A 144179-nucleotide genomic window follows, 5' to 3' on the forward strand; every position below is an offset into this window, starting at 1 on the left:
TCAGAACGAAGAAAATGTTTTGACCTCTCCTTCCCCCCAAGCTGACAACAGAACCTTCTAAGATGCAAGCTGGAATCTGTTGCCATAGTGTTGTACCTGAAGACTGACATGTCTCTGGTGTCACTCTCTGACAGGACACATGATACCCTCAGCTCAGGTCTTTTTTGGTTTTGGCTCCTGTTCTCTGCTGTGGGAACTGTGTCTTTGTTTAGAAAACATGTCAAGAATACTGGTTGCAGAAACCTTTCACTTTCAGATGAAGTCATTACCAGTTTGCTCATGTTGACCGGGCTTGCTCTGTCTGAGTGAAATGTGCTGTTTTCTGCATGTAAACTTGCATCCATTGTTTGTGTCTCACATGTTCAATAAACTGAGAGATCAGAGGAGAGATATGAATGCATGCAGTCTTTTCTAGCCGCATGTTACCTACATCCACTATCATTTTGTTTAAGGAGGCAGATTTTGTTCGTGTGATAGCATGTCTTCTTCCAGCGTGGAAACTGCATTCCTGGAAAGATTTACAATATCAGATATGAGGAGGAGAGAGATTTAAGAAGTGGAAAATGGATGTGAACTGTGTAGTAGACTGAAAATGAAAATGCTGTAAACGTAGTCTTTATCATACATGCTGTTAGGACCTAAGCCAATCCTATTCTCTTAAGTATGCAGGCAGACACAAGGAAACACTATGTCCCTCACTGGAAAGCTGAGCATGGCTGCTTGACATCTCACTTGCCTAAGGGGCTCCATTGTGCTCACTGACCAAAGAAGCAAAACAAGGGGAAAAACCTGCACATGGAAGAATTTCTCATGCCAAGTACAGTCCTGCTACTTATGTTGAGAACAGATAGTGAAATGCAGTGTAGATGGCTAATGCCATTTCTTCTGACTACCTTTCCAACGTAGTGAGGTTGCTTTATTTAGTTGGTTTTAGTAGTTTCATTCGTAATGGTGTTAATTTCCTCTGCAGATGCAGCATTTCATTTACTAAGCTGCTGCATGAATGTCCCAGCGTTGTGAGCCATAATGATCCCATTTTTTGGAGGACAGTAAAGTGTTATGTTTACCTGACTCTGAAGGCTGTTTGCTGCATACCAATGAAGTCATAGCTATAACTGCAGCAGTATTCTTCTGACTGCTTTTCCATACACTGGTAGCACTGTTAAAAGGTGCTATGTAACCTACCAGAAAAAAAAAGAAAAAAAAGAAAAAAAAGAAAAAAAAAGCCATTGAGCACATGTCGCACTCTTTCCCTCAGCTCTGTGTAGCTTGGCATCTGAAGTACAGTCCCAGTCCAGTCTGAATAATCTGTGGCAGGAAAGAAAAAGGCACGTGGGGAAAACCACACAGGGGGATTTTAGAGAATTCCAGTGTCTCAGGAAGCCAAAAACACAAAGCCACAGTATCTTGGCTTGAAATGAAAGTTTCCTTTGATCACAGCATACTACGCAGTTGCAGTATTTGGCATCCTTTTTTGGAGGTCAAGACCAGAATGATTTATGTAAGACTGACTAAGGTTTCCCTGGAAAGGATGCCATTCTGTAGAATCCAATATGTTATTCTGGAGGGAAAAGAACAGCCTGTGAAAATACCACCTGGAGCGTTTATCTTCTGCCCAAATGCAGTGTGGTCTCCTCCCTGTGCATTGCACTGATTGCACTTTTGAACACCTCTGTACTTTCTAGAGCCAAAGACTTGTTTAATATGCTACTGTTGTTCATGCAAAACTTTTTCTTCTCTTGGTTGTTAGTCCAGATACACTACTTTGCTTTGCCTCTCAGCAAACTCTCAGCATTATCATATTCAGACACAAAGCAGGGAAACGAGAGGGATCTAGGGTAGATGGGATTCTAAGTAGAAGACCCTTTAGAGTAATCATGCTTAGCAAAGTTCTTCCAGAATTATTTTGAGGTGGCCTGCAATGGGTAGGTTAGATTAAATAAAGCATATAGACAATGCATTGACATGATGAACATCTGGCTGGGTGCTACAATCTGAGGACGAAAGGCAATGACTAGAGGGAATGGCTTCAAGCTGCGCCAGGGGAGATTTAGGCTGGACGTTAGGAAATACTATTTTGCTGAAAAAGTGGTCAGGCACTGGAATGGGCTGCACATGGAAGTGGTGGAGTCACCAACCCTGGAGGTGTTCAAGGAACGTTTGGATTTTGTGTTGAGGGACATGGTTTAGTGAGAACTATTGGTGATAGGTGAATGGTTGGACTGGACGATCTTGTAGGTCTTTTCCAACCTTGGTGTTTCTGTGATTCTGTGAAAGGTTTCTTCTTCCTTATATCCTTCCTTTGCTTTTCTGCTGCCAGCTAGTGTTTCCTTTGGGACAGAGCTCAGGATCTGTGTGTTTCAGATGTATGGGCTGACGCATGATCTGTACTAGATGGCAGGGGAAAAGACCCTTCCCTCATAACCTCTCCAGGTTGAAGCTTCCCCTTGCCATATGGATGACAGAGCAAATCAATCTGTGATTCTTTCTTTTACCTTTTAAATGACAGGTTTGGGGAAGGGAAGGGGTTTTTGTGATTTTAGAAATCTTCCTCATTAACATAGATCCAGCCATGGATATAATACTGAGATCCTAGGAACTAGCTGAAATTTGCTTTTCCCTGTCCCCAGTGTTGGTGTTCCTGTTGCTGAAGTATGCTGGACTCACGGACCTGGCTGCTTGTTTCCTGCTCAGAAGAAAGATGGAAGGATTTTTCTACTCAGAGGGATACTCACTGGGAAACAGCCAGAGCAGAGTTGAGGAGGACCTGGGAGCCCAGGGGTAACCAACCACTTTTCTATCACTTCCAGAGCTGTCTGGGAAGAGCTGAAAACTTCAATCCGGCTAGGATTGATCCCTGGATTCTGCACCCTGCAGAGCGTTCAGTAAGGTTCCCTGGGTCACCAGCATGCATGGGACTGCCACTTGTAGACAGGGCGGTGAGGGAAAGACTTAGTGATCTGCCTCTGTTGTGGTCTCATTGTTCCCACATAAACTGCCAGGATCTGTGGTCCCCAGAGGCCCCTGGCTGTTTGCTAGGGAAGTAAAGGAAGCTCTTGTCTGCTACTGGTGACACGATCAGAAGCACAGAAGCACAGACACACTGCAAATCAGTTGATTTTGGGACTCTGCAGCATCTGCTGCATGGAAGGCCAGAAAGAGAGGAAGGGAAATGATTAAGGGAGGAATAACAAAAGAGATCCATGAGAGGTTTTACAGAGCAGGGGCATTGATCAGGATTTCCTGCATTGTCCCATTTGAATGTGGCTATGAAAGAGATTACTAAAGGACAGAGAGAGTCACAAAAGGGGAGATACCTATGTTCTGAAGATTTTCAGAGATAAATGTCAGGGTGGATATCTGCAAAGAAGATTGATGAGATTTCCATCAAATGTTTTAATTTTAGCCAGCTACAGGGCAAATATCACTATTTGTCTCCACAGGCAGGGAATCTTTGTCATTCCCTTTCCTCCCAAGGAACAGATGAGATAGAGGAGGAAGCAAAGTGAAATCTCTGTAGAGAGGAGATGGAGAATCTGGAAAAATTATGTTTCCCAGAGTCCTGAATATGGCAAGACTCTAGGGAGTTGACAACAGAGGAAGAATCAAAACAAGAATTAGTTAACCCCTGAGAGAGATTTCCAGCAGTCTGGCAAAAAAAGCCAGTACAGATAAGAGAATCTGCAAGGAAAGCACCAGAGGAAGTTCAATGGCCCAAGCATGGCTTGTAGTATCACTGCCACAGCAATGCCTGCTAGCCAGCCCATGTGCACACCAACCCATCCCTTGCCATGACTGTCACTTAAGGCTTTACTGTAATGATTTATTATTAATGTCTCTTAAGAAATAACAGAAAGGTTACGCTCTTTACACATGCCCAGCTTGTGGACCTTACCTCTATATCTGCTGTTTCCCTTGTGCTGCTAGAGCAACTGTTCCATTCTTACGTAAGACTGAAAGGGTTGTGATGGTTACTCTGTTTTTCTGAGTAAAATAGGAAAAAAAAAAATGTTTTTGCAGCTGTTTCCAGAAAAGACCAGACACACAGAAGAAAATCCAATAAATGATTAACTCAGTCTTTCCATCTGCAGATAATAGTGTTTCTGGTGTTTTTGTGGGTTTTGTTGTTGTTCTGTTTTGTTTATTGCTAGCCTTTTCTTTCCCTCTTGGAAAGAGGTATTTCTGTTTGATTTGAAATGCAATGTCCTGAGCTGTTTTCTGGCAAACACCTGGATGATGTGTTTCTTCCACCTTTGAATGAAGAGGAATAAATTGGAAGTTAGTTTCCTGTACTCCTCTCATGTCCCTGTGAGAGAATAATGAGCAAGAGAGCATGTTTATAGCCAAAAGATTATAGCTGTCCCTCCTGTTGCCTTTGCCTGCCTCTCACAACTGTTTGTCATGTCCAGTAGCTCCTGGTATCACCTCCAGTTCCCTGCATCCTGCTTGCTCCTGCTGACACCCAGATCACCTGCCTGTTGCCCTCACACCATCCTTACTATCAGTGCCAACTCATCTGCGCTGCTGTGGAATCCATGGTGCTGGCAGTGCCCTTGAAATTTGCAGCACCTTAGTCTCTAGAACAGGCTGGACATTCCTGCTGAGCTTGCTGCTTTCATCAAAGTTTACTACTGGGTTTCTGCCCCCCCTTTTTTCCTTCCTTTCTTGTTTTTTTTTAACCTAGATTGGGCTGTGCTGAAATACATGCCATTCAGTCAGGTGGCAATTCAGAGCACACTGTAGATAGGATGGCCCTCATAATTGCTTAGCAAGCTACCAGTTTTTGAGCAAGTTTTTTGCTGAAATAATTTTTTGATATAACCAACTGAAATCAAGTTTTTGGGAAAAAAAATATTAAGATTTTCCTCATGAACACACTAAGACCATCTCATTTCCCTGAGAACTGCTTGTCTATAGCAATGTTTTGGGATTTATTAGTGCCTTCATGCCATAAGTGATGATCAGTTGTGTAAGAAATACCACCTTTCCTTGTGCAAATCTCAGGGTGGGAGATGCCAGAACCTATCACCCTCCTTCGCAGTGAAGTAAACTTACTCAGATGTCAGCATGACAGAGGCCTGTGGATCATCCTTTTCCAAGCCAGCAAATACTCTCATCTCCCAGCTCAATGGCAGACAGCATATTCCCAGCAGCCCATGTCTGAGTGACTTGGGCCAGGTGCCATGGCCAGAGAGAAAAGGTCAAATTCTTATCAATTGAACACAAATAGGAAAAAAAGCAAATCAAAGTGCAGCAGCTACCTATGCACCCAGGGCTGGGCCATGAGCAGCTGTGTTGCACAGAGTAGTGCCAACCCACCAAACCCCTCAAAAAAACATCTTCTGCTTCCAGCTGCCTCCTGGCCAGCACCAACATTTCCTCAGCCTGGCTTGAGAGAAGCCAGATGGAGCAAATCACCTCCTCAGAGATCCAGATACTAGGTGTTTTTTTTTTCCATTGCATTAGCCAGCTCAGATGTGGCACAGATGGGGGATCTGTAGCCTGAAGGTCTCAGGGCCTCTGGGGAACATACAGCAGATGGGACAAAATGGCACCAGGGTAGAAAGGCGTGTGGATCCTTAGATCTGGCTGGGAGAGGTTGCTCCCTGCCAACCACGGATGGGTGGGTGAGGGTCTTGCCTCCCCACTCCTTCAGGCACGGGGCTCAGCTGCAGGCTGCAGCTCCAGCACAACACATCAGACCCTCAGGATCCATGCCCAGAGGATGGGAAAGCCATGTTTACAGCTGGCTGTTCCTAGAGGAGAGAGATGGCTATAAGTTACCCCTGGTCTGAGGGACGAGGTGGCAGAGACACCAGGTGGCCTGCCCTCTTCAGGGGGGCACAGGTAGTAAGCAAGCATGGCAGTACCCAGGAGGATACAGAGCTGAAGGTGGTTGGAAAGGGGTTTTGGGCTCAGAAGAGTGCTGCAAGCACTGCATCATGCGGTCATGATGGAAGGAGCACAGGGCCATGCTGTGGATGAAACTTCCAAGCTGGATGGAAGAGCAAAGGGATGGTGTACATGGACCCATGGCCTGATCTGCAAAGGATAATGCCCACAAAGGTGACCAAGTGCCAAAGCTGTGAGGGCTGCCCATGCTGGGATGCCCTATGCCCTACGCATGCAGGTATGTCCCCAAAGGCAGAGCCCCTCACTACAAGAAAGGCATTGTGACCATGGAGCATGTCCAGAGAAGGGCAACAAAGCTGTGAAGGGTCTGGAGCACAAGTCTTATGCTGAGAAAACTGGGATTGTTCAGTCTGGAGAAGGCTCAGGAGAAACCTTATCACTTTCTACAAATCCCTGACAGGAGGTTGTGGCAAGGTGGGTGTTTTGGCCTCTTCTCCCAGGTGACAGCAACAGGACAAGCACAAATGACCTCAAGTTATGCCAAGGAAGGCTCAGCTTGGATAGGAGGAAAAACTTTTCAGAAAGAGTGCTAAGGTATTGGAGCAGGCTACCCACTGTCCGTGGAGGTGTTCAAGAACCATGTGGATGTGGCACTGAGGGACATGGTTGGTGGGCATGGTGGGGACAGGCTGGTGGTTGGATGTGGTGACCTTAGAGGTCTTTTCCAACCCTAATGATTCTATGATTATCTGATACTGCACCACCACTCTGCCCACAGCCCACGCCCATCCCAGAACTGTGGATGATAGGTAAGGTGTCACTGGCTGTGAAGATGTCCTAGCAGAGCTGCATGTACTGGCTCCGAGTTGGAAAGAACTTTCAATCGTATTTCCAGTACCAGATCACCTCCATCAAACCCTGCAGATGCCCAGTAGAAAGCCCAGAGCAGTTCTGCTGTGCTAAAGAAATGAAAGCTTTCAACTGCTGCAGAACAAAACATAAGTAAGTGAGGAAATGAGCATCCTCCTTCCTTCACTCTGCCGACCTCTCACCTAGCTTCTGCCAGAAGGCCTATGACATCTGTGCATATTTTATAATGCAGCTTCTCGAGGGGAAACTCAGCTTTCACTGAAGGGACGGGTTTTAGTTTCTGGTTGGAGAGCCCCAGCTCGCAACTGTATGCTCAGAAAAGCCCCTGGGCTGGAGCTGGGTATTTCTGTAGCGGCTGCGGGAGCGCTTCAGAGAATAGGAAGCGCAGGGGAGAACGGCACGTCCTGACGCCCGCGGGCTTTTGGAAGCGCCTCTCACACACGCCGTCGTTATGGGTACGCGTTCTGTTTTGTGTTTCGCACTCGGTTGCTTTCGGTAATCCCTAAATTCTTTTTCTTTTTTAGTCTTTTTCACGAGCACGTGGTATACCTTTCGTTTCTCTTCTCTTTCGCTACCTCCCCCCCCCCGGCTTCCCCTTTCCTCCTCCCGTGCCGCCCGAGCCCCGGCCCGGCCCGCCCCCGCCCCGCCCCGCCCCGCCGGGCCCGGCCGGCTGGCCTGCTCCCGCCGCGCCCACCGTACAGGGGCCGCCCGCGGCCGCGCTGCCCGGCTCCGCCGCCGGCGCTGCGGCCGGCTGGGCGCCACGGCCCGGCGCGGCCTCGCGGGAGGGCGGCTACGATCCGCCGTGGCCGGCGATGGGAGATGGACGGAGCCGGCCGACCGGTAAGGGCGGCGTGCGTAGCGGGAGCGAGGCGGGGGCGCGGCCGCCCGCCCGCCCGTCGGGGGCACCTCTTCCCTTTCGTCTACTTGTCGTTTTCCCCTCTTTTTACTTTTTCTTTCTTCTTCTTCTTCTTCTTCTTCTTCTTTTTTCTTCCTATTACTTTCTTTTTATTTTCTTCGTTTTTTAATCTCCACTTTTCTTAAGCTTTTCCTTCTCTCTCTCCCCTTCCCCTTTCCTTTTTTTTTTTTAGCTTTAACTTTTTTCTTTTCCTTTTTACTTTTTCCTTTTGCCTTTCTTTTTTCTTTTATTCTTTTTTTTTTTTTTTTCCCCTTCCCCCTCTTCGTTTCACTATATGTTCTTTTTTTCCTCCTTTTCCTTTTTTCTTCCCTCTCTTCTCACATTCCCCTAAGGAACAAAATCTCAGAGCCCGCTGCTCTCTCTGCTGCCAGATCCCCAGCCGTACCAGCCGCCCCAGGGAGGCAGCGCTGGGATTCCGTCCCGTACCTGGGACCCTTAGTTTGCATCTTGCATGGTTGATTTTGCTTCTGTCTCCGTGTAACTTGTCAATATAACAAATCAACCCTCTTGCTGCACTGATAGGCTCTTCTAATCATGCCAAATTCTTGAATTAAAGGAGATTTACTGCAAAACCCAGCAAGTTAGTACCATTGTGCTTTTTGAGTAGGAGTAGGGTTCAGGCAAATTCACCTGAACAAATTCACAAATACAAAGTTTTACAGCATGGAACTTGGACAGATACACCCCTGCACAAACATCCTCACAAGGTGTTGTTATCTTAAGCCTTGCTGCAGTGTGCTGGAGCTGTGCTTCTCAGTGTGAGCATGTGGAGTGGTAGTGATCTTGAACTTTACACAAAGTCGCTGAAGATGCTAACTTCTCGTGCAGGCGCATTATTTCCATGCCATAAACAACAATTATGTGGCTCCCACAGGGTGCCAGTTAGTACATTGTCAAGCAGAGCACATTTATGTGCTGTTGAAGTGATTTGGGTGTGTAATAGGTAACTGCTTTTGCAGCTTCAGTCACCATTAAAACCATTAAAGGGCCATTAAAACAGGGAGAGAAAGTAAAGTACAGTGTTTCTAATGAAAATGCTTGCTGCGTACTCAGAGTTGGAAGCAGTTGTAATATACTGCTGATAGTCATCCAAGCCATTCTGGTTTAGCTGGTAGTAAGGAATCTCTTTTATTCTAAGTGCTTTTTCATCAGTCATATCCTCAGTTGATGTGCGTTAGCAGATGTTGCCATTTTAACACTAGTTGTATGTCTGACCTAGCTCTCTTAGTTTGTACAGGCTGGGAATTTGTATGCAGTGGGTGGTTTGGGAGTATGCCTTTGGTGTGAGAGGAGGTGAGACAAAACCAGGCAGGAATCCCTATGGAAATACCCCTGTTCAATTATAGCCTTGGTTTGCTGTAGAAAAGAGTGTAAGAAATTCCTCTGCGGTAATGGTGAAGTTAAAAACAATTCCAAGTATGCTATGCATTGCTCTCTTCTAAACTTGACATTAAAAAAAATAATAAATAAAAAATCAGGACTTCTTGATAGATAAAGAAAGAAAATTCTTTTTGTGAAGGAGGTCCTCTTGTGCTGCTGGTGCCCGAGCACATTACCTGGCTTACTGTTGCCACTCCTAAATGATCAGGTTGGCAGGAAGGGCATTGAGAATCCTCATGAACACAGCTGATACCTTTTCTTCCTCTCTGGAAGGCTGCTGAAACTAGGGGAGCAACAATTTCTTTGCCGTTGACAAACTGGGTGGCTAGAAGACCTGGAGGTAGTTCAGAGTGTTTCCCTTTCCTACTTCGTCCCAGAAATGGTCCTTCTATTCTTGCCCACGTTTCCAGGAAAGTTTTGCCTTTGGTTTTGCAGTTTGGAATTAAGAGACAGTTTGGGCTTTGATTCCTGTGGGATGAAGAGGCAGCTGTCTGTGGGAGGGTTGTGGCTGGTGCCACAGAGCATCTATGCAGGCAAATGGTTATCTTGATGAATGTACTCCTGGTCCAAGCGCCAGGAGCTCCAGCACTGGGGCTGATGTCTGTGGCAACTGGAATTGTGGCTGTCAGCATGCAGGAAGGATCCTTTGGCTATGGCAGTGATCAGTATTTGTGTGCAGCATGGGTGGTGGCCTGGAATAATTTCTGCTCTGTGGAGATACAGGCTGGCAGGCCTGGGAGCTATAATGGGTGTTTTAAGTCACTCCTCTTTTTGCTTTTTGGAGTTCCTCTGTTGTAAGGGTTCTGAGTGAGCAAGTGGCTTGAGTTCTTGTGAAAGCTGTCTTGGCTACACTAGGTAGAGTGAAGGAAGTAAATGGAAGGGAGGGAGGAGTCAGCATCTGGTGCATAATGGTAGATGGGTCTTCAGAGTACCTGGTGGCAATCTGCCATTGCTGCTGCACTCTACCTGAAATTGGGAAAGCCCATGGCTGGCCAAAGGTTGTAGGTCAGCCAGCCGCGCACTGAAGCACCCACTGCGTGCTGGCGCTGTGGCAGTGAGAGCAGCGGTGTGTCTAGTGGGACCTCCTCACTGTGGCTTGCAGACCATATTGGAATAGTTGAGAGAGGCATGTTCCAAGGATGTCCAGCCAGACTTCATTCCCTCTGGAGGTTCTGGTTAGGCGTATTAGTGATCATACAGCTCCTCCAAGCCATTGGTGTATGAAGCATCAAGGATGCAGCCAGACCAAGGTAGATCTTGAGTAGTTTGTATCTTAAGTATCTGAATCTCATTCTGAGAGAATTTCTGTGTTCTGGGACCCATGGTAGCAGAGATTATTTCCAGTCCTTTTCTCCTGTTTGCTCTGGGATGAGTCTGAGTGGTAGATATAGCATGTTTCTGTGGGATGAAAAAAGCTATTTCAGAGCAATGATAAGTGCCTGTCTGATGCTTTTAGCCTGGCCATACATGTCACATTCCTCTCAGGAATAACACTGTTTGAAGTATGCTCTTGCAGTGTGTTTCCAGATGCTTTTTGTGACCGTGTCACCTCCTAGGTCAGAGGCTCCTTTTGCTGTGACACCAACTCCTGCAAGAGACCACATGTTCCTGAGATGCTTTTGCATCTGGGTCTTTGTGCTCTGTGTCATGGTGACAAGAGAGATGGGTCATGGATGGACTTAATTGCAGGGTGGAGCGAAGTTTATTCCAGGTGAAGGTAGGTTGCTGTGGAGTTGTATCAGAGGAATTGTCTAGCCCTCGAAGCCTGAATTACTCCCGAATTGACTTTACTTCCTGGATGCTGTAAGCAAACAAACCTGCTGGGGCACAGAATCAAGCTGTCCATCAGTGGAGCTCTGTGTTATCACCTCCACCAAGCACCTTGGACACCAGCTGCAGCTGCTGGAAATACTCAGTACTTGACATGGCTTATTTTGCAAAACTATACTGGAGGAAAAGGTATTTAGTGCCATGACGGGCGGGATTAGCTTAAGAAGGCCAGCTTGGAACAAGCTCTTGGGCCTGGGCTGCCAAAGCAGAAACAAGCTTGAGGACTTCACATTAAAGCCACATAAATTTTTTTGACACGTGGTAAAAGAACTGAACAAGAAGGTGATGTCTTGAGTGAGCAACACAGTAGTTTGGAGTGCTAAGAAAACTGCCGAAATGGCAGAGATTAAACAATGAAAACCTCCCTTTTTGGAAGAGCAGTGAATGTGGCGTGCTCTTCCTTCTTAGCATGAAGTGGCATAGTGGAAGAAGTGGCTTATCTCCAAATTGTACCCATTATTTTTTTACAACAATTTTAGAACAGGAAGTGTCACTAATAACCGCGTCTTCCAGACTGGGCAAAGGCCAAATGCAATGGCAAGATGCACTCAAGTCTGGAATATGGCTGTGTTTCAGCCCTAGCAGAAGAACCATTAACCAGGAGGGAACTTCTGTCAGAAGATGACAAATTCTACTCTCAGTGAGTTCTGGTTTTCATCAGCTTTCTTGTGTGTGAAGTGTCTGTGGCCTAATGGAGAAGAAAGATGAGACGTGTATCAGCTTCTCCACCAGTGGGACAGTTGTGCCAGCTGGCCCACTTTGTGCTGCTTGCAGGGAATGTGTAGCCTTTGGTGTCTTATATCTTTCTGCCATGGCTGGAATGGCCTGGTGGCTTCTGGCCACTCGTGGGGTCATAGCTACCCAAGGGTGCCCATTGCCCATGCTGCACTCCCTGACTCATACTTTCTTAGCAAGCACTCTGCTCTTGCAAAAACATCTTTTCAGTCTCACAGCCAAAGGCTCACATACCTTTCATTGGTGTGACCTCCAGCTTCTGCCTCAGTTCTGCAAGGGGAAGATGGATCAGCTCAAACATTACTCAGATCAGAAATCTGACTGACTTCTGTTAAGTGTAATTAAGTGGAGGTGAATGCTGTAAAATAAACACAAATGTGTGATATGAAATAATTGTGCAGAGTCAAACAGCTTTGGCTATGTTAGAGGCAGATATATGCACATTTTTACATGCTCTGATGCTGCGTTGCAGCTTTACAGCTTGTCTTTGCTGCAGAGGAAATGCAGGTTTTTACACCTTTGCAAATGTAAATTCTTCCAGTAGCTCTTCTGAACAACGGTTGGCTTTTTGTTACTTTTTTTTCCCCACTATTGAGTTTCCTGAGCTTGAGGTGCAAAGAATATTTTAGTCTCTCTGAGCTATCTTAGACCAACCATGTTTGTAACACTGATTTGAGAAAGGAAGATGATCTCTCTTGATAAACCCTCTTTCTTTACTTCCATGAATAAACCAGAATTTTTTAGTTCAATATAAGAGAAAATAGGTGCAGCGCTTGAGTTCTGCTAGTTCTCAGGTCTCAGCAGATGTTGCCTGGGTTTTGGAAAAAAATTAGTTGCTTAAAGATACAGGTGTAACTTCTGGTAGCTTCATGAGGAGCCGTATTTTAGCTTCCGTAGGGCTGAAATTCATGTGGGGCAGACTTGTAGTCTATCTAAACATTGTTCTGCCTCCTGAGATACCAAAATATCATGGAAGTGCAGTACCTGCTGAACAGAAGCAGTCTGTCAGTTTGCTAAATATACTCAGAACAGATTGAAGGAAAAAAGTAAACGCAAGATGTCTAGTATATGCACTGATGAATTCTCTGAGTAAAAATGCTGGCTTTGTGCAGTTTTCCTTAAATCAGGCCTCTATCCCAATCTGTCTGATATAATGAAGGAGAAATACTTGCCCTGTGACTTCTGACTATTTAGATCTTTTTGCTCTGTTTTCTAAGAAGACGGTTCTTTGTGTAGTGAGCAGCAGCATACCTCTCAGTGGGATTGCTTTGACTTGAGCTGCGCACATACCGTAGAAATAATACATAGATGTCCAGAGGTCCTTACAGCACGCATCAAAAATCACTGACTTGGCAAATGGAAAATACTGAGTGACCTTTAAAGGTAAAGTGTAATCATAAAGACTTTAAATTAAAATGCTGTACACATTCACATAGTTACAGCTCAGACAGTGTCAGCCTTTGCATATTAAAAAGCGTTTAATTCAGAATAGCAGCTGACTGCCTCCTTACAGCTTCAACCAAACAACAAAGCAAGCATTTCTTTAAGAGGAGAAAAACTGACGTACAGGTGTAGAACAAGATTAACAGACTGAAAACAAAATCTACCTGCAGCTGTTTGATTCTGCTGGTATGGAATGCATTTTTAGTTACCGTTTCCATGGCTTTTCTAAGAGGAGACTCTTGTGCCTAGTTTCTGAATTGAGCCTCTCATCAAACACTGAACTTTTGTGAAGTCTGCCTTTGAGGAGAGAGAACAGCCTTGATAGTATCTGCCCTCTCTTAGTTTTGCTCTCTTCAGCCTGAACGCTTCACAGGAAGCAGTTCCTGATAAACAAATTCTGCCATGTCCTAAGTGCAATGCAAAGCCTGCAAAACCCTGATTCCTTTCGGCACATTCCTGGGGAGAGGGCACAGGGTGTGTGCCTGGGAGAACCTTGCAGTGGGGATGAAGGAGCAGAGCCACTTGCCTGGGTGCTGAGCCTAAGGGCTGCCTTGTACCGGGACATGATGAAGCCTGATAAGCAGGTAAGAGCGCTGGTTGATGATGGCTGGGTCCACACTCAGCCCAGGAGCCTGTAGGTGGTTGTGGACGTCAGCAGGTGCCTGGGAAGAGTTTGTCTTGGATTTTCATGAGGAGAATGTGATGGTCTCTACCTACGTGGAGGACGCGTATCCCTTAAGTTTGTTTGCCCTCTTATTCTGCTCCTATAGGCTTCTGGTTTCCGTGACACTGCTTTGAAGGGAGCACTGTGGTTTGAGTACAAACTGTTTGAGGAACCATCTCCTTCTGCTTGGTTCAGTGCTGACTCCTAATACCTTCTTTTGATGTCTTCTGGCTGATGCATTAAAAGAGGTGGTGAATCACTTTTTGTAGGCTTTTCCAGACCCCTTGCAAGTGCCTGCATCTCTGCCATGCATTTCTCAGCCAGCTCTTTCCTTTAGTTGAAAAGCCGTACCTGACTTAGTCATCCCTTTGTATAATCCAAAATGCTGGAGAATGATTACATGGAGCGCCTTCACATTAATCCTGTTCTTTCTCCTAGACCTCCTGGCTCTTCACTGACCTCCCTGTAACTCCCCTGAACCTTTGCTAATGTTGATATGGGCTGCTTCAGGTGAGATTAAGCCTTGCAGAGCTTCTGCTCTTTTCAGTCTTAATCTATTTACTATTGCTTTAGTTTAAAAGTTGCAAACACACGTATTAGCATGTAGGAGTGTGTGTGAGGAAAACAGAACATGGTGTACGAGGTCATACAAAAATAAAAACTACAAACCATCTCAGTAGTCTTTTTATGAGCACCAGTGTTCTCTCAGTTCCCTCTCTGCTGTCAGTGCATTGGCTTTCAGAAGCCAGCATGTTTATTTTAGCTCCAGCTTTCCCCATTTCATCCTGTTACTTTGGAAAGTGACTTAAGAAAAGCTCAACAGAAATAGGCTTTTCAAACAATTAGCACAACCTGTCAGAAGCACTAAGGCTTGCTGAGTTCACGCCCACACAAGAATTTTAAATGTGCTTAAAAACCAAGGGGTGACCATTACTGGTGCTGGGTGGTTGGATGGTTTGTCTATCCACAGCAGCAGAGGCAGAGCTCTCAATGCTTGACTGTGGAGATTTGACCATGGAATGACAGCTTGATGTGGACACTGTTGGGAACTTGCTGAAGAAGGCAGCACATCTATCAAAACCTGTCCATCATTCTTGCCTCTTTCTTATGTATTTCTTTTTATTTGCAGTTCCTTTTCGAATTACTGTGTTTCATTGAATCTCTGAGGGAGATTCTTGACTGTGGAAGAAAACATTGACACAGGTATTTAAACTGCTCCTGATGCATAAACTCACTAGATCAGGGTGCTGATAGGCTGCTGAGAGGCATTTTGTATCTTGCCAGGGATGCTGGTGAAGAAGTCAAGAGTTCTGTGATGAGAAGTGGTCTGTGTGTGCAGCTGTGAAGTCATCCACAGCTGATGCTGGATGTACTTAATTCCCGTCAGCCTCACAGCAAAGAGGAAGGTGGTAATCTTTGGCAGGTGGAGCTTTGCACATAAGAGAGTACAGAACTGGGGCTACACATTTGTGGCACGCTGTAGCTGTAAACCCCTCATCCTAACTGCTCTGTTCCCTCCAGAACAGAACCTCCAGAAGAACTAGAGTCAAGTAAGCCAAGAACTGGAATCACGTTTCTTTCTCTGAATAGGGTGGCAGTGTTTTATTAACAAACCTTGTAGGGAATCCTCTGAGGGAACTTTCACTTCTCTATCCTGGCACAGTCCTTAATGAGAGGTCCCCTTCCTCCTGTGGTATTTTTGACGTGACTGGTCTCCTGCTGTCTGTCTTACTCATGCTTCCTGAAGGATCAAGCTCATGCACTCCTCCCATTCTGATTTTTCCTAAGCACCATGTTGTCAGGTCTCTTCTGTGAAGTCACTGTGGTCTGTTTCACAGCATCTAGCCTGTTGGGCCAGAGACAAATGCAGCCTCTTCAGCTCCCAACCGAGAACTCTAACCCAAAGGATTAGGCTTGATCAAGCATGATCAAATATGCAGAAAGTGCTGCTAGAGAGGTGGGTGAATGGGCAGGGACTTGCTGCTCTTCTGCCTAGAACTCAGTCTGGACTGAAAAACAGTGTGTTTGAGGCTTATGAGAAGTGTATGTACAGCTGGGCTGATTCAATGGGATTGATGCTTTGAGTGAGTGTCAACTTCTGTGGCAGTGACAATCACCAAATGCATCAAAGGTAGTGGTTAATGCCCTCTGAGGGAAGCAATTAAGAAATGAGCTGACCGGGATGTAGATTTCTTTGCTCTTGAGCTGAAGGAGAAGGCTTAAGCAGGAGTTTTATATCCCTTCCAATCTTGCTTGCTTTTAATCCTTGCTAATGCAGCCTGGAAAGCTCCGTGAATGTTTGCCCAGTCCTTCTCTGAGATCCTGGTTTCAGGGGCATTATGACTTCAGCAAGATTTAAGTGAGTGACAGAGTGAAGAAGGGAAAGGAGAGATATTTTTTTTCTCTTGATTTTCTGCTTTAACTCTTCATTCTGTCGTCTCTAAGGAAGGAGTACAGTAAAGCAATAGTCTTAAAACCAGCTCATTCTCATTCTCTCCCTCTTCTTTCTCTAATATCTCTTGTTTAGATGAAATAACATAACCTTGTCATTAAGTCTGGGTCTGGAGGCTGTGAACTGCTTTAGGTTGAAGATCTTGCAGACCCTGCTTGGGTATCTAGCTGTGAAAGGTTGCCCTGTACACTGAAAAATCATTCACTTCTACTAGTTATTGGGTAGTGAAGAGAGCATTGTGAACCAAACTGTTCACAGTGCTCTTTACAGTAAGGTATAGACAAATATAGGACCTTGAAAAATGTGTTTGCTGGCAGGAAAGCTCAGAGCAGAAGATGTCTGTGAAGTTCTGAAGAACAGTGCTGAGAGATGGAGATGCTGTAATGCATAGGTGCGTAGATTAGAAATTCCTGACTGCCCAGGAACTGGACCATTCTGCCCATTTTATTTTACCATTTAATTCATCAGTGAGTGAAATTTGGCATCAGCTAGAAATATAACCACTGCATTCCCTTAACATCAATCTGGGTACAGTAGGTCTTTGTCTGGCTCCATAAGCTGCTCCTAACCACGATATCTCCAACTAAGAGCTTTTTCCTGCATGCAGCTGTCCCTTTTCCAGTCCTTCCTGCCACAAATCCTGCAAATGAATGCAGGCCTGAGAAAGTAGGAGAGATATGGAGACTTCTTCCATGCTTGTATTATCATGCTCATCATACTATTCTTTATGCTAGTAAGTCCTTGTACTGTTCTGTTTTTTTTTGTTTGTGTGTGTGTGTGTGTGTGTGTGTGTGTGTTTTTCTCGAATTATTTGGCAGGCTAATGTTAACAGGTCTATCAGAGTAGCTATACGAGTTGTAGTGGTAAATAGTTAGAACAGTGAATGAGTGATGAATACATCCAAGAATGTCACAGATGATCTACTGCTCAGTTATTGAGCATGTGTGCTGGACCAAATTCTTCAGCACTGGCTCGAGGCAGAGGGGTGGGAGAGGTAATTGGGGAAAAGAAGAAACAGGAAAGCCGGGCACTGTTCTAGGCCATGGGGCAAGGTGGTTATTTGTCAATATGGTCTTGAAAGAAAATGCAATCGTTGGAGAGCTAGCCTCAAGGGAAAGTATAGATTTGTGGTTTCATCTGTTTCATCTGTTAAAGATCATGTGTTATTGTGAATTATGTGTCTCCTATATTTTGAATTTCTGTTCGTAGCTGACGCTTACCCTAAGGTATTTGATGGAAGTGCATAGAAGTTATTAATGTCCTAGGGGGCAGAATGTTCCATCTGCCTTTTTTTTTTTTTTTTAAGAGTATTTTTGTAAACGAAGTCCTTTGCCAGTATGAACCATGAAATGACTTAATATGCTGTAAGAACTGGCTGCTTCAGACATAGGATATGAATACAAGGATTGATGGAGAATTTATACAGTTAATGATTTATTTCATCTGTCACCTCAGAAACAAGAATTACATGCTCTGTCTTGCCCAGCTATGTAGAAACTTAGTGCTGATTGCAAACAGTATTTGCAGTACAGTCTATTGCTGGAGTCTGTCTTGGAGATTTGATTTGTCCTCACCTGTTTGGAAAACTGATTTTAATGTTAGTCATGCAGCCTTTCTTTCCTTTGAGAAACTGGACTTTACTGTGTCAAATTGCTTCTTATTAGTAGAATGTGGTGGGTGGATGCAAGCCTGTGTGACACCTGGGTGCTTGATCTGTCCATCCATCCATCCCCCCAGATGCCTCCTTGTGAGCCAGGAGGACCACCCTGAGCCCCCTCCTGGCTAAAGAAGCAGGTTTAACTTGTGTGGTGGCATCATAAACAAAAGGTTGGGTTGTTGTCCTGATGTAAACAGTGGAGGTCCGGCTGCCTGGCAGAGACCCTCAGACATCTCTAAACACCTTTTTACGTGCCTCACTATCCTTTTATCCATTTCTGACTCTCCCTGTTGTAGCTCTTGCTCCTCCCTTTCACTGCCCTACTCTTTTTCCTCTGAAACAGCCTGTCCTGTTTATGGTTTTTCATGGGGGTTCTAGTTTCATAACATTCTTAGTTGAATTTACAGTTTCTGATACTATTGCCCCGGCACTTTAAGCTTTACCTTACAACCCACCTGAATGGATCTCATGTTCCTGCTGCCTTTTTTTTTTTTTTTTTCACTGGAAGATAAATAAGCTTTGTTTATTTTGACTCTGCAGGCAGAAGCACTTGTGTGGGATAATGATATATCAGCTCATGCCCAGTCTGTTGCCAAGGCCAAATATGAATTTTTGTTTGGCTTGGAGGAAGAGAAGTCTTCAGAAGTGGGTAAGTGCTATTTATCCCTAATGTGTGCAAAAACAGCCTGAAGACCCTTGGGAAGGAATTGCAGAAGCTGCACCTGATAGCCATGCAAGGGCTCACTTGCTGTGCCATGCTGCCCTTTACCAGAACACAGCATAAGTGCCAGATCAAAAGAGCCCAATGTTTTGGCCACGGCAAATTACAGCAGTTCTCTGTCTTAAGCTCCTACCTTTCTGTTTGGCTCAGTTGGGCAATCTTGACGTGATGATGGGGGCTCATGTGCCAATCATATGCAAGTGATGGGGTGGTGGATGGTGCCTGGCACTTTTACACAGTGGAGTCATCTCAGCCATGTGTCTGCTCTCCACATGCCAAAACACAGCTCTGCCTGGCAATCCTTCCAGGAATGCCCTGTATGAGCTGCATGCTGCTGTTCTGACAGCCAGAGTAGATAAGATTTTAATTTAGATACTCTAGGTATACCTGAACTGCTCCCTCCACTGTGTTCAGTAATTAATGTACTCCAGATGCAGTATCTACTGTTACGCCTAAGGATCAGTCTGTTTCTGTGCAGTTCTTTCAAACAGAGGGGTCTATCCTACCTTTCCCCAACCCAAGCTGAGATTTAAAAAAAAAAAAAAGTTGTTACTCTATCTGTTTGGGTTTTTTTTGCTTCATTTTAATTACCACCAATCTCTGCCATCTTTGCAAAAGTATTTCCTTAGGCTGTGCTCTTTGCACCTTGATCCCTCCTAACTGCAAACTTTCTCACTTTCAATTAAAGATGATTCTCTTCCTACCAGAGAAGGGCAGCACAGAAACAAGCTGTGAGTTCCCTTACTTTAGTCAGGGGGAAAAAAAAAAAAGAAAAAGCGTCAGTGAAGTTTGGAAAGCAAACAGTATGTTTCTCCTGGATTTTCTAAAGATAGGTCTTCCACGTGGGAAATCCTAATTGCAGAGTAGTTGGAAGCACAAAACCAAGCAGATGTCTTCATGTAGGAATTTTAAAAACTTTTACAAATTGCTACAAAAATGTATATCATATTATTACATGAATCACAGTGACCTCACTTCTTGTTTGGTAATAAACGATATGAGAGTACTCTCAGCAGGCATTAGTACAATTCTGGAGATTGGCATTAAATGAAATATGCTGTGTTTAATAAATCCAAGTGAATCTGTTATTGTTACTAGCCAAAACAATTAGCAAGCATGATAGGCATTCAGAGTCATTTGAGTACTTAGCAAAAAAAGAAAGGGTGGCAAAGTATCAGCCAGAAGTATGGGCTTACGTATGTTCTTCACCATAATTCTTCTGTACCTTTATTAATTAGAAGCTATTGTTAGGGGCTAACAATTAATGAAAAGGGAATGGCTGCGATGGAGAATGTACAAATAATTTAACAGTGGTTAACATCTAACATTTGTGAATCGTACTCAAAAACTGCTATACAAGTGCTGTTTGTCCCTTGGGTAGTGATAAAAGTTTACTAAGCCATACGCCTTCTGTAGTGAATTTTCCCCAGCTGGGGTGAGGATATGTGCTCTCCTTGAGGCTGCTATTCCTCCTGCCCAAAACTCAGATTTCCTACTATGTGATATTATGCCTACCCAGACCTGTTTCTTACTGTCACAGGCAAATGTGGCCTCCTCCTCCTCCTGGAGGATGCTTGACCAAAACAGATACACAAAGATGCCGCTGCCCCTTCTATTTGTTTTCTTTAAACCAGTGAACTTTAGTTTGTTCTTCACTGCAGATTAGTGAGTATGGAGCTGACTGAGTGCAGTAGTACAAACTCAGGGCCCTGTGCACCACAGCCCAGCTTTGTTTGACTCAATATATACTAAATATGCTGTGATAGAACTGCAAGGGATGGAAACTGTTTCAGTGGAAGGAGCTATGTCTGGAAGTCTCTCTGTGGAGAGGGGCCAACACCACTGAATATCCAAACCAACTTGCTACTTTCTATAGTTGCTTTTGAAAGAAAGATGTCATGCTTTTCACCTGTCAAAGATTGTAAGATTTCAAGTGAGTGAGTGACAGGGATAGTGGCCAGGAACAGCACTCTTGTTTAAACTTAATTAGGAGAACAGCTTGTCAGCGTGAGCAGTAAAGCTGAACTTTCTTTTATCTAACTCAGAGAGGTTTCACCCATGCCTTGGCTGGCCTCAGAAAATGAGAACACAGTACGTAAGCTGCTGAACAGCTTAATTAGTTATGCCTCCCAATTTGTCCTTTCTCTCAAAAACAGCCTTATTTCTGAGACCCTGTTGAATGCTGTTGAGAATCTTTTTTTTTTTTTATTGGGTAGTGAAATGCTTGTATTGGATAAGACACTTTACAAAGAGGGGAGAATGACTGGGGGAAAGCGTAGCAAACACTTCTGTTTGCATAGGTCTCACTCTGGAGACAGCAGACATGGTTAACAAGCTTGTGGTCATTTTCACAAAGGAGAGAAGAAAAGAATCCAGTTAGATGCATGTAGAAGAGATGCTTAATTGCTGTATTCAATTGTGCATGCTAATAAAGCTGCCAGAGTACGAACACTTCCTCATTTCTCTCTTTAGTACCCTCAGTCTGCTTTTATCTGGGAGCTTTGTAATCTGTACGTAGGCTCTGTTTCTTCAGTGCGTGACTTCTGTCTGGCTTCTTTTCCTTCTCCTCTGATGTTGGTCCTCCTCCTGGAGGGAAGTGGGTAGATGTATCCACACAGAAGCAGGTTCAGGCCACCAGTAACCTTGTCTCATCCAGTCGGGATGAGTTTTCCTGCAGAGTCCTGCTCATGGTCTCTGTGGCCACGTGCCCCAGCACTGCCTCACCATACCGCTCAGCAATGCCTCAGCCTCCTGCCTCCAGCAAAAGAAAATATTTTCTAAAATCTGAGCTCAATGGGAGTGCACAAGATGTCTTTTCAGCTTTGCTAACATAAAGGGCGCTTTATGTTTAGGTCTGAAAGCATATCTTCCTCTGGATCTGGCCATGCAAACAGTGGTCTCTTGACCAGCCCTATCTCTTAGGCCTTGGTAGGCTGCAGAGTACTGATTTTTCTGACTTAACACTTCATACATCCAAATGCCAAAAAAAGAGTCTTGACAAAATGACAGTGCTAAAAAGTGTGTCCCTTATTTTGTAGGGAACTCTACAAAATGACTGCTCAAAGAAACATGTAATCCAAGAAGTTCCTAATGCCTGTCATATGAGGAGAGAAATCCAAGAAAATATATTCGTAAAATTCATGAAGTCTTTTCTCTGATACTTCTAGGAGGGGAAGCTGTTAGTCCTCTTTTGTAACAGAAATTTTAATCTCCTTTTTCACAAAAAAAGCCCTGTACAAGTAGTCCTGGGGTAGCTATGCAAATCTGGTCTTTCCCAACAGCTGCTGGGAAAAGCTTGTTTTTGTATTCCTAGTGAAACTAATAGCTTTTTGGAAAGGCTGTCACTCACTGTTTTGTGTACAGTGAGGTGTCATGAGGCAGCTGAGCTCATTGTAACAGCTTGCTTCTGCCAGAAGAGATGGTTCCAGCCACGCACTGCTGTGCATTGCCTCATACTAACTCTTCTGCTCTTTTGATTTCTTAGCAAGCTTCATCCAGCAAAAACTTAGTAAGAAAAGGTCTAACAAAATGCATAGTTTCTCCTGGCAATGCGTGCTGAATCACCTCTGCAAGTGCACAAACAGTGCCAGAGCTGGCGTGCAGAAGAGAATAAAATACATACCTTAACCCATATGACAATATTTATTCTTGAATGTGAATCATGGAAATGAGTGCATTTGCTGTAGATTTCTTTGACTTGTTTCAAGAGCTAAGAAAGAGCATGGTGTTGTTTCTTTGCACATCCTTTTTGTGGTCCCAGATTGCTGATTTAAGCAGCCTTAAGAAAGTTATACCTGTAACTTACAGTAAAATAAATATCACTAACTTTGTAAGTTGTTCTTCGCTCTTCTGCCTTGCTTTCTTTGTCTTCATCATTTCCAGTCATGTATGTCCATCTCTGCCTCATTCCTTCTTGCACTGCACAAACATGGCACCTTCCTGACCATAACTGTCAAAACTTCCCTTAGATCAGATTTATTTGCTCACATATTGCACCATTCTCATATTTGTGTGGATGGCTAACTGTAGGCTTTCTCAGCATTTTAACCACATCACTTTCTATTTCAGTACCCCACCCTCTGTCATTTTTTTCTTTTTCACTCTTTACAGCTCCAGGCAGCATTGAAAGTCTGTCCTCCCCAATATGGTGTTTTCGTCTGCAGCTTTTCTTTCCTGAAAAGGTACAAAAGGGCACTTTGTGAGGACTGAAGGGCTGCCAGATTTCTAAGTCCATTTTGCAGAGCCCCTGAAGATACGTATGTACATTTGAGATCCACTCCGCAACATTTAGCAGGGATGCACTTTAAGACTGAAATCTGGAAAGCTAAAATGTGGCGCTCACACACTCAGTGGAAATTGAGTGTTATGTGCACTTGAATCTGTAAGCTAAATTCTTGTTGTTTCTAGGGTCCTACCATTGTTTCTGACGTGCTGAAGACTGGCAAGTCTTTAAATGGTAGTGTGCATTACTGCTTTTTCTTGTGGCTATCCCTAATGTTTGCTGTCTCTGCTGGGCATTGAGACATTATGTAAAGCTCCTTGCTCTGCAGGGAAATTGCACGTCTTGTGACCTGCACTTTAAAGCTGGGTAGTTCAAGTTATCATAACCTACAGCTGCAGGGAGGAGGTTGCCACATCCTTGACTCAGTAAACAACAAAGCTGTTTGAAGGGCAGGGGTTTAGTAGGAATTATAGTTAAAACATGGGCTATTTATTGATTGATTTTAAAAGCACAGAATAAAACGCTCAGTGGCTAGGAAATGCCAGATGGAGGCAGTAATTACCTCCTCTTTTGCTGCCTGTGCGTGATAGTTGGGGGCTGGTGTTGCCGGCTGCCCTTGGTGCTGGCTGGTCTCCTTCAGGCACCCTGATTGTGCATGGTGCAGGCAGAGACAGCAGCAGCTGAGTAGAAACATTTTCCTGGCATGATGGAGCTCTGCTCATGAGCACAAAAGGAGGGTCTTCAGTAGCTGATGTGATGCCATATGTGGGCACAGCTGCATTGTTGCTTGTCCTTGCCCTGAGCATTTCTCAGCCCCATCACTTTTTGACGCGGATGAGGGAGGCAGCACACAGACACAAGCCCTCTGACAGGTTGTTGTCCTGGTTCATCTCTAAAGGCTTCTGGAGAAATGGCAGCGTGTTGTCCTGCTCCTCAGGGAGTCTTGATAATGAACATGTGGAAGATTATAATTACATGAGTAGATGGAGTTCTAGTATACTGAAAAAGCATAACATGGTACAACAAATATTTTTCCTACTCACCATCTGACACAGAGCAGCTTCTGCTCTGGTACCCTGTGTTGTTTATTTAATACAGGGTAAAGCTTCCTGAGGAAGGGAGTCTTGTTCAGCATGCCAGTTCCTGAAGAGTTCCCATGCCGTGTCCAACCACACCTTCAGCAGCAAAGGCTGGGAGACACATACGTTCCTCCATGCCCTATTTTTATTTTAACTGCTTGATATCCAGCTCCTGGGATGTGTTGATGATTGTGTAGGATGCCTTCTCCTAGCCTGGTTTATTGATCCTCAATCTCAAAATGCAACAAAGGACATCCTTTGCTGTAGGTGTGTCTGGTTTCCTCAGTGGCTGCTGCGAGGACCAAGAGTTTCTCAGATTTGTGACAAACTGTATGAGTTGCTTTTTTTTTTTTTTTTTTTTTTTGAGACATCGTTGCTACCTTGAAATCTAGAGAGGTTTTTCTGTATTTCTGTTTCAAGGATTTTTTGCTGCTTCTTAAAAGATTTGTTAAAAACACAGTATTTTAAATACTTAAATACAAGTGCATTCAGGGAGTCCTCCCTTGGTAGACTCTGTGAGTGTTAAAGTAGCTGTGGGTTGTCACTGCTCCAGAAGATTACTTTGTCAGCTGGAGGTTCTTAGGGAATTTTTAAAATAATTTTTGATATCTGTCTGTCTGAACCTAGAAAATTATCTGTTAGGAGCTTCCTTTCTGCAGTGGACAAATTGTAAAGTTTGGATTCTTTCTGGATTTGCCATTTGAATTTGGGGGTCAATGTTTATGTTTTCCAGCTTTTTAAACCCCAAAGTTGATGTTCTTACAGTCACTGTGGGTTGTAGAGTATTAAAGAAGAAAAATACATTGCATTTAGCAAGACTTAACCATGTCACAATAGAAGCCCAGTTTTTCCCTTTGTATTCCCTCCCATTCGCTGTCATGCTAGAACTGTTTCACTCTACACTTTTGCTTTCCAGAGTAATGACTCTGGGGACTGAGCTATCTCATTGACCATCTGCAGCCCATGCAGCAATTTGTAGCATATAATCCCTTCCACTAAGCTCTCCCAGCACGTGCTGTATGTTAGTTTTGGACTGGGTCCTGTTCTGAGCTCAGTGTGGGCCTGCAGTCTGCTGTGGCAAGGAGCCATCCTTCCTGCAGCCTGAGGAACAACGAGGTGCCCAGTGGAGAACTTGTAGTTCAGTGCAGTTTGAGTTACACCAGAAACTTTCAAGCCCCATTTACCACTGGGGGAAAAAGAAATAAAATCTGTGAAAGAAATTAATAACGTGCTGTTCTGGTCATTGCTTTCTTAATGGACAGTATTTCAGTGGGCAGCCTGGAAGCCCTTCTCGATCTCCTTTTCACAAGTGGTGATGACTTGTGCCACATGGCAAGTTGCAGGAGCTGGAGCACTGCTTGCAGCTGGAGAGGCTCTTGGTGTCGGTATCTGATGAGAGTGCAGCTGTCCCATAGCAGACTGAAGGTTCACCTCCTGCAGCCTCTTGTGGCCAAAACTAGAATTTAGGGAACAGAGAGCTACGTAGAGCGATACTTCTCTGGTAAGGTCTTCTAATGTCCTGTGGGCCAGGGGATTCCTGAGCAGCATGGGGTAACTTGGTGGATGGAGTCCTGCCCTGTGCTAGTCAGTTCAACTGTGGAATCAGTTTGGGCTGTTGGCCACCACTGGGTCTGTGTTTCTGGGGCTTGTCAGTAACCCTCTCTGATCCTCTTTTCTTTGGGGTGAGGGATCCCAGGCAGCATCTGCTTAGGACCTTCTGGTTTCCCTCCACATTCCTGGGTGTTTGCCAGAGTGAGTGTGGAGAAAGCAGCATCGCTTAACCTGCACCTATTTTATAGGCCCTATTCCTCTCTCTGCTTCAGTCAGCTCTCATATTTCCACGATGCTGTGTTTTGCTGGGCAGGTGGAGGCCTGGCTTCAGCTTCCCTGGGTAAGCACAATGTCCAAAAACCCAGAGTGGCTGCAGGCTGCCTGGTATGTGGATGCTTGCAGTCTGATCAGAAAAGCTCAGTGCTCGCATTATGTAAATCCCTTGGCTTTGGCTAGCAGAGGACTATCAGGGCATGGAGAATGACATCATTTGGAAAAAGAGCTGCTGACAGCGATGGAGAAGCATCCCTGCTCTCCCACAGGCAGGGGCTGCTTTCAGCTCAGTCTGCAGGTGCTACCCTGTGGATCTGGATAGTTCTGGGTACTAATGAAGTGCTGGATGCAGTGTGCGATCTGCATGGCTCCCCCACCTGCTTTGTATGGATGCAAATAATGATAGTGCTGCAACGGCTGTGATCTGTTCATTCAACTTTGTCACCAGAGATCATTTCCTTATAACGTACACATTGTTTATACTGCCCTGATTTGGCTTTTACAAAGAAAGGCAACAAATGTCTGCAGCAGAAAGAATCACTGCTGTGGTTCTGCGTGCAGCTTCACCCACGCGTTGCTAGTGATCAATGCTGAGAGCTGCAGAGAAATAGGATGCAAGATAACTGCACTGTTGTGCAAAAACCTTCAGCTCAGTAATGCTGAAATGCTGTCAGGCACCTTCTGCTCTAAAACCAACACAACACTCTCAGGATTACCATTCTGCCCCTTTATTCCTCCGTGAACACTACTAGAGCAAGCGGCAGTTAAGCACAAACATCTCCCTGGCAGACAGTCAGGCAGCCTTCGCTAGAGATCTTCTTCCCCCTGCAAGCTGCCAAGGTGGACTCCTTAGCTCCGGCGATAGACTGAATGAGACTGCAGTTTCCCCATCAGTTTCATAATACTCAGAAAGCTTCCATTTACATCATTGTGTGCAGTGCAGGGCAGCAGCTGCCAGGAAATTTGAAACTATTTTGATTCCAGTTGACTAGAACAGCAGCAATTGAATTAGCTGGTATCGCTATAGATAAACTGATGATCTGTGCATTTTATTTCTTTGACCAATGGGTAACTGCTGGAGCTACAGTAACCTCTGTGAGTAAGGAGACTGTTCAAGCAAATATATCTGATTTCTGTTCCTATTTTTTATATATATGTGTATATATATATATGTATATATATATATAAAATTCTGTATAGAGAGAGACACTCACACCATTCTTTTGTAAAATGTACCTGTGAACAGAATGTCTGTCTATGCTTGTAACTTGTATTTTTCTTCCTAGAATTTCCTTCTATTATGCTGTAGACAAGCTTGATTGCATTGGAGTGGTTATTTATCTATGAAATATCATATCTATGCCTGATGTAAGTCATGAATTCTTTCAGTCTCTATCATCAGAAAGGCTGCCAGTTGCTGTTAGGTTATATTCGCCCGGTCTCCGTTTTCTAGCCACTTGCCCCCGTGCTATTTTAGCCTTTTCTCTCATTGTAATTTTGCTTTGTTGAAAGAAGCTGCTTTCAATGCAAAGTAGAAATCGGTGTTACCTTAGGATGTGTGTCCTTTCATTGTTTGTTTGGTGGTGGGTGTTTTTTTTCCCTGTGCATCTTCAGTGCAGTCCTTAAATTTTGTTGTTGCTTTTCTAGCCTTGTTTGCAATGCAGTCATATTGGGGGATGGGGTTAGACAGGATATGCCAGTAGCTGCGGCAAGACATGATGCTGTGGTGGTGGATGGGAATAAGGGAGGAGTTTCCCTTAAAGAGCTCAGCCTGCTCCAGACACTGGCACCTGAAGAGATGTGCTGAGCAGTGGGAATGGTTTTGCCTCTTGCAGGTGCAGATGGTGCTGGTGCCTGCATGGAGCAGAGACTGCAGCAGTGTTGTGTGTGGCTCTACCTGATGCAGTGGGAACAGGCTGTTGCTTTGGTGCCACATATGAACTTTTTCCATTCATCTCTGAATAAGATGTTTCTCCAGGATGCTGTGAAAGCAAGAATCCCATTTGTTTGTGGTCACACTGCAGCTGCAGAAGTTCTGCCAGAGCTTTGCTGCTGTAGACATCACTGTAGAAAATGCCTTAATTTTATACTGTGGAAGTGCTTCCCTCTTGCCCACATGAAACACTTGCAGCTTGCATGTCCGTCAGAGAGGCGTGCCGTGTTCCTTCCCCGTGTGTGTTGTGTGCCTGCATACACACCTGCCTGTTCTAAGTGCCTGGCTTTTCCTGAGTGTACTGAACTAGCTGGAGGATAATATTTGATTGGGAGTAGCTTAGGGAAAACATTTTGGAGGAGAAGCAAACCGGAAACTTTCTTGGGACTGTTTTCTGCTGTGTGCAGCGGCCACCAGCAATAGAAGAGGCATGCAGCAATGCGTTCAGCATTCAGTGCTAGAAATAAGGCCACTTCTGTTTCCTTCAGCTCGGTTCAGAAGCTAAGATAACAATTAGCAGAGACGAGTCTGGCCGCTTGGCATGAACTGTATGTGGGGCCTTGTTGGAGATTGGCCTTCAACACGCACTGGCTGCATCTCAGCTCCATGGAGGTTGGGGGGGGGGGTGATGCTCTGGGCTCATTTCAGCTGTGGGGAGCCTTTTGCTGGCTTGAAGTTGAGCTAGTGCTGGTGCAAGTATGAAAACTCTGCAACCACATGGCATTGTTCTTGTTTATGAATCTTGTCCTGGCAGAAGCATGTCCAAATGATGACCTGGTGCCATAAAACAGATGGGGAATGCATCCCCTGTGTGGTTGTGCAGCTGAAATTGTGTGCAGTGGGTGCTGTTTATCTGGAGCTCCCAGAAAAGGCACTACATCTGGAAGTGCTCATGTTGGGGCAGGAGACATCGCTGTCTTGTAACTCCTCCAGTGCGTGCTCAACTGTGAGCTGAAAACCCTGTGATGGAGCCAGACTAACAGTGTGGTGTGGACAAATCTGTGCACTTCACAGCCATGTGGGATCTTACTGTTTGGTCTGAGGCTGCATGAATCTTGTAGCAGAGGAGATCCTTACTTGGCCCAGACACTGTCCTCAGTGGCAGCCCAGTCATCTTGATGAAATCTGACACACTGACGTTTTTATTCTGGAGTGAATAAATCAAAGGTGCAGAGATACCAGAGAACCTACAAGAAAAGAAACTGTGTCTTGGCACAGTCTGAGTCTGTCAGTTTGATCCAGTACATGCTCACCTCATGCACAGTATTAACCCTGTTGTTAGAGCTACTGTCTTGTTAGCTGCCAGGTATGGGCTGCTTCTTCTTGTCTTGTCTATGTATCTACCACTGGCAGATACATAGCCACACTTGAGTGATGCTGAACTCACATTAAATTATCCTCCCTCTTACCTTGATCTCAGCCTGTCATTAAACAGATACATGAGTTTCTACTCAGCAGTGGCTTGTGTCCAGGTTGGTGTGGCGGCAGCCATGTGTTTGTAGAACAGCACACAGAGATACACCTCAAGCAGGGCGAAGCATCTAAAAGCAAGTGGATATCTGATTTCAGAGCTGTCCCTCGTAATATTTTTCAGAGTAGTGTTTGGATCTAGTCTCCTCGTTATTTGGTTTAAAGCAATTTAAACTTCAGGCCAGGCCTTTCTCTAAGTTTACAGTGAACACAGCTGCAGCTGCTTTTTCTGAAAGCTCATCTCCTTGGACTGTGATATCAGGTGGCCAGATAGGCGTCAGTATGCCATCCCTGCTGATTCATCCATGCTCTGAGAACAACTGGATCTGTGTTACCCAAGAACAATAGGGGCCACTGGGTGCTCGGCTCCTTTGAAAATGCCACCGTTTGTTTTCTTTTCCTCTTTGTTTACTGCATTGGTTTGAGAAGTAGCATGAGGAGGGAGTGTTAGCAGACTTATTGTGAAGCAGTGAATTTACTTTTTCAGAGAGAAAATGGGAGCTACTTGGCATGCATGCATTTCTGCAACACCACATTCAGTTGCCTGAGTTGTTAAAGCAGGAGGGTAGTACTGGCAGAAAGTTTTATTACCGTGTAATTTACGTAATTGGTTTTGTAGTATTTACTATGAGGTGTGGCTGATTACATTCCTTGTGTTTCATCTTAATAAGTTTCATCTTAATTACCTAGAAGTAATTTTTAAGTAAAACTTATGTGTATGACACATGCTGTGGATGGATGTCGAACCTCTGAACGTCTGTTTTCTTCAATTTTGCATTTGGCACATGGCCTTAGATATTCATGGGCCACTGGGACCCTTTTCAAAGTGTAGCAGACATTTTTGGCATTCCTTCCTCAGCAGTACACACTTCCAAAGTAGGGCTGCCCAAAAACTCCTATGTGAGAGGGACCAGTTGTGGATAATAGCAGTGTGAGCACGCAGAAGTGAGTTAAACAGAATGGTATTTTCCCTTCAGGAGTGAACGCAGTTGCTCTGTTATGAAAAGGCTGAGAGGGGAGGTTAGGCTTTTTGCTTATGCATATGGTAGGTAAATCCATACTCTGTTTTCTTTTTTTGCAGGTAGTGGCCATGGAAGTAATACTTTGCTGCCCCACACCATCATCAATGAATTTCCAGAATACGGCACTATGGAGGCAAGTAGAGATGCACTGAGGACCTCATCAGAGAGCCAGGTAGAGCCTGTGACTTGCAGTCCAGAAGGACGGGACCGTTACCACATACCTGGCAGGCCTCCTCCCCAGTCTGTGACTTCTGCAGATGAGCCTAGAGCTCAGGTTAAGGCAGCACAGCTATGCACTGCAGAAGAAGGTTTGCAGCCTGTGGGTAACTTGCCAGAGATTATGAAAATTTCTCGACAGCTAGAACCAACAAAGGTACAACAGAGAGCAAATACTTCTCTTGATTCAGAGACGCACATGGAAGAAAAGAGTGTTCCTGGCTGCCAAAATGTGCAGACAGCCAGAGAACCAGTTGCAGCAGGCCAAGAAAAACCCTCAGACATGCCTCTTCCATCTGAGCGAACAGCTGAGGAAAAAATGCATTTGATCAAACATCTGGCTGCAGTATGGACTGGTGAAAAGCAGTCCGAGTCCTTGCAAGCCACCAGTAATAAAGCTGGGGAGATCCACACAGCAGAGGAGACAAGTTGTCATAGATCATCTGTGACAAACATGGAAGCGGCCAGCAGAGTGGAGGGGTGCGCACAGTCTGAGGAGTTTTCAGCTTACAGTCAAGGCAGAATGCAAATGGGTCCTGAGAGGAGGCTCTCTAAAGAGGCAGCTGTGAGCAAACATGTAGAATTTCAAGGGGTGGAGATTTTATGGCTGCAAAAAGCAGAGGACCAGAGCAGAAAGAAGCATTCAGTGCTGGAGACCACATCTGTGGAGAGAAAAGCGTTCCCCAAAACATCGAGCCACTCCATGGCTCTGATGTTTGCCCCCAGCTTGGTCAGCTTGCCGGACAGTGCTAAGAGTGAGGTCTGGGAAGAGCCCGGAGTGGGATCTACCCATGGAGCTGCTCCTCTGGCACTGCTTGATGAAAGTGGGGAGGATGAAGTTTTTGTGAAGGACAAGAAGAATCGCAGCAAGGAGGAGACCACTGTGCTAGCGAGAGACCATAGCAGGTGAGATGGCGCCTGAGTGGTATGGGAGGGGGAAGAATGAGTGTCTCTTCTTGCAAGCATGGGACTTGTGTCTGCCCATTTGGGAGCTTCTGGTTTGCCATCAGTGGCACTTTTCATTTGTCTTCTGCCTGCAGCATGGTGGAAACAGTAATGTTTAGTGTACAGTCGTGGGCAGTGCCAGAAATTGAGCTGGGCCCAGTCCACACCACAATGCTGAAGTTGGAAATGAGGCTCAGATTTGGAAGTGTGGAAGTGTCTCTTGCAATCTGGTAATGATTGTGTGATGAAGAAACTGTGGCATGTATAAGTAGCATTCAAGGTTGGTATATCATTAAATTTAGGCACTGCATTGGTCTGCCCACACGCACCCTGCTAGATGTTTTGGTTTTGAGCCAAGCACATGGAAGAGTGGTGTGGGCCATTCTTTGTAAGGGTGTCCTGATTTGCTTGCTCTTCCTTACTGACTCTGTCTGTGATGGAATGACAGGTGCCCCAGTGGCTGTGAACCAGCCAGTATGTGTCCCTTTGGGTCCCTGAGCACCTTGCTCTGGTTAGTGCTAGAGCCAGTCTGGTTTCAGCCCTGATGGCAGATAAGTCCTGTGAACATTTGAAATCTGTTCCCAGGTCTCAGGCCCTTACTGCCACCTGATGGCACGCAAGTATCATAAGGCATGTAAAAAACTGCTGGATTGTCTCAAATGGGGGAAAGCTTGAAAAAATAACCAGAATGCACTCTGCCTACCTGATGCTGTGTGAGCTGTGGTCTCGCAGGATTCAGCCCAGGATCTTGCTTGCTTCACAGTTTTGAGAGGCTTCCTCTAGGCCTACAGAGTGCCCACCTGGGCTTGTGGCTCCAGCCTGTGCAGCCTCCAGCATGGCCAGTGGGTGTGGTACTAGCAGAGAGCTTGTGAATTTGTGAGTGGAGAAACTGACATTACCTTACATTAGGCTGTAAATAGTGCTTCCCCTCCTGCCTCTTGCGCAGCAGATTGTATCCTTTCACGTCCCACAAACTGTAACAAAGCAGAGAGGGAAATAGTGCTGTCGGAAGTGGGGGCAGCATGAGGAGAGAAGCTAGTGTGTTGTCCACTGAATGCTCTCCTGTACAAACTACAGACCTTTCTTTTCTCAAAGGTGAGGAATGAGGAGATCTTCTCAGTGGTCCAACCCTAGCTGCCAAACTGAAACAAGCTGTTTGTGGTTCATGTCTAGGTTCATGGAGGAGGGAGAAGCAGCCATGGGAGGATATGAAGATGTCCTTGGACAAAGGCAATCTGACGTCTCCACCGATCTGTACAGCTCGCAGTTTGAAAACATCCTAGACAATGCCTCTTTATACTATAGCGCAGAGTCTTTGGAGACATTATACTCGGAGCCTGATAGCTACTTCAGTTTTGAGATGCCACTCACTCCAATGATCCAGCAGCGTATGAGGGAGGGCAGTCAGTTTTTGGAGCGGACTTCAGCCTCAGGACAGATGGATGTCTTTCATCCTCCCCCTGATGAGGAAGCAAAGAGCTGCTGTGAAGGGATCGCCAATGGCTTAAGGAATGTAAGCGAAACACTCTTCAGAGGAGATGTCACAGAAGTTCCTCATCTGGGAAGGTAAAGATAGTGGATGGTCTTTCTGTGTTTGTGCTTAATTTTTCTTAATCCCTGTGTACTTCAGCAGACTGTCTCAGAGTGTAATTATGATTCTACACACTGCATGCTTCGTACAGTAACTGATTTTGATTTCCAGTGTAATAGAGTGGGCTCTATAGAAGAGAAAAGAGCCATCCAAACCGCTGTTTATTAGGAAGTATACAGATGTGCAAATTTTTATAGGTTTCTCTGTGATACCTGCAACAAGAAAAAGGATGAGTTGTATTGTAGCATCTCTGGGATCTGTCACAGAGAAGTTAGCGACCCGATACAGATGAATGTTCTCGTTTTCACTTACACCTGAATTTGCCAGCAACAGTTTTAGGAAAAGTAAAATCATGTGCACTCTGATGAGTTGTCCAAACAAACTCATGATCTGACCGTTAAAGATGTGTCTCTCTTTTCCTCTCTTGAGATCAGCAAGAGTTTTTCCAATTACTTCTGTTGAGATGACGCTTGGCTCCCGCTTTGCCCTAGTTAACTGCACTAGTTGGCTGATTTTCTTAACTAATGCACTAGAAACTGACTAAGAAAGGATTGTTGCAAAAACTGAAGATTCAGGCAAAGGGAGAGACAATTAAGAAAAGAGTTACGGGAAAAGCAAACACTGGGCTAAGTAATCAGAAAATTCTGTACATTTATAGAAACTTGCACCATGAGAAACTTTCCTCATAAGATGTTGTCAAAGAGAGATGGGGAGATGGACAGGTCACAGCACAAGGGTAAAGCCAAAAGCAGTGGAGGGGTGAGAGATCTTGCAAGTGACAAAGGTGCCTTGAGTCTCTTTCTTCCAGAGACAGGACATTATGTTAGTAGGCCTTAGACTATTCCCTTCGATGGGACTATATAATCTGAGCTTTCCCGGGCATTTGTAGCAAAAGGTCTTTTATGTGTTCAGACCTTTTGTGCAAGTGTAAATTATTTATTGAGCAGAGGTGGTTTTGTCAGCTTCATAAGAAGCTTAAAGTTAGAAACTGTAAGGTAAGTCCTGACACTTGCAGCTCCTTCCACTGAAACCTGCGATTGCTGTAAGACTGTGGAGTAGTGGAAGACAAGCAGTGTGCGCACTCTGTTACCCCATCATTGTCGCCTTAGGTGACCCTCATGCTTAAAAGTGTCCTCAGGTAAGGTTCACGCTGGCTTATCAAGACAGCAGTTGTCATGAGGAGGAAGTGAGCTCAGGCAGAGCTTGGAAACGTGCTGATTGCACACCTAGTGTGGATTTTATTAGGAATTAAGTTCATTTGAGTTTAAATTTGCAGTGATAGAGAAATACTAACAGAAACTTTTTAAAGAGCTTCTCTCCTTACTAAAAAACCAAACATTTTCACTGAAGTGTGTTTTTGTTAAAGCACACTTTTGTTAAAGCAGTTGCCATCTGCATGACTCTGTTACGTACAAAGCCTGAGAGTTTGCTGTCTTATGGTGGGTATAGATAAAAGAGTGTAGCTGCATCAGAGCAGCCAGCCACAGATGTGCCCAAATGGGTAATTCTCCAGACAATAGCCTAATTAACCACCCCCACTATGATAGTCTAAAATTGTGTTGTATTATACCAGGGCGCAGATGGCTAGTAAATCATGTATTGAAGTATTGAAGTAGTATTGAAGCCACAGAAGGACTGTGGTTGAGGAGTGGAGTTTGAGTGCTGAGGGTTGCATAGGGTTTCTTTAGGTGAGTGTCAAGGTGGATCATCACTATAATGCTCGAGTGAACCAGACACAGCTGACAAGCAAACAGATATTATTGCTAAGGGACTGCATGTGTGATTGAATTGCCTGAAGCAACCTCATGATGTTCAACAAATGCAAGTGCAAAGTCTGGGTTGTGATAGCACCCACTATGAGTACAAGCTGTGGGATATAAGGATAGAGCACAGCCCTGCCAGAAAGGGCTTGGGCCTACTGGTGGGTGGCAGCTGGATGTGAGCCAGCAGTGTCCCTTCACAGCCCGGAAAGCCAACTGTAGCCTGGGCTACATCAAAAAAAGCGTGGCCAACAGGGCGAGGGAGCTAATCTTGTGTGGTGAGACCTCACCTGGAGTACTGCATCCAGATATGCAGTCCTCAGTACAGGAGAGACATAGACCTGTTGTAGCACATCCAGAGGAGGGCCACAAAAATGATCGAAAGGGTGGAACACCTCTCCTACAAGAACAGGCTGATAGAGCGTGGTTGTGCAGGGCGCAGCATCCCAGAGAGCACCGGGTGGGCGGGTGGCTGCCCCACCCGGTCGGTGCCCGCCTGCAGTACGGCGCGGAGCCGCCAGGGGTCCCCGCGCCCTGCGCCCGGCAGCGGGGCGAGCGAGGGGTGGGCGGGGGCTTCCAAGGGGGGCGGGCTGACATCGCGCTGCTTTGCCCGCCTCTCTTCTGCCGAAGCCGTGCTTCCAGCTCAGAGAAACAAAAACCGAAAGCGAAAACGCGGCAGCTCCCTGCGCGCGGATATTTCCATGATATATAGAGCGTGTGGGAAAGCGTGTAGGCAGAGTACGCTTCCCAGTACCTGCCTTGGTTGGTGAGGGAGCAGGTTGTAAATCACTGACAGTTCTCGGTTCTGTATGGGAGGAGAGGGTGCATATAGAAGCAGAGGGCTTTACACCTGGAAATGGCACGCGGCGTCCCTGCTGCAAAAGGGGAATCGGGGGCTCCTGGCGGCCGTGCTGCCTGGGAGCGGGGCCGGCCCGCTGTTCCCGAGCGGCTCTCGGGAAGATCGCGGGCACTAATGGCACGCGGACCCTAGGTGGCGTGAGGCTGTAATGCACAGCCTGCAGCGACTCCGTGTTCTGCTGAGCGAGCGGGAGGATAACATCCTTCCCAGCTCTTAGGAAATCACTGGCTCTGGGAGGGGTCAGCCCTGGTATGTGAAGGCCAGTCACATGCCTTCAGAACTGAAAAAAGGAAAAAAAAAAAAAAAAAAAAAAAAAAAAGAGATTAAAGGCTTGCGGGCCGCTAGTTCCTATGGGCTCCTCTGCGTCCGGATACTTCATCCCTACCAGCTGCTGGCCATGGCTGAATGCAGTAAGTGTTTGCGCAAGCTGTGCAGGGCTGAGCGTGCACCCTTGGCAGGGACCCGTGGTGCTGCCCTGGGCTGCAGCTGGCCAGGGGAACCCGTGTGGCCCCTTGCAAAAGCAGTCCTTTCCCAGCAGAGCTTCTTCGCCCTTTGCATGTGGCTCAGATGCAGGGAAAACAAGAACCTCAAGAAAGATGCGCGTGCAGTTTGCGTTCTTTTGGGAATTACTCCATCTCCTGTCATTATTGCGGTGTTTAATCTCTTTCTTAATTGTGTATGAGACATTTCAGTGGGGAAAAACAAATTTCTGCTCTTGAGATAGGCTTGTCTAACCAACTGGCAGGGGCTGAACTGGGAGGAGGGAGAGTGTGTGCGAGGTTCTGGACCTAGAAATAGCCTTCATCTTAGAACATTATGGCACAGCATGCAGTGGCCATAACGTTATATTTGGGTGGCATTTGGTCCTCTTTCTTGTGAGTTATCCTTGCAGCTGCACCTGCATGCCAGGGTAGGGCAGTGCTCCTGCATTGTGTCAGCATTGTGCTGAGAACGAAGAGGGGCCCAGGCTCAGTGCCTGGGATTTATTCTTTCTCAGAGGCAATAAAGAAGAGTATTTTCAAGATTCTACCTGGACACTGAGCCTGAGTTTGTGTGGCCCAAAATAGGTGTAATCATTCATACTGTATCAGAGTGGGAGAAAGGTTACAGATTTCTAAAGCAATAAGGTATAACTCACTTTTCCCTCCGGTGTCTTTGCTATGTATGCAGTAAGCAACTGAACAGCTCTATGTCTCAAAGCAGTTCTCTCTATGATGATCACTGTATTTCTTTTCTGTTTTTTCACTTTACACGGAGAATTTGTTTTAATCTTTTTTCTGCATTCTTTGTAGCAGACTTTGCATTCCCTCTTTCCTTGTATACTACTGTCAGAACAAAAAAGGAGAAGATCCAACTTCTGGCATGTATCTTCCTAAATTGTCTCGGAAGATGTGGTCTCTTCGTAGGACATAGCCTAACATTTTTCCAAATCCAAGGAAAGAGCAGAAAAAAATGCTTATAGCAGCTCCAAATACTGAAACAGACTAAAAATTTGCCACCTGCCATCATCTTCAAAGAATTGCTGCTGCTCAGCAATTTTTGCACGTCCTTTGTTTTGGTTTTTTTCTTTTTCTTTTTCTTCTTTTTTTTTCTCTAGCAATGCAAACACAATTTTAATCTCATATGCATTCTTTTGTAATTCAGGGGGTGGTGGTGGGAAACAAACTCCCTAAAGCAATCTGCTGGTTTTCAGAGCAGATGCAGAAGAATGCTTATTGTGGTTCCCAGTGATTGTCAGGTTACTCTTAATCGATTGGACCTCTCAAATTCTCATAGTAGTTCCCAGCTGTTTTCTTTCTTCTGCATATGGGTCATTTCCAGTGCTTTCCTTACTGGTGGTCTACTTACTCCTCCTTAGTAAACTTTGTTGATAGTTTGAATCTGTTCTCCCATCTTATCAATATTCTGCATGCTATTTGCACTTCTTGTTTTCAGTTTGCACTTTGTTTTTATTTTTCAGGTGGTAGCTTATATTTGATTTTCAGTGTAAATGTGGGAGGCTGGACTTGCATACTTACTGGGTAAACTTTCTTCGTTCATTTTATTATCCTCTCCAGCTGCAGTCTGGTAGGACTTTTCCCCTTTGAAGACTCACCTCATGACTTGACTGTGTGTTTTCATTTAACTGAAATCTGCCTAAGATCCCTATGTTGCGAAGTGGCTGTGTTTTGGCCTTCATGCGTGACATCACAGTGACATTTGGGACCTAGGAAGGCTGGGGCTGTCAGAAAGTACCACTACTCTTTATTCATTGCTTTGGACCTATGGAGAAGGATGCGGTGAATAAGAGCTGGTCCAGATGAGCACTGGATGCTTAAATGCATACTGCAGTCTAATGCTTGGTTTGGTTTCTTCCTTGTCTTCATCTGGATGTATGTTTAAGTTGTGTAGCTGGGAGCAGTTGCAACTTCCTCTCAAGCTGGTATCTTTTTGGTTGTGTGCTTGCTTATGAGCTGGCTCTGCTGTGATGAATGGGTAAGTCATGCTTCTTGCTGTGCTGGCTGCTGGCAGCATCTCACAGAAGTGGAGGTCTTCATAGCTGCCTTTTTCCACCTGTTCTTTCTTGAAAATGGCTGTTTAGAAAATTGAAGCTACTTCTCAAATCACTGCAATGACAGCAACAGCAGTTTGCAGTTTCAGGAATTAGGAAATGAGCTCATCTTTTTTGTAAAAATAGGATGATGCAACTCCGTGGTGGAAGGAGTTGTTCTTTGGAAAGGGTTGAGGGGACTAAAGGAAGCAGAAGTCACTCTTGAACCTGCCTGTCACTGTTGTCTTTCTCAGGTGCCTTCTCAAAGGTGCAGAAAATGTGCTACGCTCATTGTTATATTTTTTCTTGAAGTGCAAGAATGCCTGGAATAAGGAGAGTTTTTCTGAGAAGTGTTGCTCACTGTTGTTACAGGATAGTGAATGTATCAAATGTGTCTGCAGCCAGACAGCGAGTACACACATTTTCTGTGCATGGTTGGCTGAATCCGTCGGTTACTGAGATGTGAGAAAGTGCGATAGCCTGGCACAGACACGCTAGTCCAGGTAAAGACAGTGTGGCACAGCCTGCAGGGGTAGGTTTCTTTGGAATGATAGAATCATAGAATCATTAAGGTTGGAAAAGACCTCTAAGGTCACCAAGTAATTCCAACTGTCAGCGCATCCCCACCGTGCCCACCAACCACGTCCCTCAGTGCCACATCCACACAGTTCTTGAACACCTCCAGGGACGGTGACTCCAGCACCTCCCTGGGCAGTCTGTGCCACTGCATCACCACTCTTTTGGAGAAGTTTTTTCTCATATCCAGCCTGAACCTCCCTGGGTGCAACTCAGGTCCTACCACTGTTACCTAGAAGAGGCTTACCTCCGCCTCACCACAGTCTCCTCTCAAGAAGTTTGGAGATGATAGGGTTTCTCCTTAGCCTCCTCCAGACTAACAATTCCAGCTCCCTCAGTTGGGGCCCATATAAGATTTGTGCTCCAGACTCCTCACAGCTTCATTGCCTTTCTGTGAACATGCTCCAGGGTCTCAACGTCTTTCTTTTAGTGAGGGGCAAAACAGTGAACGCAGTACTCAAGATTTGGCCTCACCAGAGCTGAGTACAGAGGGACGATCACCTCCTTGCTCCTGCTGGCTGCACTATTTCTGATATGAGCCAGGATGCCCTCGGCCTTCTTGGCCACTTGAACACACTGCTGGTTCTCAGCCTCTCTCTGGGGCTCTTCTGAAATCTGGTGTCAGTGTTTTGGCAGCTTAGGATTTGTCCCTTTGTCACGTTAGAAATGTTAGGCCACTTGTCACCATAGTGTCCACTGCTGGTGGGTACTTTGGTATCCCGTGGCGAGGCTCTCATCACACGATGCGGGTTTGCCCTGCTCTGGTTAACACAGTGCTTGTGGTACAAGTTCAGTGAGACTTTGTAAAAGTGCCTCCAGCTCCTAAATAAACTGTTGTTTTAGGCAAAAAGGGCTGCTGACTCCTCGCCTCTTCAGTTCCCAATCTCCTTCAAAAGCAAAACAAACAAAACAAATATCCAGGAGCTGACAGAGACAAAAAACCAAACCAAACCAAAACAAAAAAAAAAGGGTGGGGAGGGGGAACATAGAGCAGCTGATCAGTTCACTGCACGAAGCACTCTGTATAAAGCCATCAGCGACTCTGCTAAGTTGGCATGTGTTGACATACCTCCATTAAAGTCAAAGCCATGTGGGTCAGGAAGCCTCCATTCGCCCAAGCCCAGGCACCTGCCAGCCTGAGCCAGTCCCGAGTGCAGGTTGCTACCATATCCATTGGCCACATCTGGCCATCTGTTCAAGCCTCGAGGTATCTTGTGGGTTCCTTTGCTCCTGCTGTGGTGTGCCTGTTGGGATGAGGGGTAGGCATAGTGGGCAGTAGCACTTGAAAAGAATGGGGACCGTGGTGCACTGTATCATCTCTGACCCTACCGTAGCGTTGTAAGGAGCCTGAAGCTGAAAGGAAAACAAACGTGGATTATTTTTAGCAAAACACTTGTAGTTGGGTGGCAGTGAGCCAGTGTAATAAAGGACATGCTGTCTCCTAAAACGATTGTAATCTTGTCTCTGTGTGGAGGGACTTTGTGTCCTAGCGCTGCAATCCGGTAAAGGCAGCATTTACAATGCAACCCTACCAGAACTGGCATGTTCTGAACATTTTAGCAGTTAGCTCTGCCCTTATGATTAGCAGGAATTCTTTTAATCAAAGAAAAAGGCATCTGATGATAGGGAATAAGCGCTTATTTTTAAGCAGCACCATTCATTTCAGTGCTGGAAAGTGACTTTGCATGTATGTTCATTGATAGCCATTAACAGACTGTAGGATTTATCTGTTCTGTCTCCATTCTTTGTGACATGAAGCAGCTTGAGTACCTCTCACTGCTCCTTGGTGTCTCAGGTCTGTGTAGTCTATACTCCCTCTGTGTGTGCTCATGGGTATCTCCTGATCTGCGCAGCAGTGAGGTGCAGCTGCACCAGTCCTCAAAGAGTGATCTACTTCAAAGCATGCCTTTGAAGAAAACTCCTTCTTAGGACTTCAAAGCTGATTAAACAGTTCAGAGTGAAATTGCACAATGAATCATCTACCAGGAAAAAGCATTATTTTTTTATAACCTCCCGTGGTCTAATTTTGGAAGAGCCCTGGAACTGGAGGTAACTGGTAAATCACTGCTTGACATGGTTTTGTGCTCACTTCTGGCTCTGGAGAACCTGGTTCAGAGCAGTTCTCAGCCTGTCATTTGCAACAGGAACCAAGTCGTCATGCCCTTCTGCTGCCAGGGTTTCATTTCTTTCTGAGGCTAGGATTCTCCTTTCAGGACCAACCTGTTCGAGCTCCTTCAAAACACAGCTCAGCCAGTGCCACAAATTGTTCCTCATCTGCTCTGAAGCATGGAAGCATGTTGCTGGCTGAGTATGAGCATTCCTCTGGAAGTCTGTTGGGCAGGGCTTCATTCTCTTAGGAAGGGATTTTTTACACAGCCTCGCTGGGCTCAGCAATCCACGCTGTTGTCAGTGACTCCTGTGTTTCTGATGTCTATGCTGCTCTGCAAGGTGAGAGCTGCCATGAGGGCTGTTTGGGAACCAAAAGGCTTGGGGTGAAGGCATTTCAAACAACAAGCAATGTAGTGCGCAGCATTAGCAGCCCTGATTTTGCTCCTTGGCGGATGCTGCATTCCTACTACAGACAGCATTTGTTCTGGCCCTGGCTTCAATGAGCTAGAACTCTTCTCCACCCTTCCTTATTTTTAATAATTGCTGTGTTTTTGCTCTGATAGACTTTGGCAAATGCCTGACTTAGCCTGCTTTGAAGCAGGGCTGATACTAAAGGCATGCATATTTGTTTGAGAGAAAAAATGTGTTATGACCTCTTGCTCCTTCCCTCCTCCTTTCTGTCCAAAAAACTCCAGTTAGGTTGAGCTCTGAGCACCTTCTGGCTGGTGGCTGTGTTGGCTGCTCTGCTTGATATCTGAGCAGGAACTCTTTCCCCATAGTGCAGAATGCTAACGTGCTTTTCTCTGGGACAAAACTGAGAATTATTTCCCCACAGGTTTGCTGAAAATTAAGAGCATCCCAAGGTCTGATGTTCCTGACACTGCGGGTATTCATGTTGAGGTTTCTATCTGCAGTCCTGTAGACTGGCAGATAGAAACTGAGATGCAGCATGCCTGGACCCTTACCTCTGGGTTAGTGATCTTGCTCTCGTGCATTTGGGAAGTTCTAGCTGTTCACCAGCCCTCTTCAGTGTCACTGTGAGAGTTTGAATTTTGCAAACAACATCATGAAGAAAAAAATAAAAGTTAGTATAGAAGATTCTTAAACAGATCAAATGTGCCAAGTGCTGAGCACAATGGGATACCTTGGTGTTAGGAGCTAAATCCCCATGCACCTGGTCAGTAATGAAGTAAAGAAAACAGTATGAAATCTTTCAGACATTCCTGGCTGTTGAGGCGTGCTATGGAAAAGCAGCTTTGCAGATGTTGCTGTCTGCATGTTTCATCTGTGAGTACAGAGAAGCGGTTGCTGCTGCTGTTAGCACTGAATTTACTGCAGTGGCTGTTCGTTGAATCTCTGTAATTTCTGCTGGAAATAGTGGCCCAGGGCATGTGCATGCTCAGCTGAGAATATAAGAATGCTTTGGCAGAAGCGGTAAGGAGGATGCTCATTGCTGTGGACAGAAAGGAGGTGTAAGTACCTGATTTCAAGCCAGAACCCATGCACTGTGAGGCTAAAGAGGTCTCTTTTTCAGTATCTTCTGTTTCCTGATAGAAGAGATCAATATAAGAGTCTCTGGATGAAGATCAGCAGCTGTTGCTGTGGAGGCAATTGTAGGCAGTGGTACTGTTGCAGTTTGGCCTTGAATACAGAATTAGGTGAAATATAATTTACTACATTTTTCAGCCTACTTTTGTCAGTGAAAGTTTCTCATTTTGTATGACAAAGAGTAAAGCTGCATGAGAAATCCATGTCCAGTCATGCTCTCTATTTAAAGCCCTTTCTTGTCTCTATTTAGCTAGGAATTCTGCTGTGGACTCCAGATGTGTAGAAGCTGCAGACCATAGAAGACAAGCCTGTCTGCAACATGGGTCATTCCTTGCTTTTTGTTTAAGTCCTTTATAGGCACTTTGCAGAAGGAAACTGATGTCAGTATCTGCATGCGGCAATGAGGGACAGATAGAAAGAGTATACCTGCAGAACCTGGAGGTGCTAGGAGATGTCAGCCCTTCCTCTGAGTAGCACCTTCCAGGCCCTGTTAAATTGACCTGTCCGGGAGGAACACAGAAATGACAGCTTGCAGTAGCCATGCTGTGAACACAAGGTGTTTGTATGCCTAAGCCTTTGGTGGCACAAGCAGTGTCTAGTCACTGTGTAGGAAACTTGAGAATTGAAGTCTCTTTCCAATTTCGCAGAACATGAGGCTTACAGACAACCTGTGTTATCAATTTGACCACCTTCTTGTGTTTGTTAATTAAGCAGTGTGTTACTTAATTGCCAGAATTCGTCTCTTTCTGAACTTCTGGAGGTTTGTAATAATGTTGACTCTTGCTGTGCACCGGTTCCTAGCAGAGTGCAGATGTTTCTTGTCAGCGCTGGCCATCTTTCAAGGCTATAAATACTGCCTTTAGTAAAGAATGGTGGTGAAACAGGCTAATTTATGAACGAGGTTGCACGAATTGGCCTGGCTTTCGAAGTAGCTTTTGTGTGTGGAAAGCACTGTGGGTGTGTTAGCTTACCTGTTTATCCTTTGCTCTTGTTAAGTGGTAAGAGATGGGTGTTTGAAACCTGTTGTAGCAGGTGCGAATGGATAAGGTGTTGCTTTGGCCACATGTCAGAGGAGTTGGGAATTTGCTTTCTTCACAAGATTGGAGTAGACCAAATTTAGTGAATTTAGTTATTTGTAAGGAAATTTCAGATATTGGCTAACCCTTTGTTGAAGAGGGCTAAAGAGATATTTCCCAAAACAACAGCGTGAGGATGGTCTTTTTTGTTTGCTTTCTGGGTGGCTTGTGGGTAGTGTTCTGAAAACTGTATTTTCGTCATAAATCTTATGATAGACCACTGAGAATGAAGCCCTTCTATTTATGCTTACGAAACACATTATTATGTACACTTAAATAAATGCATATTTGTAAGAACGAGAGGATGTCTGTTTTCCCCAGATACTCAGTTAAAATTGAAGAGAAAAAAAAAAAAAAGAAAAAAAGGGGGAGAAAAAATAGAAGTTGTACTGAAGGCATGTTTGATTGTTCCATTTCATGTTACTCTGTAGGTAACACTTCTTCCTCTAGTAGCACTGCATACTCCCTCAGTTAAACCATATATGAAAAGAGAGGTAGGGCACAAATGATGATATGTATTGAAGGTGATGTGCAGAATAGCAAATATTTTTGTTCTTTGTTTACACTGCATGAAAATCTCATCACTGGAGGGCTAACGGAGTGATCAGTTGTGCTGACTGTGGCTTGTCAAGCCTGAAAATTGCAGTGGCATATGACTCTGACATGTCAAAGCGTTGTGTTTAAAATCATCTTTAACTCATTCCACTCATATCTTCCCTGCACATGGCCTCTGCTGATCACATTAGCTCCCTGCAAACTAAGACTTAGTGGAAAGAATTTCTGTATAGCACTTTAAAAAAAAAAAATAGAAATGCTGTCACACACACAGAACTGAGATTGTGCATAAATTTTCACACAAGTATCCGGGAAAAGCTTTTACAGACTTTAAAAAAAAGGCTTTTCCTTGTGCAGGGAGATGTATGTGGAGGTACGCTTTCTTATGTGGAAGGTTTTTGCCTCTTTGAGGGGAGAAGCAATACATAGCTTAGCCAGAACTTTCCTCTGGCAGTAGTAGTGGGAGGAATCTGAAAATGTATGATTTATATAAGGTAGCCTGGGACTGCTGAACATCCTGACTCTGAGGAACTGATGAGGGAAATCACTGCTGCCATGAGGGAACAGGAGGAAAGCGAGCAGAGCTCTGCAGGCTGGTCTTTCTCCAGTTCTCCACACGAAGCTCCTCGCTGCAAGTCCTGCTGCTATCACTGGTGGAGCCTCCTGGTGGGATGCCTTCTGTGTGTGGGCTGCATGGATGCTACTAAGACTTCTGGGGTGGTTATTTGGGGAGTAGCATTGTTTCCAGGACAACTGGGGAAGAATGAGGAAGGGACTTCTGCCGAGTCAGCATGGAGCTGCTGAACACCCTAGCTGGGTGGCTGCATTTTCCTGTGAAAAGTAGCTAATGGCTCGCTTATACAGAGGCCTCTTTACACTGTTCTCAAACACATTGGGTACCTGCTGCTTGCAGATGATTGGATTAAAAAAATACTAGTTCAAGAAGTAAGTGAGAAGCCATTATTGTCGGTACAGTTGTGGGTTGACTGTAGCAAATAGCCTGTCTGTTCAGTGAGCAGGTTTTGGACACGGCATATTCAAAATGTGAGCCTGGAGTGCAGTGTTTTTCTAGGGTGGAAAACCTGCATTCGGGTCTCCATGTTTAACTCTGTTATCCTCTGATGACGGTTAAATAAATGTCCCTGTTCTACAAAACTCTTTCAATTAATTGGTACTTGCTCTATCATGTAATATCACTTCTGTACTATTAATTACCTTCTGTTCTAAGAGGAATTAAATCCTTCTCAAAGCTGTGTGTTGTTGCCTTACTTTTTTTCTTCCCACGTTTTTTGTATCTGATAGCACTGCTGGACTGCAGAATATGGTGTTAGACTCCAGTGCTGCCATGGGGAGCAATAGACTTCAGGAGAAAGATGCTGTTGGAGCCCTTGGCCATGATCTCAGCAATGGCAACAGCAGCAATTTGGAAGCAGCCAGGCACCTAGCTAAACGCCTCTACCATCTGGACAGATTCAAGCGCTCTGATGTGGCAAAGCATTTGGGTAAAAAGTACGTGCTGATGTGAGGACATATGCCCTGTTGTTCATGTTACTGATTTGGGGGAGTTCACTCTTGAATGACTAACTTTTCTTTTTTTCTTTCTTTGTTCAAAGCAATGAATTCAGCAAGCTTGTGGCCGAAGAATACCTTAAGTTTTTTGATTTCACAGGCATGACGCTGGACTTCTCACTCAGGTATATGCCTCTTTGCAAACCTGATGTTCTTGTTCTAATGACCGTGCTGTGTGCTGTGCTGTCCTGATTGAATAGTGGGAGTTTTAGATGGTAAAGAGAGGAACTGACATATTCTGGGATGGAGCATTTCTCTCCTGTTTGGCTTGGTGTGCCACCATTGTAGCACTGTTAGAGCAGTTGCATTTCCTGGAGAGGGCGATCTTTGGGTGGACCTGCTTAGATATGATCCTTGATCCTTTTCTTCTTGATAGAGAGAAAAATGACAGATCAGTAAACAGGAGGACTGCCAGGTGCAGCTGAGAAGTGAAGGTGTTGCTCATGCTGAGCTGAATGGTGCTCACTGACTTTTTCACTGATGCCTTTTGGAGCTTGCTCTGCTTGACTGCACAGTGCAGAGCAGGGGCCAGGATTTCGTGTGGCTCAGCGGCCCTCTTGTTGTGTCCCCCTGAGGCACCTAAAAATATGCAGAAAAGCAAAAGCTTCTGCATTGAAAATGCCTGTGAGAGTTTGGTTGCTGCCAGGGTGGGTGTTTGAAAACCCATCCTTCAAGTTTTGTTCCTTTTTACACCGGAATTAGGCCTCAGATGTTTGTTTTCAGTATTTTTTCTTAGGAGGCAGCGTACCAAATTTTTGTAGCAGTGGCCTGTTGGCACAGTTGGTGGATAGTTAAATGCTGACAGAAAAAGAAGAGGGGTTTAAAGTGAGTTTCAATCATCTGACTTGGGTTACTCTAGAGGGTTATTATTTTTCACTAACTGTACAAACCCCGGAAGGCTGTGGGTTTTGTCAGTCCCCTTGCAAATAATTTCCAGGAGGTCAGCTGCCAGCAACTGCATCTGAGGGTGAAAAAAAGCACTCAGGTCCTGCACACTAATGGCAGTAGGAACCCACCTGCAGAAGGGGTTAACAGAGTGCTACAGTGCTGCATGCTCCAGGGAGCTGAGCACCAACCCTGTGCAGGGTGGAGGATGCTGGTTCCTTGTTCTGGGTGTTAGGTGCCCTAAGGCGTGATTCTAAATATACCCATCTTTTAAATTGTGAAATGCAACACCTAATTATTTTGCAGCACATTTTTAGGCGGTCTCTTCTCCCTGTGGATCTCCGGTTAATATTAATAGTCGTGACCTTCTCTAAAGTATGCTCTCTCTGGCATGGTACTTAGACGCTCAAAGAACTTGAGCCAAACTGCAGAGGCTGTCAGGCACCGTAACCGCATAGAACAGTCTGAAGTCAAAGGATCAGCTTGAACCCCGGTGGTATGCTGCCCCACATATGCAGGACTGAGAAGTAGCTGTGCCATTAATGCTGGCTTGCTGGTGAGCCATGGTTTGTTACACCATGGTGATGTGTTGGCACACCACAGCCCATAGCTGCAGCCCTGACCCACATTATCCCCAAACTGTGTGAAGCTGTTGTATAGTGTGTAACACAGTTGATGGAGAGTCCAGGATATAATGACAGTCATTCATTGCCCAGCTCTGCTTCCACACTATCTGCATGTGATCTTTTGTCACTCATGCATCTTTCTTGTTTATTTAACAAGTGTTGTTCTACCATTTGCCAATCCAAGGGGTCTTTCAGATGGGTAAATGTCCTGAAAACAAGAAGGGGCTTGTAGGTCTCTGGTGACAAGCATGAGCAGGGGCTATTGGTGGAAAGATCCTGAGTTGGAAGAGCTGGGACAGCTAGTTGTCAAAAAGTCCTACTAGGGCACGAAATAGGGTTGGACGAGAAACCCTGTAGAGACTCAATTGTATGTACTTGTGAATTTAGTAATTTGCAATACACTGCATGTGAAATGAAGTTATTACCAGGCAGATCACACTCTGTATGGGTGTGAGATCACTGCAAGTATGGTCTGTCTCTGACCTTACATCAAAGAAAAACAATTAATAGTTATTCTTCCAGGTCAGACAGACTTTCAGTGCTTCAGCAGCATATTCCTCACTTCTCAGACCTGGCGTTTCAGTCCTATGAGATATTTAAAATTTGTCTGTTAGGTGCTCATTTTGTATGCCTTCTTGCTTCAGACCCAAAGGGTCTGTGCTTTCAGGCTTTTCTTAGAAGCATCTTGACAAATGAGTATAGGCTGATAGCATTGAGATCATCTCTTGGCTGCAGATGTGGGAATTTGGACAAGTGCAGAAGTTAAAAGAGAAGGCTCTGGGGAGACCTCATTGTGGCCTTCCAATAGTTGAAGGGAGCATGTAAACATGAGGAGCAATGGCTGTTTATGAGGGTGGATAGTGATAAGACAAGGGGGAATGTTTTTAAACTGAGACAGGGGAGGTTTAGGTTAGATATTAGGAGGAAGTTTTTCACACGGAGGGTGGTGACACACTGGAGAGATTGCCCAAGGAGGTTGTGGATGCTCCATCCCTGGAGGCATTTAAGGCCAGGCTGGATGTGGCTCTGGGCAGCCTGGTCTGCTGGTTGGCAACCATGTCTGTGGCAGGGAAGTTGAAACTTGATGATCATTATGGTCCTTTTCAACCGAGGCCATTCTGTGATTCTTCATGAGAGTTGGCTGCAAAAGGCTAGCTTTTCTAGCAGGAGCAATAGTGGAGTGGGTAAGAGGCAGATGAAGATGTCTCCTCTTTTTGCACAGGCTGTGCCCCTGTATGTATCTGCCCTCTGCCCAGGACTGTCAAGAGCAGTAACAGGGCAGGTTTTGCTCTTTTGCTATTGATACACAACAGGAGAAATTTCTGTCCTCTTTCTCATGTTTTCTGCAGGGCACATGGCCATACTTCTCTTCTGCAAGGTGACTGTTGGGTCATGGCTGCTGTGTTACATGTCCCACTGGAAGGAGAATTTCACATTCAGTCCCAACTCCAAGTCCTTTGTGCCTGTGCCTCACTTCACTGCCTCTGATTTTGATGGAAATAATGATGGCTGTAAAGTTAAAAGGTGCAGGCGAAAAGGGCAGAGAACATCCTGGATGTATGTTGTACATGACCTGTTCCAGTGTCTTCCCTGAAGAAATGAAAAACACTAAAAATTAGGAAAAACTAGTTCAGTTATTAAATTTGCTTGTTAACTGGTATATTCCATGGTTAAGAACAGTGGTAGTTTAACTCCTTGTTCATGTACTGTGATGTTAATTACAGGAATTAACTGTGCATGGTTTGATAGTCTGTTTTCCTTGACAGGCTTCTTGGAGCCAGCTGCTGGGCACATGCTTATGTATTTCTTAAGCTCTGTAGCTATATATGCTTCCCCCTGTCTGAGGGGGATAAAAAAAATTATGATTTTAATTTTTCCTTTCTATGCAATTCTTTTAGGAGTTTCTTTAAAGCCTTTTCACTTATTGGAGAAACTCAGGAACGAGAGAGAGTTTTAGTCCACTTTTCCAGCAGATACTATCAGTGTAACCCAAACACCATTTCTTCTAAAGGTAACTTTGCTTTTAATAAGAAGATGTTTAGTCTCCTTCTATCCTCACCTTGTTTGTGTGGTTGCATGTAGGGTGATGTATAATTGTTGTACCATGCTTTAGAAATTGCCTACTGTGAGCATGGAAACCCTTCATATTGTCCACACATAATCATGTGTAAAGATCTTTAGGCATCCTCAGTGTAAATTCTTAGTTGTAGCATCTCCAGATTTAAGTGTCTGCACTTCTCTTTTTTGGTCTCACTGGCTCTGAGTGTGTGTGGGTGCTTGCACTCTAGCTACAGTAAATGAGAATGCCACCTTATCTGGAAGTGATGCAGTTCACTTCTCATACACCAATCCATGCTTGTTTCTTCTCACACACTGATACTGCAAATGCCCATTCTTGCCAGTTATGGAGGTGAATTTTGGGTGCTGTAGACCCTGGCGAGTTTTCATCTTCACTAACATCAGTCAGAATGCTGCCTCCTTGCCAGTGTTTTCGGTCATTTTGGAAACTGATGTGAGAAACAAACAAGCACACAGATCAAACTCTAGAAAGTTGGCATTCAAAAGGAGGGCACACTGTCAGCTGGCATGGCTCCTGCATTCAGTCAGCCACACCAGCAGTGGAATGTGACTGTAATTCCAGTGCTGGCTGATCACACACTGAGAAAGCTGAGAAAAGAAGGAGGGTGGAAAAGAAATATGCACAGGCTGAAATGTACCTTTGGTTCTCCAGTGTAACTAAGGAGGAGCTGCTGCATTTGGAGCTGCTGTCTTGTTTACTTACCCCTGTTTTGTGGTTAACCCTTGTTACAGTGAGATGGTATTTGCCCTCATTATGTCTTTCTAGCTTCACTGGTTTGCCTGTCAGACAAGAGAATAGGTAGCAGTAAGACGTGATCTGCTCCTGTGCTATCTCTGTCCTCTTTCTTATGCCTTTCTTATTTTAAGTCAGGACAGACAGTTAAGTAAGAACAAGCACATCATTTACAGATTAAAACAATGATTTGTGTTTGATGTGGCTTACTCTAGTCCAAGTTGCAGAAAGAAATTTCCAGTTCAGAACCTGAACAAGTGTCTGGATTAAAGTGAGTCCTGTAGACTTTGCATAGGGTTTTAATTTGTTGCTGGATTTCCACTGTCAGTAGTCAAGTGGTGCACTGCAGAAATGTGGTGTTTGTTTCTTTCGGTGGAAATCCAGGATTGCATTTGCTTTTCTCTTTTCTCCTTTCCCTTCTTAATCTTTTGAGTATATTTGCGATTTGGAATTGGGAAGGCAAGCTGCTGTGAAGAAATGCATAGACCTGAACAGAGGCACCACAGTCTCAGATTGAAGCTGCTTCAGACTTAACATTGTTAGTGATGATAGTAGTACTTCTTTCATTCCGTGCTTTGCTAGAATTCTGCTTGGGTACTAGGCCCTGTACAAGCATGATAAGAAAGCATAGTACTTGTCTTGAGGGTTGTCTTTTTGTAAAGGCCTTAGGCCTGTGATCACACAGTCTTAGTGACTTTTAAGATATGTATATCCCCGTCCACCATTTCTCTTCTTTTACAACATGGGAATTTGTACATGATTTGGCTACAAGAGATTTTAATTGCAATTCACTACAGGATGTCTTTACTTTATAAGTGATCATTTTTCTCACCTCTGTGAGAGAAGGGAAGATGACATCTGGTGTTTATAAACAAGAGAATAGATAAGTTATTTTTCCTAGTGTAAACGATGTTTGGAAACTGAATTTAAGCATTTGGAGATTGACTTTAAAAGAAATGCGTGGAAAATGAGGAACATGCTTTTGCAAATTGTGATCCTTACTGACTTAATGGCAGTGACTCTGAGAGTGTAGTCAGAAATACAGTGTGTCTCTTCTGGTGCCTTGTGGAGGATCTGTGATACATGCAGGACCTCCTTAGACATTGCTGAAGTACTCACTACCCAACACAAAGTCTAGGCAGTGAAAATATCTGGCTGAAGTTATTAAGAATTCTCCACTGAATGAGGAGAGGGCCAGAGGGGGAGAAAAACATACAATTGTTATGTTCTATCATACTATATAGAAAAATAGCCATTTTCTGTCTTCACTTTCTGTCCTAAACAGATAAAATAAAAAGGAATTCATACAAGCTGTGGTACTGATGTCAGCATGGTTTCCTGTCTAGTTTGCTTCATTTATAGGTGCTGCAAGATAGTTTTGACATTCATTAAAAGGTGAAAGAAAGGTTGCTCTGTTTTGGCAACTGTGGAATGACCTCACCGTTTGTTTACTTATTTGTATTTCTTGATAAACAGATTACCATTAAAAAAACAGGCTCAATTAGACTGTGAGGCTTGGTTTCATCCACTCTTAAGGGTACAATCTTGAGTTTGCATGTGACTGGTTATATCTCTCTGCAGATGGAATTCACTGTCTCACGTGTGCCCTGATGCTGCTAAACACTGATCTGCATGGCCACGTGAGTATGCACAGCTTCATATAGATTGATCCTGACAACTCTGTGTCTGGAAGTAGCAGTCTTCTGGCAACAGAATCCCCTTGCTGATGGCCTGATTCTAAAGTGCTCTGAACATCTCTGTTGCAGACAGCAAACAGTGAGGTGGTTGCTCTCCCTGAAACTGCTGTAGTACGGGGCAGAGCTGTCCAGCGTGCCCAGGAGCACACAGTTCTAGGCCATATGTGTGAAGATGCTCTTTGTAGTTGAGCTCCTCCTTTTCTTGTCTGATCCCCATCCTTTCCTGATGATGGCAGGTGGTTCTGATTTGGGAACTGTTGTTGGGATTGATTTCTCCTTTCCAGTGTAAAAATACTTGGGAAAGTGGAAGAAGTAAGAGAAGAGAAACTGGGAAAGTCAGAAGGGGAAGGTGTTGGTTGTAGGCCTTGTACTGCAGACAGAAGAGCTGATGGAACCAGAGTTCTGCTCAGCCAGAGTAATTATGAGTGTGCCTGGAGGCAAGAAAGCTGAGGAGGGGTGTGGATATCCTGAGCTGAGGCCGAATTCCCCCAGCAAATGCCTCTCCCCAGTGGCTGCCTGGAGGAAGTAATTTTCTAGCTGAAATTTTCTTAGTCACACTGGAGCAGGGTGCCAGCAGCCCTAGGACATGTCTTTCAGCACTCATGGTGCAGTAGGCTGCTGTGCACAGTATTCCTATGGTGGGAGGTGTTCTCTGTCCTTACACAGCAGGGATGTGTATTGGGCAGCAGGTGACAGAGGCTTGTCCCTGGGGACAGGGGTAGCCTGGGCTGCATTATGGTGGGTCTGTCTGTAAGGGTTTCTCAGCCCCTGTGGGGCACAGCTCTGTAGTGAGTGCAGGTAACAATGCCAAGGCTTCTGTGTGCTTCTCCAGGGATTTTGACGCCCACTTCGCATTCACTGAAGATCACATTGATCTGAAGATAGTAGGAGCAGGAGAGGAAGGGGAGTTGTAAAAAATTTTGTCCCCGGAAGCAGGGCTTATCTTAGCTTCGAAGTGTGTGGGACAGTGAGTGGAATTTGGGGAGCATACCTTGGTGTAACTCTCAACCTCCTCTGCTTCCCTTGATTACATTGCAGACTGCCTGCACAGGTATCCCGTTACACAGGGCAGCAAACAGCCTGGCACAACAGAGAGGGAGAACTGAATATTGTGCCTGAGCTGGCAGTGTTGCCTATTGCTTTCTATGATGCGTTAGAGGGCTTTTTTTAGATACTGGAGGGGGAGAGGTGCTCTGGCCCTTCATTGCTGCTGTTGATTTGCAGCTAAAACTAGAAAAGCTAAGTGATGCAAAGTGTAACATTGGAGACTGTCCTACTGGCAGCTACATGTATGGAGCTCTAATGTTTGCCAGACTTCTGCTTCTCTCTGTCCCTCTGGGATTTCCTTTAATTTTGGTTTTCTTCTTACTGTTTTGCATTTTTCTGCATAGGTGGTAAGTTGGGCATTTCTGACTTGGAATTCAGCCCCTTGCACAAATATACTAATTGCCTGTTTCCTAACAAAGGCATAGTGCTTCAACCTGACCTGAGCATGATTCTACAAGAGCAGAAAACAAATGAGTTTGAGCTTGTCTATGCTGAGCTTTTTTTGTTGCTGACATGCTAAAAGTAACTGCAGATACTTTTGTTTCATAGTGAGCTTGACTTCTTGTAAGGCTGTAGGCCTCCAGTCTGTACCTTCCCTTAACTCTTGTAGACAAACTCTTACTTTTTCCTTTATTTGCCTCTGCTTTACCACACTTCTTTCTTTTCATAAATACAGCATTTTTGCTAGCTATGTCTTGGAGATGCATGCTCACTTTTCTGCAGGCAGGCCACTATCCAGACTGTAAGAACATGTTAGAGAGGTAACTGTGTTCAGAGTAGCTCTAGACTTCCAGACACATCTTTTGAAACCTGCATGGCACTGTGTGGAGATATTAGCTGTGGTCCTGAAGCAAAACAGCCATTCATTTGGAGTGCTCATTATCTCAATAAGTAAACTGGACCATACTGCAGTTGAGCTTGGTCAGTGTGGAGAATTACAAACTGCTGTGGAGGAAGCAAACAGAAACAGTCTGATCTCTGTAACAGGGAAGAAAGAAGGTGTTTGCAAGTTTATGAGAACAGCTCCAGCTTGCACCCAAAGACTGCACTTACGAGCTGTATTCTGAAGTTCAGCAACCAAGGGGCCAGGGTTGTAGCCCTACAACCCTGATTAAGATTTTTAATGATGTGGGAAGCACTGTGTGCCCCTCTGGAAGTATCTCCTTTCTTGTGCATGGGTATTCCTGCCTGTCTTCTTTTTGCAGTACAGTGTGGCCGAAGACTGTGGAATGTCCCTTTGCATCTAGATAGGGTTGATAGTCAAGGTTTGATGAATTTCCAGTTTTCCCTAGGCCTTTGTTATGGAATGGGAGTAGTTGAGCAGTCCAAGCAATCATGTAGCTGTAACACTGAATAATCTATCTTACTGACTCATCCCTTTCTTGGCTTTTAACTTCTGTCTGCATAAAGCTCTTCCAGTGTAGGTTGTCAATATTTCACATTTTGTTGGCAAGGCAGGGCAGAGGGCATAAAGTTGGAAGGCTGCTTCCTCAAGAGAATAGTAAGCAGTCTGTTTTGCATGCAGGAACAAGGCAGGTACCTTGTAATGCATTTACATTAGTCAGAGGAAGCAAGTGCAGCAGCACTGCTTATTGGGACACAGTACTGCAGGTGGAGGTTTGCAGATTGATAGCCTGACAGAGGCTAGCTCTCAGTTGACCTAGAAGTTTATGGTCATTTTTTATTCTGCAGCCAGGGCATATCCTGATCATGGAGTAGACTCACCACCTTGTCCTCTCTGGCATCTGTAAAAATACTGTGGTCATCAGAGAGTCCTGATTTCGCATTATTCCTGTCGTGTTTCTTCTTGCGCTTCCTTTTTTATCAATTTGATATTACCATTTCTGCCTGCTCACAAGGCTTCCCACATGCAAGTTTGGGGTTTCTAGCATGCAGGACACTAGGGAGACCAAGCACAGACACTTTTCTCTAATGGCTGACTGAGACTGGGATTCAAGAGCAATCTAATGCAGCCTCAAGCCTCCGCATGAGGTCATTTTGGATCAACAGCCATTTGCCGAAAGGCTGTGGCTCAGCTGGATAATTTCAGACAATGAATGAGGTAGAAAAAGAAAAAAGAATTACCTGGAAATGTCAGAGAGTCATAGAACATTCTGAGTTGAAAGAGACCACAAGGATCATTGAGTCCAACCTCTGGCTCTGTACAGCAGTCCCAGGATTCAAATCCCACGTCTGAGAAGTTGTCCAAACATTTGATTTCTGGCAACTGAGGCCTTGACTACTGCCCTGGCAGCCTGTTTGATGCCTACTGCCCTCTGGTGAAGAACCCTTTCCTAACACAGCCCTGATCCTCCACTGACAGCAGCTCCACCTCAAGTTAATCTCAGGGCTGTGACTCAGAAAATGGATGCTTCTGTGTATCTAACTGTTGCAAGGCAGTTGCTACTGGACGATTGGTAAGCGAAAGAGAAAGGTCTGGAAAGGGCCTCAGTTTTTTGTTTCTTGGTGCCTCACATCAGAATCAAGTAACTATTTTCTCTCAGAGGCTGATAGAACCTTTGGAGACGTGGGGGTGGAAAGCACGATGCATATACCAGTGTGCTTCAGCACCGCCCTGTTCATTACTCTCCAGTATTTACCTTTTTTCTGTTCAGATGGGCCCAAATGCACTTTGCCTTTTCCAACTAAGTTCACAAAGAGATGCTTGCCTGTGAGTAATTTTGGGAATGACTTCTTAGTAACACTTGCCTTGGGCTGGAATTAAAGCTGGGAGATGTAATTTATCTGAGATGTTGCATGTTTATGTCATTTTAGAAAGTAGTATGGCTGTAGTGCTTTGTTTCTCTGTCATCCTTTCCAGAACATTGGGAAAAAGATGACCTGCCAAGAATTCATTGCTAACCTCCAGGGGATGAACGATGGTAAAGACTTCCAAAAAGAACTGTTGAAGGTAAGAAATGAACTGCAGAACGTGGATCTCAGTATCAGTGAGATAGCTCACACCCTGTTTGTGTTTTCTGAATTGTAAAACAGGACAGACTGTGTTTCTTCTAAAGAACATGCAGTATTTACAATGTGTATTCTGTTGTTTTCCTTCTGCCTTTACTTGAAGGTGACTGAGACTACATGTACCATGAACAGTCAAGACTTATCTTCAATGGGGGTGGCTTCAGAGCTGTATGCCTTAAGAGCTCAGGTGGTCATGCAGTCCCAGATTGCTGTCTCTTGATTGAATCAGAGAGAAGCAGCCAGTTGGTTCTGACTATTCAATATATAAGGACTAATCCTGAGCTGTGTATCTGGAAGGCAAATGGTTTTTCATCAAAGGTGCTTTGGGGTTTTCACGTCAGAGCAGATGTAATTTCAGATTACAATGTGCTGTCTGGCACAGACTGCTTTGCTTCAGATTTTATTCATTAAGTTTATGCCAGGAGTTAAATCTGAAGAACTGCAAAAGAGGATGAAAAGGGTGGATCTTGTTTCATTGTCAGTAATAATGAGAATGTTTCATTTCTCTTTTTATGTGGTTGTTGGCATGAAACAGCAATCTGTTTGAATGAGGAGAGGAGTGCATACACCGGAGTTCATAATTTTTTTTTGTAATGGAAATAATAATGAGAGGTTGCTGCATCTGAGGTCTGACCCAAAGCCTACTGAAGTAAATCAAAATAACTGCTGCCTCTTCTGTGGGTTTTGTAAGGCCTATTGTGAATTGCATATGAACCTGCGTAACTGTAAGTGGCAGTCTTTGTTTTGTGGTAATTGGTAGTTCCTCCAGTTTCTCCAGCTTTTTGAGGAGGACAAGACCAACTGCCAGGTCCTGCACTTTGGCCACAACAACCTCAGGCAGCACTAAGTGGAAGACTGTGTGGAAAAATGAACCAGGGGGCCACTGGTCAATACTTGACTGAACACGAGCCAGTAGTTTGCCCAGGTGGCCAAGAAGGCCAATGGCTTCCTGCCTTGTATCAAAAGTAGTGCAGCCAGTAGGAGCATGGAGGTGATCATCCCCCTGTAATCAGCACTGGGGGGGCTGAACCTCGAGTCCTGTATTCAGTTTTGGGCTCCTCACTAAGAGACAAACACTGAGGCCTTGGTATGTGTTCAGAGAAGGGCAACAAAGCTGTGAGGGGTCTGGAGCACAAGTCTTATGAGGAGTGGCTGAGGGAGCTGGGATTGTTCAGTCTGGAGAAGAGGAGGCTCAGGGGAGACTTTATTGCTCTCTCAACCGCCTGAAGGGAGGCTGTGGTGAGGTAGGGGTGGGTCTCTTCTCCTGCACAGGTGGTGATAAGACTAAGGGAATCACCTCAAGTTGTGCCAGGGGAGGTTCAGGTTGGATATCAGGAAAAATTTCTTCTCAGAAAGAGTCGTCAGGTGCTAAAATGGGCTGTCTGGGGAGATTGCTTCGTCACCATCCCTGGAGTTGTTCAAGAACTGTGTGGGTGTACACTGAGGGACAAGGCATAGTGGGGAAATACTGGTGTAGGTCTATGGTTGGACTGGATATCTTGAAAGTCTTTTCCAACCTTGGCGATTTTGTGATTCTGTGATTCATTGTAAAGAACTGGGAATGTAAACTCAAACCCCTTGTTATTAGTTTTTTCATGTCTTTATTTTTAAAATCCGAATGCAATGCTCATCTGTCAGTAGCATCACTTAATTTTTTTTTCATGGAAGTTCATTTCTTACCCTGTCATAGATGTATTGAGATTAATTTGCAAGCTAATTGCAGCCCTTACTGAATAAAAAGGTCTTAAGGCTGTGTTTAAATAACCTTCAGATTTACTGAGGAGAGATTTCCACTGGTTCTCACCTGCTGTTTGTTGTCCTGCTGACAGAAGTACACAGTTGAGGCTGAATCTTGGTGTTTATTATTGACCTTCAGACTAATGCTGAGGCTGGCTGGCTCTTTGCCAGCCCACTGAGAGCAAGAGAATGGGACTCAAGATGTACTGGAGGCAGTAGGATGGAAGAAACCCGGTGCCAGCATCCTGCTTCATTTGAGATGTTTTGCTCTTCTCTGCATGCTGCCCTGATGCTTTGGGGACAGATGTAGCACCCAGCTTTGGTCTGTTGTCTCACTTATCTGAAGATATTCTAGATGTTCTGCCCCTTGTTCTATTAATGTATTGGTGAAGAGAAGCAGAGCGCATGGCAGTGAATGTGCATTTCAATTGCTACATTACTGTGTCCACAGCAGCTACCCTGACACAAGTTGTGTGATTACAAAGATTTAGCTGAAATTAAATTTGCATTAGTGTCAATAAATTAAATTCACAGAACCCTGCTTCAGCACAATGCTGAAACGCTTTTGGCTTGCTGGTGCATTAGCAGGACGGCTAATGACAAGCAACTGAGGCTGCTGGCTGATTCCCTGCAGCCCTTCAAGGTTTCTGTGAGAGAAGGGCCATTTCCACAGGGTGGCAGTGTGCCCCTGCGGGAGCGAGATACTGACACCCACGATGTGGTTGGGAAGCAATTGTGCTTTTCTGCCTCTGGTCCTCCTGCATTCCCCTCGTGTCTGTGAGATGAGCATTGCACCACTGTACGAAGTCTGCAGCTTTGCATAGCCAAGCCCCAAAGCAAAGCTGAATTGCAAGAAGAGGGGAGAGGTCTTAACAAGTGACTTACAAGTGGCATTCATCCAGGACTTACAAGTGCACGGCAGCTTTTGTGATGGGTCTGAAACACAAAGTCAGTCAGGGCTGCAAATCGTGGTTGAGGTATCCAGAACACACAGGGCATACAGGTGGAAGTCAGGTCAGTTGCTACAAAGTGTACCCCTGGGTGCTTATTTTGTCTGAATAGGAAAAAAGGCTTTCAGTGGGCATGTATGAACATGTGAGGAGATTCAGTTCGCCTTTATGCATGATCAGCCTCAAAAAGCTTTGGATGTGAGATCTGATTGCACTTTTCCCCTTGCTATTCCCGTGAAGGACCCTAGCTTTGTTTTATTTTTTATTTTTTCCCAACAACAAGGCCACTGTGGTAAACATCATCAGGCCTTGTAGTTCAGACCATAATTCTCAGTGTCATTGACAGTGCTTTGGGAATGGGGATTTTCTTCTGGCCAGCAGGCAAATGAGAAATGCTAATATGGTTTCACTCGCTGTGTGTCTTTTTGTCTTTTCATTAACAGTGAAAATGGTTTCACTTTTGTACACCCATCTGCACAATGGCTCATCTCTTTTTTCTTTTTTCTCCCTCCTTCTGTTGGATCTGAGGTTCCCTTTAGAGCTAGGACCCATAATGGCAAATATGCCAAACCTCTGATTAACTGTGTTTCTCCCCATGAGATCTGCTTGCAGTATTCATATATTCAGTGCTTTGCCAGGCAGATAGATAAATGCACCTTCCCTTTTATTCCATTTTAGTTCTGGTTTGACCATCTGTCACACATCCCATTAATCTGCCATCAGCTGCTAGTAAAGACCAGAAGTAGAGACAGTAGCCTGATTTTCATTACGTGCTGTCAGTGCATGTAGACCTGAGTGTTGTAGTTTATACTTACTCCAGAGTTCCTGTATACCTTCAAAGTGGAAGCAACTCCTTGTAAATAAGAAGCAGCATCCCAAGCTGTGATTCACTGAATCACAGGACTATCTTTGTGGGGCTGACTGGTGTTAAAGGTGAATCAAGCCTTTTAAATCCAGGCAGATTAAGGTTATTGAAATGAAATTTTTCAAAGTCAAGAAAACCTTTTGTAACTCCTGTCCTTTGGCTCTGAGCTCTCACACTCTAAGCATACAAATAATTTTATTCTATATCAAGCTGGGCAAGGTGATCCTGAATTACTAGCAGTGTTTTCTTTTCAGCTTTGATCTGTAGCAAAGGTCACTGTGCCATGGTGAGTATAAGCCTTGGAAAGAGTGCAAAGGCTTGTGAGTACAAAGAATTGTGACTACCCTTGTTCTGGCTGGTGCAGAAGTACTCTGGTATGGGTGGGCTCAGTGCTTACCCTGAGGTGGACTGTGAATGGCATACTTATCAGCATTTACAGATGGAGACAAGTGGCAGATTCTACCAAGACCGAGAAGCATAAAGAGACTCAGCCACAGCACTGATCTCTTCAGAGCAGTTTTACTGGAAACCCCAGGTTAGCTACTGGAGATGCCGCTGCGGAAGGTGAAGAAAGCAGGAGAGATTCTGCACCTCCATTAGTGAGGGTGAGCTGAATGCGTCTGAAATAGTTACAACAACAACCGCATCCAATATGTGGGCTGTTAGCCAGAGAGAGTCCATTACCAGATCATTGTTCGTTTATTCCTGCAGAAAGGCAGGCCATGGTTGGTATCCAGCAACTCTGAAGGGAAATGAAGTCACTGTAGGGGAATATTGGGAACGTCAGGAATCTCGTGCCTACGCTCCCAGATTAGCTTACTGCAGCCTAATTCCTCCTTATGCTCACACCAGCTTTAACCTGATATAGTCATATCATCTCCACTGATTGTACTGTTGTGTAACTATTGTCTTCCTTCACTTTGTGAGAGTGGCTAATAAAGACAAAATAGTCTAATTTTGGCCATGCTTCATTTCCCACAGGCAGTGTGGTCCTACCTAATGCTGTGCTGGTAAAAAGGTGGCCATTGTGTCTTCCTCTCTCATCTTGTTCCAGAAGAGAAGCAGTAACAAGACCTTTCTTACATGAAGAAAAATGACAGCCCAATCCCACAGAATGTGCCAAGAGTCATCTCTGAAGAAATGGATCCCTGCATTTGTTAGGCAGTACTTAGATTGTGTGATGCTTTCCATTGTAGGAAAAATACTTGGTTGTTAGGCCTTGTGCTAAGACACCACCTGCCTGTCTTGTCCGGCATGTATCTAAATGTCCTTGGCATCTGTAGTGGCTAAGATAACTTGTTTATGGAGAATCATGGGAGTTTGTTGTGACACAATTGCATCGGTTGTGCTGGAAGGAGCTACTAGGAGTCTACCTTTATTTCTGTACATCTGAAACACCTCTGCTGCTCCTGACTCTGGTGGCTGTATTGTGCCCCAGGAGGAACACTGAACACAAGGTGTGCCTGGCCACATGTCTTCTGGTGGAGGTGGTGGCTGTTATCCAACTTATCAGGGAACATCACCAAGCTGAAGGGGCTGGGATGCTTGACAGGGACTTGGCTAGAGCCCAGCGGGGACTGCTGATGGAGATAAGACTCCAGTCCTGCATATAATACCTGCTTTTTCTCAAAGGCTGTGTTTTTGGCTGGGCTTCATCTCCCAGAGAAGCGCTGTAATCAAGTGACCAAATTAAGTGGGAGTTACTGGTGCTGAACTCCTCTGAAGAACCAGACTCCCTTAATTTCCTAAATGATATTAATTCTAGGTTAGGATTCTTGGGATATGCAATTTCCTATAGAAGCTGCAAGGTAGAGTTTATCTCATTTTACTGTCAGTTCCCTGCGCTTTAATTAAGGCATACTTTTTTTTTTTTTTTTTGCCAGTCTTTGTCTCCTTTCTCTCTTCCTTTCTTTCCCTGCTTAAAAATCACCCAAGGCAAACACTCAATTAAAAGACAATTGTAGGCATCTTGCTTGATCCTTTCCCATCATTTCAGGTGTTTTGTGATGAAAAATAAGCATCAGTAAGCTGACTTTTTGTCCCCCTCTTGTTTACTCCGAGGAAATCACACTAATCAAACTGCTGTGTGCACTCCCAATTGTTCATCTACAGTCTCTACAATTCCATTTTATGGCCAAAGATCTTCAGCAAGGAATTTCTACCTTCCTGCTATTGCTGAATGGAAAAGGGAGCCTGATAAATTCACAAGAGGAGAGTTTGTAACAGCATGCTAGAAGGTACAGTGTTTATTGCTGGAACACTGTGCAGCTGTGGGCAAGGCATGGACAAAATGTCTGTGCTCTGCTAGAAGAGTCAGAATTCTACTTGGCAGGAATCAGGACTTACCTCCTTGGTTCCCCTCCAGAATGAAGTTTTTCCTTTTTAAAATGTTTCTGCTGGGATAATGTTTCTGGGGCAGTCATTTCTTATGTTTGAAATGAAAGATCTGTTACTGAAGGCCTCTTTCAGCTGCTAGGAGACAACTGAGTCTAATCCAGCAGTATAAAAGTCAGAATACAGGATAAAACCATTAATCCTTGTCTTTAACAGTTGTTTGTGAAAACATACTTTCCTTTCAATCACCAAAGAGCCACAGTAACAGTGACTGAAGGGAACACCTGGATTGCTTTTGCTTTCCTCCATCCTCAGTCAGGACTTTCCTGCAGCGATTAGCTTTGATTGCTTTTGCATGTAACACTAGTGTTGTAGCTTATCCTCTGTAGGATAGTAACTAGCTCAAGCATGCCTGTGCAGAACTGTCAGTTAAGTCAGGATGTGGTGATGTGCACATTGCTTTAGGTTCTGCTAGTAACACGGATTCTCACACTCCTTTGCCCAAAGCGACGTGCACATCTATTTCGTGTTTCTGAAATTTGGTTCAATTCATATAAAATTAAAAACCCAAAAACTATATGTGTCTCCCAAACAAGCTCAGGTATTACGTCTAGGAAAGCAACGAAAGATAACAGGAAGTCTAATGCTCTCCACTGACTTTCTGCCTCTGAGCAGGGAAGGTGAGACTTTCAAAAGGCCTTAAAATGTAAAATTTTGTAATGATGAGGCAGGAATGATGATTCTTCTATGTGGTCTGGGGGTGGTGTGAGGCGCTGCTTATCCTGCTAGGAAGTGGGCATTTTGAAATGGGTCTTTTCTGCTTCCATGGCCTGCATTTCTCTGAGTTTTTCCTCTCCAGCCTTTGATCTCTGTGCTTTTAGATTGTTATTCAGGAGATTTCACCTAACCCACCAGCCTTTTATGTCAGCAAGAAGTGAAATCCAAGCATTGGCTAGGAGTTTTCTGCTAGGACTAGCTGCAATTACATGGCTCAATACCAGGCTCCTAAGAACGTTGGGAAGGGAGATGGAGGGATTTTTGTTTGTGGAGGCAAAGTCTTAGTAGTATCCTGTACAAGTTGATCAGGTGAGTGAATCATTTGATGTTCAGCTTTTCCATCTTGTTGGATAGCCAAGGATGTCAGTTCTCTGGTTTAACCAAAATGCTTTGCAGCTCCTGAGCACAAATGTCTCTGTGCAGAGCTTCCCATTTCTTGTGCTGTCATTGTGAAGGATTCAGAATGGTAGCAGTGCTGTGCTCTGCCACTTTAAAGAAGGAACTTTAGGCTCTTTTTGAGCTGGGAAATCTCTAATACAATGTCACACATACATTTTGGTCCCTATGACATATTACTCCCACCTCTATGTAGGTAGAAAACAAATTCTGAAAAACATTCTTTGATCTTCCACCCACTGATCTGCTTGAAATTTTAGTTCTGTAGAGCAACTCAAGGGAAGGAGGAGTAGGAATATAATTTGTACCATATTTAAAAAAAAAAAAAAAGAAAACATTACTTCCACCAGTTTGGGGAATTATTGCCATAAATCTTTGGTATTCCTACCTTCTGTTAGTCATCACACTTTTGCAATGACACGGGATTTCTCTGTGACCTAGATACACTGTTTCCTTTCAGGCAAATGTACTATATTGCCACTTGACTTTCTATATGTGTTTAATATATAGATATATAATATTTATTTCATTTGATACTAAATGGAACATCTAGTTTCCTACTGAGATCTTATTTCTTTGATTGACAACATATTTCTAAGATCTTGGTAAAAATACAAGGCAAATCCAAGGCACCTGTTTCCTGCCCTGCTGACCGATTGGCTTTGGCAGGCATTGTGAGGGCTGTGATGGCTTGCTCCTGCAGCTGAGGCAAGCCAGACATGTCTTCATAGATGTATGCATTGGTAGAGGACTTTGATGGAGGATGCTGGAAGCTATGCCTGTTTATCCTCTGTGGGCTGTTCCTTTCCCAGTGAAAGGCTTGCAGTGCAGGCAACACCCATGTGAAACTTTTGTGGCTCTCAAAGTGGCCTGGATTTTTTGTTTTGTTTTGTTTTTGTGATTGCTGTCTGAATCACAGGGAGGCACTGAAAAAGGACTGTTTTTTAATGCAATCCCCAGGGGAGTGCTGAGTGGTGAGGGGTTTATTTAAGTTGTTGACTATAGTGTGCTCTCTGCAGCTATAAAGGCACCAGTTGTTTGTGGCTGACAGTCAGTTGGCTTTGCAAGGGTGTCTGGTTTGCCTTACTGGGGGCTTCTGTGACAGCCACTTAGGAATGTTGGTTTTTTGGGGGGATGAGAGGGAGTTCTATATTTCCTTGTTCTCTCCTGTAGCTACATTTGGCAGCTTTAACTCAAGGAATTTGGTGGTCTCTGTGAGTTGATGCTTATTATATGGCTCCATTCATTTCTGCCAGCTGTATTTGCAGTATGTCCTAGTTCCCAAAAGAATGATGCAGGCAGACAAACTTTTTTCCTCTTAAGACTATGATGCTTGTCCAAGGAACTCAGTGAGACCCCAGTCTGCAACACTGAGCTGTTTTGTGATATACTGTGAAGAATCTAAAGATGGATAACTGCATCCCTTTGCTTGTAATGCTAATCACTGTGGGCATGGTTTCTTTGAATTTCTGTTACTATAAAAGAGCTTTTTCCATTAAGCTTATGCTCTTCCATCATTCTCAGCAAGACAGTACATCTTAGGAACAATTTATTTTGGCTCAAGGTATAGCATGGATTCTGGAGAGACAGAGGTACTAGAATTGATTGGTTATTCCACCAGCCAACATGGTTTCATCACTCAGGCTGCTTTTAGTGACTTAGTGATGTAAAAAGCCAGTGGTAAACCTTAGCATCAGTGACTGCAAGTCAGCCTGTCACAGATGTGCTTTTAGCCTACTTGTATAAAGTGAAACATACAATCTTAAGTTACCCTCATGGGCTCATAGGAACAATGCTTGTATTTTTATGGTACTATGACTTTATGTGCCTTGTTTCATGGTTGAGGTTGTCTCAAAGTACATGCTCGTGCAGTTACAATAGCTTAGTTGACAGGGGATAGCCTTTTAGGCTGTAGTAATTTGACCGTTTTCTATTGTAAGGGTTACTTTCCATACTGTATGAGAAATCAGAGTCATCTCCAGGGATTCCTTCAGAGTATGTCACACAAGTACTACAATATGACCTGCAAAAGACTCTTTCTTGAGGACATCGACAAGTGTTTTTTGCTAGTAAACCAGTGAGGTAAAACCAAGCATCTCTGTAAATGTTAGGTAATAATCTCCTTTGGATAGTGGAAAATAGAACTATCCTATGGAGGAAAATAGGTGGATAATTTTGAAAATTTCAGTCGATGTCCATTGTTCTCTCACCATACATAAAACTTGTTACCACTAGGTTTCTGTGTTGACCTTGTTGCTTATGCATGTAGAAACAAAGTTGTTGCTCTAATATTTCTGCTATTAACAGGGATGGCAGTTGGAGACATTAAGATTTAATCTTGGTTGTCAGCTCCCCTTGGTTATCAGACCTCAGAAATCATTATTTTAATATACTGTAATGTCAGTTAAATAGTGTCACTGTTGATCAGTTGTTGAGCTTTAGTTCTGTAGCCATCACGTATGAGTAGTTTATCCAGTAAAATTAACTTTACCCTCCACATCTGTTTTTAGGGAGAAGAAAAAAACAGGCATGAAGAAAGAAGAAAAGTAATCTTCTTATGAAAGATTTAATGTTTATTTAGCAAACAACAGAATATAAGAGCAGCATTAAATACTGCTGCTTTCCTGTATTGCACAAATATGTGATTACTGACTCTTGAGAGTGTATTTTAGGTAATTGATGTGTGTATGTGTTTTGTTAGCTTATGTTGATGGTATTGTAACTGGGATCAGGCTTAAATGATACTAATGGATTCTTGTGGGTTTGTCTAAGGACACTGAAGTTCTTCAGATAGAATAACTTGGTTCTTGGATTTGGTCCTTGAGAGCTAGTATTAAATTTCACTTTGAATTCCGTGGCTTTTCTTCTTTTGTTTTGATTTGTTGAATAACATTAGGAGGACAAAGCAAGGACTGAGTAAATTTGGCCTGCCAGGGAAACCTGACTGGTGGGAGGAAAAGATGGGAAAGAGTTTCTTGCACAGTAAATTGGCACGATTGCCTGTTGTGTATATGGTTGGTGTAGTCTGCTACAGTGCCTGTGGCAGGTGAAAAGCTTTTGTATAGGTTAAAAAAAAAAAAAAAAAAAAAAGTGAGATGGAAAGAATAGTAGAGATTCTGTCTCCCAGCCCCTATTCCATCTTCATTTGCTTAGCTCAAAGTTTCAAGTTCACTTTTAAGCTTATGGTTTGCATGTTAGAGATGCTGGTAGAAGGTATCCAGAAGGTATCCATGAATAGTGTCACTTGAAGTCATCCAAGTGATGTCACCATGCTGTTCTAGCTCAATGCCAAACGAGCATCTCTGTTCTGTTCCGTGGCTACCAACTCTTTGCTCATCTCTGATCAAAGAGAAGACCATGGCTTTTTGCCTCAGCTGGAAATTCCATTGGGTGCAGACAGCTTTTATTTTTTTTCTGGTATTGCAGAGACATACCAGTCCCTCCTTAAAGAAATTACTTTTATCACCTTTACATTAATAACAACACCTTTACATTAACAACTTCTTTTCTCCCTCAGAAATCCCTGTTGTTCAGTTACAGATGCAGATCAATCCTGCTTGATATTTCTAAAATGCTGGGAACTCTAGTGTTAAAGAATGATCTTTCCCTAGAGGAAAAGCAATCACTGTGTACACAGGTCTATTTGCTCAGTCAGGACTACATGACTGTATTAAAATTTGCAGATGAAAATTAGGGACACTGATAAAATAGCTGAATTCCTAGGTTAAAGATACTTAAGGTTTAAAAAGCACTGTCTCAAGGAGCTCTCTGTGTTAGAGAATATAAGCCGACAAGTGTTTTCCATGCTCTGTCTAGAGGTGAGAGAAAAAAAAATAAATGAACATGAGGCAACCTGTCACCTTCGATGTTTTGGACTACTTCTTGTTTACTGCTGAAACAGACCTGGTCCCCTGTAAATTCAGGTTCTCATCCTGCCTGAGGTTCTGCTGACCTTAGCTTGGAGAATGTTAGATGGTGAATGAACTACAGCACTTAGGTGCTGTTGATGTTGGCCAGGGAAGAGAAGTGTTTCAGTGATTCAGTCTAGCTTGTGTTTAATAATGAAATTGCTCTGCAAATTGCACATTGGCCTAGGTCTGCATGTGGTATCTAAGGAATATAATTATTTCAGATGCACGGAGGGTGCTTGGGGAGGTGGCCTTATGAATCTGAGAGCAAGATTATTCTGCCTGGGCAGGGGGCTGGTAGGTTAGGTTAGGGAGTGATTTGTGGCCATTTATGTAGCACCTGTCGGGACCTGCTGCTTAGCTCTTCTGGAGCTTTTTGATTGCAGCATGTTTCCACTAAGGAGATTTTCTTTGAAAAGCTTTTGCACTAGCAGTGGATAATTTCAGTTGGGTTAAGTAGCATAAAATGCTTTCTGGGAAGTGGTGCAAGTAGCTTTGAGCATGCAGTTGATTGTTGCCAGGGTAGAAGAGTCTTCTGTTGCCTTACTTGCAAGGTCAGTTTGTGTAGAATGGCTGGAGCTTATCTGCAGCGTGATGCTTATTTGTGAGATGGGGATGGCCCTTCTAGACCAGACTGTCATGGAAATTAAATGCATTCTGCTTCTTTGCTAGATGGGAGAAGTCGGTAGTCAAGCAGGACAAAGGCTGGACCCGTGGAAAATCAGAAATTTCTCAGGGAGTGTTTTTGTTCTGATATTTTCATTCCTTGTTCCCTGCTTCAGTTAGCATTGCCCTTCAGCATTGCCCACAGCAATCATGGTCTGCAGTTAGCATTTGTGTTTATAGCATCTCTGGTGTAACGTGCGTAAAGGGTGACTGCTGGTGCATGTTGGGGAGAGAGTGGTGTCTTCTGCAAGCAAAAACACATCTACAAATGTAATGTGGCTGTCTAGTCATTTGTCCTCTCAGGCCTGACTGCAAGAGGGTGGGACGGTGTAACTATGTAAAACACCCATTCAGTTCATCTGCTTCTTATTTAGTCCTGGGTGCTGCAGCACAGATGGAGGCTAAGCAGGCTCTTGGCTTGACTCTACTGAGTCTGAGAGGGACTTGAGCATGAAACAAGGTCAGAGGCCATCCACCTAGCTGCCAAATGTGGTTCAATGTGAGGTGTTTGTGCCAGGGCAGTGGCTTCTTTTCCTTTGCCGCAGTCATCCCTGGCATGTGAGTGTGCCACATGGTGAATGTAAGGCCTGGCTTCTTGGGGCATGCTGCTAGTTCACTGAGGAGAGGACAGAATGAGGGATGTCTTTGTGGGTTTCTCCAAAGAACCTGAGCATGTGGTGGTAGGTGGCTTAGGATGGGACGACAGGCTTTGGGATCCTCCAGACCTGTGACCCTGTTGATGGCCTAGCCTTGCCTGTCATGGGCCAGGTTGCCAAAGCCAGTGTTAGCCAGGATGAGGTCCTCGTGCTGTCCTGCACCCTGGTTTCTCGTGCTGCCTTTTCAACAATCTGCTTCCCCTTCTAGAGTTTGAGACGATGTCCCATTTGACTGCTCCTGCCTTGGCACTTGTAGGAGCTGCTCCACCTGTCCCAGCATGTGTCCGTCAGCTGCTGCGACCGCATGCTGAGCATAGTAGAGTTAGTTCTCTTTTATTGTAGCATGTTGCCATGGTAATGTGCAGTCTGCTGCGCTCTGGGTCTCCAGGAGCCAGAAATGATGGTGCTTTTGCAACATCGAGGTAAACATCTCCCTTTTCCCTTATATAGCACATCCATCCTGGTGACAGCACTGGCTGCAATTGATGCCGGCCTCTCCCTTTATCCCATGCCAGGGAGAGCACAGCTCTAGGTGCTGGCAACATATCTGACCCACTGAGGGGTTCGAGCAGTTCCAGCTGCTCACATGGATGCTGGCAATTGCCCTGCAGCCACGGAGCCTTGTGGATTTTCTGCTGGGGAGGAGCAAGGTGAAGCTCATGAGCAGGATTGGCCGCTGGAGGATACGCTTTTCTAGCAGAATGACGTGGTCACAGCTGGCAGTAATGTCAGGGGTATAGCTGGACCTGCAGCTGCCTGCTCTCAGTCCTGCTGCAGATCTTCATGGAGAAAGCATCTCTTTTCCCCGACCCCTGCTGGAGTGAGAGGCCACTTAAGAATACTTTGGGTTGCTGAACAAATTCACTGAGGATGGATGTAATGGGAGAATCTCCACAGGGCTTGTGTGTGTCCTAGACTTCATCACGATGCTGTGGGCTTTGACTTGTTCCTCCAGTGCTCTGGGAGCCCAACAGTATTTTAACACCCAGAAGCCTGTAGCTGGCAGGTGATTAAGCACTCTTTTTGCAGTGTCCTTTGTTATTTCAGATAGTAATGAGCATGGCAGGCTGTTGCAGGCAGGGAAGTGTGGCTGTGTGAACTGAAAATGAATCTCTTGCTTGGTATGCTGGCATTTTCTCTCCTCCTCTCTCCCTCTCGCCTTTGCTGTGTGTATGAAGGGGGCGTCTGTGCTGGAGCGGGGAGTGGAGCAGGGGTGGAGTTTCTGTCATCCCTTTTCTTTCCTTCTTTTTTTTTCTTTCTTTCTTTTTTTTTTTCCCTATCCAGTGACGTGAGCAATGCCTGGAACAATCAGGCTGGCTCCAAACAGTGTGCCTGAAGATGCTGGAGGAAACAGCCTAGTGCTTTTTAAGCAAACACTGATTGCTTGAGCCTGGGCTCTCCAGACACAACCTTTTCCAATTCCTCTGCAGGGAATTGGGAAGTACCATTAGCTTTCTTCACCCCCATCCCATCCCATCAGTTTTGGAAATGATTGGAGTTAACAGTGTTCAGAGCACCAGCAAAGTCCGGGTGAGAGCCACAGGTTCAGTGAAATACTCCCGAGAAGAATCCCTCTGGCGGCAATCCCATCGGTCAAAATCTATGAAAATCTCCAACTCTTCTGAGTTTTCTACTAAAGAAAGCAAGGTAAATAACTAAATATTTATAGTGTTTCTCTCTGTTAATAATGGTGATGATGTTGAGAAGGTTATACTCTGCAGGAATTAAGGGCTTTGGATAATCTGCAGTGATTATAGAGTTGCTGTGAAGTCAGAAAGATCTCCGGGCTTGAGGAGAGACTGAAAGTGGAAAAGGTCTGATGTGTGTGGTGGTAGTCGTTGGGCTTTAGAGGAATGCCCTGTCACTGAGCTTGGTGCAGTAGTAAGCAGTGAAAACTTGCTACTGAATGCTAATTGGAGCTTCAGGAAAGGAGACTGAGTTAGCAAGTAATATCCTTGTGAATATCCATCTAATTACGAAAAATAGTTTTTGCTCTTTCTCTGCCGCTCTGTATTATAGTAGGTGTGGATGCTAGATAAAAAGATCATACTTGCATGCGTGATTAAACGTTGTCATCAAGTATTTATTAGGAATGCATCACTTACGTGCTTATAGGAATATGATTGCCTGACTGTCAGTGGCACAGGCTATGCCCAGCTGCTACAGTGGTTGTGTTCAGCATTTCCTTGCCCAGCGCAGTTGTTTGTTTCTCAGTTGAACAACCCCCCATTTCATGCAGTATTGCTTCTTTTCATATGCCATCACTACTGAGAGGTACCTGAGAACCTCTGGGCAGAGCTGTAATACCTGTCTCCCTCCCTGATATGCTCAGTGATTCTAAGGATTGGATGAACTTTATGCTGTGACCAGATATGCCTCTAATTTTATTCCTTCTGCAAATTGATCCTGTTTGGGATTAAAAGATAAAATCATTTGGTGAGGTATGCTGAATGAGGCTAAAGTATTCCAGGACAGATAAAGATGTTTAACCATGTCTTGAGTCTGCATGCATGCAAAGAAGCAGGCATGCACACAGATCTCCCTGTACTGTCCCTTTTCTAAATCTTCTGTCTGTCCTGAGAGAAGCCTCCTCTGCTATCATGAAAACATCCTTATGCTGTGCAAGAGTTCTTGGCAGATCATGCTCTGCCAGATTACAACTTATATGATATTTCAGAGGCTCAACTGCAGAGCTTTAATCAGAATGATGCACACAGAAATAACTGATATTTTATTCAGTCTAGATTTAGGAATTTCTGTTTCGAGAGACATATTCAGCATAACTGAGAAACAGTGTTAACAGTAACAGTTATGGCAGAGGAATAGCATGGCCATCGTTCTTGGTCTTTTGCTGATGCAGCGTCTCCTACTTAAATATTGCTACCTTGGCATATGCCAAAATAAGGGCTGGATCTTGCAAGTACCCTGCTCTTGCACATGCTTTCACATTAGGTACCAGAATAATTCTAGTCTATTTGCTGGGAGGATTTCTGTATGTGAAGTTTCTGCCTGTAAGAGAAACTTGGGTCTTTGGCAGTGAGTGAGCCACCTAATCTCTGTACTTCTCTGCTTCTTGTCCCAGGCTTAGTGCCCACTGTGTACACATGGTGTAATGTCCTCAGAGCGGAGACTTTCTCCCAGGGGTGATGTCTGACTCTGATAGCTGCTGCTGCAGTGGCGATCACTGTGATCATTCCTCTGTAAGATTCCCATTTCTCTCTCTGAGTGCTGAGCATAGAAGATTGTGGTGAGGGATACAGCCGCTTGAGCTTTTGGCTCAAGGGTTTTAAAGTGTATTGCAGGCTTGGTTTTGTTTGTGGCTCTCTTGCCTTATTTCATTTTAAGATATCTATATCTGTGAAGTACCTAGAACCTGTAAAAGCTGTTTTATGGAGAGCTGAGAAGGTTCCTTCCTTACCCATCACTGGTATCTGCCCAGCAGATAAGATCATAAGCATGCATGGGTTTATTCCTCTTGTCTGTTTTCCTCCTTTTGTCTCTATTACAGGCTGTAACATTTCTTGTAGACAGGATTGCAAGTAAGATTTGTATTTTTGGCTCTGTCACTGATTGGATGTGTGATTGTGGACAGCCCTGTTCTTTCCATGGATCCTTTCCCCCTGCTGTTCTTTGTCTGACCAACTATTTTATTCAGATGTCACTGATTTAGGGATTTGATTTATGGTTGAGTTTTAGCTCTTCTTTACTGCTGTATCACTGGAGATTATTGCCTATGTGTACCATTGCGAAGGAGGTCTTTTAATTGGTAAAGTCCATGTGTGCATGCTTGTATATCACTTCTCACAAAATGCCTTCAGTTCTGGGCTGATTATTATTATTATTATTATTTTTGGATGGTGGTACCATATTGATCCCCTCTGTCTAAGAGATTTTGGTTTGCAAGCTTGTCCTTCATCGTGTCTCTCTGGACGTGTTATCCCCTTTGTCTGTACTGCGTTGTACTTTATCTGCTTCCAATACAAAGGAACTATGGTATTCAAGACCTGTTTCCCGGTCTTCCCCTGTTTCTGTAACTGCTTTAGCTGCCAGGGTTAGGAGACGTATTTAATCTATTTGTGCCCCAGAACCATATTCCACTGATGCCTTTGCACTTAGATCACAGTCTATTTTGCTAATCTAGGGAATATAACCTACCTTTATGCTCCAGCCAGTATGAACAAGGCACGAGCATGGTGACTGTGTGAGATCTGCTTGCTGCCAGTATCAAAGAAGTCAGATAACCCAAAGACCCATAGTCCATTAAAAAATTAGGAAATGTTTCTGTGAACTTGCATGCACATACAGTTATATATAAGAGTTTAGGCTTCGCTAGATAATGCATGCTGGGTGTATATTATAGGCAAGTATCACAGTCTCAGGCCAGCAAGAGAACCCATGAAAAGAATATTGTAAACTGATGTTTTCTTAGTCTCTGGAGAGCAGTCTTAAACCTGGCCTGCAGGCAAAATGAGTTGGAGGACTTCAGGTCTTCTGTGTGATCCAGCATGCTCAGCAATCTCATCTCCTGCAGACACTGATTTCGTGCAGCCATGGATGGAATTGCAGAGTGCCTGTACCTGTCCTGCCTGCAAATGCACAAGTCTAGTAAAACAGTGTCTGAAATTAGCAGTGTGGGTGCTTCGCTATCAAGAAACATTGCCCTAGCATTTTTCTGTTTGTTTTTAATAATTCAGTATGCTGCCTTTACCAGTATCATTAAAGAAGCACTCTAGCTAGTACAGGACAAATCTTTTTAGCAACCCCCTTGTGTCAAGATTACAGAGGAAGTGTTTCTTGTATGGCATTAATTTCTTGGCTCTTGGGAGCCCCAGCTAACCACCCTCTTCTGTTTTGTGGTGACGTCTCTGACACAATCTTTCTTTTTTTTTCCTTCCTCCATTCCCCATATCCTTCACATAAACCAGATTTTTTAACAGAGGAGTTTCTCTTAGAAATGTTCTCCGGTTGGTGACGCACTTGAAATTCCCTGGGTGAAATGATCTCTTTTCCTTCTCTCTAAAACATTTCTATCAACCCGATCTCCACCCACACCAAAACAACATTCATTGGTTCCATATGCTGCTGAAGAGCTCTGTGCTGTTTTATGAATAATGTATGCCGGCTTGTTAGAAGAATGTTAGTTGTACAAACCAGTGGAATTTAAAATTGAGAGTGATATCAGCAGACGTGCCTTGCTGTGCACTAACCTATGCGCTTCGTGGGGTACTCCTTTGGCATCCTCACTTTACCCCTGTGACAGGAAGGAGGAAATGTTGCATAAAGCATCGGACATGAACAGACTTTGAGGCTAGCAAGATGCTACAGGCACTCAGTGTTCTGAGTCCTTATACTCATCTCACCAGGTGTTACAGATCCATGCATGGAGAGGGAAGAAAATGTAAAGATCTGAATGTTGGGGGAAGGAAGCGAATAGGAGATGGTGAAGTAATGTAGATGAAATGCAGCTAACATTTGTGGGAGAAGGTCATTCTTCAAGGTGTGTATGTCTTCATATACCAATATATCTTACTCTGTTCAAACCTGTCAGAAGATAGTGACACTGAGAGACACCCTGGTCCGAAGGACTGGCATGGTAAGTACAACATCTGTCAGGATTGTATATAGACATCTGTGTTTGTTGCTTCTGCAATCTACTTCATTCCTGTAGTGTCTGCTTCATAAGTTGTGCTTCTCCTTCAGTAAATGGTGTACAGTGGGAGCTGGGCTGATGCCTGGCTAACTGCTGTAGTCATCAGGGTATTGCCGACGGATTGGTTCCGAATGAGTGAGAGAGCTGCAGGCTGGAAGGGAGTGGAGTGAAGTTCACTCTGTTCTCACCTATGGAACACAAAGGAGACAGATGGAGGAGATGCTTCTGAATTCGTCTTGTCTGAAGGTATGTACAGACTGCTTTTTCCAGTGCTAGCTGGCCCCTTCCCACATCATGCAAGCTTTCCTGCTTCCAGGCTGAGGAATAGGAGATCTTTGTCCAGAGTGTGTCTGGGGCTCACTTGTCTGCCTGAAATCAACCATTCTGCTACCAGCCTGAAGTGAAGAAGAAATATCCTCAGACAGGACTTGTGACAGAAGCTGCAGGGTGATGTGGGCCAGCCTCTAAGAACACAGTTGCAGCTTCATCCTCCGTCTCCTGGCTGGCTGGAGCATCTGATGGAAGCTGTAAAGATCACTTGGTACATCTCATAGAATCATAGAACGGTTTGGGTTGGAGGAGGCCTTTAAGATCATCTAGTTCCAATCCCCCTGTTTTAGGTAGGGACACCTCCCACTAGACCAGGTTGCTCAAAGCCGTGTCCAGCCTGACCTTGAGTGCTTTCAGGGATACGGCATCCAAAACTTCTCTGGGCAGCCTGCTGCAGTGTCTCACAGCCCTCACAGTAAAGAATTTTTTCCTGATGCTTAGTCTAAAATTTACTCTCTTTCAGTTTAAAATCATTTTCCCTCATCCTGTCACTATGTTCCCTTATGAGAATTCCCTCCCCAGCTTTCTTGTAGGCCCCCTTCAGATACTGGAAGGCTGCTATAAGGTCCACCCAGAGCCTTCCCTTCTGCAGGCTGAAGAGCCCCAGCTATCTCGGCCTGTCCTTTCAAGGGAAGTGCTCCAGACTTCTGATTGCCTTTGTGACCCTCCTCTGGACTTGCACCAACAGCTCCATGTCCTTCTTGTGTTGGGGGCCCCAGAACTGGACTCCAGGTGAAGTATCAAGGGAGTAGATTGAAGGGACAAAGTCACCTCCCTTGACCTGCTGGTCACACTTCTCTTGATGCAATCCAGAATACAGTTGGCCTTCTGGGCTGCAAACGTACATTGCCTGCTCACATTGAGTCTTTCATCAACCAATATTCCCAAATTCTTCTCCTCAGGGCTGCTCTCAAGCCATTTTCTGCCCAACCTGTATCTGTGCTTGGGATTGCCCCGGTTCAGGTGCAGGACCTTGCACTTGGCCTTGTTGAACTTCATGAGGTTGGCATGGGCCCACTTCCCAAGCCTGTCCTGGTCCCTCTGGATAGCGTTCCTTGCCTCTAGCATGTCAGCTGCACTACTCATCTTGGTATGTCTGTAAACTTAATGAGAGGGCATTCAATCCTCCTGTCTGTGTCGCCTACAAAGATATTCAATAACACTGGTCCCAGCACTGATCCCTGAGGAACGCCACTTGTCACGGGTCTCCACTTGGAAATTGAGCCACTGACTGCAACTCTCTGAGTGAGTGCAAGCACCCACCCAACTCCTTATCCACTGAGTGGTCCATCCATCAGATCTATTTTTCTCCAGTTTGGTGACTAGGATGTCATGCAGGACAGCATCAAATGCTTTACACAAGCCCAGGTAGCTGGTTGCTCTACCTTTATCCAGTGGTTCTATAACTCCATCATAAAAGGCCACCAAGTTTGTTGACATGATCTACCCTTGGTGAAGCCATGTTGGTTACCACCAATCACCTCACCTATATTTTCCATGTGCTGTGTTTCCATTTCCTGCAGTGGTCAGATGGTTCTTCCCCAGGAATGACTGTAGAAATCAGGGCAGAACTGGATATGAGCAGGGAGCCTGACAAATGGAAAACAGGTCTCGGTGATTCTGACTCTCCAAAGTTGGATTTGGTTTTGCCTGTTTACCTGCTTTTGGCAGTCATTTCTGCTGCCTTCCCTTTTGTGCACAAAGCAGGTGTAAAAAAGTATCAGTGGTGTATTTTCTTCTTAACAGGCTTTTCTGGATACATGCAAGTGTGACCATAAACTGGCAATTACAGAAAATATGCTTCAAGAGCCGATCTTATTTGGCCTTTTGAAGGAAGGGCTCATGCAGTGCCCCAGGAGATCTTCATTTCCTTGTGCTCTATTGGGCAGGCTTTGTTACCTAAACAGTTTACCTTGATGAATACCTTTGCATTTCCCAATGTCTTGGTCCCTGTGTACACACCTGGTTGTGTCTTCCTCTGCTTTGCATGCAGAGATTGACTCACAGCACAGCAGGCAGCTGGCAGGTGCTAGAGCAACCTGCTTAAATGGGCTCAGGTTTTTGCGCGTGGCAGGGTTTTGAGGAAGGTAATGATGCAAAATGACCTTTTATGTTTTATTTCTTGTCAGGTTTGTAAATAAATGGGAGTTTTCAGGAGGGCTCTCTGCTTAGTGTTGCATCTCTTTCCAATTGCAATAAAGTTACTGATTGCAGAGAGACTGTTGAAATCTAGATTTCTAGTTTACCTACTTACCAAAGGGTAAATGAGAATGGAATTTAGTGACTTCTGATGGAGCTATAAGCTTTCTGCTTTCTTTTAAAAAAAGGAAGTCCACATTTGTTGTCCAGTTTATAAACAAAGAAATCCCTCTTTTTTTTTTTTTTTTTTTTTAGACACTACGAGTTGTTGAGGGTCAAATTGTAGCTAAAGGAAACAGCATTGGAGTTGAGAATGATTTGTGCTATTCTGTTTTATACACCAGATAATTTCTTTTATTCTCCCTTGAAAACTACTCTTGTTTCTCGAGGAAGCTCAGAGAAGTGCTGAGTATGGTGGACCCAGAGATCAGCACTTCTCAGAAAAGGAAAAACTCTATGCCATAGATTTTTGGGTTCTGTAATATGGTTTGGAAGGTAAAACAGTGATATTGGACACTGCTGAGTTCTGGTAGCTTCGGGACTGGGTCTTGTTTACAGTAGCCTTGGGTGCTGAGAAGGAGTCTCTTCAAGTGGTATCAGTCTAGCTTGGAAGGTGAGACCATTGAAATATTAGTTCTGACATTTCCTGCTAGTTCAGTCTCCTGATTTAGATAAATCAGCTAAACACTTCCCAGGCTAGCAGGTAAGAAGCTCTGACTGTTGTCAAGTTGTAACTTGCTTTAATTCAAGGTCTTTTCTTCATATTCCAGAAAAAGAGACATGAGTTTGTAAAACCTTGAGAGAGAAAAAAAAATCTTGAGAGAGCCCAGTAGATATTGGGAATATGCTAATGCATAAACAATGTTGAAGAGAGAATGCAAAGCAGCTCTAAAAGGCTCGTGCATCCAGTGGCCAATGCACAGCAATCTCTGCTAGAGAGGTGGGTTGAGAAGTCAAGTTTGAGTGCGGATGCATCGCCATCCCTTAAGAGTCTGCTCACCAAGGTCTCAGTGAACATGCTCTGTACACAGCTGCCTGAGCTGCAGATACTTTCTAAGGTTTGCTCTTCCATCTTGCAAATAGTGGAGACTTGCTGAGAGGTTGTATTTGATGCTCCATGGGGGACTCTGTCCTTTTTCCAGTGTATGTCATATGACTGGATTGTTATATGTTACTCTCTAAAGAAGGCAAATGGAGTCTGGCTCAAATGTAAAGATTGAGACAAACACATGTCACTTTCCACAAGGGAAAAGCCTGGGGCATTTGTTGTTCCTTCACCAATCTGGAGTTCTGCTTTTATGTGTCCTGCTCTTTGGTTGCAATGATCCTTAGAGACCTCCTTAGCAGCAAAATCCATAAAAAGCAATACTGCACAGGGCAAATGTTCGTTTTCAGACATTGTGACCTAATCTGATATTTGGGCCAGAGAGCAACAAGGGGCATTTCTAATACCTGAGGGTAGGCTATGTTGTAAAAGCTTGTCTGGCCAACTGGGGGAAAATTCTGTCTCTTTATCTTGTACTGAGAAATAGCTTTCTATCTTCAAACTATAGGAGAATGCTTTAATAGTAACAGAGGAAAAAGGCCAAGTCAAAAATAATAACAGTGCTTTGATTAAATTATTGGAAGTGTTATGGCTTCTAATTTGAAGTACTGGGCAACCCCAAGCAGTCAGTGCTGCTTTTCTGCTTATGCAGAAAAATGGAAGTGCATGTAATTTTTTAAGACTGCTGGCTGCATGGTAGGAGAAAATGTAAGCCCTTTGTGGTTTTTTTGTTTGTTTGGTTTTTTCCTGGAGAGTATCTTTACAATCTCTTACTAACTCACATCTGAATGTTAACCAAGTTGTCTATAAAATGCCAGCAAATCCCTTTCCTTCACCTCGATATGGCTCTTTGCTTTTGGGTTAGAGATTCTCGTACAGATTTGGATGAACAGTCAGTGAGCACTCAAGAGTTGAAAATGTTTCATCACATTGCTATGGGTAGTGCAGGAAAGCCTTTAGTGGGAACCTCTCCAGCAGTGTGAACAGCATGGGGGATGATTCCTCCTGATGGTCATATCTGTTCCATTGCTCTGAGAAACCTACTTCTATGGCACACAGTGCCTGAAAGTTGTTAAATATGCAGCATCAGCATGAAACAAGTTTTACCAGTGTGTTTGACCTACTTGAGTATGATTCAGGCAGGCCAGATTTTTGCAAAGCTGAATATTAAGGATCTTCAAATAGATCGTGCAATATATGGAAGGGAGTCAGTGGATCATAGGATGAGCAGTGGAATATTTTCATGGGATTCCCATTGTGAATTCCATTGTGATAAAGACAGAAGACTAGCTTCAACTCCGTAGTCTTCCAAATTATTTTTGGTTTGGGTCAGACTTAAGACTATTTAAGTGCTAACATTTCTGTTGAGCATGTCATAGCTATTATAGTATGTGATTTTCAGACTTCTTCGCACTTGATGTGCTACTTTTTGGTAATCATGTGCATCAACAGTTCTTCTACACATTAACATATTTCAAGGTTGTGTAGGAGTTATGTGCCAGGGGGAGTAAATCTAGCTATGTATATAAGGTAAATCACAAATGTGGATTGTAAGTGCGAGAATCAGGGACATTCCATACCAAAATACTTTACTTGGGTCAAGTGCCCTATTTGAACAAATCCATTAGCTTATAGTTACTGCAGGCTTTTATCCACTGTATGTATCATCTAATGAAGAGCTGAAATCAGATATTCTTATCCAAGTGATGCATATCCTTCCTCTCAAAAGAAATCCGTCTCAACTATTTGATCTCTCCCTAGGTTTAATTCAGCCTCTCTTTTCATTGTAGGCTGGTTATCAACAACAGAATTGAGATCCCTGTTGTCAAACCTACTAGCTTCTGTCCTTTAATGTAAAAGAGTAACTTTGTTAGCAGATAGCAGTTTAGGACATTGATCTTCAAATAGAAAAGCCGCATATACTTTTATTTTCTGTTTTACACTTAAATTAAATATATTTATATCTGAATGGGAGGAAGTATTCAGGTGTCTCTGAGGTTCAGAGGCTTTGGATAGTTATCCTGGTATGTTTTTGTGGGAAAGCCCATGTGGTGAAATCTTGTCCTCATTTTGAAGTCAATGGCCAAGATGTCTGACTGGGTTCAGCAGGAACTAAATGTGACTTTGAATTTCATAGTGACATGTAGGACTCTGGTTGTGTGGATTTTGCAAGCTTTTGGGATTATTTAAGAATAAAAAATAAAATGATTCTGTTCTAGAAAATGAGTGTACTCTTGAACTCTTTATTTTGTTTTTTTTTCCTCAAACAATTTCTGCTCAAGACTTTTATCTTACCATAAGCAGATGTGGTTCTTAATCAGAGACTGCTCACTTGCTGGTAGAGTTAAATAATTTTTATTAGCATATTAATGTATGAGTAGCAGAGGTAAAAATAATTACATTTCCTTTCTTTCGCTTTGCAGGCCCTCTACAATTCAATCAAGAATGAGAAGCTTGAATGGGCAGTGTAAGTATACTGCATGGGATTTAGAAATTTAAAAAATAGTACCTGTGTACTAATCTTTTTATAATTCCTATTTCATTATCTGTGTGGGCTCCAAAGCCTGTAGCAAATAGCCAGTGTATGCACTGAGTTTGCTTTTCTGTTAATGAATGACCTGGCAATACTGCCTCATCTGTTTCTCCAGTGTGGAGAGAGTTAGTGATAGGAGCCAACTGCATTTGTAAGGAAAGAGGACATTTCATTTAGTAGGAAACTACAGCCTGAAAAGAGAGAAATTAAATCCTCCATTGTCCTATGACTGCATAAATAAAACAGATGTTGATTTCACTCTTTATCTTTCAGTACATTGTGTCAGAACCACTGAATAGAAACACACGTCTTGGATTGAGTTTCCTGCTGTTGATTTATTGTCCTCGTTTGTCATATGATTAAATATGGATAACCTGACAACAATCTGATATGAAAGATGATAAATTGAACAGTATCATGTCTGCTGATATTAGCTGCTTGTGACAGGCTAACACATGTTAATTGCTGAAATAGTGTGGATAAGAAAGAGCTTCTATTTCTGACCATGTTAAATTGACATTCCTCTGTGACTAGGTTTTATGTGGTGTGGGTATATCAGCAGTGAGTAGAAGAGTCTGCTTTAGATCTTGCCCCTTGAAGAGCAGTGGATTTTAGTGTAAAATAGAGGAATGACATCTTTATTTATTTTGGCTGTACAAAATACTTGCCTGCGTGGATTTACCTGAAGCCTCACCTTCCTGAGAGTAGATGTATGTGCATCTTTTGTGCTAGCAGTCCTAACACTGCTACAAGTCCTGCAAACCCACTGGTTTCTGATCTTCCAGAAGCTTTTAATTTTCAGGTGGCTTTCTTGTCAGGGCATAAAACCACACCTTTAGGGACTGCTAATCCCAACTGAGACTGCAGCCCCTGTTTGGAAGTCTGTTGGATGATTTTGGAGTCGTGAGGAAGGTGTACTGGTAGTGAAAGTCACCAAGAAATGCAATGTCTAATGAGCCTTACAAGAAGCGGAATGAGTGCATGAGTCTTACCTCTCACAACATCAGAGATCTTTGCAGGATACTGTCCTAGATATTTTAGACCCAGCAGAATCTGCTGTATGACTTTCACGTTCTCAGAATTTTCAGCTCTTTGCAAGAGACTGTATTGTGCCCAATCCATTTGGGCAGCTTCCAAATAAAAACTGGCTCATACCTGGCACTGCTCCCATTAGCTTCAGTCAAGGTGATGTATGAGATAGCCTGGTCTTGTTTAGGCAATAACTCCTTTGTCATTTACATAGCCCAGTACATATCCCTTGATAATGAATTATTTTGAGGGAAAAAAATGCAAAGCAGGCTAGAAGAAGGGGAAAACAAAATCTTAAATAAAACTTTGGGGTATAGATGTAAAGCGTCTCAGGAGGATGCTGGAACTCATGTGAAAATTACTTTTTGTGGTGAGAAATGAAGCTAATTCTTGACAAAGCTAAAGAGGTAGTACCTTTAGCCTTAGGCAGCAGAGGTCTGTCTGGAAGAGGGTGTTAAGATGTCTCTCCTTACTATTAGACAGCTCTTTGCTTACGTAAAGTAACTCCAGCGAGCTTTAAGACTGCCTGAACTGAAGGGAGAAGACACATTACTTTCTCTTGAAGAGAAAGGCGGTGGGAAAGAGATGTGATCAGTTTTGCTGTGACAGAACTAGGGATGATCTGCGCTGTCCTTTCCAAAAAATATCCCTTTGCTTTCACTGATGGAGTTGGCTAGCAGAGAAGTGAGGCAATGTGGAAATAGGGCTGCAAAACCTCAGCAGAAGCTGCCTCATGAGCCTGGTGTGATGAAGAAACACCTTTCCTCTAGCGAGAATAACCTTGAGACTCTAAGACTCTTATTTATGAGCTAGACAACAGTTTAAGAGTGTCACCATCAATGCATTGTTGGTGGATTAATGACCATCAGTAAGTCCTTAGGTAAGGGAGCCTAATGGTATTGAGTGTGATGGGTAGAACTGTCTCCTGATCCTTATCTCAGTAGTTACAAGCTAGACGTATCATCCTAAATGGGTCACTGTCCCTTTCTAGTAGAATTACACACTGGTCTTAAGCCCACTAAGAGAAAAGGCTACCATTGATTCCAATTCTGTAGTCAACAGCAGTGGGATCTTAATCAGCAGATGTGCTCCTTATTTATTTCCTCAGGCATTCTGTGGGAGGAATATTTTTTCATACTTTATGAATAAAGAAACATGAATATAGCTCTGGAAAATTGCACTGCAGTTCTTTTTCTGCAGTAGTTCTAGTTTTGAGTTCTCCAAAATGTTAAGAGCGAGTCACTTTCCATGATCTGTAAAACAAACAGATCAGACCCTGAATTCATCAAGTAAATGTAGATCTGGAGAATACTCTCCTCCAGATCCCAGAGTTTTTGTTTACTTTTCACAATAGAACTGCCAAGAAATGTTCTACCATTTACTTTGATTATTTGCTGTTTCCTCTTGCCTTTATAAAAGCAGCATAGGAAAATTAACACATCAGATATATGACTTTTCTGTTTCTTATCCTGTTCCATATTTCTTCTGTACAGAATACCATTCTAGAACTCTCCTGTGTGTTGTAATGTGGTTCATTTCCTCGATCACAAGTCAAGCATAAAGTAGTGAGGAGAAATCAAAATTATTGTTTTGTCCGCTTAGTCTAATATCTTGTTTTCAGTGTGCTGACATCACAAGAACCTCCAGTTTGATGCAATTTAGCCATGATTACTGTGTTGTAATTTCTCATGCTTCTTAAACTTCTGCAAGGCTTGTGATTCTTTTCATAAGATTTTTCATGATTACCTCTTGTTCTGCTCTGCATCTCCTCTAAGGCTAAATAAATTCAAGACTCCGTGAACATTTATATTGAGAACAGATAACACTGAGAAGAGGGACCTGGGTGTATTCTTCTCAGGCTGTAAGGGCTGTTGCAAAGGAGAAAGGTGTGAATTATTCTTCATACCCGTTGTAGGTGGGCTTATATTTGAAACAAAGGAAGTTTGGGTTTAACATTAAGAAAAACCTTCTATCAATAAGCCTTGTAACCCTGGAAATAGCTTTGACAGTACAAGCTATGAACGTTTACTCACAGAAGGTTTTCATGAACCACTTGAGCTAATATCTTTCTATAGTGGATGAGGAAGGGTGGATCCAACCTTGGAGTTAAAGAGATGGATTAGCTGATATTTTAACATCCCTTCAGTCCCACTGGCTACAGTTTTACAGCCCAGGTTTTGTAGGTGTTTCTCTTCCTTTGGCTTTTGCGCCAGTTATTGCCAACTGTAAGGTGGATAAGAAAAAGGAGTTTGATTTCAAAGATGCCAGAGCTGAATATGTTAGATTTGTGTGATGTCTACATGGAAATGCAGCAGTGAACTTTGTTGTTCTCCTTTATTTGTAATATTATGTCTGCTTCCTGTTGCAGACAATAGGAATAATAAAATAACCGTCTTAAAATAGACTGAGTAGTGATCTAGAATTAATACATGAAATCCCAAGTTGCTGCTTACAAAATCTCAGTAACCAAATGCTGCATTTGAGCTAGGTGTACTGTGATAGCTTCCTCCAAGTAGGACAGTACAGTTTTCAAGAGAATCCCATCGTCTGTGACCAGTTGATGACAGTTTTCTTTCCACAGGAGTTTAGACATGAAAACACTAATTATCTGCACTGAAAAATCAACTCCTTTGAGCTAGAAAGAAATAGGTGTTTGAGATACTAATGCTGGAGAAGAACAAGGCTGTGGAAAAAGGCTTCTGCCAAATTACTTCTCAGTTTCCTGTTACAAACTGGAATGCTGAGACTGGGCTGATTGTAAATGACATCTCTGTTGAAGCTCAACTTTTTCTAGGTCAAATCCAGAAATCTCTCCCCATTATGACTACCTTGGTTTTTCCTTTTTTTTTTTTTTTTTTTTTCCTCCCTCGATGTTTAGGATTTTTTCTATTTGCAAATTAATTGATTTTATAGACAAGTCAAGTGGTGACTGCTTGGCTCTCTTTTCTTCTGTCCTCTATTTGGGAAAGATACCCTGGGGAACTTCTTTCCACTGCTTTCTCAAGTCAAGTTCCTGATTATAAAATTATCCATACAACAGTTTTGTATAATTATATGCTACAAATATGAATATTCTTTTAAATTTAATGTAATTCTTTTAAATTAATGTAGTCAATCTTTTGCCTAGCCATGTCTATTTGAACGAATGAGAAGCAAAATGGAAGGCTTGACCATATCTTTCCTGTTGAGAGTGTTTTCTAAGGCAGAGCCTCAAAACAGGCTACAGAGCAGTACAGAAGTGTTTTTATTACTGAGAAAAGTGGATGTTGTTTTCCTCCAAGAACCCAAAAAACATGTTGTATGGCAACATCTTTATTTATGGATATGTTTCAAAACTGTTTTTAAGAGGCAGGCATTTTCTGTTGTTCTGCGATCAAGCACATGAGAAAAAAAACTACTCTTTCAATTCAGCATCTTCAAATGGCAGAACAAGCAGATTATTGCTTTGGTTGTGCTGGTTCTCAAGAGAAACCAGTGGTATGGTGTATTGCTCTGTCTGCAGATCCTTTTCCAAAGAGATAACATAAAGGAAGATGAAATTTACGCTCTTCCTTTTGCAGATGTCACTTACCGTAAGGAGAGTCTTGGAGAAGTGCTATTAGAAGCCTTTTCTTGTTACCAGTATTCTGCCAAGCAGGGATTATAGTAGTCACTTTGCATCCTTAGCCTCCACAATAGGATTTACAACCATTAGCCTATTTCAATCTTCAGAGAGGTTCAGAGGTTCCCAGAGCCTGGAATGATATCCCTCTGCTGGGAGAGACAGAAAGGACTAAAAACCTCTTCATGTTCTTGAAGACCTCATGATAATATCTTGCTAATGAAATCTGTGTTAGAACCAGCATTTTCACCCAAAGGCACAAAGATTATTCTATATCTTGTACAAGGCATTGAGCTTGGCTTTGACAGGAATGTGATCACTGCCTCTGTGATAATAGATCCATGACTTGGAGTACACTTGCATAGAGACGCTAGATGCTGACTGTTATCTGCATCACAAAAGACCTTCAAGCTAGGGACATTACATGACTTGAATAATCTCTGAGAGCCTTCTTAGGTTAAGGAAGTAGTTTTATCCTTCACAACCTAGAATTTCAAGGAAAGATCAGTTTTCAGGTGTATATATCCACAGGCCAGCTGAATTTTCTGCACCTATTCCTTCTTACAACCATACCCTAAAGCTGGTGCAGAGTAAATTCAGTTTAATATATCTTCATTACAGTCTATCCATTTTTGGACTGTTCTTCCAAGGACTTATGTTTTGTACAGCCCTACAAGAACATGTCAGCCTTACGAGAGTAAGGGAAATGAGCTAGGCCAAACAAAACAGTGACCAATGTTCCTTAGCTGCTTCCCGTAACATAAGCCAGAAGGCCAACCACCTCAAGGGTGTGCTATCAGGAATCCTCTTGAATCCCTCTAGAGAAATATTCTGCTCCCTTTTCGTCTCTGAAGAGCCGGTATACCAATGAATGCAGCATGGGTAGTAAACAGGTATACTTGGAATGTGTTTGCCAGGCTATGATTTCACTGAAGTCATGGAGACCTAGTGGAACGTGCATGACTGGAGTGCTGTCAGGGGTGACTACATACTTTTTAGGGAAAAAAAAAAAAGACCAGCAAGGTGAGATGGTGGAGTCACTCTGTATGTGAAACAGCATCTAGAACATATCCAGCTCTGCCTAGGGATGAATGACAAACAAGTGGAGAGCTTGTGGGTGAGAATTATGGAGCAGGCTCATATGGGTGACGTGACGTTGTTGTGGGTATTTATTACAGGCCACTTGACCAGAAGGAGGAAGTTGATGAGGTGAGTTGATGAGCTGCTTTCTTTAAGCAGCTGAAAATAGCCTCACAATTGCGTGCTATGGTTCTCATGGGAAACTTCAACCATCCTGATACCTGCTGGAAAAGCAACATTTCCAGGCATGCATAGTAGAGGAGGTTCCAGTAGTATGGGAAGATAGCTTCATAATATAAGTGGTGGAAGAGCCAGCGAGGAGAGGTGTGCTACTGGAACTTGTTCTTACAAACAAGGAAAGATTGGTTGGGAACATGAAGGTTGTGGACAACCTTGCATTTAGCGACCATGAGATAGTTGAGTTCAGGATCTTAAGTGGAAGAAAGAAGGCAATTAAGTGGGATTGCAGCCCTGGACATCAGGAGTGCCATCTCTGACCACTTCAGTGACCTACTTGGAGGTATCCCACGGGCTAGAACACTGGAAGGTAAGTGAGCCCAGGAGAATTGGTTGACTTTCAAGCAGCACTTCTTCCCCCCTCAAGATCGGTGCATCCCTAAGAGTAAGAAATCCTACAAAAGTTGTGGGAGAGCTAATGGATGAGCAGTGAACTCATGGAAAAACTCAAATGGAAGAAGAAAGTCTATGGAATGTGGAAAAGGGCTCTGGCCACTTGGAATGTAGGACTATTGTCAGGGCTTGCAGAGATGCCACAAGGAGGGCTATGGCCTATTTGGAATTATATCTAACAGGCATAGTCAAGAACAAGAAAGCCTTTTTTCTGTCAGTAGCAAAAGGAAGACTAGGAAAAATGTGGGCCCACTGCTTATTGAGGTGCATACCCTGAGAATGGAGGATACCGAGAAGGCAGAGCTACTCAATGCTTTCTTTGCTTTACTGCTAAGACTACTCCTTGAGAATTCCAGACCCTTATCAGTGTAAAGGAGTCTGGAGAAAGGAAGTCTTCGCCTTGGTTAAGGAGAATCTGATCGGAGATCATCTAGGCAAACTTGAAATATAGTTCAGTTGACCCTAATGGAATGCAGTCATTAGCGCTGAGAGAGCTGGCAGAAGAGATTGCTGAGCCATTACATATAATCTGTGAAAAGTCATAGAGAATGGGAGAAATGCCTCAGAAGTGGAGGATAGCCAGTGTCACTCCAGTTTTCCAAAATGACAAGAAAGAGAACCTGGGAAACTACAGGCTAATCAGCCTGATTTCTTCACAGCTTATTGGTAATGATACAGCTTATTCTGGATGTCATCTCCAAGCAAGTAGAAGAAGAGAAGATGATCAGGAGTAGTTAACATGCAGCAAGTAGAAATCGTGCTTGACCAACCTGGTAACTTTCTACAACATCATCACCAGATGGTTAGGCAAGGATAGAGCAGTGGATGTTGTGTACCTCAATTTCAGCAATGTTTTTGACGATGTCTCTCACAACATCCTTGTAGGTAAGTTTAGGAAGTGTGGTATGGATGAGTGGGCAGTGAGGTGGATTGAGAACTGTCTGCCTGGCAGAGCTCGGAGGGTTGTGATCAGTGATACGGGGTCTAGTTGAATGCCTGTAGCTAGCACATTCCTCAGGGATTGGTACCGAATCTATCTTGTTCAGCATTTTCATTAGTGGCTGGGACAAAGAGATAGAGTCTGCTCTCAGTAAGTTTGTTGATGATACAGATCAGGGAGCACTACCTGACAGATCAGAAGGCTGTGCTACCATCCTGCAAGACTGACCAGACTAGTAAGTTGAGTGGGGAGGAGCCTGATGAGGTTCAACAAGAGCAAGTGTAGAGTTTTGCACCTGTGGAGGAATAACTGCATGCACCAGTCAGGCTAGGGACTGACCTGAACAGTTTGGCCATGAGCTAGCAGTGTGCCCTTGTGGCCAAGAAAGACTATAGTATTATTAAAAAGTGTGTGGTTGTCAGGTTGGGAGAGGTGACACTCCACGTCTGCTTTGCCCTGGGGAGGCCACATGTGGAGTACTGTATCCATTTCTGGGCACTCCCCAGAACAAGAAGGGTAGCTACTGGAGAGAGTTCAGCGAGGGCTACAAAGATGATTAAGGGCCTAAGCATCTCCTGTATGAGAAAAGGCTGAGAAATCTGGGACTCTAGTCTGGAGAGAGCTGAGAAAGGGATCTTATCAACACTTAAAATTCTGAAGGGCAGGAGTCAGAAAATGGGGACTGTCTCTTTTTGGTGGTGCCCAGCAGTAGGACAAGGTGCAACAGGAACAGACTGGAATACAGGAAGTTCCATATGAATATGAGAAGACTTATTTACTGTGAGGATGACAGAGCACTGTCACACACTGCCCATAGAGGTTGTGGAGTCTCTGTCTCTGGAGGTATTCAAAACTCACATAGATGATTTCCTGAGTAACCTACTTTGGAGAACCTGCTTGCGGGGGATTATACTCACTCTGTGATCTCCAGAGGTCCTTTCCAACCCCTACCGTCTGTGATTTTTGCAGCTATTCATCACCATTTTTGCTGACTAGTCTATGTAGGGGTACATGCTTGTATCAGTCCCCAGTTGACTCCATTCCTGACCAGTTCTATTCTGATTTTTGAGGGTATATGACCGAATACATTACCTGAACAGTTGTACTGCTTTGAAACTCCTCCCAATCCTGCTTTCTTCTTATGCTTAACCACTGAAGTAACATGAAACATTTGAAGAAATGAGTCCCAGAAGCCACTGTTTTATTTCTACTACTGTTAGGTATTCAAGATCAGAGAGAGAGGCTAATCAGCTGTTCTTCCATTCTTTCATGTCCTCTGTAATGAATCCCTCTACCTCTCTGGTTCCCTTCACTGCACCTTATGGACTTGGTTATGTGTCTTGACCTCCAAACAATCAGAACATCCAGCTCTCAGGTGTGTGATAGGCTTCTGAGTCTCAAAGATGTCCAATTCTCAGTAACAGCTTGAAGGACCATTTTAAGACCTGTTCCCTGTCTGGTAGTCAGGACAGCAGATACCATTTTATTCTTGTCTGCTCCATCTTCAGTTGTCTTATAAAGAATTCCTGCTTATTAACTGCCCTAGGGATGCTGACTTTGAGAGCGCTTCCAGCAATAGCACTGGCTAGGATCCCTACCGGTCACAACTCCTACAGGTGTTTGCATAAAGGTGCAATACAATTCCCACAGGACAAGATCTATATAGGACAATGTGCTCCCATGGACCAAAAGAGGATAGTGCATTCCAAAAAAATTGTAAGCTGACAAGGAGAAATGCACTTTATCCTTGTCTGAGATCCCAGAATTCACAAGCCTGAATGCAAGTGCCCTACGGAAGATTTTAGTCCAGATTAGGCACTATGAAGACTTGTGTTGAGAGAACGTACTCCTGAAATGGACAGATATAAGAAGTATTTGTCGCAGTGGTCTGGCCTTGCCACCAGCTAGTCAGAGCAGTAGGAATAGGAAAAGAAAGGTGGGGACAGTCAAAATTGTCAGGAATTCCTAGATTTTTTTTAACTTGGGACAGGGCTTCAGCAGAACTCTGCACGAAGAAGTTCTTACTGCTTTGACCAACAGAAAGTTTATTGCATCTCTTTCTGTTCCGGAGTAAGAACACATGTATTGACAGGCTAGAAGACAGAAGATCTGTTCTCTTGCAGGAGTCTGGTTTTCCAATAAAAGTTTTATTCCCCTTACTAATCAGAAGATTTTCCAGCCAACATCATGATTATATATAGTGCACCTACATCTCTACATCTCTACAACCTACATCTCTACACCTACATCTCTACAACCGAATCACATATTTAGGACCTTTCTGTTGCTCTCTGGCTGAATGTGTAGCACTCACATCCACTGCTGATAGATCTCACCTGTGCTTCTGGATTTGTTTTCCTTGTTATTATAACAGTCCATTACCTAGGTATTGCTTCAGACTAAATTCCCTAGAAAACCATTTCAGCAAGGGTTGGGATGTCACAGATGATCACTGTAACCTGCAGTGTCTTGGAGGATGTTTCTTTGGGTGGTCGTTTGCAGATGTGGTTGCAGCATGTCCCAGAAGGAGACTGATGCATGCCTTGCTAATCCTTGTCTGATGCACGACTGTGAGTATGTGCATGTTTGGAAATTCTGCTTTGGGTTATGTAGTTTGCCATCTGTGCTAATCATTTGAAGCCAGTGAAATGCTGCAGCTTTTCACTTTCCCTCTCAAGTGGCTATCATTGCACTCAAGCATTAATGACTTTTTTGTCAGATGCTGGATTTAGGAGAAACATTGCCACCATATCCTTCAGTTACCAACCTTTCAGCCTACTTGATGCACCTTTGTCAATCAACTGGAAAGAAACGTGCAGAGACTTCAAAAGAGACTGGGCTGTACTGTAATCTGACACTAGCTATGATTCCTCCAGATGCACTATCCACCTAGATCCCGTGACCGATTGTTCTCTGAAAACAACATGGACATCCTTTGTTTTTTAAGTTAACTTATCCTTTTTGCTCTTGGCTGACAAGTAAGAAGGCGTTTATTATCTGGGCAGTGCTTGTGACTTGCTGAAATAGATTGCCTTGTTATTCCCAAGGGCTGTATTGAATACACTGTACTAGTAAGTAACATTTTGAGCAACATTCTGTTTCTAAGATACAGATAAGACAATTCACCTACTGTAGTTTTTATTTTTAAGTTAATGCTTTTATTCTAATCTGTGGAGGAAATCGAAGAAAAGACAGTACAGCCTGTGTATCATGTGTGAAGTTAAGGAATAAGTCTTGGTGATCTCTAGTAATCTAATGCTTTTCGTCTACATGTGAACACTTGAAGAAATCAAAGGTTTTTCAGGAGAACGTTGCAGGCAACTATTTTATATCTTAGCACTCAGATAAGTAGAAATAAAAATAAGTGAAGCTGTAGATCATAGAGCACTTTTGAAAGCCTGTGTTTTGGAAATACAAAAGGCAAACTTGGCCTTTCTTTAAAATTCAGCTCCTGTAGGCTGTTCTGGTGAAGTTGATTAACTATGCTTATAATGATGTTGATGCTTTGCTTATAATTTGTCTATGTTATAGTGTATATCTGGGTTTCTCTTCAAATAAGGTTCCCTATGAAGAGAGGGGTAAGTTTTTACAAGGACCGTGCAAGAATTACTAAAATGAAACCTTGCTGATCAGTTGCTCATTCATTCTCATATTTCATTACTCATTAAGGGATGAAGAAGAGAAAAAAAAACCTCATTCAGATGGTACAGATGAAAAAGATAATGGGAACCAGACAAAGGCTGTAAGTCGGATTGGAAACTCTAATAACCCATTCCTGGACATCCCTCATGACCCCAATGCTGCTGTGTATAAAACCGGATTTCTGGCTCGGAAAATCCATGCAGATATGGATGGAAAGAAAAGTAAGTATCCTTCACATATGACATCATATCTCTCTTCCTTGTGTAACATCATATCTCTCTTCCTTGTAATCTCTGCACTGTACCACTTAGGATGAGACTGTTTGCTTTTCAAGGTGAATAGTGCTGCTTCATTAAGGAAAATTGCAGCAATAACAAGCAACCCAGCAATTGGATTATCACACTCTTACTATCAGGCCAGGATTTACTATGTTCAGTTCCATTTGCATCAGCTCTAATGCATGTGCCTAATAAGTAATGTGGTACAGCAAAGCAGCATGAATCTTTTGTGCTCAAAGAAAATGAATCTCATGGTTTATAGAAGAGAAAACAATTTCAAGTGAATTACAGCTATTCAGTAGTGTTTTGGTAATTCTCCTTTTTCTTGCGTGGTACCAGGTTGTTTCAAATCTCCCCTCCCCTCTACTTCTGTCTTTAAAAAAAAGGTTGTTCATCTCTGTTTGGAAGATCCTATAAGTGTTCCCTCCTCTCCTGCTCTTGGGTCACGTATCTGTCAAGTCCAGCGGTGTTTGGTAACAGCAAGAATTATGCCATGCAGTTTCATAAATAATCTTTGTAAATATTCTTTGTAATAATCCTGCTGTGTTTCCTATTTACTTTTAATTAACCTTCTTCTTTCTTGTCCTACTTCCATTCTTGGAGCACTAATTATCACAGGTCTTTGATTTTCCTGCATGCATTCTGTTGTTTGGGTATTTTCAGTTGCTTTCTACTAAGAGTCTTAGAAACAGCAGAGGCTACTCAGGACACCTATATTTTTCCCATTTATTGTTGAAGATCAGCTACTAATGGTTCATACTGCTTGGGTGAATCCTGAAGAGAAAAGTTGACTTTGTGATTAGTTTTCAGTAACTGCAACTCTATCTAGTTAAGCTAAACGGTTTTGCATTTGCATGTTGTGCTATGTATTTTAGAAGGTACGAAGGACTCTGTTTTCAACCTGGAGGCTAGTACAGCTAAATTCAAGTGGTGGTCATGTAATCAAACTGACCTCATTCTTTGTGATGAGTGGATGTTCTGAGTAGGTTCCTCTTTATCAATTTTCTGTTTATTTAACCTTAATAAATAATTGTATATGGTCGCCATGACTAATTTGTTTAATTACAAATAGTCAGAGTCACTCATTATTCAGCTCATCGAATGTTGGCATTTTTGAGATAATCCTTTAATGAGTAAAAGCCAGTTGTAGAGAGGAAGTTCTGGGAAATTACAAACCTGTAAGCCTAACCCTTGGGCCTGAGAAGATCACAGAACAGATCTAGAAGCTGTGCTAAGGCACGTGCAAGATGAACAGGTGATCTTTGACAGCCAGCACAGCTTCACCAGTAGCAGATTATGTCTGACCAATCTGGTGTCCTTCTGTGATAGAAAACCAGCTTCAGTGGACTAAGAAAGGGCAACGGATATTATTTACCTGGCCCTCTAAAAAGGCTTTGGCATGATCCCACATCACATTTTTATCTCTAAATTGGAGAAAGAAGGATTTGAAGACTGGATAGTGAATTGGTTGGATGATTGCAGCCAGAGGGTTGTGGTTAACAGATGTCCATGTGGAGGCCAATCATGAGTGACGTCCCTCAAGGGTCAATCTTGGAACTGGTGCTCTTCAACATCTTTATCAATGATGTAGACAGTGGGATCAAGTGCACCCTCAGCATGTTTGCAGACAACGCTAATCTGAATGGTGCTGTTGGTAATACATTGGGATGGAGTGCCATCCTCAGAAACCTCTGCAGGCTTGGAAGATAGGCCTGTGTGAAACGAATGATGTTCAACAAGGTCAGGTCCAAGTTGCTGTCCTTGGGTTGGGACAGTGCCAGATATGTGTACAGACTGGGAGAATAATTCATAATGAAGAGCCCCGAGGAGAAAGACTTGAGAGTTTTGGTAAATGAAGAAACTGTACATGAGCCAGCAGTGTACACTTGCAGCCTGGAAGGCTGAAAGTTTCCTGGGCTGCATCAGCAGACGGGTGGCAGCAGAGAGGGGGAGGGAGTTGTCCCTCTCTCTTCTGCCCTTGTGAAGCCCCATCTGCAGTACAATGTCCAGGCCTGGGGTTCCCAGCACAAGAAGGGTGGGGATCTGTTGGAGCAGGTCCAGAAGAGGGCTACAAAGATGATCAGAGGGCTGGAGCACCTCTCCTGTGAAGAAAGGCTGAGGGAACTGGGCTTTTTCAGACTGCACTAGAGAAGGGTCCACAGAGACCTCATTGTGGCTTTCATTACCTAAAGGGAGCTTATAAACAGGAGTGGGAGTGACTTTTTACATGGCCTAATAGTGATAGGATGAGAATGGTTTTAAATTTAAAGGGGAGATTTAGGTTGAATGTTAGGAAAAAATTCTTTACTCAGAGGGCGGTGAGGCCCTGGCACAGCTGCCCAGAGAAGCTGTGGTGCCCCATCCCTGGAGGCACTCAAGGCCAGGTTGGATGGGGCCGTGGGCAGCTGAGCTGGTGGGGAGCAGCCCTGCCCATGGCACGGGTTGGGTCTGGATGGGCTTTCAGAGCCCTTCCAAACCAAGCTATTGTATGCTATAGTTGTATGAAAAAGTGAGGAATCTGCCCAACCATGATGCCTGCAACAGCACCTTCTGTCTTTAAAAGTATCCTAACACACTGTTGAAATTCAGAAGAGCTTAATTTATGTAAAGATTTCCAAAGTGAAATTCTATTTGTTCCGTAATACAAGTGGAAATAATGCCCACTGTGTGAGATGCGAGTAATTAACTTCTGGAGCAAGTGACTGCCACTTGGTCTGATCAGAATGGGATGCTTTTTTGAGGGTGATGCTTTAGTCATGTACAAGCTATTAATTGCAGTATATATTATATATACAAGTGGATGTTGGTCACTGGTATGTACTTGGTGGAGAGTGAACTTCGATGCATGCTTCTTGTCTCTGTCTCATGCCTTCTTTCCCTGTACCACAGCTGCATTTCAGTCTGGAGCTTTCATACATTATCTCCCTGCAATTCTCTTTTTTTTTTTTTTTTTTTTTTCCCTCTCATTCTTGTTCCTAGGGATTTATGGGTTGAATGTGTTGCTTTTGTGTTGCTCCTCAGTGTTGCTTCAGGTTTCTTGAGAGGTGACTTTTGATTTGTCTCCTCTCTGGTTCCCCTTTGGCTTCCCGAACAACTGTGGAAAGAAGGGATGGAATGAAGCAGGCATCTGACCACTCAGTGCCCGCTTGGATAAACAGCAGTTGCAAGAAGGAAGGATGCTCGTGGGAGGCATTGCTTTTTGGGCAATGTCACACTGATTCTGAGCAGTGGCTGCAACCCGATGGAGAAAGAGTGTTTCCTACTAAAAACATCATCACTGTACAGAGCTCAGACCTAACAGTATAGGGACAGTGTCAGTGCCAGAGCAGAAAGACCAGATCTCTCTCGCCTGCTTTCTGCATTGCTCCTGTTCCTTTCTGATCCAGTCCAGTACTGTCTTCAGGGTTGTTTTATTACTCTACCTCATAGCAGATATTTTCAGGCACTGTGCAGGCACTGTGCTGAGTTGCACTGTCCTTTGAAAAGGAGAGTGCAAAGGAGGTTTAACACAGGACTAATGTAACTCTCCTGTTGTCTAGACAAAGTGTAAAAATGGATCTGAGTTAAATGGGTTTTCATTTGTTTTCTTTGCAGCTCCCTGGGGAAAGCGAGGCTGGAAAACCTTTTATGCTGTGCTGAAAGGAACAGTCTTGTACTTGCAGAAGGTAGGAGAAAATCACTATCTTTTGGAAAATTATTAAAGGCGGATAAAGCAGCAGGCATCCTCTCCACTCTCACGGCCCATCTCCAGGTTCCTTTTCCTCTGACCAGCAGTGTACCTGCTCTGTGCCCCACCCTGTTTACACACACATTCAGATGTGAATTCTTTCATTACTATGCTGCTCCATTTCTCAGTTTCAAATTCAGTCTCATTGTAACTACCCAGATGTGAACTTTGTCAATTCCAGTTTATGCCATCACTGTCACTCATGACTGACAAAATAGCCAGCTTCACAAGCAAAGACAGCATCATCTCTCTGTCTTGCACAGATTCCTCTGGGCTGCTTATAACACTGCAGTTGATATGTATGACTTCACCTCCTATAAGGCTGTCCTCCTTTCCAGTCTTTTCACAATATACTTTTCTGCAGTGACTGCAAGAGCAGCTGCAAAACAGTTTAACAGCAGCTTGATCTTGGTAGGAATCTGCAGCTTATGCTCCATAGCAGAATTGGAGGATACCATTTTTTTTCCAAAGTAGGATAGAAACACTTATTTCTAAAAAAATTTTACTCTCTGCCAGCAAAAAGTCTAAAAAAAAAGTCAACTCAAACCCTTCAAGTCTTTTGGCGCAAGCTTGATTGTAATACAGCTTTAACTATAAGCTTTTTTAAACTAAAACTTCTCTTGGAAAGTGAGATGGAATATATGATCAAGAACTAAGAGAATCGAATTTTGTCAGTTTGTAGATTTTGAAGTCTTTGTATCTCCTGCCATAAGAGTAATGTTCTTGATATAGGTGATTTCTGTCCAGGTTGCTCTGCATTGTAGAAATATGCTCTGCTGAAAGTGTGGCATTTTCACTGTGTTTTGCAACTGTAAAGAATGCAGGTGCATACTGTTATTTCCTCCTTCTTTGTTCTAGGTTTCTGAAATTATTGTTTTCTTCAGAGACAGCATGGTGTATGGTCTTCAAGAAAAATGAGAATGTCTTGGATCCATTTCTTACAGCACAGGGTTTATGAGGTGGCTGGTCTGTGCTCAGTGCCTGTTTGACAGGGCTGAAGTGCCGAAGCAGACAAAAAATCTGGAGACAGGAGGAAAGATTTGGGCTGACAGATGTATGTTACATGCTCCAAAGCCAGTGTGAGAGACTAGAACCAAGTGTCCTGAACTGCTAAGCCTTCCCTCTGGTTCTTTTCCTGGCAGCAGCTTCAGATTTTATTAAAATGGTCTATATGGCAGGCTTGCATTTTCACTTTCTTGAGTGAATTGCAGTCAGCTGCTTTGATTTCTGAAATGAGTCATGTTTAGCATTTATCTGAAAAGACTGGATGGTTCCCTAAGAAGTAAGAAGGTTCCTGTCCATAGCATATGAATTAATTTTTTATTTGATCCTTGAGGGGGATTTAATAAGCTTTCAAGGGGAAGAAGTGGAGGTGCAGTCTATTTTTGAGTCTTAATTGAAAACTTCTGTACGAATCACTGTAATATTAGTTAAAAACACTTAGACAAAATTTACAGATGTTGATGTATCATGCAGATTTTCTGCAGAAGGTTGCTCTCCCCACTGTCACCATCCATCTCTTGGTAAGCATGAGAGTGATTTCACATCTGGCTACACTTTTGCAGAACAAATACATTGGTAGAGTTCTTGTCTTATTTGTTTTTCAGTTGTGTATCTTGCATTTGTCATGGCACTTGAATTCAGTGACTACAAGATGGTTATTCTGCAAACTAGTGCTCTCCCACATAGCCCTGAATCCACTTTCACTGAAGCTGTAACAAGTGACAAGCTAGACTTTTAATTCAGCGCTAGAAAGGTTGACAGAAAGGTCTGATGGGAAGTGACTCACTTCCTGAGTGATGGGGCAGCTGTGAGCCTCCCGAGGGTGCCTGTGACCCCTGCTCAGCAGCAGTGCCTCATGCAGCGTCAGTGAAACATCCTCTGATTTCTCCTCAGCTCCAGAAGGTCCAACAGGGCTTTGCTCCAGCCCTGAAATAAACCTTGCACTGTTAGGAACACGCTATTGCGGAAGTTGGTAATGGTAGGGTTTTAAAATATATGGCTACACCAAGTTTAGAGATAGTAAGTGTTGATGAATTGTTGCTTCCTTCTGCAATATACTGGGAGACAGAAATGATCCCAATTTCATAAAGTTGAGGTGGATTTTAGAGCAGCTTGATTTCTGTGTAGAAATGAAGAACTATGGTGGTAGTTACGGGCAAGGGATTTCCTTCTCTCTGTTTCCCTTCTCTCCTAATTATGCAGTGCTGCAGAGCAGGATGCATACCCATGTGCGTTCACAAGATTTCCCTCTGTCTCTCGTTATCTGTATATTTGTGGAGGAAAAAGCTGTGATGATAGTTTCATTGCACTGAGTGCTATTCGAGCAGAGGAGAGAGAAATCTCACTGTTCTAGGTACTGTATGCTCACAAATAAATGTACAGGCCTATGCACTGCTGCTTTCTGTGCTCATCTGTAACTCAGCTGTTCCCTCAAGACATTACTCTAATATAAATATTAATAGTTTGTAACAGCTGTGATTCTCCCAGTGGGTAGCGTGATCCCAGTTCTCTTCCCATTCTGTTTGCATAGCAGACTAATTCTTCTTATTTTGCTGTCAAAGTCTGTACATGAGAGTGGCTCCTAAACAGCAGTCATTTGAGTTTTACAGGGAAGTTTATCTGGGCAATCTTGTCTCTGTGCCCATTTCTTTTTTTTTTTTTTTTTTTTTTTTGTCTCATTGGAACAGCTCCAGTGCTAATTACTGTACTGCATATTGTTTTATTTTTTAATGACTGATTTGAGAGAGAGAGATTTTCTGAATTAGTGAGCGCAGAGGCCACTGGAGGGGCTCAGTGGAAGCATTCACAATTAGCCAACTAAACATGCCTGCACAATATTATATAAAATTAGAGATTTGACATGTTTGGGCTGTTGGCCCTGACTCTGGACATCCTCAGGCCAAGGCTAATTTCCTGCCCTCTGTTTATAGCAAGAGGAAATTGCAAAGTAGGAGCTTGACAGAATGTCTCTTCACTAGACTGACATGAGATATGATGTGTGTATAGAAAAGAGGCTTATAAGGAGAGGACAGAAGGCTGCCCTCGCTTCCTTGCTAGAAATTGCATATGAGCAGGCAGTGCAGGACATGGGCCTTGTGTTTTGACTCTGCTCTGAGGTTTGCAAGATCTTCGCTCTTTGATGTGATACTTTATAATCTTGTGAGATTTCAGTGTTTTTATGTAGTTATTCTCAAATATGTTTCCTTTGTCAAAATTTACAAAAAAAAGGGAAAGGCTATAAGGGTGTAAAGTGATCAGACACAAAACTTTCTGAAAGGATTTTGCATCCATTATGTGAGTTGACCAGAGGTGTCCCCTCATAGATACCTTGGCTGATGAAAACCCGATTGCTGTAGTTGGCGTATCAGAAATGGATGCAGGAATGTGTGTCCATGTAGAAACTGGGTCAGCAGAATGTAGAAAAATCATTTGTTAGGAGTCTGAGAAAGATGAATTCAGCATGTAATTACATTGTGTGCAGCATTCACAGCAGATTTCAGTTGATATTGAGGTCACATTTCCTTTCTGGTTCCTTATGTATTTCTTGCCACTGATTTGGTCTAACTTTAGTGAGCTGCCTTTCATTCCTGCTCCACCTCCACACTGATGCTCGCACATGTTCTGTCCTTGGTGGTATATGAAATATGGATGTTCCTTTGCCCCTAGCATTGCTTGCCAGTTAAGAAGAATTGAAGGCCTTAAAGGAAGAATTCTGACAGCACATTCACATCCCTTCAGTTTCCTCTTAGGCTGGCCAACTACTGGTAGACATTTGTGGTATGCTGATGACTGCTTTTGGAGAAGCTGGCAGAAACCCATCTGTTAAGGTAGAGTGCAACCAGCTGATCCAGTGGGATTAACAAGGATTATAATGAAGTCTCTCTGTCAGTAAGGAGGGGCTCTGAGTCAGTACCACTTCTGGGACTGCCCAAATGTGGAGTTGTTCTGGATCAGATTTAGACACCGGAGTAAGTTGTGACCATTGGATTCATCTCACAGAAAGCTGAGAGGAACCAAGCATGGTGGTAGCTGGCACTGTCTCAAGGCAGTAATTTGAGGAAAGCCAGAATGTCATGCCTCTGAGGTCTAAGTTCGTTTCCTGGCCTTGATTTTTTTTCTCATTCCCTGAACAGTGGAGCCAATCATTTCCTCCAGAGCAACCACCAAAGAAATCAACGTTTCTACCTTTGATGAGAGCACAGATGACTTCAGCAGTTGAAGCTCATGTCTGTATACTAGCAGATAAACCATGTAAATTAATCCATTAATTCAAAAGGTACATCTTAAGCAGCGTTTCTCCAAGAGAAATACCTTGCTGGGTGTTTAAGCTAATGCTGTCCTTTCTGTATGATTTGTGTCCTGTACTCTGTTGTCCACTAAACTCCGTCTCATAACTCTTGTGTTCAAGTGAAGGGATCAATAGTTATGACACCTGCAGGGAATTACTCTTTTGTTTTGCAGCCATCATACTAGCTCCCTTGGTGGATGCTTCAGATGACACTGATTTCTGGTGAAGTCATAGTCATTTCGAAGGAAAGATGTAGAATCAGTTGCTGGCTGCTTTCCTTGAGAAACTTTGTACAAGACTGTTGGTGATTAACTTTTCCTTAAAAAGCTTCTGGCTTTTCTTATATTCGGAAAGCCATTTGTAGTGGAGTGTGCTTTAAATTGAACTTCTGGCAACACAATTATTGTGCACTTGCCCAGCTCCTGTTGCTCAGGAGATCAAACACTGCTCCCAGCAGACGACTGCAACACAGAGAAGTTCGACTCACTGTTTTTATTATTTGCTGGGAGTGGTACCATGTTGCAAACCTGAACAATCCTGTGCTTGCTATTTCCAGACCCTGCTCATAGAAGGTATTCTCTCCTGTGGGTCATACAGCTCTATGCTTCCAAAGGGGTTGTGTAACGTGGTGTAACTAGAAGCTGGCCTGTTAACCACAGGGATTCTTTTTTTTTTTTTTTTTCTTCCTTTAATAAAGACTAAAGATAGATATAGATTGAAGAAAATGTGCAGAGGAACTTCGTGATGGTGCTGGATCCATAAGGCTGTCAGTGTTGGCATACCAGCCATTGTTAGGTTTTCTCTCTAGCATCATAGCAAAAGAGAGATTTAAAGAATGTTGCTGTATTTGCTTTGTGGAGACTGGTAAAGTGACTTCTACACTGTTAAGGACAAGCAGAGCTGTGGAAATTGAGAATTCCAGCAGGAATAAGCAGTTGAGTAGTGGAGGTGGAAAGCTGGCTGTGAAGGATTCCTGAAGTGAGAACAAATAGTCCACTGCTGATTTGGAACTCCTTCTCTTCCTTTCAAAGAGACCACATACTTTAATAATGCTTTTCATCACTATGCAACAAGGTTTTTCTTTAGATTAAGGAAAAAGGAGTAGCACATGGAGAAATAAGATGTCATTTTTCCTTGCTAATTTCTGTAGGATGAGTACAAGCCAGAAAAGGCTTTGTCGGAGGAAGATCTGAAGAATGCAGTTAGTGTGCATCATGCACTGGCATCCAAGGCAACAGACTATGAGAAGAAACCCAATGTCCTCAAGCTTAAAACAGCAGATTGGAGTGTCCTGCTTTTTCAAGCCCAGTAAGTGCTCTCTTCTGATTTGTGCCAAAGTTGAGGGAAGAAGGCAGTTCTAAAGGAGGGTTAAATTTATGCTTGGACAGGTTAAAGCAGAGGCTTAAAAGGTTCAATCTGTTTATATGATTAGAAATAAGATTAAGTAGTGATATGATTAGAGTGCACAAGTAGTTCATGAGAAAGAAATATCAGGTTTTAAGAGGCTTTTTAATCTAGCTGAGAAAGGCATAACAAGATGCAGCAGCTGGAAGCTGAAGCTGCAGGAAATTCAATTTGGAAACAAGGCACAAACTTTAAACAGTCAGAGTGATTAATCATTTTAACAGATGACCGAAGGCAGTCTTGGATTCTGTCTCCTGATGTCATCAAGACTTAGCCGGATATCTTTCTAGAAGATACACTTCAGTTAGAAACAAAGTTAGTACTTAATACAAGAATAATTTGATTAAGCTCTTCAGGCTGTGATATGCAGACAGAACAGATGACCTTTTGGTTTCTGGAATTGAAAACTGATGCACAGGTTTTTTGCATTAGCCCTTATCTACCGAGATCCACATGGGACCTCCTAGAGATCTTAGGAGATCTTATCTGCAGAACAGATGAAACTTTCAGACAAATGTCTGAATCAGGGTGTTGACTGGCTCTGTTTCTTGTTGCACTTGGTTTGGAATAGGAAAAGATGCATGTTAGAATGAGTTATGGACTTACTCATGAGCTAACCTCTGAATGAGGCACCTGAAACTAACCACTCTCAAAAGCCAGAAGACTCAGCAGATTCTAAAACTTGTTCAACTCTTCTTACTCTCACTTTGAAAGTGCCAGTGGAAGGCTGGGAAAGAGGAAGAGGAGGCTGAGTCAACAAGTGCTTGATATGTGTTTTTTCCCCCAGGAGCCAAGAAGAAATGCAGACCTGGATCAACAAGATTAACTGTGTGGCAGCTGTCTTCTCTGCACCACCATTTCCAGCAGCAATTGGTTCCCAGAAGAAGTTCAGTCGCCCACCCCTGCCAGCCACCACAACAAAGCTATCTCAGGTGAGTTGTTGTCTAGAGGATTGGTAATGGAGATTGTTCTTGACTGGTGGCTGTCTGGAAAGTGGTCCCTAACATTGTTTTGCTCCTGTCAACACTAGTATTTCTAGGAAAAATAGAACATCTGCTAGGAAGGTAAATCTGTTTGCTTCCTGATTAAAAATTCTAAGTAGAGAGAAAGAAGAATTAAGTTGGCCCAAAGAGGACATTGGAAAAGCATTTTGCTCCCCAGTCCAAAGAGAAAATCAGAAAACACTACTGAGTGCTGCTCCTTATTCCCTTTGTCTAAGCTTAGAGGGACAGTTTGAGACATGGTGCTATCTGGAGCCTTTCAACAAACAGGGGAAGTCATGGTTCAAACATGTCCTATGGTGGCTGTGACTCGTCATAGTTGTTTGAATTCCCATCTCTGGAGACAGTCAGGGTCAGGCAGGACAGGACTCTGAGCAACCTGATCTACCTGTAGATATCCTTGTTCTTTGCAGAAGAGTTGGACTAGGTGACCTCTAAAAGTCCTTCCCAACTCAGACCTATGATTCTATGAGGGAATATACCTGAATATAATTCCTTTATATTTCTGATGAAAAGTGTCACTAGTGTAACCAGTACTAGATATAGTATTTTCATCCCATGGATATACTCCTGCAGAAGACATTTGAAATACCATCAAACTGGTGTTATTTTTATGAATGTGTTTATTACCACTGATTTCAAAGGAAATAAATATATCCCTGATTATTTGGATTATTGGGATGGTGAAGGATGAAAGCTGATTCATCAGGCAAGTGTCAGTTTTATTTCTTCTCTGATACTTTTTCGGAGGTCCTTATCAGCTGAGGAAGTTCTTTTTGTATGTTTGTTAACTGTTACATGAACATCCTTGGTCTTCCCATATGATTATATAAGCATTTACCTTCTGCAACAACCAGTGTCAGGGACAGCTCTGATACTTCTTGCATGAACAAACATCTCCTGCTTCTGTCCCTGATGCTTGCACCTGTAGCTCTGTGTACTTTGATGTGATACATGGCTGCAATTTCTCCTGCATTGGCAGGAACCCACTACTGATTGCATTGATCAGGTGGCAGAAGGGAGAGATCCCAATCGCTGGTGTATAATTATAGGAGTAAGCTGCTATAACTTTTTAAGTCATGTCCTCATGCTGGATTGCTTCTTAAATGCATTTTTGCTATCTTCATAGCCTAGCAACACTCCCTAGAAACCATTATCTCATAATCTGCATTTCTCTAAGGGGGTGTTTTTTATGTCGCCCCTGCTTTTTCCTGCTCTGTGGCAGTAGCCTTTCTTCTTACGATGTGGTGACCGACTTTCCATCTTCTATTCTGGGTTAAAGTTTAAATCATGTCTCATACAGGATAATAATAACTTGTCCTTTTGCTCATGCATACTTTTTTATATATACTATCTGGGGTTTCAATAATTTTCCCTCAGACTGACAAAAAATCCCCTTTTTACTCATTGTTCTGTGTGATTGTTCCATTTAGCACATTGTTTCCCAGTCTCACTGTTTCTATTTAACCTGGAAAGAGATAAAATAGAACACAGCCCTGTGGTTTGTGTCTTGAAGAAAGGGAGGCACAAAAAGTGGAATAAGATAAGCTGTTATAGCTAACGGCAGAAGAATGTTAAGTGTTCAAAGCAGATAAATTCAAAGACAAGCAGAAGCATGTCTGCTTTTATCTATCAGTGTGGAAACGCTGCCAGCAGGCTGCTTCTTATTTGGCAGACAAAAAAATATGAATTGTCAAATACCTCTGGTTGCTGTTTAGGATTCTGTGGGCTGAATCATGATGCACAGTACTTCTTCAAGGGGCCTCTTCCTGGTCAGGCAGAAGATGCAGTGGGAAAGTAACATGGCTGAGGGACGGAGGATGGACATGACAATTTCCATGCAATCATTGTACCAAGTTTGCTTCTAATGTCTGATCTCAGTTAGCCTGGAGGGATGCGACAAAACTGCGTATAAAAGAACACCAGTGTAGAAAGGGTTTAGTAACTTTGTTTTCCTTTTTTTCTGGGGGTGTGAATGTATACACAAATACACCAAAGGGCTGCTGCCCTGGAAATTACAATTGCCAAATTAAGAGCTTCTCAAAGACCTCCTGTCGTCAGAGTAGAGAACCCGCTGCAATAGGATGTCCCTGAGACCAGCAATTTAGGATAAAGAGTGGTTAGATGCTTACGGAAAGAACAGTGGATTCATGATAGTTCCTAATAGCAACAACAATTTCTGGAAGCCAGTAGGGATCAGTTTGAGCCCACCCATGTATAAACAGAGGCAAAATATCCCACTTATTTTCTTCTACAGTCCCCTTGGAAAATAAAAAAGTGAAACACAAGATTAGCTGGGATTCAGCTATCATCCTGTGTAGAAGTTTTTCCCCTTTCTGCTCTTTTCTGCCACTCAAATTATATGAGCTGAAAGGCTTAGTCCTTGATGTTACTCATAGTGCATTGCAGATTTGTCTGAGATAGGCTTGAGATAGACAAGCTGTGCATCCGCACCACTAGGACACTACTGTCAGCAGTCCTCTCTTCTGAGGCTAGGTAAGTGTCTGATAACTGAGCTAGGTGTTACCTGCTGTTATGACTGACTAGATCATTAAGGTCTGCACAGTAGTATCTATATTTTGGATTTACCTAAATCAAACATAGTTTTAAATCCAAGCATAGAGATGGCCAGAAGGCCATGCAGCAGGAGCTGGAAACCTTCTGAGCTGAGGGAAGGTTAGCTGACAGATGGACTGGAGGAAGTGAGTGGGCCTGGGATTATGATAAAGGAAATTAGAAAGGAGAGAGTAGCAGCTCCTCACTCTTTCCAACTGCACAGTGGGATAAGCGCTAGTAGCAGCTTAGCAAAATGAGATACCTTTTTAGGAGAGGGCAGCCCCTCTTCTTCTGGATGCATTGCATTGAATGAATGGAAGCCACAGACTGGAGAGCATTTGGTAGTGCGGAAATGTAAGAAAGGGCTCTGATTCCATGTCCTTTCTGTCCTGGAAAAACCTGCCTATATATTGCAAAGACCTGAGGCAGGGTCTTTGCTTTTTTCATTCTGCCCTTGGTCTGACTCCATGTAACAGCCTTAATTAATTTGCCAAAAAATGTATTAGAGCAGAAGTGTCATGTTGTCAGTAACGCTCTGCAGCAAGCTGCTTCCGTTGCTCTCAGCAAGGCAAGGGATGACAAGTTTGCTATCCTTCCCAGTGGCATCTGCTCACTGCTGAGTTTTTTTGCAAAGTTGGCCACTTTACTTGGATGCCTTTGAGAATGCTGCTGGGGACAGAGCTTTGGGAAAACAGGTCTGATCAATCTAATTAAGATTAGTTAAGATAAAGCAAAAGTTCTCTTTTTACTTTCCTTCTCTTATTGAATATTTTAGATTCTATAATTTATGTGCCTAATGTGTTTCTGAAGGATGAACAGCTGAAATCCCATGAAGCTAAGCTGAAGCAGATCTCCACTGAACTTGCTGAGCATCGCTCCTATCCTCCTGACAAGAAGCTCAAAGGCAAGGAAGTAGATGATTACAAACTGAAGGACCACTATCTGGAATTTGAGGTATGTATGGGAACTTCTATTGCTTTTACTTTTTGTGTATGGATGAAGCTGATTTCATTCTTCTAATGTAATCCTGTCTTACTTCAATTTTCACCTTATTCCAGTAAGGAGGATGTTCTTTCTCAACAAAAAAATCACAGCAGTCCCAGAAGTCTGGATGAGGATCCTCCTTTTGATAAAGACTTCCTGTGACCTTGGCTGTGGGCTTAGCTCCTTATCTGTAAAATGGAAAAATGTGACCCTCTTTGCCTCTTTTATCTTTTTGAAAACATCACAAGCTTTTTAGGCAGGAGCTGTCTCATGTTGCAAAGCCATGTGTTGTCCAGAGTGATGGGACTTTACTGTAGCACTGTGTTGGTGTCATTGCATATGGTGAGTTTGAGATGTTTTGTTCAAGGAGTGTGACTGGCCAGTTTGCTTTTCTACATCCCACATATCTGAAATGATCTGACCAACAATCAAATGAGGAAGTGGTTGATAAGCAAGGGGTGCACAGTGATGTGAACAAGAGAGACTTCATCATCAGTAAAAGAGAACTAAAGCAGAGTCATCTCACGCATAGCATGTAATTAAGGAAGTGCTCATAGAACAACATTATAAGGAAAGCTTTCATACCCTTCTTGGGCAAGTAGAAGGAAGTAGAGGTCTGTACTGTTGCAGGGCTACAATCTCAGTGAGATTGCTGAGATTCAATAGGGTAGTTCAGACAACAGGAATGCTGCCATGAATGGATACAGGCTTTTTAGGAAGGACAGGCACAGTGAAAATAATCTTTTATGTGATTTTGCTGCTCACTCACACAGAGCTTTGCTGAGAGTTTGTGGATCAGTATTAGCATATGGAGCAAGACAGCTGGCATTGTGATGTCTGTCTGATAGGCCACTTTCAAAGATCTGCAAGAAGAGTTGTGCTTGCAGGCCCTGGTCCTCCAGCAGAATTTTGACCACCTTATTATCCACTTAAGAGACAGCACAGCAGGGCACAAGCAATCCAGGAGGTTTCTGGAGTGCGTCAGCAACAACTTCCTAATGCGGTGATCAAGCAGCAGTCAAGAATAGACACTTCTCTGGACCTCTTGTCTGAACAAAAAAGAACTGAGGCATGAAGGTTAGAGACAACCATGGCAGCAAGATGTGGACTTCATGATCCTGTACGGAGAAGTCAAAGCAAAGAATAAGATCACAGCTGTGAGTTTCAGGCCTGTTCAATGAACTGCTTGAAAGAATCCTATGGGATATGGTCCTCAGGGGAAGAGTGCTCCAGGAAAACTGGTTGGTTTTTAAGTATCACTTCTTCCAAGCTCAGGAATTATCCACACTAATAAGTAAGAAACCAAACAAAGGTAACAGAGGCCTTTTGAATGAAGAAGCTGCTCCTGAAAATGAAGTACACAGAAGTGGAAGCTGTAGCAAGTAACAGTAGGAATATAGAGATGCTGTTCAAGTATCAAGTTTCTGTTGTTGGTTTTAAGGAAGCCAAAACCTTTGTGGAGTTGAATTTGGCAAAATGTAGTAAGGTCTAGAAGAAAGGTTTCTATAGGCACCTTAGCAGCAGAACAACCAGGGAACATATAGGTCCTAGTTGGAACAGCAGCAGACCTGGTCACAGTGGACAGAGAAAGGCCAAAGTAGTCAATATCTTCTTTGTCTAGATCTCTGCTGGTAAGAGCAACCTTCACCCATTGCAAGTTCCTGAGCCTAGTGAATAAATCTGGAGCAAGGAGCCCAGTGAGTCAATCTGGAGCAAGGCAGATTTACCTAGTTAGGGAATGATATAAATTGGATAGCACACAAGTCTGTGGAATCTGATGAGATTCACCCATGAGTGAAGTTCTCAGGGAGGTGAAGGATGTAACTGGGAGGCCATTCTCAATTACCTCTGAAAAATCATGTTGACTAGGAGAGGTTCCTGAGGACTGGAGGAAAGTCGATATCATTCCTATTTCAAGAAGAGCAAGGAGGAAGGCCCAAGAGATTATGGGCTGGCCAGATTCTTCTCCATCCAGGAGAGGCTGGTAGAGTAAATTCTCCAGGATACCACTTCCAAAAGGACTGAAGACAAGAAAGTGACTGGGTGCAATCAGTTTTTGTATGTGAAGGAAAAATCATGCCTGATCACCACGATAGCCTTTTACAATTATATGTCTGACTTGACAGGTGAAGAGAGAGCAGAGGAAATGGTTTATCTTGACTTTAACATAGATGTTGATGTTACCTTCTCTGACATCTTTAGACAATCTGATAATGAGTAGATTGTGAAGGTGGGCAGTAAGGTGGCTTGGAAGCTGATGTTGTGTATGGAACAAACAGTTGCGATCAGTGTTGAACACATCACTCAGTTGTGCACAGTTGTGCACTACTAGGCCATACTGTATGATGATTTGTAATGACTGATGGAAAAAAAGGTCATTGCGTAGGTTTTTGTGTGTGTATTTTCTGTCAATTATATTTTTGAGGAATGTATCTCAGTTACCTTTGTACAAAGGAAAACCAGTATAGCACAGGAAACAAAAGATCTCTTCTTCCCTAGTGAGAGCCTTGATCAGGTTCAGTCTGCACAGTTAAAAAGTATGATCAGCACTGCAAGAATGCCTGTCTAAGCAGGCAAATGGAGATACTGACTTCAGTTGTGTGTGCAAGATGGTGATTCAAGGTGTTTCTGTGTAATGCTGCATTACCCACGCATTTGACACAGATTTCACAGGGAGTACTGAACAATTAGTTCAACAGTTGTAGGGAAAACAAAAAGAAAAGTGAGCTATCTGAAGATGCAGAATGGGAGCTTTCCACCAGTTTTGGAATTTCCTCACCTTCCCTTCAGAACAGAGTACTGTCAGTGTCATGCAGGAACTGGCAGCAGACCTTGCTGCATGAGGTCCCTGCGAAAGGGCAAGAGGCAGATGAGGAGGTATTTTATACTTGTCTCTTTCAGGCAGAGCTTCCATTCATCTGTGTACGAAGGACCAGGCTGATACATCCCCAGAAGAATTGCAGAAAGGACCTCTTAGTTCCCAAGGAAGCAACATAGTCCCATTAAGGAGGAAGAAGCCAAATTTATTTTCTTTAGGCCCTTGTAATTTTTCTTCAACTGTCTCAGTTTCCATCATTCTTATTCCTGATGTAGTTCCTGATATGGTGTTTCCTTGTGAGCAGTTGTGACCAAGGAGTTGATTGTTCCTTGGTCAGGGATGTGCCTTCAAGCATTTCTCCCTACGTGGTGTCTTTGCTTGTAAAAACCAAGCAAAGAGCATTTTCTCATGTTGTCTGAAGAAGTACTACTCCAGATTATGATTGTTCGCTATGGCAAATATATGAGCAAGAAATCTGAGTGCCGTTTGGTGAGAGGTGAAGCTAGGAATTTGATGGATGGTTGTCTTATCTCTTCTTTACATGCATTCAGGCTGCAGAGATAACAGTTTTTAATTTTTGTGCCTTATTTTCTTGACAGAATTTTCTAGATTTTTTTTTTTAAAGAAAATTTCCACCAAAATGAATACTTAGCTTCAAATGTCAGAACATTAATAGAGCAAGTTTGGAGCTGAAATCAAATGAGAAACTTCCAGATGCATTGCTTAATTGATACAGAAATGGTAAGCGCACAATATCCAGCGCAAAATGTCCACTGATGGAAGTGCAAGGCAGAAACTAGTCCTTGTCCCCTAGTGGTGTTTAGTGCACCAACGATAAGCAGAATTCCATATGGCAGTAATGTCTCCCTCACTCTTGATGAATATTATACTGATACTAGCCTTAGAGCACTTTCTTGGCTTCTTTTTTTGCAGCAATGTCCCATGCATTTTGCGATGAATCATCCATCAGCCCAGTGCATTGTCTGAATTCTGCTTGCTGTTTCTGCATTTCCCTTTTATATTGTATGACAAATCTGCTTAATATGTTTGTCTTTCGCATTGTGGAGCTGGAGCTCCAAATATGGAATTTATAAGAATGCCTTTTCTTAATTTACTTTGTAGGTATATTCTGCCTATTAGGTCTTGTTTATTCAGAGGGCTCTGTGGAAACATTGTCACATTCTCTCATATTTTGTTCTTTGTATTCTGCTCTTCAAGTAGTTAACAAGCTTTTAGTCTTCTTGCCCTCAAATAGGTATTATTACCTGAACTTTTATTACGAATTGGAAGAATTTTCACTAAATGCTTTTTCCTTAGCCAGGAACATAACAGTTTGGCAACTGTTCTCAGTGAAAATGCTTACACACTCCTTCTCTGGCCCACAGCCCACTGAGGTCACCTTGATTACAGTGCTTGCTTACAACCTTAGTGGTTTTATTAGGGTCAGGCTATTGAACAAATGCCAAAAAATGGGTTGATCAGTTCTTAGCACTCCTGCCACAGGTAATGTGTTAGAGGCCTTGCAGTGACCTTTCGTTAATCTACCTTTGTTTTGTTGGTTGCCAAGGTGTTCTGTGCAGAAAAATGTTGTCACAACAGAACAAAAGCTTCCCATTGAAAGGGGAAGCTTCACTTCAGATGAGAATCCAGAGCAAGCAGGAATGGATTGTGGTAAAGCGAACTTCTTGCATACAAAAAATGCAAGCGTTTGGACAAAGAGCAGCTTTTATTGTTCTCATGAATTGTCCTGTCAGGAGAATATGCCCTGCTGCTCTCTCATCTACTCCTTCTTAAAGTGTGACATCTTCTCAAGGGCTCAAAAGTGGCCAAGCTGGTAGAGTCTGAGCTTAGATAGCCTGGCTTTGGTTTCTGTCCCTTGGGCTAAAGCCAGAAATGCAGGACCCACTGATGGGAATGGGGGGTTGCAAGGGACAGCAGTAGCCATACAGGTAGGGATTTTTGTTGTCCCTTAATTCATTTTGCCACACAGTGTATCCATCTATTTCAAGCTGACGACCCGTTACAAGTGATGTCCCCTAAGGGTCGGGTCGATACTGGGACCCATCTTGTTTAATATCTTTATTGATGACCTAGATGAAGGGATTGAGTGTACCTTCAGTAAGTTTGCAGATGACACCAAGTTGGGAGATAGTGTCAATCTGCCTGAGGGTAAGGAGGCCCTTCAGAGCGATCTAGATAAGCTGGATCACTGGGCTGAGGTGAATGAGATGAGGTCCAACAAGGCAAAGTGCTGAGTCCTGCACTTCGGCCACAACAACCCCATGCAGCGCTATAGGCTTGGGGATGAGTGGCTGGATGACTGTGAAGAGCAAAGGGACCTGGGGGTGCTGGTCGATGCTCAGCTGAAAATAAGCTGACAGTGTGCCCAGGTGGCCAAGAGGGCCAATGCCATCCTGGCTTGCATTAGAAATAGTGTGGCCAGCAGGAGCAGGGAGGTGATCATCCCTCTGTACTCAGCACTGGTGAGGCCGCACCTTGAGTATGGTGTTTGGTTTGGGGCCTTCGCTACAAAAAAGACATTGAGGCCCTGGAGCGTGTCCAGAGAAGGGCAACAAAACTGGTGAGGGGTCTGGAGCAGAAGTCTTATGAGGAGTGGCTGAGAGCTGAGATTGTTTAGTCTGGAGAAGAGGAGGCTCAGGGGAGACCTCATTGCACTCTACAACTTCCTGAAGGGAGGTTGGGGTGAAGAAGGGTTTGGCCTCTTCTCCCAAGCAGCGGACAGGACCCGGGGAAATGGCCGCGAGTTGTATCAGAGGAGGTTTAGATTAGACATAAAGAAGAACTTTTTCTCTCAGAGAGTGGTCAGGCAGTGGAATGGCCTGCCCAGAGAGGTGGTGGAGTCGCCGTCCCTGGCAGTGTTCAAGAGGTGTCTGGTTGAAGAGCTATGAGAAATGGTTTAGAAGCTTGTGGTGGCAGTGGTAATGGGAGGACTGTTGGACTAGATGATCTTACAGGTTGTTTCCAACTTTGCGATTCTATGATCATATGTTTTCTTTGAGCACACAGTGTCTTAATATATGTGAGGTGAGTCAGTGCAGCTAAGGTCAAAAAGCTCCTTCTTAGTGTTGTTACTCAGAAATAATCACGCATTCTAGCTAGCTGAGAGCCACCATTCAGATTGGGCTTTGTATGCTGCAGAACAGAGTTTTTTAAATTGCACAGCATTTCCTTGAGCACAGCCTGACCGAAATCTTTTTTGCACAGCATAATTTACATTAGCCACCATTGTTCATATCCATATTAGTGTCCTTACTTTCAACATCACTTGAAACTTGAAGCTATTATGTCATCTAGATAATCTTTCAAATGTTTCTGCAGAATTTTTCTTAGACTGATTCAGCCCTTTCTTTTCATTTCCCAGAAAAATCGCTATGAGATTTACATTGGCCTCCTGAAAGAAGGGGTGAAGGAGCTGCTGAGTGGAGGAGAGAATGATGCGTCAGGACTGAAGAAATCCCACTCGAGTATGTCGCTCAATCAGGAGTCTCCAGTTAGTGCCAAGGTGAAACGCAATGTCTCAGAGAGGAAGGACTACAGGCCAGAAACATCCAGCATTAAGCAGAAGGTCACTTAGGGTGGAAATGACAACTAGGGGAACAGCCATGCAGCAAAGTACCGGTGGTCAAATTTTTTCCAGCTCAAAACCTGTCATACATAAAAATAAGTGCATCTGCCTGAATGGGGTGTTAGTGACATTTTCTATTGTATATTTTGCTGTTTCTGTGCAGATTGTGGGAGATGTCTTTGCTCCTGCTTTGCTTTGCTCTGTTATTTTATCATTTAGCAATTGAAGCATCGGGACTTTTTTGTGTTCTGTTACTAAAGGAGCGGGGGAAAGGGTAGAGCGCTGTGACGTATATTCTGTCTCTTCCCCATTTATCTCCTCCCATCGGCATGTGGCTTTCATCTCTCAAGTCACCTGTCACTTTATTTACATGGTGGGTGAGAAAAACAACTGGACAAATGCTGCAGCATTGTGAATACGAGCTGTAGCTGTGAGAAATTTGTACAAACAGGCAGCTGCAGAGGGCTGGATAGAGTCTAGGATACTGGAAACAGTGGTTTCCTGACAATGCAGAGCATGTTGGTACTGGTAATTAGCAATGGGTGCTGTAGTAAATAGCCACTGTTGCTTGTTATTGAATTGACCCTGAACCCACAAACGCAAAGGACTACAACCTGGAAATCTCTGGCAGTGCAGGGATGACAGCACTGGAGTCATTTGTTTGCTTCTTTCCAAGCAAAAAGTCTTCTCCTGAGTTAGCAGGCTGGGAGGTGTCCAAACCTGTGCTGTCTCTGTGGTCAGGGAGATGAGGAATTACCAAGTTGGAATGAGACTCTGGGTTGCAGTGGTGGCTGCTGTAGATGTCAGCCATTACCAATGTGTTCTAAAGACAAAGGGCCTCTGTGTAGTTTTTAACTATACTCTCACTTAGCTGCTATATAGAGCCTTATGATACATTGTCTCCTGATGCTTCACTTTCCAGGAGTTTTCTTGTTGGTACGTGCAGATGTATGCAATTTCTCTGATAGTTACAGAGTACTTTGCCTTTTCTCTTCAGGAAAGGATTGTTCGCAGCTGTTCATTTTTCTGCTTTAGCTGATATACACGTGGAAGAGGCTGGGGCCAACTGGAGAATGGCACTGACCTTTTCTCACTCAGAGCTAGGGTTTGATGCAATCCTGGCTACTCTGTGCTGGAGGCTGGCACAAGGCAGCCTGACTGACACATCCTACCTTTCATATGCCAGTTGCCAGCTCACCTTGCAGTTCCAGCACATCCTGCTTCAGGCTTTTGGAAGGAAGTAAAGGCTGGGGAGAGCCTGCCATGGGTAGAGCTTTCCATACTTCCAAACCCTGTTTGTCCCACAGATCCTTGCAGTATTCGGCAGTCTTGAGTACAGAAATGTTGCAGAAATCATTTGTCTGCTTCCCAGCAACTCTTGCCTTATGGAAGCAAGAGCATTGGCTTGCTGGTACTGTATGCTCTGAGTTTTAATCTCTGATTTGATACTGTCTTGCTGGGTGAGCTCAGACAAGTCTCTCCCTCTTCACCTTACCCTTGCCATATACAGAATAGTATTACCATTCTGACCCTTTTCACAGAGCATCTTGAGAGGCGAGGTTGAGGCTAGCTGAGAAATGTTGATTGCTAGTATTTTTGTTATGCCTGGTACAGAAAAGCAGCTGTCCTGATGGATGTAATTCTTAATGTATAGAGAAACGTCAAGATCAGTACAAGGACTATTTAGAAATATAATGGTATTTTCAGCCCAAATAATGTAGGGTCACACATCAAGAAAAATTACCGTCTGATTGGATGCACACTCTGCCAGACTTCCCAAAGTGCCCATGTCAATTAGTCTAGCTTGTTGAACTGCTGGTTCCATGGACAGAAAAGGGAGGAATCAAAGATACAAGGACCTTAACAGGTGCCACTTGACTTGCCCCCCACACTCAGGACCACCATGCTTTCCCAGTGTGCTCACCGTTGGCTGTAACCAAGATGACATGCTCTCATATCGTCAACGCCTGCAGTTGCAGTCTGGCAGTGAAACCAGATGGGACTGATTCCATGTGTGATGTTGTGTTTGCATGACACGTGTGATGTGCTCATTTGGAGTTTGCTACTGAGTGTGGTTGCTCTGTCCAAGGAATCAGCAGGTCAGCACCTAGCCTTGGCAATGTCTGTAAATACTGCAGTCCTGAATAGAAACTGTCAGCGCTTGTTTAGTGCTATGGCTATAGAAGTTATGTGTGATTATCGTGGAGCATGTGTTCTGTCCTATTAGTGAAGAAAGATGCTTTCTTTTACTGGATCCCAGTGCTGCACTGGGAGACTCACTGTCTGATAGTGCTTATTGGAGGGGATTGTTTGAATTAATCATATCTGGTAGGTAAAGAGCTCATGGAAGGAGGGGAGGGGAGGAGGACGATAAAGCCAGGAGGAGATTCCTGCAGCTGTTCGTCATACTCTGGTGGTTTAAAACAAACAGTGGAGAGGGAGTTATGCTGAGAGGGAAAAAAGACATATGGGATATGCTGAATGCATATTTGAAAAGAAAACTTGCCCAGATATAGATAGTGGCATTTCATAGAAAGTGCGCAACAGAAATAGAAAAAGGGCTTACATTTGTAAATGGGCCCTGCTTGACTTTCAGAGCAGAATTGTTTGTGTGAGCTTTTCAAATGCAGCCTGGAATATACACAACAAACCTCTTCTGAATACAGAGTGTATAGCTTTAAAAGGTGAAGAGGTGACATTTAACTTTTTTTCTCAGCTTTTAAGATGTTCTGGATGCTGTAGGCTGCAGTTAAATTGCTGAGCTCAAAAAGAAATGATTCCTGTAAAATGCATTTCCCAGCTTTGACAGAGAAACTGCTTAATTCCTTTCAAAGTTGTTGCAGAGGAGATGATTTGAAGCAATAGGAAAGTCAAAAAGTAAACTGCAAAAATGTTTTTTTTTTTCAGTTTTTATTATTTATTCTCTATTTCCAGGTACGCTTGCAAGTGGATTAGGGTGTAAGCTTTAAGTCTCATCTCTGCTTAGTAAATGCAGTTTTTCACTATATATTTTTTTAGTGATTAAAAATTTGTTGAGCTTGGAGCACTCTTGGTGAGATTGTTGAGGTGTGCAGATTAGTTTACTGAGAATTTGTCAGGTTCTGCTTCAGTTTTAATTAATGTCACTTTGCTCCATTGCTTTACAAATTCTAGGCATCCCAGGCACCCAAGTGAAAATGCACATTTCAGAGGCCAAGAGAAAAAGGAGATGCTGTCGTGAAAGCCTAAGCCTCCTGGACTCCCTTAGGAACAGGATCATCTACTAAGCAGGACTGTCAGTTGCTTGCTTTTTTTTTTTCCCCAGTGCTATTGTAAAGGATGGACACATACTCTCAGGGGGCGTCAGTGGTGCATGTTGTTGGGAGGTACCATGGGGAGTCCGACTGGATGGCTTTGCATGGTATCAGTACCTTGCCTCTCTTTGTTGAATATTTGAAGCTCAGTGACTCAGGAACTCCCGTTGTAATGTGTAAGAGTATACTGCTGAGTTCCAGCATTCCCCTGCATGCCTGGCTGTCCCCACCATGCATCTGATCTCAGTATAGCTTTCTGGGGATGTTCAATATGAGCTGGAGTTACGTGGGGCTTGTTTTGGGCCCTGTTCAGCACAGGTGGAGCTGTGTCTAGATGCTCAGTGTTAAGACATTGCTGCACCAGCTCTGCAACTGACAGACCACCACCAGTGTGTGCAAGTGTACAGCCCCCAAGTCAGCCTTTGCGTTGGTGCCTGCGGGGAGGCATCGTTTTTCCTTGCCATCCTCCCTGCTGCAGCATGCCACCTGGAAACTGTCGCTCAGGCAAAGCCTCTGCCCACGTCTTGAGAGGGGGATGTGGAGAACGGAGCAGGATTGGGCCAGCTTCCTTCTCTGAAGCACTGCTGGCTGCTCACGTATGTGGGCTCCGCTCCTGGCTGACGGAGGAGAGGCAGGAAGGCTTGGATTGGGTCTGGGCATGACAGGAGAGAGGGGAGGGAGGGAAGGCATTTTTGTGCTTCTCTCTCCTCTCCTGCAACCAAAGGTGAGATACTCTCCCAAAGCCAAAATTGCACTCTCCTTTGTAAGGCAGCAGGATGCTGAGATTTTTGTCAGCAGTGCTGTGAAAGAAAATCTCTAGGCTGGCTTGTATGCGTCTTGCAGATAAATCACACACAGACCAGTGAACATGACTGCAGCTTTTTAATCCAGTATTTATGTTGTGTCTTTAATTGATGTAGAGAGATAAGTCAGCCAGCAGGGTGATTAATGTAGCAGAGCTGTGGGGGAACACTGTTCAGCTGTGACGCCAACTCAGACACTTTTTCATCTACAGCCAGCCACTTGTAAATGGTTACCAGAAGCTTTCTAAGGGCTGTAACAGTTCATCCCTTAAGTGCTTTCTCCTTGATCCTGCCCACTCCCAGGGTGCTGCCTGTCCAAGTTTACAGGCTCTTCTGGAGCTCAGTGTGCAGCAGTGCTGCTTTGAGCAGGAATTTGAGCTAGTTGGCCTCCAGAGGCTCCTTATGACCTGGATCGTACTGGTGCATTCCTGTATTGAGGCTGGTTGTCCAACTGGCTTGAAACAACCAAACTTTTGGCTCTCTCCAATGGGACGGGGCACCCAGTTGATGAAAGTAGTTGCTTTGGTGAGTAGGTGTCTGTGGCAGTGGAGAAAGTCAGTTGCAGCAGGGTTATCATTGCATTTCTGCAGTGTGCTTCTCGAAAGTGGGTAAGGCTTTTTTTTGCAGACGGCTTGTAGCTTACAGTGTCTGCATTTTCCATCGCTAAATCAATTTTGGCCTTATCACAGTTAGTCTGACAGCTCCTCCTCCTTTTCTGTCAAGCTGCTCCTGTCTGTCATCTTAGCACCTCAGCTGCTTCTGTGTAACAGGTCTCTTTCCTTCCATGCTTGCAGAAATGTGGAAAATTTGACTGTCCCATCTTGCCTGGAGAAAACCTGCTCTGAAGCAGTGCTGCATTGAATAGATAACCCTTTGAGCAGCTTTCCCATTCTGCTCATTTGTAGCCTGTATTCCCAGCTATATTTATAGCTGGAAGGTGCAAGACAAGAGTTTCAGACTCCTGTATTCCTCTTGTGTTGTGCTGCATGGATGCAAGGTCCCCCTCCCACACTTAGACCAGACACTTGTGATGTTCCTAGTCACCTCTCTACAAATCTCAGAGGCAGAGGCAGTCTTCTGTGAGGAAACTTTGACATGCTCTTTTGCAAAGATTTGGGTACTTTCCCAAATTCCAAGTCATAAATTTCATGGAACTGTGTGGGGAAAAAAGAAAGAAAAAAAGGCATCATTTTTAATCCGTGTCCCCAAACACAGAGACGATGTCCAGAAATACTATCTGCTTTTGCAGAGGCAAAGGCAGTATAAACACCTTATCTGCAGCAATCTTCTAGGTCGCTTGTTGAAACTTTACTCAGTGTGGATCTCCTGAAACTCTGGGGTGCCACATTTTCTCTGAAATGGCTGTTCTGAAGTCCACATTTCACCAGTATTCCCAGAGCATTACTGAAGCTGCTCAGCATGTGCTTCTAGTGTCAGCTGCCCAGGCTGCCAGAAAGCGCAAGCTGAGAAAGCTGTGTCAGAAATGTCTTTGAAAGAAGTGATCTCTGGCTTATGCTTTATAGAGAGTATTATTTATAGTGCATATTTGTGCAGTTTGCCTTCGCTTCTCCTCTCTGAGCTCTCCCAGCAACGTAGGTATGGCTTAGTGAACTGCTCCACCTGGGGTTTCTGAGCATTTGCTCCAGAAAGAAGAGGCTTGTCAACCTCCAGAGAAACTATTTCCCAAGCTACGGACCAGTACATGGGATCATTTCCCGTATGGCTGATGTTACTGAAGACATTCAGAAATCCAGTGCCATTCTCCATGGCTCTTCACTTCCTGGATCCTGGAGCACACTGTACTCCAGCATTGCCTTTAGTGCTAGGGAAAATTAGAGAAGCTGGCTTCCTTTTCCATGTACACTGTACTGCTTGGGAAACTGCCCTCAGTTTCTACCACCAACTGATTCTCTCCCTTGTGATTGCAGCAACCTCATCCTGGGGTGTCGCATTGAGAAGGGGCTACTTTAAATAAGAGTTAGGAGGAGAGGTTGCACTGGAGAGATGTGTCTGGAAGCCCTCAGTGAATGTCAACTCTGTTGGCAGTATCCAGCTCAGCAGTGAAAGGAGGCCAGCTTGGCCCTGCCTGCAAGTAGGTACCTTCCTCATTTGCTTTGTTAGCTGCATTTAAGCTCTATGTTAATTATTTATTAGATCACTTTCCTTAACAAGTCCAAGCTACAGCTTTCCCAGAGGCTGCGTGTTGACCTGACTTTGCTGCTGTGGTCAAAAGGAGCAAATGTAAGCCAGCACAAAGTGTTTCTGTCATTCCCTTTGAGTAATGAAGTATTCTGTATAAGTTATAAATTGTTAAACAATAAAGGACCTACCACGGCATCTGCTGTTAAAGCTGTGCCAGGAATCAGCTGGAGTACGTGCCTAAGGTGTATTTGTCCTGAGGAAAAAGTACGCTACTTGGCAACGCATGGCTTAGAAATGCCACAAGTTACAACCACACAGCTTTTCTGTGACATAAACCTTTGCAACTAGCAGCCACTTTGTAGCAGTGGTCCTGTCTGTAATTCACGTAAACTAGACCAGCACAGCAAGATGCATTTTGCTCAAGCAGACAAAGTTTCAGCTTTGCCTTGGTCAATGTGAATATCCTTGTTTAATCACTTAGCAGCTAGCCAACTGCTATGGAGACATGTTGGACACAAAGTCCTTTGTCTTCTTGCTGGGAAAAGGGTGATCTGTGGTTCCCAGTCTGTGCTGCTTCACAAGGCACATGCTATTGACAGTAAAAGTCTTAAGTCACTTACACACTTAGGAAAACTTGGTGCTCAGTGCTGTGAAGTTCTGAAAAATTGTGGGATGAAAACGGTGGTGGATTTTTTTTTTATTTTATTTTGTGTACATATTCGTGACAACTGTCTTCTTACTTGAGGCTAAAAGAACAACGTTTTCTGGCAGTTTGAAAACTTTAAAATCAATACTTTCTGTGTGAGGTACAATCTGAGGCTTACAGTACTTGGTGAATGTGTTTAAGTGATGCCTATAGATGTGTGTATGTGTTCCATAGGTATAGTATGGCTTCTGTGATTCAACACTCCAGAGCCTGCTGTTCTTTTCTGAGGCTTATTTTGGTCAAAGCACTTAAGAAGCTGCAAACTTTGTTAGGATGCTTGTTCTAATTGTTCTCAAAATAAGTTAAAGAGTCATCAGAGCTTTTGCAGAGTTAGGCTATCCCTTGAGCTGTGCCTCAGTCTCTGTTGTGTTGCCCACCAGGGCTGTGTGTAGCTGAAAGCAAAGGCATATATCGGAGAGGCTAAGCAAGGATCACTGGGTTCTATTTTCTGCTAGCTCAACACTTGGTTATCTCCCCATTTCTGTTAGCAGATGCCTGTACCATGAGCCATCAATGCCTACTTCTGAAAATCACACTCTGAAGATCAAATATACAGCTTTACTTCTGAAATTGGTGACCTCTCTCTGTGAAAATTCAACAAAAGGGCATTATGTCCAAAACTGTGTCCAAGCAGGACAGGTGCCTGTGATGTCTCCTGCAGACAGAATCATGCAGCAGTAGTGAGGGTTTCTTTCTGAAATTGTACAGATTTCAAGAAGAGCATTTGTTTCATCATTGGGGAGAAGAAGAGCAACAGGAGTGAAATATTACTGTAAGGCTTCTTGTTTGACTCCCGAAAGTTTCCCTTGTGAGATTTAAACAAGTTGTTAGGAAGTTGCTGGGCTAAGTAAAGGCATAAGGAAGGATTTTCTAGTGGATTTTCCCATTTGCTCTAGCTAGTGCAATGCTAGGACTATCTGCATTATCCTAGGAAAGAAGGAGCAAAGCCAGAGGGTGGGATTCTTACCTGGAGGCATAAAAATCTTATCAGATCTTATGCACTTAGCTAGAAGTACTTGAGGACTTGTGAAGTCATGGCTGTATGCTTCACTGGACCGTGGCCAGAGCGTTAGTGTCTTGCAAGACTGAGATGCAAATTGACTGCAGCGGAGGGTGAAATTAAGAGGGACATCCTCATCATCTTCCTTTGGATCAGTTGTAATCCTTTTCAGGCAACAAGCTCTCCCTTGGGTTACCTGCCTCCCTTGGTGATGCAGTGAGTAGATGAGTTCAGAGTTGTAGTTAGGAATTGGCACCTGTTCTCAGCCTGAAAAGATGCAGTTCAGAAAAAGCTCCTAATTAACAGTTACGATGGCGTAGTACCCCTATGGGAACAGTAACCCTCAGCAGCAGTAGTGCAGAGACTGTCTTGCAAATGCATGTATGCACACTGTCCAATTCCTTTGTGCAGACCTAACTTTACTGGGCCAAACAGCAGTCCGTGCAAGATCTTTCCTCTCGATGGCCTCCTGTCCCTTTTGCCAAGTGTAGGAGCCTTCTTTCTAATACTGTTCAACTCACTTTACTCTCATCACTGACTCAATGGAGTGTTCTTCATACGACACACTAGAGATGCAGTCCCAGTCTCTCTGCTCTGTGGTACTTCTTGGCTCTGCTGTGAGGCGGCATTGAGGTAATCACTGTATCTTTTCCAGCAGCATGAAATTTGCTGCTCTGACTCTTGGTGTGGTGAGGCTTGAGGCTATCTTACCACCAGGGCACTCCTTCCTGTCCTTGGGTGCGTTCATTGCCAGAAAAGCACGCTCTTCCTTGGTGGTCAGAGTCAGACTTCAATCAGATCCTGGTTCACGGGAGACATTTCCATGTGCTGCTGATGTCCACAAGGACTCAAACATGTACTTGCTTACACAGAGATGGTTTCCTGAAGCAGAGTTGTCACTCTTTTCTACAGGTACCGCAGGATGCCCTCCCTTATTCTGCTTCATGTAACTGGTACTAGAATGATCATTTCCTGATAAATGAAGGCACTTAAATCAGTCCTCTTCTCCGTGGAAGAAGGACTTTTGGGGATATTGTTATATCATTTGAAATAATATTTTGGAATTTAAGTTTACATTGCTTTATTTTTCACTTGAGGTGACTGTATATAAATATTTTCCTCTATTTTATCATTGCTGATAAAGTAAGCCTACGGTATACAGACAAATAATTTGCCTTTGATGTATTGAAACTGTGAGATATAAAGTAGAATTCTCTCTTGTGTCCATGTTCCTGACTATTACTCTGTTCTTCTGTGTTTTTATAAGCTGGAATAAGTGTGGCTTACGGGCAACAGAGAGCCTGCAAGCTTTCCAATAATTTTTATGTAATTGAACTCAAGCAACTCTAGTGAAGGATCTCACGTATGTATAATGATATATGTATATGTACAAACTTTAGAAAGAAATAAACCAAATGTATTTCATCTTCTGCAATTGAATGGTTTCTTTTGGAGCCCTTACCTTTCCTTCGTATGCATGGGAACATGAAGGTGGTACTGGGGGCTCTTAGCAACCCCTAGCCGGGCAGAAAATGTGCATCCACCAGCTGATACAGCTGTTGCCCAGAGCACCCTGCTCACCTCTGGCGGTCAGCAGACTCCAAGTTTCAGGAGCTGGAGGGTGTGTATACTGTGTACCTTACAGAAACACAGTCTGGACCAGCATACCTCTGGCATGGCAGAATGCATTATGGCTCTACATAGATGCACAGCAAACTCTCCCTATCACAGGAATCTTGAGGAGATGTGGTTGGGGCCAGCAGTAGTGCATGTGCACTAGTCCTAAGTGAGGACATCTGGAGTATCTCTCTTTGTACCTCTGCAACAGGTGGCCTTACCTATGGGCTGTTACAGAGTGTATAAGCTATGAAGGTACCTCCACGTAGCCATGGAAAGACATCAGGAAGAGAAATAAGTGATTAAAGATGGGTTTGCAAGCAGATGGATTAGTGGAGAGAGGTTGCAGTGATCACCTGTTCAAAAATGACCTCAATCATTTTACAGAACACTTTGCTTGAGAGCTGGGTTGGAAATTGCTGATGGCCTAGTGAATGGAAGGAAACAAAGACCCATGACTGACAAAAAAGCAGGACACTAAAGAAAAAGAAGGAGTGCAGAAATACAGGTGAGAGTGGGTTCACCAGAGTGAAGGAAGGAGACTGCACAATGCATAGAAAGCAAAAATTTTGTGTTTGCTGTTCTTGCACTGGATGTGCCTCATTGTGGGAGCGGAGGAGACTGTTGAATAGGTAACAGGACACCTTCAGTATCAGGTTGGGCACAAAGAACCTTCGCAAGAGGGCTGTGAGGTTTTATTTGGAAACAGTGGTAAGGAAGATATTTTTTCTTACCAAGATATCTGTAAATGACCATCTTGAGATGAGTTGTTTTGTTTTTTTTTCCTCCTAGAAACTTGGCACATTAGATGAATGGCAGGACTTGAGGTAGTTACACTATCTTTTCACATTATGCTATGGAATATCAGATTTTTTCTTTGCTGTTCCTGTATTTCCTATCCTGGTTACTTCAGATACTTCAAAGCTCTGAGACTTTCTGGTCCTAATACATGCTCAGGGGTTAGTATGTCTTCTAAGAAAGGGCTATAAAAATTGACAGTGAAGAGGAGTGGGAATTACACTTAGGAAGATGCCTCCTCTAATGTCCAAATGAATGTTTAACTGTTTGTAAAAAGTAATGCCAGTGCTAATCACTACACCTTTTTCTATTTTGTCTTCCTAGCTGACAAAGTCAACTCTGAGCATATTCTCTTTATTCTTTGTTGTCCATTTTCAGTTTACATTTCCGAGTAAGTAATAAAACTATGAAGTGAACCCAGAAAGTTATATATACAGCTAAAATCTCCAAAGTCCATAGAAGCTACAGATATCTTTGGCTATTTATAAATAATCTAGCATGAGAGAGTGACTTCACCCCAAAGTAAAGCACAAATAGGTCTAAAGTTGTCAAGGATATCTCCAGATTTGAAATTGGAAGAGTTCTTAAGATAGCAAAGTACTGATGTGCTGTGGTGACCTCCTAAATGGCAAGGGAAGGGCAAAAATACCTAGAGGCTTTTAAGAGCCTGGAGCATTATGCGGAGAATTATATGATGATGATTCAGATTTTTATCTGTTGTGTCATTGCATTTTCCTGCTCTGTCTTTCTGTGTTTGCTGCTAAACAGATGTTTTTCAGAAGAAAATATACCACCCACCATACTAATCATTTCTCTCTAAAATTGGGCCATGCTAGGATAAATGGACTATTTCACAATAGATTGCCACCACTCTGGGATTGCTCTGATGATCATATTTGTTACAGGGTATCTCTTCTGGTCAGCATTCCACAGCTAATTTTTGAGTGTATAGGGTACACAGATGATGTGGATCTTCCTTTTGTAGATCATCTAAAGCACACCGATTCTTCTTAGAGAAGATTATTAGCAGCACTGTATGAAGCTGACATTGCCCCAGAAGGAACTTTGGAAAAAATGCGCTTGTATACGCATTTCATACGTAGCAGAGCTGAGCCATGGCAAGTAATACCAATCTTAAAGAGCAACTGAAGCAGAGAAAGGAAGGTATGAAAGAGGCAAAAAGGTTGCCAGAAATAGAAACAGTGATGAATAAGGTAGAAAATCAGAACAAAGAAGGAAGGATGGGGGAATATTCTGAGGGAAGGAGCGCCTGTGCTTACGAATGATAATGCTGTTGACTTACAGACCCAAGCCAGAGGCAGTTCCTGTGCGACAACCCATTGACTTTCCATCAGGACTGTGTCTGAAAAAATTGGAGTGGGGGTGGGGTGCAGAGGGATAGATTTGCATCTAGCTATAGATCATGTGGAGAAAGAAGGGTGGTGGATTTGTAACTGAGTGTTAGCTCTGTGTGACGCATAGTATGTAAAAGTACTGATTAAAAGCTCTGTAATTGTATAATAGTGTAGAAAACAGTATAGTTGTAGACAAGTGGGGGTTTTGTGTTCATTGGGTAATCGATATGTTCTTTATTTAATAGTGTGATCGGTTTCTTAGTAGTGCTTTGAGTTGGTTTCTGAAATTAGTTGAATGGGAAGAAAGACTCCAGGACAGTTCCCACCTAGTGTAAACTTGGTCCAGCCGCTGCAAGTTTAATGACTCAGACAATTAAAAAGATGTTTGTAAGAATATTTGGAAATATTTGAATTATGCAGGAGCTCTGCCAGTGGCCACAAGGTAAAAAGGATGAATACTGAGAGTGCAAAAATGACATTAAAAGGACATTTTGAGAAATCAAGGTCTGTGAGTTAAAATCTCAGTGACAGACTTCTGTAGTGCAGAAGTGTCGTGTTTCCTCTAAGAACAAACGCTACTTGTCTGCACATGTGAAGGCGCTGGTGGGTCTTTATCTGTGCAGTCTTGAAATGTAGGTGAAATGTATTGTACAGATGGATGGGAAACTGCAGAAGACTGCAGAATATAGCAACAGGGATAGGAAGCTCTGTGGAAAAAAATGGCAGGGAGAGTTTGCAGTAGGGGAGAGCAACAAGGAATGGTTTGAAAGCCGAAAGCAAGGAGCAAACTGAACAAGAGTGTAAAGAAATAGCATGGGAAGCAAGTGAACTGCATACAGATCCATCTATCACTTGAAAAAGCAATCCATTAATAAGAAAGGAGCAGCCAGCTATGAAGGTTGCCTAACACCTTCTTTTGTCTTTTGGCAAAAAGTTCATGTTCCCCCACTGTTTGCAGGGGAGATCTGAACACTGTCAGGGCTGCCATGAGGTCAGGAGAGGGTGCTGTGTGCTGGCCTTCAGAGAAGACTGCTCAGAGGTAGCCAAGATAAATACTCCTTTCTGTGCTTTGTAGCTTGGAAGACAGCAGCATCCCTGAGTTTGTGCACTGTCTGCTGGATGTGGAATGTCTTTGTTGGGAAAAGCAGGGAAACAAGAATTCACAGAAAGCAAACTTCCCCCGTATCACTATGCAGAGATTGTTAAAAAAAAAAAAAAAAAAAAAAAGTGGAGTCTGTGTGTTTTTCTTCTCTGGAGGAACAGTCTTTGTCAGACATAAATCATCCTTCTGTCCATTCCCCTCACCCTTTGTCTCTGAGCTCAGAAGTGCTCAGTAGAAACATTCCATCACCTCCTTGAGAAAGTGAATATTTTTAATTGGTTTGAGCAAGCTTCACCCTTCTGCCCACATGTCCAGTGTTAAAGAAGAGCACTTTGTCTTTTCAAGTGAATTCCAGCCACAGCCTGTTAGCAAGGATGCATGTCTCTAGAAACTTGTGGTGGATACAACCTCCAGAACACGTGTGTGCCCTATCAGATGGGAAGTAGATTGGATAAGGTGACGACTGGGGCACTGCTGTGATGGCAGGTGTGGAAAGCACTTCTGATGAGACAAAAGCACATGTTGTACCCACCTCTCAGTGCAGGCTGCTCTCCATCCCATCCAGAGCTGTACTGTGCTGGAACATGAAGTACTGAGACTGGGGTGCATGGAGCCAGAATAATTACTGGAGTAATGCAGACACCAATTATTACACCCCTGTCTTCTCCCATAGTGATGCTCGCTATGGTAGGCTCTTGAAGTGGGCTGTTCCTGGGGTGGCAGTACTCTCCCTGTCTGGTCTGAAACATCCTGCTGGGATGGCTTTGTGGGGGCCTCACAGCTAGCCAATGATAGCAACTATGGTGTAAAACCTGAATCTGCTGCTGCCGCCGTACCCACGCTGCGTTTCTCAGGCAACTGAGGTGTGGGTGGCAGTTAGAGGTTGTAATTGTTTCTGGAAAAAAAAACCAACACACACACACCCCCCCAAAAAAAAAAAACCCAAAAAAAAACCCAAAAAAAAAAACCACATAGAGAAAGAAGTGCTCTTTCTGTTTAGCTGCAGTTTCTGACTGCACTTTAGACAAATTGTCAGAATCCACATTCCTGTTGGCAGGGAACCAGACACCTTGGCACGCTGATTAAACGGTGTGTGGGCAAAATGTAGGCAGATGATGGGGACCTGGTACAGTGAAACCTCAGAGAGCCTTGTTTTCATTTGCTGCTTTTTTTTTTTTTTCTTTTTCTTTTTTTTTCTCCCTCCAAATTCCTTTTAGGCTAGTTTTCTGGCCATCCCTCATTGGCTCTGCTTTGAATCTTGAACCTCTTGACTTTGGGTGCTGAGAAGATCAGTGAACCCAGAGCAGCAGCTGCTTGTGGTAAATAACCCTCACTGACAGGTAGGCAGGTAAACCTCTGAGTGCAGTGAAACTGCTGGAGAGACCCAAAGTATTGGACTACAGCAATAAAAAAGAATTTTTTACAGGTGGATTTGACTCTTTTCTTCCAGTGGCCTATCTGGATGTGAAAGGATGTGTTCCTGCTCCAACTTCAGCCTCCCTGGTTAGTTTGTCCATGAGGGCCCTGAGCTCTGACACCACAGGCAGCCATCCAGGAAGCAGTGGTGCTGGGGAATTTCAGACATTAGCTCATCTGCTGCTTGAATCTCACAGCCGTGGCATTTCCACTGCACTGTGTGTGTAGAGTGGAGACCTTTGCATCGTTGCCACAATATCGTTCTATCTGACAAGGTGGGATCCCTTGGTTTACATTGGCTTGCATGTTCACTAACCTTTTGTTTGTTCTTTTATCATTTCTCTTAGGCGTTATTTGCACGCTGTCAGAAAGGTAAGATGAGTTGACGAAGGCTCTGTGACCACAGCACGCATGACGTGGATGCTCTCTCTTTTCAGGAACACAATGTTAGAGCTGTAACTCAAAGTCTCTTCACTTCCACATGGCAGGTGATGCTACCACAAAGGGCTTGGCTGGATAGCTGCATCTGAAGGCAGGTAACTGCTTTAAAATGCATGGGATGTACTGCATCAAACACTTTGGCACTCTGATTCAGATGGCCCCCGTGCAGACTGGCTTCAGGAGTGTAGCATGCTGCATCCTGCAAGAGTCTTTTAAAATCTGAACACGTTCTCCACAGCAATTTGATTCACATCTTTAGCTAATTCCTCTTGAACTTTCTAAGAGATCTGGCACAAACAAGTCCCTAGAGGTATATTACAGCCCTCTGGGCTCTTGCTGTGCTCATGATTCATCAGATGTCTCTCGATGTGATGTTTAGCTCAGAATGTAGACTGACTGACAGGGCCTCCTTGCCAAGCAGGAGATGCAGATGTCCTCTAGGGCACGTATGCCAATCATGCAGTTTGGGGCTTGTCCGCTCTTGATTTCAGAGGGTGCCCAGGCAAGAGCTATTTGGAAGCACAGGCTCCAGCACAACCCAGCCTGATCTGTTGTGTGCTTGGGAGCCAGAAAGGTTTCACCCCTAGCTTCGCTGGGAGCAGACAAAGGCCAAGGCTGAGTGCTTGTGTCAGTTCTGCCTGTACTATTTAAATGCAAACTCTCCAGGGCAGGGGCCTCGACCATGTACATTCAACAGTAATAAATATTAATCCCCATGATTTGCAAACTGCAAGGCTTTTGGGGACTGGCATGGCTTTAATGGAAAACACAAAAGGCCTGGCACAATGTTTTATGAGCCCTGGAGATGATTTAACTTGTTCGAATGCATACTTGGCTTTGAGTCACAGATGTGATCAATCAAAGGAGCAGTCCTTTCCTTCTGACTCACCAAGGCTGTTTCTCTGAACTTGAGGGGTTTAAATACCCATTTGACTCAATTCAAGCTTCAAGTATTTAGGCTTAAAAAAAATCTGACTACCAAAACCACAGTTGTTGCAACTGACTCTGGCTCTGGCAAGGTTGGGGAAAGATGGTTTTGATGCTAAAGACAGAGGGCATGTCCTTGGCTTTCACCAGCTGAGAGCTGACTTCTGTGGACCATGAAGTGTAGATTTGCTGGGGTGCCAAACCTAGAAAACTTCCCCTTTAAATTTTGTCTGACCTGCCTTTCTTCTCGAAGGTTTAAAAAAAAAAAAAAAAAAAAAAAAAGACTTTAAATAACAAAAAAATGAAGAAATCATGCAAATCCTAACCCAGCTCTTAGCAGCAAGCTGTTCAAGTTTGCCATTCTATGCCTGGGAATTCTGATTTTGTCTAGGGGCCAGCTTCCCTTATCCATTCAGTTCCTTCCGTTGCAGTACAGTTTTTATTCTACATTTCCTCAACAGATATACCAAGAGTCCCTATAGGTTTCTGCAGCCCTTGGTCTATTTCACTTTGAATGATGAAAGGCTGCCATAGTTGATGGTCATTGTTGTTTCTGTTCAGGTTGTGATAGGTGTGAGAAAAAACTGCATTTGTTTGGCTGCTTGTATTAGCTGTAGTGTTGTCTAGCTGAAGTTTGTTATCCTTTATTCCTCCTTCCCATCTTTCCATGTGAAGGTTTCCCAGTAAATGCCATTTCCTGTGCCATGCCTCTCTCTTACTGGTCCACTGGTTTTCTACTATTTGCTCTTGAAGAGATTCAATCTCTACGCTCACCATGCATGGCCCCCTATCTGAGATTTCAGAGGTCTTCTCTGAGAGACAGTTTGGATCTTTCAGGTTTCTGTAATTGTAGACTTGTAGAAAAATCAGTGATTGCCTTAAAAGAAAACAGCCATATCTACAGAGGTCAAAATCCTTCTTTGCAGCCTGTCTCAGCTGGGACACCTACTGGATAAGGCTTTCCAAATGACTAATGCAAAGCAGTATTTACATGATAGATTCTGCTCAGCCTTTGTACTTCAGACATAAAGCTATGAGTGTGCATCCAAAGGAGGGCTACAAAGAGGGGGAAGGGTCTGAGGACACAGTGTGTGGGGATGCTGAGGTCCCTCAAGGTGCTCAGCACAGAGCAGAGGAGCTGAGGGGAGCCCTCATGGCGGTTGCAGCTCCTCAGAGGGAGCAGAGGGCAGCGCTGAGCTCTGCTCTGTGTGACAGCGACAGGGCCCGAGGGAACGGCATGGAGCTGTGTCAGGGGAGGGACAGCTTGGGGACAGGGAAAGGGTCTGCACCAGGGGGCAGTGGGCATGGAACGGGATGCACAGGGCGGTGGGCACAGCCCCAGTGCTGGAGTTCAAGGAGTGTTTTGACAGTGCTCTCAGATGTAGGGTTTGGATTTTGGGTGATCCTGTGAGGAGCCAGGGGTCAGACTTGAGGATCCTATGGATACCTTCTGAGATAGCCTCTGGTCTGTGCCCCCCAATACTTAGATTGCTCTGGTTGCATCACATTTTATCTTCTCCCCATGCCGTTGTCCTCAAGGCAGAAATGAAGCAGAAAAAATCCAAGTAATTGGCTCACCTGGGAATCTGAGTACATACACGAGGTGAATCCCCATCTCACACTCCAGGATCACTCTTCTCTTGTAGCTGTCTTGAGCACTTCAGCAGCTTTACCTTCTTTATGAAGATCATTCCATCTTGGTCTTACTCTTCACTGGTAATCTCAGTTTGTTTAGTTCTGAATTGCCAGCAGAGAAAACTTCACAACTGACCAGATCACTGCAATTATAGCTAATACCTCTAGCATATCTGCACCTCTCTTATCTGAAAACCCCAGTTTAAGTTCAGACAGATTTATTTGTGGTCTCTTATATTGCAGTCATCACCCCAGTACTGTTATACTAATCAATATGCAAGCCTCCCATGGCTTCACACTGTTATTTCAACCCATTTGTTCTCAAAAGCTGAAATTCAGAGGTATGTGCTTTATTGGACTTTTTGCAGTAAAGTCAGGATGCACTTGTCTGGCTGCAGAGCAAAAACATTAGCAGACAAAGTAGTTAGAACAGACAGATAAAGGAAGACAAAAAAACAGGCACACAGAATCATTTTGCCCATGGTCAGATCGTTGCTATTGTTTACTGTCCTATAAAACTGTTATTATACACAATAAACAAAAACAGCAGTAGCTTGGATTGAGGGCAGAGGTTGGTGCTGCCCTGTTCATTAGCCTTCATTCTGCCAGATGGGAGAAGGAAAGCATAACTACAAAACTAAGAATGGAAGTTCTGCTCTTTCAGTGAGCTTGGAAGGATAGTTTTGCAAATTAAGATGCAGGATACCCCTTATTTAATAGAAACATTTGCCTACCCAATATTAAATAACATTACAGATTTTTTTTTTTTAAATTACCGTAGTTTACACTTGGAGTTTTGGGGCCACTGCAAGAGAGGGTCCAACAGAGGGCCATTAAGTTGATGAAGGAATGGAGCACCTCTTCCATTCCATTCCATTTTATTCCATTCCATTCCTCACAGGAGAGAGAAAAGGCTGAGATTGCTGGGTCTGTCCAGCATCAAGAAAAGAAGGTTCAGGGAGGATCTTAGTAGTGTGTATAAATACCTGAAGGGAAGGTCCAAAGAGAATGGAGCCAGAGATGCCCAGTGCCAGGACAAGGGGCAATGGGCAAAACTGGAACACAGGAGGTGATGGAGCACTGCCACAGGTTGCTCAGAAAGGTGATGGTGTCTCCTTGGAGAACTTCAAAAGCAGCCTGAATATGGGTTTGGGGACCCTGCTTATCTTTTCCTGCTGGAGCAGGGTTGGGCCAGATGGACCCAGATGTCCTGCCAATCTCAGCCATTCTGTGTCTTCAATTCTGTAATTTTCCTGCTTAAACACAGCATAAATTATACAGCACTGGCCAAGTGTCCTTACTAATTTCATTCTGCAAGCAATCATAAAACATTTAGGTCTGATATGAAATATTCAAGTTCCTCTCTGATTGTTTTTGAATCCTTTATGTATAATTCAAAGAATTCAGTACCACAGCAATTATTAACCATGGATATATTGGATTACAAGAAAGCTGTAGAAGAGAGAGAAGGATATTGAAAACTGAAGGAGTTACTAAAACTAAAAGAAAAACTTGTGAATTAAGAATTTTCCTTGAATACTGAAAACAAGAATTAGTCCCTGGTTTTAAGGCCAGAAGGACCTTGTTGGTAAGTGCTGCAGGCATTCTGCAAAGCACTGGGTGGGATTATTATTGTTGACTCTAAGCTGTCCTTGTACCAGATGAGCTGCTTGACCTTTCTGTGCTTCGATGCATTGTGTCCCAGCTTTTCACAAGCAAAAAACAGCACCAAACCTTCTGATCTCTCCTACTGCTTACCTCAAGCACTGTGGGAAGAGGATGGTGGGGTGGGGATGCAGAGTGGAAGCCTTCAATCTCAAAGCCCCTCTTGCTCTTTCTTGCAGCTGCACTCTGTCTGAAACCCACCAGCTTCTAGAAGTCAAGTATTCTCTTTGTCTCTTCCCTGAACACCTCTGCTCCTGGCTCTGGGCACCCATGAGCCTAAGTGCTGTGTGCTCCTGCTGCCCTAACATCTCACAGCACCCCAGTGCTGGGGTAACTGCCCTGAGACCCTGAAGTGCATCTCCTCTTTGCTGCTGTGCTCCCCAGCATTTGCCTTCTGGCTTTCCTGGCTACACAGCTCCTGCACCCTTTCAAGTTGCCCAGCTGACTGGTTGAGTTTTGCTGCAGGGCGGTGAGGGGGGTTGGTGAGATATGAGAGGGGACAGAACTGCTAGATGAAGTCCTCTCTGGCCAAAATAGTCACTGCTATGATTATTCACCCTTTCCCAGGCTACTAGTGGCTTGTAGGCGTATAGAGTTTCAAGAAAAGCATCATCTATTTCCAAGCTAGATACAGAAATCGGCTACTAACTATGTTTCTGAATAGAAATGTGAATTTTTGGAGAGCCAAACATACATTTGTTTTTTCTGAAGAGCCGAATACTTCTGAAAACCTGGCTCTGTGTTCCTACTTGTAGTTCTGAGTGTGATGCAGTTGCGGGTGGGAACGGTTCAGTGCTGGGAGCTTTCACGTGGATTAGTAGCACAATAGGCGCAGGAGCAGAAGGAACAGTTTGTGCATTGCATCACAGCAGCTAAGAAAGGCATATGTGAAATATCACCCTCCCATCAGCCACGCAAGAATACATCTCAATTCTTTCTTTCTCAGCCAGCTCCCTCTTCAGCGGCAGAGAAATACGAAGCCCTGTGTTGGGACTGCGGTCAGTGATTGCAGAGGAAAAGGGCCGTCCTTGGTGAAGTGGTTATCATGCAAACCTTGTGCCTGCTCCAGGGGAGCTGAGAACTTAGCATTCTTTCCAAGCAAAAGGAAAGGAAGGATGGAGCAGGGCAAACCACTATGCATTTTAAACAGCTTCGATTCTGGGTTGGAGTTTTATGTTAAATACCATGATTCATCTCTATTTATTTTGTTAAGCAGTGAGCAAGCAGAAAGTCTAGCAGCTGAAATGATGTGCCTGAAAGACTCCTGGCAGGCAATCCATCAAACAAGTATTGATTAGTACTGCCACAGGAGCCATTTTGCACACTAAGACCTTAATTCTTTACTCAGACAAATGCTCACTTAGATGTAAATTAGCTGAAGGTGTCCTTCTCTCACACTGTAGGGCTGAATTGGGAATGAAGGTTTGGTCACCAAAGGGCAGAGGTTTGGAGAGCAGTCTAAGAGCTGTGAGGAAAAAAAAAAGTCTAAGATTCCACTGTTTCCAGGAGCTGTTGTTTTTTGTTTGTTTATTTAAAAAAAAAAAAAAAAAAGAAGAAGAAGAATAGAGAGAGAAGATAAGATAAAAATGAGATTTTTCTCTGGGAGGTAGCATGGTACAACTAAAAAGTTTTCTATCAGGCTCAAATGACCCTCAGTGGAGGGTTGCTGGTGCTGACCAGCCTGGCCTGTCTTGCCTCCCATGGAGCAGTGTCAGCAGATGCAGTTATCTCACTTAGCTTTACACTCCAGGGGACTTCCCTGTGTTGCCCCAGTAGTGTGCATGCCAGTGCGGTGGATAGGGCCAGGCTGTGCTCTCCCAGAAGGGATCTAATGATACCATCCTTGATACCTCTAACCGAATGGCTAGTTCCCCCTTAATTTTACACATCTTTCTAATCTCATTGTAAATGTCAGACTTCGATTTATAGCCTTTCAGGATCCAGTATTTTCTCTCACTGGGATGCTTTTACACTGCAGTCATGGGCTCTGTGGTTACTCCTAAACCCTCCAGTTCTCTCAGTGTTGGGGATCTGCTCTGACCCTGATGGGCCCTGAAAGCCCATTCTAGTCCTCTCCCTACTCACCTTTACAGGACTGAGCACTCAGATGCAATATTACTCCTTCGGTTTCCTTCATGTGGGCTGATGCGGGGTCACACTTTTTGTCCTGCCTCTCTGCAGAGATTTGGTAGGGGAACTGCTCGTAGTATGTGGTACTGACAGCCATAACACAGCTATGCATTCCTTCTGAACAGTAGTCTCTGGATGAGTTTCCTAAGTTTGGAAGGCCTGATGGACTTTGAGCTTCTTTGTGCCATGGACTATGAAAACAGGTGATGGTGGTATTTTCTGCTGATTCTGTGTTGAACCAGCTGTTTCCTGTTTTCTGCCCAAGCACTATGGTTGGAAGAGCTGGTTCTTGCATTGTAACCAAAACCTTCTCCCAAATCCAATGGAAACACATGATGAAACAATCAGTAGGAGCTTGTCTGTTTCTAAAAGTGGTATGAGTGGCTCTGTGTCATCATGTACCACCTGCCTAACAGCAGAACCTAGTGACCCTAGCCAAAATCAGGGCTGGCAGCCCACATGTTATATTGTTGTTTTATGTGATACACTGTCATGGAAAACAAGACAGAACATCCAGGGAACAGCCCCGAGAGGAGGTGTGAATTTGTCAGGTTGGTGGTGGGTCACCAATAAGCATCTGCCCAACATGGAGACATAATGGATGGCTTCACTGGTGTAGGTAGGCTGTTAAGTATGACAGGTACACACAGGTCAAACTGGGGGAAGGTCCTGGGTGTTCATCCACACAGTGCTCTAATGAAGCAGATGGCATTTAAATGCCCTCAACTGTATCTACGTGGAGATGAGATTCATTCCCTGCCCTGGGACAAATGCAGCATGTGAATTGACCAGGTCCTGCTGGTGACTCTGAGAGCCCCACAGTAGCTCAATGGAGCAACAGCCCTGGTAGATGCAGCACGGGCAGAGAAGTGGGGGTTGTTCTGCCCCTCCTCCTGTGTCCAGGGAGAGCCTAGGTTCCTTCTCAGATGCAGTGCTGTCTCTATTGCCCAGGGAGGTCTCAGTTACAGGATTTTCCTGTATGGGACTAGCTTAGTCCTCATTGTGGCAATAGGCAAACACCTTGCTATCCCACAGAATCTGATACTGTTTGTTTAGGGGACTTACAATATTGTGGAAGTCAGCTGCTTGATCCATCTCATCAAAAGCAGCTAATGCACCAAAATGAAACAGTGCATCTGTATTTCATCGGAGGATTCACAATTCAATACACACCACCAATGCACCTGAAGTTGCACTAAAACAACCAGGCTGTGAAGTGCACATTCTGTTACGTCCTGGAGTGTTAGATCATGCTGGAAATACAGAGGTGGAAGATGAACCAGTTTCTTCCAAGTCACTGCCTAAATCCACTTTCTGCCTTAGAGAAGGCTTCAGTGCAATTTTAGCACTGGCCAAATCAAAATTGTTAAAAATTCCATACCTCAATCTCTTTTGAAGCCAGTATAACATGTAATAATCTTAGCAAAGCTGTAATTTGTACTCTTTCAGATGTTTCTGGGTTGGCTTTCTCCCCCCCCCCCCCACTCCCCCGCTAATTATTCCAAGAACAGGTGGTAGGGGAGAGGGCAAATGCATCTATGGAGATATGTTCAATCTCAGCTATTTAAGCAGCAATTAGTTGTAGTCTCTCCTAATTTATTAACTTGGGCAGGATTTGGCATCATAATATATTAGTAAGACTTGGACAGGGAGTTCATCAGCAACAGTTTATTTGTATGCTTCTAATTGGACCTCTAACAAAGCTACTTCAGCCTATTAGATTGTAATGGTAGTACTATGTGAATACACTGCTGTGTAAACTGATGTGACTGCGCATATTTTATTCTGGCTTTGTAGTCACTAGAGACTCTCTGTTCTGTTCTTTCCTTTCACTCCCTGGGACTATTCCCACTTCACAGCTCAGGTGTGAAGTGTTGACTCCTCATGCCAGAGACAAGCAGAAAAAAAAACCACGGGGACAGAGAGGGTAGGATTCTAGGGCTCTGGTAGAGAAAAACGTGCAACTGTGAACAATCAGGGTCTGATTCTGTCCATGGTTTTGCAAGACAGGGCTCAGAAGTGACACCTGCAGTCAGATGCACATATTGGCTTGGGTCTCATGCCCTGCTTCCCATTCTGCTTTGCTGTCTGGTGGTACCTCTTCATTACTGCTCTTTTCTTTGCTGTGTGTGCTTCTGACTCCTTCCTTGTAATGTCTCTGCTACATTGGCTCTGGATGACAGAAAGTGTTAGCAGAATGCTGCAGGGCTGATGCTTCTTTGTGGATGTCCTAAATGCAACATGAAGAACATAGCAATGCCTTTACTAATTTTTCCAATCTATACTATTGGCCAGCCACAATAACTGGGCAAAGAAAGTGTGCCGGTAAGACAGCACGAAAGTGGAGCAGACCTGAAAGACACATGATCAGTGTTTTGCCAGCACTGGCATTCAGGCTGTAGGCTCTCAGTGCCCACCATACGGAAAAATTTCAGAGAGAGAGACTCCACTTTTGGTGGTGGTAGTACCTCAGCACTGGCTGCTGCTTTAGTCCAGCAGTTCTAGACATCTCTGATGATGTTTACTGGGACAAAAGTTTCTTATCTCTGATGATATTTATTCCAACAAAGTTCCTCACTGTCAAAAGGCAGGAGGGCATGGAGCAGCATCTCCTGGGAAATGGCAAATAGGATAGTACATAGCTGCTTTTGTGAGCCCAACACATTTTCTTGCATTTGAGACCATCTGGATACCTGTATGCTTTCACCCAGCCATGTTGCTAGAAATCAGAGTTAGGGCTGCAGGAGGAGACTGAGATGTATGACACACTAAGCCCTATACTGCTACAAGGAAGAGCAGATGCTGAGAAGAAAGGGTGGCTTGGAGGCTCCTGAAATGCCAGAGGCTGGTCCTAGGTTTTACTGCATCTTTGCTACCTCAGTGTTTCTTCTCTCTCACAGCGCTGGGAAAAACTCTTCAGCTTTGTCTCATATGGCCTGTGTCACAAGTGTGATCTCCATCACCTCCACCAGGAAGAACCATTCTGGTCATAAGCACGCATACATACGCAGCGTATGCCACTGGTGCAACTCAAAAATCCCTGCTCTGGGGCATGGGAGGACAGGAAAGGCAAGTCAAGGAGAAAGCACTTCTTGGGTGCAGTCTTGGACATAGGACTGTTTCTGGGCAAGTGCTTGGAGCAATAATTGTGCTCACAAGGGACCACAGCTGCTCTTTCTTAGGGCCAGGGCAGGGCAGCCAAGGGGGTTTCTCATTCCCAGGGACTTACCAGCTCTGGTCCTCCTTCCCCCCACCAGGGCACACACCTAACTTTCTCTGTGTTGGTCCCCATCACTGGTCTCAGGATTTTGCTTTCTCTGCTGAGAAGTTAGGAAGCAACTCCTCGGTGGCCAGCGTACTCTCTGTAGCTTGTGGGGGCTTTGCAGACACACCCTGCAGCATCCTGTGTTTCTCCTTGTGGAAACTGCAGGTAAAAAACCTCACTAACTGAGGGAGCAGGGCAGGAAAATAGTCAATACTCTGGAAATGCTCTCTGCTGATGCTCTGTGTAAGCACCTACCTCAGTGTGCACTCCATCTCTAGAAACAAGAGAGGGGAACCCCAGCAAACAGTGGCAGTTGTCTCACAAATGTCCTGTCCTGGGGATTTCCTTAGTTTAGTTACAACCTTTGTTATTTCCTTTTATATGTTTAAAGCCTATTATTTGCAAATGTTTCCACATTCCTGTGTTATTATGAGGGCAGAATTACCCACCTGCCCATCCACTAAGACATTCAGTATTTGAGGCATTGCCTTAAGTTCCACTGATAACTTCTCTTTCTTAAATTAATCTTTCGGACCTTGAAGATGTATGAGATACTTACCTTTCTCAAAGGCCTCTTTACCTATCAATGCTGCTAGGCAAGGGTGTATTTTCATATCATCACTGCATGTTCCACTTCCGAGGATATTCTGGTACCACCCCGGTATGCAGGCTGCTCATCAGTGCTAGGTCAAGTTGCTCCTTTCATCATTATTCATTCCAAAAGGAATAGTAAAATCTAGTGAGTTGGCTGCTAAGCATTTCCTATAGAGCTTAGCCAAATAACACTTGTGAGGAGAAAAGCTCCTGATTGCCTCTACCTCAATTTCAGCTGAAGATGAAGCTGCTGAAGATGAAGCTGCAAAAGATCTTCTGAAGAACAGTGACATTTCCATTATGCTCTTTCCATCACACCACCCACTGGAGGAGTTAAATCTTCCGTTTCCATGCCAGTAGGTGGCATTGCTTACTCTCTTAAGTGTCTCAAACCTAAGATAGCATTCTGTTTGCCCTCCGAGGTACCCTGCTAGAAAGTGGCACGGCCTTTCCCAACATTGCTATAACATCCAAGCCCAGTGTCTGAAGTTAGGCTGGAAATCAAGCTGGTATCTACCAGGAATGAAGTTCTGCGAGAGCTTTCCTTTTGGAATTACAGGAGCAGAAACAAAGTAGTTTTGTGCTGTAAGAAAATTTATAAACAGGGTAATGTGGTGTGGTTACTGATATTAATGAAGAACTGCAGTACACGCCCTTATCACTGCTACAGTGGCTTACCAAAGATGAAGACAGTCTGCACAATGGAGCTGTGCCACCAGCAATTACAGTGCTGTCTTGCACTAGGTTGCAGTTGTGGTTGCAATCATGTCCTGTGTTACTCCATGGCACAGACTGCCAAGGATGTGACTATGCCATGTTTGTCCCCAGTGGATAGCCATTTCCTGTCCTGGAAATAAAGCACATGGGACATCATTTCTCTATCATGAACTGGGAGAGTTTTTTTTCAAGTGGATGTTGAAAGTTCCTGGTTTTGACATTGCAAATGCAACTTTGCTGAGAATCAGCACTCCAGGAAAGGGAGCTTGGCTAAGAAGAGTTGGTCATAGTGCTGCCACAGGAGACTAATGCCTACTGGCTAGTGGGAGAGAAGCGGCATATGAGGAGAAAGTCAAGCAGCACAAAGACAATTGGAAGTCTGAATAGTGAAACTCCCAGATGTTGTCCTGCAGGAGAAAATCACTTAGACATATGCATTACTTCAAGGAAAAATTCAAGTCTTTGTTCTCAGGGAGTATCCTAGAGCACTGTCCCAGCAGCTGGTACCACTCAATTAGACTTATGGGCAGAAGATCTATTCCCAGCACATCAATGAGGGGACACCAAAGTGGACAGACAGGATACATTAAGTGACATGACTGAGGTCACCCTGGACAGCTATCTCTGAAACAAGAGGCTATCATGTTACTCATCTTGATGCAGGGAAGTAGCACAACTTTTGAGTTGTGCAGGGCAAAGCACAACTTTTTAATTAACTGTCTCTGTATCATGCCCAGATCAATAGGATAAGGTTGGAGCATCTAAACCTACCTAAAGGTGATGTGTCTCAAGGAGAATGATGAGAGACTGTGTGATTCACTGGCTTCCTCTGAGGGGATTCTGTGCAGAGAACAGCCTGTAGAAAACTGATTGAAGGGAAAGCTCAGTTCAACTGTAGAGAACAACATAGCATAATCATGGGGCATGGGGAAAGTTTGGCAAGCTGGTCAAAAAACAATGTTTTGCTATCTGTTATCACTCTCTGCTCCTTGCTGAGAAGATGATGTGCTGAACATGCCATTGATCTAGTTCCAGAGGTCAGTCTGACTACGCCTTCATTTGCATGGCAAGTAGGCCACTGTTTTCCGTTCTATGCATGGAATCTGACTCAGGTATGGAATGCATTTGATGTCTCATATAAGTTGGCCATGGCAAAGACAAACAGGCTGTTCTTGATTCTGTAGTGGTTTCCCTCTCCTATCAAGAGCTGTACCCATATTTTATTTAGGCTCATTGGAGTGCATGTTCACCATTTCAGGAGTTCAGAAAAATGAAATGGATCAAACTGTGCATGGAAAACTTCCAACTTACAGCTGGAAACCTTGATCTATTTCAAAGAGAGGCCAACCTTGGCCTTGATGACATAGGCTCAGGAACCTGTGCCACAAAGAAGGCACCCTGTTTCCAAGACCTCAGGGCACAGATGGTGACTCTAGGCACTTCCCTCTATGCCCACATCCAAAAGGTTCTATTTGCTACCTTATCCCTCCTGCTGCTGATCAGAGCTGAATAATTTGGCTTCTGAACACGAGCTGTGTAGCAAGTGCAAGATCTGGGGAATACATTTCCTTATCAGGTGACCACTGTTAAATACCTTACAGTTTGTATCATAATATTCCTTTGTCCCAGGCTGAAGACTCTTGAATGAAGAATATAATTAGCATCAGACAATGCTCACTGTGAATTAAAAGACTTTCAATTCCATTGTATGTTAATTCTATGGAGCCTACGTCAATTATTCTTTCACAATTTATTTTTGAATTGCTGCAAAGCACTAGAGTCTATTCTTCTTGGAAAGTGACGTATAACAAGCTGTGGATGTTCTCATGGAAGGCGTCAGGTTGCCTTCTCATGCAGCAGCATTACCATTTTTGGTTGCAGTATTGTAGGGAAAATTTGAGGGCAATTCAGGTTCCTGAGCACATCTACCCAGTACCATTTTAGACCTTTGATATGTTCAAACCCTCTATCTAGAATCGACAGATTCAGTATGGAACATATTGGTCCACAAGGTTCACAGATAGTTGACTGCAGGGCATAGCTCCAGTAGCTGGCTCCTATGTAATGCAATACAGATTATGCATATTCATGTGCCAATGGAAGAATACCATTGTTCACTAACATTGGAGTTGTTTAGGGAAAATTAGCCCCTTGGGTTAATAGTCAGTTCATCACTCCCTTACTCAATGTCATGCCTAGAACATTTAGCCAGGAGAGACTTGCATAAGAAAGGGAGTGGAAAACAAAGAGGCTTGTATGGTAGGAAACCAACTGGTTTAAAAAAATTAGTGACTGTGCATATTGTCTGCTTTGATAATAAGAAATAACAGAAGTCTCTGTTTCACTTGTGCAATCAAGGAGCTGACAGCCAAGTAAAAGGCAGTTCATACTTTAGCAGGTTGATTTTTTATTTTTTTTTTCTTCTCTAGCAGTTAGGAAATCCCACTCCTCTACCTGTGGTGGTCTTGGCTGCAAATTTCACAGTACTGGTTGACCTGGGCTGGCCTGTGCCTCTAACTGGGAGAGTCCTCTAGGGAGTACAGATCAGTAGCAGAGGCACAAAACACATGGTGTCTCCTCCTTGAACTTGGCTGTGGCCCTGCTCTGCTGTTGGCAGCCCTTTCCCAACTCAGCTTTTAACATTGCATTGTATGTCATCACTGCTACGATATACACTCGTTAGGACAGAATTAGCCTTGAAATGGACAAGATCTGGGACTGATTCAGGTGCCTGAGTGTGGAGCTTCTGGTGAATGGGGAGATCCCAACCTGAAGGTAAACTACTGACAAACAGACACAGCTTCCAGTTTCAGCCTCTGCTACTAAACCTAGTTGGTTGTGCTGGCTCTATTATAGGAAGGAGTCCAACAGAAAAGGGAAAAAAGAGGACTCTTTTCTTGCTCACACCCTATGTGGCTGTGTTCAGAGAAGAACTCTTCCTGAATAAAGTAAAAATAACTTTTCTAAAAGAAAATGACACTGTGTTGTCTTTTATAGTGCTAAGGACAAGTGAAACCAAGGATTTAGTAACAAAACTAATCATCTGTCCAGTAGCTTTTGGGAGATTTTGGATTCTGTCACAGACAGGGTCGCAGCATGTTACTTTCCAGAAATGAACAGTCACAGAAAAGGAAGGGAGCGATGCAAAGCCTCTGAAAGATGGTAATGCTGAAGAGGCTTAGAACTTTCTGTCATGAAGAAGATACAGTCTGTAAGCAAGTTTTGGGCTATTTATTTGTTTCTAATTATTTTTACTGCCTACAAAACCCCATCAGAAGCAGGAGAAGAAAAACAGGATATAGAACTCCTTACAGCTGTGCTTGATTCCTGAAAGCTAGAAAAAACAACCCAGGAGCACAAGAGGGCATAAAGTGACATACTGTTTTAACACTTTCTGCATGTGTCCCTGAAACACTCTGTGACAACTGGATTAGTAATCAATGGATATCTCTTCATTAACAAGGAGTTGGAATAATAACCTGGTCAGAGCATGCTATGGACAGAGTGGCTGTGTGCTTCCTTGCAGATCCAGTCAATGAATGCCAGAGCTCCTCTATTTATAGAGCAAGCACCGGCGTCAAACTGAGGTGTGCCGGATGCTCATTGTGCTAGGCTGGAACTTCCAGGCGCCATCTATGACCAAAATCCAGCTTTCTAGGCATGTTCCAAGCACGTAGTGAAAGGGTTTTTCAGTCTGCATGAAGTCCACTGTTCCTTGGGCACAAAAACAGCCACCAGACACCCAGATTCCCATCAGACCACTCTTCGAGCATGTTTAAATTGGATTTTTGGGCTTTCTCCTTCAGTTAGAGAGAGCACTTCCAAGATCATGTCATTTATTGGTTAGGAGTAGCCATCATTGTGTTTGGCAAGGAGCTGTATGTTTTAGAGCAGTGAGAGCACATAGTATATGCCAGTGGTTCCTCTTCTAGAAAAATGAATTGGTCAGGATCCTCAGATGTAGCCCTGCAGACTTCAGTGTGTCTTCTGTATCATCTGGCAAAGACCCATGGGAGTAAACTGAGGCATAGTAAAGTGTTTAGGCTTTTCTAAGGATGTTTGCAGTAACAAAATGAGAGAAATTGTTACAAGATCTTTTGCCTATACTAGCCTTTGGTCCAGCTAGTTGAACTCAGTGTGCAAGGATGTTAAGTGACTGATGTATTTTGGGTGAAGTTTGAATTTGGGATCCACTTCATGCCTTCCCACAGGTAGATACTGATCCAGAGTCCAGGTCTGTTCCTGCCTGTAGACTTGAAATGCCCATTCCTGTGGCCTGCATGGGAAGCCTCTGAGAAAAGAAGTAAGCTAAAATTACTCTAGATATCTTTAGAAACTCATTATTGAGCATGGTGCCTAAGCTGAAGATAAAAATATGGATTACTTGCTTTAACACAGGGATTTCTTGCTTCAGGTATGTGTTAAAACTTCAGCTATACTTTACCTTCAGTGTAATAAGCTGTCTATGGCGAGAGCTAATAGGGAGAGCTTGGTGACTGAGACAGTGCTACAGGTTAAAGGCATTGATCATCCCCACTGGGACAAGTTCTCCTGCAGCAAGTGACCTTTCCTGAGGCAAAATTGTATTAAGAAATATTTCTGAACTTCTTAGCTTGCATTTAATTTCAGTGAATAATGAAGAAAATTTAAAATAGCAATATGTTTCGTAATTTGCGTAATACTGTCTTTTTCCTAACTGTACACTAGGGATGAATGGTAGAAGTTAATGTCCTATTGCATAATTAACCAATTGATGCAGATCTTTCCTGATGTTTCATGAGTTCTGCAGCACAATGATGGGCTCCTCCTTGGAGATTTTTGTTTCTTCTTTTGCATTTCACTGCTTATGATAGAGACTTAAGGGAATAATCCACACTTCCTTGTCTTTAACTTTCTATTTCTTTTCAGTAGCTCCCAAGAGACTTGCTCCTTTATCTTTCCTATGAAATGATGTATATAAGATCTTCCAGATTTGTGTATATTTTTAACTTTCAAGTTTTTAGACCCAACTTGGAACATGAAGGAACTCCAATAGTTTTCATGCAGACAGTTATCTCTTTAATGACTTGTTGTCTGCCTTTGGTACTGCCTAATAATGCTGAATTCTTCCAGAATGGTTAATGTTTTTGGGTGGCCACTTTGGCACCAGTTTGAGTGTCAAGTGATCATATAATAGAATCATAGAATCATTTGACTTGGAAGAGACTCTTACAGGTCATCTAGTCCAACTGCCCAGCAAGGACACCTACAGGCAGATCAGGTTGCCAGGAGCCCCAACCAGTGTGACCTTAAATGTTTCCAAGAATGGGGCATCCATCACCTGTCTGAGCAACCTGTGCCAATGTCTCACTATCCTTATCATAAAAATCTTTTTTTCTTGTATCTAACCTAAATCTCTTCTCTTTCAGTTTGCAACCATTTCTCCTTATCCTATCACATCAGGCTCAGCTAAAGAGTCTGTTCTTTCTTATAGTCTCCTTTTAGATAGTGAAAGGTTGTAATTATGTCTCTTTGGAGCCTTTTCTTCTCCAGGTTCCAGATCTTCTAAGAAATCTCTGGCAGTGGCATGAGATGTGGGTCCTTATTCAGGCAGTATGAAGTGAGGCTACTCTTTGGGATTAGGAACTAAATCTGCTTTGTTTTCTTGTTCATCAAATCCTGGGTGTCATCCAAACAAAATGACTGGAACTTTCCTCTCACCGAATTAACTGAACATCTTATAGCCTATGTTTGACTTTCTAGATGCTGAATTGCATTCTTGAGGGATAAGGAGCAAGGGAAAAAATGCGATAAGTAAGAGCCAAGAGTGGTGGTATGGACTTGAATATGTGGAAGAACAGCACACCATCGTCTTTGTCCCAATTGACTCTGTTGAGATTTACATGGCTGAACATGTGAGTAGGAAGAGCCGCAATGCTGGCTTTCTGCCATGACACTCTTCTCTGGGGACTGAAGGGAATTAAAGTGGTGAGTGCTGCTCTGTCACCAAGGAGGACAGTGAGCATACAACCATACAAGACGTGATACACAAACACTTTTTTCCTGCTTGTTTCTTTCAGGCTTCCCTGTGTGCTGGGTCTTCAGTCAGCTGAAGTCTTACTTGTAAATATGATGTATTCCAGTTAGTACACACTTGAAAGCTAATTGTGTGCTGGATCAAGGCATTTCTGCATAAAGGCTTAGGTTGCACTGGAGGCCTTACTTAAAATTCACAATAAGGTTTCATAGTGAAGGTATCACATAATAAATTCACCTCTAGCATAAGACCCGTCTTCATTTATATTTTCATGCAAGGAGCTAAAATATATACTTCATAAACTCAAAATGCACAAGCCCAAGTAAATAAAAATCTCCAAAGATAGTGAGGACATGATGCATCTGCATCCAAGGAGTAATTTTTGCAATGAGATATTTCCAGATCTTGATGTCCACATCAACCTTGCATCAAATACCTTCCCCAAATCTGCATTAACCCCCAGATTTACTGTAAAGGGATGGCATTTTCAGGTTGTAGACAATTCTCTGCTGTGTATGTTGAGTTGCATTTGGCAATCTTTTGTCTAGAGTGGTTGCAAAGCAAGCTCAGTTCATGCAATTTCAGCTGTGTGCTCTCTCCAGAGGATTGTGTCAGACAGGAAAGGCCTGTAACTTTTAAAAAGGTCATGGCTGGTCTCCCATGGGTCTTAGATTGCCCTTCTCCATCTTTGGGGAATATATTAATTTTCCAATTGGTTTGTGTGGTTGTAGAGAGAGAAAGGATGGTGTAAGATCTTGGAACAAAACATGAGGCTGGGATTTAAGCAAGTTTGAGGCTAGAGGGGAATAAGCCTGAATAGGCCTCTTCATGGGTTGTTAAGCACTGATTTATTGAGATGACTTACCCAAGTGCGAGGACCCTTAAGCTCAAGTTTGATTTCGGTGGGGTGAAAGAGAAAGCTGTATTTTGAAAACAAGTCAAACAACTGATCAACACAAGAAAAAAGATTTAGGAAAGAGATGTATTCATGCAGTAAAAAACTATACGAGGACTGCTGGAAGAAGGGACTCATCACAGGAGACCTTATCAGTAGAAACATACTAACAGATCTACTTCAACTCTACAGTTTGTAAACGTCTTTGGAAGGTGGGTAGTAGTGTGAGAATGAATAGCAGCAAAAAAATATGAACCGGTCAGAAAAATAAATTAATATGTGGATCATACGATTTATACAATTGTGTTCTCAGTGGGATTTTGAACATAATCAAGAAATAAAGTATTTTCATGAAAACACTCAATCTTGTTGTTTTACTATTCATCCTAAATGTTTTGAAAGGCCAAAAGTAGTCATAACAGAAGCTAGTCAACGGATTCTGCTTGAATTCATGTCTGATAAGTGGGAGGCCTCCTTCAAGCTATCCTTCCATGAACTGCACGAATTGAGAGGATTACCTGACATGGAAAGTAGCAAACTTCCATACGATTCTGGGGCTTTTTTGCCAAGTTTCTGGAACATCAGAGTGTGTTTTTATGACACTTTTTCTAAGAGCTGGTGTTTAAGCTCTGGACCTTTGGATGAATTCTGAATAGCAGTGCACCAG

General features: G+C 43.6%; 1 protein-coding gene across 2 annotated transcripts; it reads left to right on the forward strand.

Moving 5' to 3' along the window:
• Positions 1–7347: 7347 nt before the first annotated feature.
• Positions 7348–120364, forward strand: PSD3 (pleckstrin and Sec7 domain containing 3). Of its 2 annotated transcripts, XM_085214477.1 has the most exons (18): positions 7348–7563; positions 14130–14201; positions 14821–14894; positions 18341–18449; positions 30131–31193; positions 32406–32798; positions 45139–45345; positions 45450–45530; positions 48815–48927; positions 51310–51368; positions 55294–55383; positions 79319–79362; positions 90378–90571; positions 94223–94293; positions 99797–99954; positions 100838–100982; positions 104418–104561; positions 110792–120364. In XM_085214477.1, exons 5-18 carry the CDS (start codon positions 30199–30201, stop codon positions 111002–111004), a joined length of 2907 nt encoding a protein of 968 aa, XP_085070603.1. In that variant the 5' UTR covers positions 7348–7563; positions 14130–14201; positions 14821–14894; positions 18341–18449; positions 30131–30198; the 3' UTR covers positions 111005–120364. The 2 variants fall into 2 exon arrangements, with proteins under 2 accessions (XP_085070603.1, XP_085070602.1); XM_085214476.1 differs by lacking the exons at positions 14130–14201; positions 14821–14894.
• The last annotated feature ends 23815 nt before the right edge of the window (positions 120365–144179 follow it).

This window comes from Meleagris gallopavo, chromosome Z, assembly GCF_905368555.1.
Source record: "Meleagris gallopavo chromosome Z, MGAL_WU_HG_1.1, whole genome shotgun sequence".
NCBI lineage: Eukaryota > Metazoa > Chordata > Aves > Galliformes > Phasianidae > Meleagris > Meleagris gallopavo.

Coding starts and splice junctions, on each gene's coding strand:
- PSD3 (XM_085214476.1), top strand. CDS start 7,543: ATGGACGGAGCCGGCCGACCG. Junction 18,450..30,130: donor AGAGAAGTCTTCAGAAGTGG/GTAAGTGCTATT, acceptor CTTTTTTTGCAG/GTAGTGGCCATGGAAGTAAT. Junction 51,369..55,293: donor ACACTGATCTGCATGGCCAC/GTGAGTATGCAC, acceptor CATCCTTTCCAG/AACATTGGGAAAAAGATGAC.